The sequence below is a fragment of the Accipiter gentilis genome, chromosome 11 (genome assembly GCF_929443795.1).
Source record: "Accipiter gentilis chromosome 11, bAccGen1.1, whole genome shotgun sequence".
NCBI classification, from domain to species: domain Eukaryota; kingdom Metazoa; phylum Chordata; class Aves; order Accipitriformes; family Accipitridae; genus Astur; species Astur gentilis.
The window spans coordinates 7,661,304-7,799,145 of NC_064890.1; the positions used below are offsets into that span (position 1 = coordinate 7,661,304).

The following is a 137,842-nucleotide window of genomic DNA, read 5'->3' on the forward strand; positions in this document are numbered from 1 at the left end:
GACGGGGGGCAAAGGGGCAAAGATGCGAAGGGTGGAGGGGCAGAGGGGCAGGGGGTGTAGGGGGGCAGAGAGGCGAGGAGCGGAGAGGCAAAGGGGAGGGATGGGAAAAGGCAGAGATGCGAAGGGGGCAGAGAGGCGAAGGGGAGGGATGTAAACGCGAGAGGTGCAAAGGGGGAGGTGAAAAGGGAGGGATACAAAGGGGAGGGATGCAAAGGCAGAGTTGCAAAGAGGAGGAATGCAAAGGGAAGAAGAGGTGGACAGGACGGAGGGTGCAAAGAGCCGAGATGGAAAAGGGGAGAGATGCCAAGGGCAAGCGCACCCCGGGGGGAGGGCAGCTGCTGCCAGGCTTCCTCTGGCCCCGGGGTGGGCACTGGGGGGCACCCAGGGCTTTGGGAGGTGAAGGGGTGGCTCGTAGGGTGCTGGAAGTGCGAGGGTCCCAGTGGAGCAGGATGGGCTGCGCACAGCTCCGGCTGGGAAAGAAGAGCCTGGGAAACTGAAGATTGGGGGAGAGGGGGAGGGGGGGGGAGGCGGGGGGGGTTGTGAAGCTTGTAACCCTGGTCACCCACTTCTCCCACTTCAAGTGAGGACGGAGAAAAACTCACAAGTGGGGGAGAGCAGCTCTTCCTAGCAGCCTGCGACCGTGTTTCAAAATACACCTGGTGAGCAAGGCAAAAATAAAAAGCTTCCCACCGTTTACCCTCTAGAACTGGCTGAGGCAGCTTTGGGCTTCTCCAGCTGTTTGGCAGATGGCTCAGGGACTGACCCTCTCCCCACATACAAACTGCTGTGGAGCTTCTCCCGAGCATCCCCGGGGGCCCCACACCACTCGCAGTCCGAAATAGCCTCTTTCTATTTCAGTATTCTCCTTTTCCCACATCTGATCTCACTGGGGATAATAGAGTCAGGAATGGGCATGGGATGCTTCAAAACCTTTGTTAGAATATGAATATCATGGAGACATGGTCCCAGTTAAATCTCTCCCTAGCTGTGATGGTCACTACAAATTTGACAGCATGTCCTGGCTGGTTCCTTTAACCTCATCCTCCGTCTGTCTGTCTGTCTCCATCTGCCTCTCCAGTCCGCTACAAGGACGAGGGGCTCTTGGGAGCAGAAGGTGCCTTTTTGTTCCGTGTTTGTGCTGTGCCTGGTACAGGGGGGTCCTTGTGCATGACTGGTGTTCGAAATAATGTGCAAAATAATGAATCATCAGTTAAATAATGCTAAGCCAACTTCATGGCAGCAAGACAAGACTTCTTCTGTGACAAGTGTCTCCCTCTGGAATAGTTTCATCAGATTCAGCTGTGTGCTGAAGAGTTTAACAAAGGTAATACTCATATTTCATGATGGCATGGTCCTACAATGTATTCCATCATAGCTTTACGCAAGAACAAGCAAAGTTGGTTCTTGCTAAAACAGAAACAGATTCTGATTTTTTTTTTCCTAGCAAAAACTCCAGAATGACAGATAGAGCTTTTCTAACATTTTTTTTATAATCTGCTTCTTGAAGATCAACAAATTGCTTCCAACTTTCAGGAAAAAAGCTTAAAAGGCAATCCTGAAAAGAATTTTTTGAAGAAAACATCCTCAAGAAATCCCAACAGACCAACAAGCTCAATATTTTTTTAATGTTAACCATCAGGAAAACCTGCTTTTTCTTTGGAAACTGAAGGGACAAAACCGTGGTAGAGAAGGTTTCAGAGCCTCATTCTGTAGTTTTTAGATACATAAATAAGAAGTAAGGAGAAAAACAAAGAATTGAGGCTGCTGTTGACTTCACACAAAGCTGGGGCAGTGCTGGAGGCATTTTGTGCAGTCCAGTGTACATGAGGTACGAACCTCAGGTTTCTGTTAAGAAACGGTGCTTCAAGATGTTGGCAAAGACATGGGGTTCATGTGAAGAAAGAGAGAAGTGCTGCATGTGATGGGAGAAATGCTCAGCCCATCCAAGGTGGTCTCTCCATGGTCTCTCCAAGTGGTACGACTGGTGTCAGAGCCTGGCGGCTTCAGCGACATGAATCTCATTTTGGGTGTGGGCAGCAACACACAGGTATGTTATTACTCCAGCACTGCTGGTGGGGAAGTAGAGCCCCAAGAAGCTGATGAGACATTTGTAACCGTAGGTTGGATGGGTTTGTCCTGGGAACTAAATTCTTAGCTTGTGTGAAACACAATTGCTATTTCTTCTGTATACACACATGACATTGATATCTTCTAGGTAGAAGAGGCTCATACTTTAGCTTCATCTCTGTTTACTGTGCGTTGTAAGTGAGTAATGGTCAACTGTCCTTGAATAACTTTGGAAATATCTAATCTAAGCTGTGATCTGTTCTGCTATTCCTCACATTTCAGTTAGCCACCACGTAGCAGCTGGGGAGGTGGACAGGGTGAGAAAGGGAGCGACACGGGCAGCTCACACCCAAAACATGGATGTGTCTTTCCTTAATGCTACTACTAATAGTCTAAATTAAAGTGCTTATATTTGGCGAGAGTGAATCAGTGAGCCATCTCAGAAAACACAACAGCATTTGTTGGTGTACACTGGCTCTGGGTGATGCTCTCCAACTCTGTTTTTGGTGGTGATTACCAGAGTGTGGAAGCAAGTAATTAATGCTCTTTGGAATTTCTCTATCATCCTGTAGAGTGGTAGTGTCGGTGTATTGAGGATACAGCGGGAGTCCATGGAGCTGACTTCAGAGCTGAATGAGATGAAAGGACGGCTTGGCCAAAACTCTGGAGCAGACGCAGTAGGTATGCAATTCTTCACATAAAAATAAAAATATGTCTCACCTGAAAGTGCCTGATTTCCTTGTTCTCTTCCATTTATGTTTGCTGGTGCTGTGCCCAGTGCCGTTGTAAGGTCTCGGGGTGGCCTATCTTCTCCCTTGCCCTCTGTGAGACATCCCCAGCTGAGACCTCTCCCTCTCAGGAGGCTCTCCAGAGATTCATCAGTGCGTAACTGTTCCTTCCCATCCCGACAAGCTGGTCGCTCGGGCTATTTGCTGTTTGAGTTCATTAGCAACTTTCAGATCAGTATTTTAGTAAAGAATTAGAACCGCCTACATTCAGATCGCAGTGATTAACGTGATTTTGCTCTTAAATTTCTCTCCACAGAAGCATGGTCAATTTTCTTCTCTCTTCCTTCATTTCTGAGGTAGTGCAAAGTAGCAGGAGCATCTGAATCCGTTCCAGGAGTCCTTTCTCTTCCAGCTCTGGCTAACAGGGAATTAGTGACATGAAGTAAGGATTTAGAAACCCTCCCTGGAGACTGCATCCTTCAGATCTCTGTTTGCTGTTTCTCTGCAGGGATCCACTGGCTGATCTGAGACGTTCTTCAGTGCAGCGTGAATACTTCTGTGCTGTGAACTCAGCGTGGGTCTGACGAGTGCTGTAGCCAAAACCAGCTAATCAGAGGAGCACCAATAGAGCCAATTACTGCTCAGGCTGCGCTTTCAGCCATTCATGCATGTGCCACAGTTATTCATTCACTTCCTCCGCTTAGATAGTCTTGTAGACTTTGAGACAGGGTTGTGGTTTTCCCAGGCAGGAGCTCTTCCTTTTCTTCCACACATCTTTACAGATATTTCATCTTTACAGATATTTAAACCAAAGGTTTCTCCCTCAGGGCTGTGTCATTTTCTTTGCTGTTTCTCTGGCGATGCGGGTGATTTAAGCTTTTTAATAAAACATAGCTCTGCTCTGTCTCTCTCTTTGCCTTTAAAGTATTGACAGAGTTGAGTGTTAGTCCAGGTATCAAACAAGAGAGCACGGTACTCCGAGTCTGGCTGCCTTTCTGATGGGTGTAGGTGATCTGAAACCTCAGCCCAGCTGTCTTTTATTTATATATCCGCAGTGATTCCTTTGTAGTCCAGGGTACAAAATATCAAACCCAGATTTCTTTCCCCCTGCCCACCCCTCTTTAAACTGGGTGACCTACAAAGATGAATATTTGGCTGTGTTAGTGTCCCCGCAGGAAGAGATGTTTTCGTTAGCTTCTTCTGTCTATGCTTCTCTAACTTGAGTCATTCTTCTCATAGTTTGACATTTGGTCCATCATACTTAACTGTTTTTGTACCAATGTCTGGGCTGGGTGATTCCTATTAAAAAAAAAAAATCATATTCCCTGGCCAAAGTTCTCTGTAGCTCTTTATGTTTCTTCCTTTCAAAGAGTAATCACAACCATGAAGAAACAGGATCTGTCTTTGGGGATCAGCCGGGAATACACTGCTGTCTCAAAGAGTTTGAAAAGATTTACTTCATGCACAGCAGTAAAAAGGCTTTCTGTAATACCATTTAGAATTTGAATGGAAAAATGAGTCGAAGGATCAAAGAGTTTGTATGGATGGAGATCTTCGCCTACACCTTCATTGTAACTTTCTGCCTTTTCTTGGCCCCTTCAGTCTTCACCCTTCCCCACTGTCCATCTTCCCCATCCTGCCGTCACTGTGCCCACACGGTCCTGCTCTCCTCTCTCTCTGCCCCAATCTCTGACAAGTCTCACCAATTTAAATGCAGTTTCCTTTGGATAGGGACCTCTGTCTGTGTCCTCCTACCCAAACTCCCATCTCAGCCTGGCTCCCTGACATCTGGGGACATCTGGCCCTCATCTCAGACCCGTCGTGGCTGAAGGGGAACTGTCACTCTCATTCCAAGTGACTCTTTCTCCCTTTCTCAATCAGTGACACTATCACCTCCTCTTATCTATCACTTGGGCTTACAACCTGGATGTCATCTTCACCTTAGACTTTCCTCTCTTCTCAAGGTTGTTTAGACACTTTTCCTGTAGCTTCTCCCAGACGTGCCTTTCCTACCATTCACACAACAAAGATGCCATGCAGGGTCTTTCTTCTCTTGTCTTGAGTCCTGCAGCATCTTTTCTTGGGCAGACCCAGCCTTGGCCCACCACTATCTACCCAACTTGTTGCTACACACACTCTTTTTCTAGCTCATCACTACTGATCACGTTCACCACCCATCTTTTCCCAGGGCTCCCTTGGCTACCCATATCCACCCCTTGCTTCATGCCAGGCTCTTACAGAAGAGCTTGGAGGCAAGGACCAACTCAGCTCTGCATTTCTGCAGCATCTGGTTCGTAAGCCATGACTGCAGGTCCAAGAATAAGAATAGCAACAACGTGCAAGCTGATTCCAGCCCAAGTCAGCGGAGGCCAGAAGTTGCTGTGCTCAGAAGTCTGTTCATAAATCAATGTGAAACGCGCTGTCTGAGCATAGCTCCCAGTAGACACGGATCTGCATAACACATACCACTGACACAACTGGCGATGGGAAAAATATTAAAAAATATCATTCCCACAGCTGTGGAGGAATGAATAAAGATGTCTATTTCCCCTGTCCCTGGGGTGAACCCTGGTCCAGGTAAATGCACTTCTTATAAATCAGAGGTTTTAAAAGTGGAGGAACTGTTAGGAAAGTCTAATCTGAGCACACTGAGCTAGAAGATGCTACCCAGGAACTCCTGTGTCAACATCATAACTGAATTTGGAAGAAGAGAATGGGAGAAAGACATCCAACCCTCACTTTAAAATCTCAGGTGGTGGAGAAACAAGTTCATCCCTTGGTGAGTTGTTCCAATGCTAAAATCTTGTGCTTTTTCCCATTCTTGATTTGCCTGGCTTCAGCTTCCAGCCATGTAGCGCTGTTGTCTGCTGTGTGAGAATGGAACCCTCTTATTAGAAATCCTCACCCAGTTTTGGCATTTATAATCCAACAATCAAGCATTCCCTTGAATAAATTGAATACAGTTTCTTGTACTCGGTGGCAAGATACCCAGACTATCAGTCATTGTTGTAACTTGATTGCCCCAGATTTTCAACCTCCTTTTCTCCTGCAGAGAACCGAGATGAGCTCTGGATTGTAGAGACTGGTCTCCAAAGAGCCAGGGAGAGGGCAGCACCACCAATCCTATTTGGTTTTCTGCTTCTTCATCCAAGAACCACATTTATTCTGCTGGCCAGTGTTACATAAGTATGGAGCAATTTGCATTGGTCACTCCTGAAGAAAAACTGCATCGGTGAAGCAGGAACTGAGCAGGAATGGGCATGTGTGTCCAGGAGGTTGCATGGCCCTGACTTGGGATGGTCCCATGCAGACCAACCTTTCTTCTTGCAGTTTACCTAGATAAAACAAAAAGGGGAGAAAGGCATCTTATAATGAGAGACCTTGGCACCACATATAGTTAATGCAATTGAACTCACACTCTGCTCAGTTTTCACAACTGGGTTCTTACTCTGATGAGTTAATTCTCTTTGATGTCCCTTCTGTCCCTCCCGTGCTTTCGCTGAGCCTAAAATAACCCAACTGTCCATCTTGCTTATGGAATTACTGAACTTTTAAGAGAATACAAAGTGCTGTCACATGAGGATTTGGGATTAAACCTCTCTTGTTTATGTTAAACATAACATCTTAATTCTTCCACTGCTGGAGGGCATATGAGTCTCCACAACCCCAAAGAAATCTGCTTTCAAGCCCTCTAGCAAAGGTCACTGTGATTTGTTTCTCATTACAAAAGTTCTTTCCGGTAAAGCTGTCTCATGGTATATGACAGTTCTCTTACAAAACACCTTTATGCAATTTAAAGCATTTTTACTTAAATATTTTCCATTGTAAAACAACATATGCTTATTTTTCAGCACATTTCTCTTCTCTCAAACTGCACTAATCAGTGGAGTAACTGACTTTTTTCCAGGGATGTGGTAAGGAACATAACTGCCTGCCATCCATGTTTCATCCAACAGCCGAGGAGCTCTGGATCTGGTGGGGGGATCCCACTGAAGCTGGCAGCTCCCTGAACTGGGTTTAACTCCAGCCTCCTGGCTCTGGGAGTACCCCTTCCGTTCAGATGTGTGTGCACATCTGGAGGGGTAGACCTGTGGGAAAGGGGGGCAAGGCAGCACAGATTACTGAGTAGTAGATTACTGTAGACTACTACGGGCATGAGAAATGCTCCTGCACCCCATGAAGTCCCACAGATGAAGGGAATAGGAAATAACATGAGGGATGAGGCAGACATGAGGTGATGCAGAGCCCAAGAGAAAACCAGAGACAGCAGGGGAAAGGCAGAGGAATTGGGAGGAAAGGCAAGGAAAGACTCAGGACAGGAGAGAAGGGGCAGTGTGGGAAGTAACGGCTCAAGGAAAATTTTAGGCAAAGAAGGAATGAAGGAATTAATGTTTGGAATTTAACTTACTGAACATCATATTGAAAAACTATTGTGAGCCCTGCTTGCAGGTGTGCAGTATAAACACCACCAGAGACACCTGCATTTCGCCACAGGAGCTGTCAGCCCTTCTGTAAAACCACTCAGCAGTGTCACACTGGCCAGCTTGCATTGCCGAAAATCCTGCAGAAAAAGTCCTGCAGAAAGCTGAGCTTAGCTTGAGTGTTGTGCCCTGCCTCTTGGCTGGTCCCTGTGCTCCTGACCTGCCTGCATCCAGAGATCTGCTCTCCTTCATCTGCCCGCCTTCCCAACGTGACCCCACCATCACCATCGTTTGATGGGCATCCAACCACCTAGACAAACCTCACAAAGTGGCTCAATGCCCTGCTCCATTAGTGTATGAGCTCTGTATTTTTCTGTGTCTTGAGTAGGTCTCGTTCTTTGGTATGCTTTTGAACAGGGCTTTCCAGGTCTTTGACACAGACACAGTGTTCACGGAGCAGCTGACATGAGAGCACATTCCCCCTGCCATTGTGCAGGAGGTTTATTTGGATTTTAAAAATTGCCCTCAGGAAAGGATAAAAAAAACCACGCTTAACCCAGTGAGTTAACCCAAGCACGTGTCCAAGGTAGTGAAATGGGCTCTGATCCAGCTCCCCCACCAGAGATTGCTCCCTCCTCTCATGGGAATCAGCTGTTTCATTGCTGAGCAAAACTGTCCTCCTGACTCAGGGGAATTTCTTCCCCCAGGAGCTGTGTTAGCAATGCCACCAACATTCATCGGGGTCTCACTTGGATGCCAGCAATGAAGGCTGCGCTGCTGATGGTGTTGGTCATCATGTCCTGCTCCTGAACTCCTTGGCAATGAGATGCTCCCACACGCCATTGGCATTACAAAGGAGAAAACGCCTCTACTTCTGAACCTGCCTTGGCTAAGTGAAATGCATCCATGCAACTCGTTGATAACCTGTTGGGAGAGGCTGACTGCTATGCTGCTGCGCAGTAGATCAGTGCGTTTGCACACAGAGAGCAGCCAGCGCAAGGTTTTATGTCAAGGCCAGGACAGCTGTTCCCTGGCCACCACTTCAAGGGTGGATGACACATGTACAAGGCAGGTGGTGTTGGAGCCAGCGAAGGCTACAAAATCCAGCAGCAGCAGCAGCCTAAGCAAATAATTTGCTGGATTATATTGCCTGTCAGCAAAGCTGCCTGGCTCCTCCTTGGACTGCATTAACTGTTTGGGCTGAAACATTACGTTTTGCATGTTTATCTTGGGGAGATTTATGTAGAAAATGTTTCAATGGTCTCTTCACCAGGGAAGGCTAAAGAGCAATGTCTTGTTTTGCTTGTGTTGAAGACTGTGTTCCTACGAGTAGAGGCGAGACCTTCACATCTGGCTGAAAGGTGGGGATGGAGAAGGGGATTGACTGGAAGGATAAGATTTGGGGACCAAAAAGCCAAGCCTGGTAGGTCACATCTTCTTACTACATAAGGGTTGTGAAGTCACATCCATTAACATGTTTGTGGCACTCAGATAATTTGGAGACAAGCATCACAGGAAAGCCCATATACATGTTAATAGTTCTGTCTCTCAAGTTCTGCCTCTCAAATCCTTAATGATTCAAGGACAGGGGATTTCAGGACATTTGCACACTGAGCCGTGAAGATAAAACATAACTGCTCTCTGGAAGGGCACAGTCCAAACTGCTGCCCAGGGTTCACCATCCTGAACGAAGGCTTAGGAGACAGCAGACATTCTTGTGCTACTGAAGATTTACCATTACTCATTTGCATCTCTGCGCATGTAGCACTTGATGAGACACCACGAAATATGTTCTGTGCTGTTCCCATCTCCAATGCAATAGTTAGAGAAGAACTGCCTTCTGCAGACACCCTGCTAAAAACCCTGCTCTGCAGAGGCTTGCTGGAGGTGGGCACAGGCACAGCCTGAGGTCTTGCAGGAGACTGAAACACTTAGGAGGGACTTGCACAATGTAAACGGCCAAAAGAAGTTGTCCTCACCACTTGGAGGGCCATCCTATTCCAGGAGTTACTGGGAATGAGAGTACAAAGTCACTTGCAGCCCCTCCATCTTCTTGCTGTGAGTTCGCTGCTGAGGTTCAGCTCTGAGCCTTGTCTGCTGCACAGGTGATAACATAACCATAAGGGAAGAAAAATATCTCTTTCACAGAGATGTATGTTAACCTCCAGTTCTGATTAAATATATCCCAGCTGCTAGGAACAGCTGTGAAAGTTTTTTTTTCCTTTGCCTTTTTCAAGTGTGATGCATTCCTCCTCTTCACTGTCCCCTCATGAAGGGGGGAAGAAGACCGTTGGATAAAAGCCTTGCTCCAGGGCAAGAAAAAATCCAAACTGCAGCTTTGCATAAATCTGTCACTTTGATTCCCCTGAGAACAACTGCAAACTTGAAAAATGGCATAGTAAAGCAGGCACAGGTGTTAACTCCTCTTTTTTTAATTGGTAAAAAAAGAAACATGGAGAAAAAGTTGCTGCAAACAGCACCCAGAACATGATTTCTTTCATTCAGCTTTACGCTTCATTAGCTCTTCCAGGACAATCTCTTTGTCAATAAAGTCTTATTTCTAAACCAGAAAGGAAACAGGCAAACTGTCCTGTTTCAATATCTGCTGCAAAATCCACATTAACCACCCTTTGCTGCTTCTGCTGTTTAATTCTCTCCCTGGAACGATTTGTGAGGGGGGTTTTGCGCTCTCTCTCACTTTTAAATGCTGATGCATCAAATATTGGCTGGGTTTGGCTCGGGGGTGGGAGGGCAGCCTCTGAGGAGGCTCAGTGATGTCTTTCACCCCAGGGTCAGCTTTGTATCCTGCTTCAAATTTGGCTCTTTTACTTGAAACAAAGAAACCCTGTTGTCACAAACGCTTCTCCTCTCCTCAATCCAGGCACTTTCATCCCCAAACCCTTCAGCAACAAGTGGCCAGATTTCACTCTCGCGAGCGGAGGCGGCCACAGGGGCCGAGTTCATCTTTGCTGGGGCCCAACGCGGCGATGCCCTGGTTGTGCTCCAGGAGGACTTTGACAGCACTGAGGAAGCCTGGAGGCAAGGGCTGCCCTGAGACGGGTGGAAGGAAGGAGAAGCAGCCACATTGGGGGTGTGCGGCAGGACCCCCCACGCCGGCGGGGATGGCACAGGTACCCCTTCCCCTGCCTGGGGCTCCTCTTGCCCCCCAGGTAGCCCACGCAGACCCTGGCTGGCTGCAGCCCAGCTCCACATCCCTACCTTTGTCCCTTAATCTCTCATGCTTTAATTAATCAGGAAGGGTTTTCGTTAAGGCTGTGTTGTAAAGAAGGAAATTGCTTTTGCCACTGCAGTCCCAAGAGCTGTACATTTCTCAGGCAATTAGACCTTTATCAGGCTTTATGCTGCAGAGATAAGGTTTGCTGAATATGTGTTGACTGACATATAGCTTAAATAACGTAAGTTAATTGCTTTGAAGTCCTTTTTTCTTGTTTTGGGGCTGGTTTTTTATTTGTTTGTTTTCAGTCCTTGCCCAGTTCATTGGTGAAACTATATTTGCAGTAAATGAAGTGAAAATATTTAGGACTGTGTTGGGTACCGCTACTCACAGTGTCTAAACCCGGCAAGCTGCTCTCTCCAGGTGTGATGGACTTGGTGACCACTTCTCTCCTGCGATTGTCTTGGGAGCACAACCTGATGGGGCCAGAGACCCCACCAGATAGTTTTCTCGCACTGAACCACCCCAGGACTCACGGTGCTGAGCCAGGAGACTCAGCTCTCACTCTAACATCAGGGGAAGCTGCCCACACCAGGACAGCTCTAATCCTACTCGCTATAATCTGAGGGTATATGGAAAATGGTTTACCCACCGAGGTAGTTTTGCATTTCAGTACTGTACTGCTTGTGTTGGAAGCCAAATTAATAATAAGGTTTGGCCAAGTTCTGCATAGTTGAAACCTGGCATTTGGCTCAGCTTCTGTCTGACGAAGAGCAAGATTTCAGCATCCCCATCAGCAACTTTGCTTCTGGGTCTGTCGTTCCCATTCCAGCAAACAAGCCATGGATGGCTTGCCTCCAGATTAGGATACCTGTGGGTCTTGTGAGTTGTGGTGGGAGGGTTACATGGGGTTGGGTTTAAATAGATGAAAAGTCAGAATTTGTGAGATTTTTGCAGCCTATGCAATTAATTCGTAATGACAGAGCTAGCATGAATTCCACCACTGCAGTACATGGCTGTGCCTGGGGACATGCAGAAGTTCAAGCTAATAATGTATAGTTCTGCCCGTTGTGTGGCAACTGATGGATCACACTGAATCATACCAAGAGTTGTGCTGGATTGTGCTTGGAGTTCCTCATTTCAATAATACCAACCCTCACTGAAATCAACGGGAGGCTGAAACTGATGCTTTTAATGTGAGTTGGGTTGACTGTTGAAACCCAACATTATTTGAGATCATCTCTCTTACATTCTTCCTCCAAAAGCCAAGAAATTTATTATGGACAAGTGCTAGCTTACATAGATATGATGAATATATGCTATGATTTATACTCCACAGTTCAGATCAGAGTTCAGATCTCCCTTAAGCAAAAGATCCTTTTTTATCCAATACCCAGAAGTGCTAGGAGACAACTGGAGTCCTTGGTTCTTAAAATCACTTCCCTCTTGGTTCACCTTTCCTTAAAGGCATTTGAGAAAGTGATGAGTCCTGCATGGATTGGAAATGGCAGAACGTTTTCTGAAAGGCAACAGAAATGCACTGAAAGACAGTAAAACCAAGCTGGCCCTGCAGGTAGGGACTTGGACTCGGGACACCGGAGTGTAATTCCCTTTTCTGCCACTGGCTTCCTGTGACAGTTTGGGCAAGTCACCAAAGGCCAAATACTTTAAAATATGAGTCTTAGTCCCATTGTATCCCAGATTCCCATTTGTAACTAGGGATAGCACCATTTTCTTTGATCACAGTGGTGTGGTGAAGCAGAGGTCCTGGACTATCACGATACTACAGTAATGGCAACTACATGAATAAAGCTCATGTTGTAGGAAAGACTACTAACAAAGAATTTATAACTAGCAAATCAAGGAAAAGAAATACAGGAGTGAAATGTTCAGAATTGCTAACTGTGTGTTTAAAGGTTTGGGAAAATGCCTAGAGCTGCAAGTAGGTGCCAGAGAAATTAATTACGATAATAAAACTTCTGGGAAGAGGTGGAAATGCTGGAATGATCAAATCATGTGTAATTACGAGGAACATTTTCTGTCTTCTTGGTAATACAGAGCTGCAGGGAATGTGTGTGTTGCCTCCAGAAATGTTAGGGGCTGGGATGTCATTCTTTCAGAAACAAAACAGACAAGAACTGAAAGGGGGGGGCGGGGGGGGGGGGGGGGGGGGGAAGGGAAGAAAAAGAAAATAAAAGCCAAACCAAACAAATGCCTCGCAGGTCATGATACAGCAGCCAAGCCTTTGAAAGGCAGCCAGGGGAAATTCCCTGAGAAGCTTCCCTCTGCTCAGGTAGGAATTCCTCACCCCTAACCTTTGTTTGGGATCAGCTGAATCATGTTATATGGTCTTATTTTTCACTCCAGCCATACACCTCCAGTCTGCACACACCCGAGTGGATTATCAGGACAAACAAGCCTCTACACTTCCTTTCTTTCCTCCAGCCCTCATGTTCATGGTTGGAGCTTCTTTTCCAACATAGTGGCCTCTGCCCGAGCCACGCTGGTCTCAAAGGGCGGTGGGCAGAGCCCACAAGACCAGAAGTGCTTGCTGCAGCAGAAAGCCGTGCAATTGCTCCCTCACTGACATATTTAAAGGCAATATTTGACAAACTGCTGCTCATTGCAAAAAATTCTTCATAAAAACCCAGCCCTTATGGCAAGTTGGCAGCACAATTACCTAAACTCTCCTTATAGAAACTCCAGGTCACTGGTGACTGTTTAAGGCTGTGCTGTTTCAGGATTAATTAATTGCCTCTTGGGTTTCCCCTGGCTCTGCAAGGCTTTTCCTGGATTCACACACACTGCCAGCTGCTGCGCAGAAAGCCAGTGAGGAAAGATAGGGCTGGGAGAGGAGATACAGATGGGCCCTGTCTAGCAAAGCTTTGGTTTTGTTGGCTTCTGAACATCATGATCTCTTCGTGCTGCAGCTCTTGTTGTGCTACAGGCCGTTGAAAAGAAATAATAAAAAAACACATTGCAAGCCATGAAAATGAAAGGCTTTGATCTTGCTCTGCTGTTTGGGAGAAAGGCTGCAAACTCCATGTTGCTGAAAGGCAGCATTAGCTGAGCTTCTTGGAAACTCACTCCTAAAGGCTTCATCTGAACTACAAACTGGGTCCACAACTGCAACTTGTGTTGACCCTTTAAAGGAAGATTTGGTACACAGTAGTGGGATTCCCCCACACACCAGTACAGAAGGTTTTATTGATTCTTATCCCTCATAGAAATGGCATGTGATCCTTATTCCTTATAGAAACGGTATGCAATTCTCTACAGAATAAATGCTTTGGTGCATCACACAGCTTGTCCTCAACATGGCACCCAAAAGCCCTCACTCAGTAAGTGTTCAGCATCATCCCGGAGCACTGTCCTGGTGGATACTCCCATCCCTTGGCAATACTTAAACACCTTTAAATCAGGCTGTCTGTCTTCTCATGCTACTTAGGATTCAGAGCACTTTTTCCGGATGCTCTGCAGAAGGATCCCTGGAGATCCCATGAAAGAAAGGAAATCTTTACACTGTATTTTGTGTCTGTTGGCTCCGCAGTGATGCTATCATCTATCTCCTGGATTGCTGACATCTTGGCATTAATCCTCATTGGATTTCTTTGCCAGCTATATCCTGATGTCTCAGATATGGTTTATGCTTTTACTGACAAGTCCATCAATAGACAGTCCACCCCATTAAAAAAAGACTACCCCTCAGAGAAGCCACCTGTTCTCAATATTTATAAGTGGGTTTGATCTAGAGATTCCCAAACCCAGTACTTTCAAAGAACACACCACGCGGGCAACTTCCATCTGTAAACTGCAAAAGCCACCAGGGTGGTATGACAATCTGATGTGCCATCCTACTGCACCCTTTCCCGATGGTTTACTGGGATTAAGAGACCCTGTCCCTTAACCACTGTGTAATTTCACCAGGGGTGTTATAAGTTTATTGCAGTCTTTTCCAGAGATGACAGCATTTCAGCAAGGGGATGCTGTGGAGTATCATATTCTAGTGGGGTTCTCACCCTGCATTGCACAAGTATCCAAATGCCCTTCAGAAACGCCTCCAACAGTGTGTTTACTGCCTTTTTCTTTTTTCACTCCCCAAGTTAAAAAACTATTGTTTGTCAGGCTTTTTCTTCTTCACATACTTTATACGATCAGCTCTCAATAAGTGCATCATTTAAGCTTTAGGATGAAACCTGGAAATAGCACTCAGACCCCTGGAGAGTTCATTCCTACAAACTAAAGATGCTTTCAAACCATTCTGCCTGATTGCATCCCGATACTGAATGATTCAAGAGAGCAATCCTTATTCACTTCTGCCACTCTTTTCGTGAGAACCATGGGGGCAGTGGGCTGTTTGGCTTTTTTTAATTTTGGTGTTTTTATCCTATTTTCCACCTCAGTCTGCACCTAATTCTCAGATATGTTAGCTCAAACTTGGAAGTAACTAACTGCTCTGATTTCAAGTGAGATGGGGTTTACTCAGCTCTCTGCCTGCTTTGCTCAATTATTAATGTTGGAGCACTATTGATTTTGCCTCCCTGAGCTTAGTGGCAAACAAGGGCTGAAAAATGGAAGTGGCAAGCAAAGGAACAAGGAGAAAACAGCATCTGCTTCCGACACAGTTCAGTTATCTGAAATTCAAGTGGCCCATGAATTACGTTAACCTGTGAAAAGTCATTCCCACAGAAGTTATTTTTTCCTTCTCAAATTCCTCTAGTTACTTTCACTCAAAAAATTCCTCATTTCCCGGGTTCAAGGATGAGGTGCTTTGGGGTAATGGCTTTCGGTAAGTGATACCTTTACATGGGCTGGCTGTAATCTAGGAAGCTCTTTGAGATTTGGTATGTAGATATCGCACTGAAGCGCTTGCAGGCAAAACAAGTTACAAAACTAAAATAATATATTAGCCCAGCTCTCACTCTCAGACACAATCTTCCCCCCTCAATCCCCAAATACACTTTACTGGCTGCAGTCTCAGGCAGTCTGAAATCTTAGATGACCCCTTGCTTTCAAAGAATAAAGCAGAGAAAATGCCTCTTAAGAAGTTTACTGTCACAAGCTCTCCCCACCCCAACCCTAAACCTCTCCCTAGCTTACACATCCTACATAAAAATCCTCCAGGACCCTAAAGCACCCTCCAACATGGTCTCTCTGCTCTGGGACACACTACTGCTGCCAAAACTCACCATGTCCTCCTGGGACTCCAGCAGTGGCTGCGTTAGAGCCCAGCTTTGGCCTCGAGGAGGAACTACTGGGACTTTTAAAGAGATTTGTACTAACTCCCCACTCAGACCATAGCCTATAAACAGAGGGGGTGGTTTCAGAGGGAAAGTTATCAGGTCAAGGAAAAAATCTTTGCAGAAGTCAGAACTGGCCATGTATAGATCAATAGTATTTTACCATGATATCAGGGGGAGCCCAGATCCTATAGTGATGCACTGTAGAAAAAACTGCAAGTAGAAGCAACCCCTCACATGGAAACCCTGTTGGGAACCATGCCAGGTTTTAGTGGTAGTTGACCCTGGGCTTAATTCAGAATTTGTCACAGGTCCTTTTTCTGGGGAAGAATTGGATACACCAAAGCAATGAGACCTGGATAGGAACTCTGTTCTTCAAGCCCTACTCTGACATCGCAATGGTAATAAACACATAAGGTAAAAAAAATACATCAAACTAATACTTAAATGAGTATCCAAATGCTTCAGTGAGAGCAAGTCCCTAAAATTCATTACATTTCCTTCCCCTTTCAGCGTCTCTTGCGTAAATAATCCCCTTTTAATAGACAGAAGCTATGATGTAATGCAACCAAACATAAGCCTGACTTCTTTCTCTGCAGTGCACAGAGTTGAGGCCAGGTACCCCTTCTGATTTGTACCATCTAACCCAATGACCAGTCAGAAGAATCAGGCAGCCAGGGAGAAAGGAAAGAGATTAAAAGAGATGGCTGCAAGTGAAGCAATGAGCACCATAGGAATGACTGCAAAGAAGCTGCCTGGGGTCCTGTTCAGGTCTGCATCATGACCTGTGCAACTCTGTTCACCTCCAGGGAGCTTAGCAAACAGAAGTAACCACATGTGTTTACTTCCTGTACACTATATTCTCCAATAATCTACCCAAAGAAAACAATACTTCTTTAGACAAGAAAGCAAGGGAACAAGTAAGTGAAGAAAAAATAAAACATGTATAAAGCAAGCATCAGCTTTGAGGCTACAATGTATGGGCTAACAAGATCTTTTAATAGGTTGTTTCTCTGTCCTCACAGAACTCAGTATGTCTAGAAACACATTTTTTTATAGCTGGTTTTCTATAACATCAGCTTGTTCTCATCTCTGTAACTAGTTTATTACAGCTATGATAATAATTGATCGACTTGTAAACCTGATTATAAAGTCTGCTCCCTCATCTGCTTTGTTCCTTGGCTGACTCTTGCTTTTGAAAGCAGCAAGGATTTACAGTGGTGGCTGTCGTCGGCATCCATCCCCTCCCCGGCTTGCCATTAACGCTGCCTGGTTTGGGAAGCGCAGTCTGGCTCCTGTGGAGTGGCTGAGGATGTCTGGTTACAGAGCCTCCAGCCATTAACCCCACCTGGATCTGATTCTAGCTGAAAAGAGAATATCAAAGTTGCAGAGGGAGTCAGAAATGCTGGCAGAAGGGCCTCTGTCTTGTATTCTAGCATCCCGCAGTCCTCATGGGTTGCACTTGTGAGATACTGAACTGCACAGAAGTGGATGCCCTTCAAACGGCCCTCTGGATTTCATAGTTACGATGCTGTCTAGGGCACCTGAAGCCAAAGATAGACAATGCTTTAAGTATGAGATATCTGAGAGAGATCCCTTGCTACTGGGGACATCCACAGGTTATCCCTTGAGAAATCCAGTCTGAATCACCCCCAGCAGAGTTGACAGGCAGAAACAGGATTCAACAAAGGGTTTGACATCTGGATATCAGTCTGCATCTCATCAGGAAGCTGGACCTCATTTCTGCATGCACTGATGTCTCTCCCTTTAATACCCAGGTACATCCTTTCACGGAGAAAACAGATGGTTATTGTGCTGCCTGGCTGTGCCATGAGGAGCTTAAGTGTTGCCAAAGCCATTTTTTATCTCATTGGAAATGCTGAAATGGGTTGGGAATTCCAGATTATGAGTACTGAGAAATGGTGTTTTCTCAGTGAAGAGAGCACCGGGACAAGAAAGGAGTCCTTTGCCATTTCTCTGCAGCACTTCCTTTGCCATTTCACTGCAGCACTGTGCTTCAGCCCTCAGTGGGGAAACCATGGAGTCGGGTAGCTCAGGAGCCAAGTCCTGTGCTCAGGGATGAAAGGGAAAACCCACCTGAAAGCCCCGTGCCAGCTGCAGCCTGGCTGTGTGGCTGGACCTGTCACACAAGACAAAGAGAGGAAGATATTTGTTCCATGACACAGTGTAGAGTCTTATGTGCCAAGACAAATAAGCTCACCCATGCGATGCCACACGGCTCTGCACAGCTCAAGTTAGGAAGCACTATTACAGCCACGTTGTCATACACAAACCCTAAATTAAGACAATTTATTTCCACATGGGGGGAATTCACCATGCACTCATGTACCTAAGAGAGGTGAGCTAGATGCCCAATGTCAACTGGCCTTGCAAGTAACAGGTGTTTTAACTTAATTACCAGTGCTTGAAAACCCAAATCAAAGACTCTGTGGATGAAAACCATGGCAATTGACTGACATAAAAATCCTTAACTTTCCAAGCCAAGATGTCCCTTTAGAGCTGAAACAAGTATAGAAATCATTGCCATGATAACTAGATTAATCTTTCTTCTTGATGACATGAGGCATCCAACTAAGCAAGACTAGTAGCAATAATTCCTTGACTTAAATAAAATAAGTGTATGCATTAAGTGTATTTCAGCAAAATACACTGATTTTTATTCATACCACTAGTGGTAATTATAACAGTTAACAGATCAGAAGCATTGTTTCATGTCCTAATGAGCTTTAGAAGCACTAAGGAATTAAGGATTTGCTAATAAAGAGTGGTGAATAAAGAAAAATCACAGAAGGATTTAAAGAAGTTTGAATAAGCTACAGAAATCAATGGAAGATAAATGAGAACCCAGAGAAATCTGGTTTATATTCAAAATCCCTAAAACCAATAATGTAACATGGTCTGGGTGAGATGAGGTCAGCGTGTCTCTTTCTAGAGCTGAACAGATGTGCCCACAACACAGAACTCACTACAACAGAGGTCCTTTTCTCAGGAAATTTGGGACAGATATAGATGGTAATTCTGGCAAAGGCACATCATGCCAAGCAGCAGATCCCAAAGACAAGGATAAAACCAGGAGAGAAAACTGCAAGAAGATGGTCGGAACATAAATATGCAGGTATATTAGCCTAACATCTTTCTCCAGTTCTACTTTTGGAGATACTTGAAATCATAATAAATAAATAAAACTCTGCTGCATCAGAAGGGGAAATCTGTGATCAAAGAGTTCTTTCAAGGTGCCCTTAAAATTAAGGCATTAGATTTACACTTGTACTGAAGCACATAAGCAGCTATTTAACCAGCTCTGGGCCTTTTATTTTTCAGCTGTTGGCAATGTTGGAGCCTAAGCCACTGCCCAGGCTTTGCTCACTAGCAGCACTATCTTAGATTCAAGCATCCGTGCATTTTAGTGTTGTATCTTAAGGCTCAAACCTGCAAAACACCAACTTCACATAAGAAGTGCTGAGCGCCCTCAGCTGTCTGAAAAGCAGTTTGTTTTCTGCCAAAATTTCAAGGCTGTGTTTACGACCTTGAATAGCCTCAGAAAAATTCTCTCCTCTTCTTTTTCTTGCAAACCAAATTCTTCCCAGTACTCACCACTGTGACAGTGCAATGGCAGGCTCTGGATTTCTGGCCTGTTTTGCAGAGGGTGAGTGCTGCATGTTTGCCACCAAGCAAGATAGATTAACTCCGTTGTGTCCGGGAGGCAGAGCAGAAGTGCTGAGCGGCCGATGCTGGCATTCCTCTGGGATCTAGGCATCACTGAGAGCTGGGGTACCTCTCTGTGGTCTGCAGGGCAGATGTCCATCAAAGGCATCTCACTCTAAGTCCCTGTCGTGGTTTAACCCCAGCCGGCAACTCAGCCCCACACAGCCGCTCACTCACTCCCCCCTCGTGGGATGGGGGAGAGAATCAGAAGAGTAAAAGTGAGAAAACTCCTGAGTTGAGATAAAGACAGTTTACTAGGTAAAGCAAAAGCTGCGCACAAGCAAAGCAAAACACGGAGTTCAGTCACTGCTTCCCATGGGCAGGCAGGTGTTCAGCCATCTCCAGGACAGCAGGGCTCCAGCACACGTACTGGTGACTTGAGAAGACAAACACCATCGCTGTGAACGTCCCCCCTTCCTTCTTCTTCCCCCAGCTTTATATGCTGAGCATGACGTCCTATGTTCTGGAATATCCCTTGGGTCAGTTGGGGTCAGCTGTCCCAGCTGTGTCCCCTCCAACTCCTTGTGCCCCCCCAGCCTCCTCGCTGGTGGGGCGAGAAGCAGAAAAGCCCTTGGCTCTGCGTAAGCACTGCTCAGCAGTAACGAAAACATCCCTGTGTTATCAATGCTGTTTCCAGCACAAACCCAAAACATAGCCTCATACCAGCTACTGTGAAGAAAATTAACTCTACCCCAGCCAAAACCAGCACATGATAACATCCTTGCTTGATCCCACAAGTTCTCTCTGCCTTAGGATTCAAGTTTCTCAAACACACTGTAGTTTCATGCAGAGTTTATGCCTCCATAAACCAACACAGCTGCTGAAAGAATCAGCCCTTCTTCCTCTCTATCATAGAATCATAGAAGGCTTTGGGTTGGAAGGGACATTTAAAGATCATCTGGTTCCAAGCCCCCTGCCATGGTCAGGGACACCTTCCACCAGACCAGGTTGCTCAAAGCCCCATTCAGCCTGGCCTCGAACACTGCCAGGGATGGGGCATCCGCAGCTTCTCTGGGCAACCTGTGCCAGTGCCTCACCACCTCCATCATAAAGAATTTCTTCCTTGTGTCCAATGTAATCCTACACTCTTTCAGTTTAAAATTGTTGCCCTTTGTCCTGTCACTACAGGCACTGGTAAAAAGTCTCTCTCTGTCTTTCTTATAAGCCCCCTCTAATTATTGAAATGCTGCTATAAGGTCTCCCCGGAGCCTCCTCTTCTCCAGGCAGAACAACCCCAACTCTCTCAACCTGTCTTCACAGGAGAGGCATTGCAGCCTTCTGATAATTTTCATGGCCCTCCTCTGGACCCACTCCAACAGGTCCCAAAGCCACTTCTTCACAGTCTTCTACCAAAGGTGTGCAAGCATTTGGTGAGCCAGCACAAGGGAAAGCGATTTAGGTAAAAATTGATCCAGGTTAAAATCTCTGGTCTGGCTCACTCTGATCTGGCTGGCTGTATGTCTCCACCTGCACTTTCAAAAGCAGTGCAGTCTTATACAAGCTTAAACGCTATATAAACTCTGCACTCCAAGCCTCCCTGCAACATGGGCATTCCCGGGTATGCTGGGGTATTCCTACAGTCATCACAGAGATAAGCCAAGGCTGCAACACGAGAAGGTCCCCTAAGTGATCAGAGCAATACTACAATCTGTGAGATGTGCTTGCAAGCTTCATTTCCGCTCAGTAGCAGCAAGATGAGGATATGGTCCCATCTCAAGAGCAAGATGAGGCTATGGTCCCATGCCCTCTGGAGTACTGTTGAGGGTTCATGGCTTCTAGAGCCAGAAGATGCCCCAGAAAAAAACACAGCTAGCTCCTACCATGGCTGCGATCTGGGGTCTCTCATCTCTCATGGGGAACTCTGTACTGTCACAACCTCCATAATGTTGCTGTAATTATTCTCTGAGTAGTTTAGTAACAGCTGACATGGTCTTTGCTGCATTCTATCAAAAATGCCAGTGCAGCTCAATTCACTATGATAGCAGCATTGCCCTCCTCCAGATTGTGTAAAAAGGGAAATAGTGATGAGTGCACTTACACAACCCACCAGAAGTGATATTTCCCACACTTAGTAGGAAAGCAGCTTGTGGAGTCAAAGAGCCCTTCAACCAAAAATCACAGGAAGACATTTAAGGTACAAACAAAATAAGGGGCATGTACGGCTAAAAATATTAGAAGGGAATTTTCAAAAGGATTTAAGTGGTAAAATTCATGAAGAATCCATTTGCCTCCAGGCTTTAGTTGAGCGTTATGCCTTTTAAAAGAATGTTATGCTTCCACCAAACATTTTTGTTTTGGCCATTCCTTTGCAACCAGGAAGCAAGGTTTCCTTTATGTTACAATGCATATGGGAGCCTGCCTTATCTCTCCCCATGGCCCATATGGTGGTACGGAGCTGCAGACCGTTCTGTGTTAATGATGAACAAGGGTGCATTTCAGGATAAAGAAAACAGTATTATCTGCGAGAGATTTTTGCCACAGTACTTTCAGAATAGAGGCTTCCTCAGTCCCATTCTGGCATAATTTCCTCTTGCAGCTTTAGAGAAGCACTGCAGATCTCCCCTACATGGAAACATTGAGGAGTCACTTCTTCCAAGGGGAGCACGCTGCGCTGGACAGACTACTGCTCTCTCTCAACAAGGTGCACTGTCATTGCTCCTTTTCTCCACCTGACCTGGAATCCCCATGTGTCATTCTCCTCTCTGCATGGCTTTCCAATTCCTTCTCAATAATTCCCTAAAATAGTCCCACTTTTACTTTTGACCATCCTTAGGCAAAAGTAAATCTCCCTCCCCTGCCTCCTAGCCCTGGGTCACGTTTGCCCGTTGATCTGCCTGTGTTTCCTTGCATGGCTGTACTTGGCAGCAGTGCCACATTCCAAGGGCTTCAGACATTTTCTCAGTCTGCTGCCTTCTTGGTCCAAATTTCACACTCAGAAAGAGCAAAAGAAAAGGGCAAAGATGCCTGTGTTTTTATACACTTGTGGTATTCTGGAGCTCCTGACCTGTTCAGCAGACAGTGATCTGGAAAGAGAATTGGTGCCATCTATTGGAGAGAGAAAACAATGACAGCCGTCAACTTGGCTTTCAGCTATTCTGCTCATTTATCCATTTTAATTTTTTCTCCTCCTTTATCATCAAGGGTGTAAAGACAGCAGAAGCAGCACCTGCTGCATGGCAGCTGTTGAGTGAAATGTGCTGCTCCCTGAGTGGACACCACTATCTGTTGAGTGGTCAAGAAAGGAGAAGACAGCCCGAACAAGGATCCTATAGTACTGTCAATGTCAATTCCACAGTCATGAGTTAGTTCATGTCTTCTGAACTGCCAGAGACAGAATCACGAAACCACTAGACTGGTGGTTAACATTTCGCTCTCATTCTCAGCAAAAAGTCTGAAGCATCCTACTGACAGGCAGAAAATTACTTTGTCATCAGGGGTCCTAACGCAGGGCTACATACCTAGAGAAAATAGCATGGAGTACTTTTCTTGGTTGCTGCTCTTGCTAGTCAGAATAAGTGGGGACTTTTTTGCCAATTTGACTCCAATCACCAAATTTATTAGAAAAAAAGATTACAGATAATATTTTTGACTGGTGGCAGAATGAGTTTGTTTCAAGAAAGAATCAGAGCTGATAGTGAGGAATTCCAGCAATTTGGCACAATCAAACTGCAACTCATTTGAGGATGGAAAAAGCTGAAAAGGAAAACCGTTACATACAAATTTCTCTACATACGAGCAAGCTCCGAATTAGATCATCTAAGAGCTGTGTGAGAGGTACTATTTTTACTTTTCTATGTCATTGCACAGAGATGTTATATAATTGCAGTTGTAAAAGAAGTTATCGATTCAGCTGTATGTGGGAGGGAAAGTGGTACATGACACACTGTATTAAACAGCACGGAATGGGCCAAAAGCAATTAGTTAGATACATTCTTTGGCACTACCTTTGCTTCACATATCCTGCCCACAACAGGGTTGTCAGACTAAAACCATGATCTTGGGTCACTTTTTTCTACTATTTTATTTCTGTCATCTCTTGGCTTCCTCGACTTTGCATTTGATGATTCTCCCTTTGAAGGTAATAACAGTTATTAATAGAAATAGGCTCAATACTGGACTGATAATCAAAAATCCATGGTGATCCCAGATTGAACATACCATCTGTTAATGGCAGATAAACATTCAGATCATACATGTGACTTTCATGCTCTTTGTAGTTGTCTTACTGTAGATGATAATCTAAGGCCTGACACTGTTTAATGTAATTTTACCAGCTGGCTCTGAGCCCTCTCCAGGCCATGTTAGCATTTAACTGTCAGAAGAAATGAAAGCATTTCATTATCTTACTTCTCTCTAGGTTATGGTGACATTCATCACACAGTGCTGCTGACTGCAGATGTTGGATGCACTTCATAACATCCCCTTTCCCCCACTTAGTCTGCTCAAAGCCTGAAAGAACATATATTTTATGGTGTTTTCAAATTACCTGTCAATTGGAAATTAAGCTTAATCAGCAAATCTGAAGTCACAGCAAACACTCCAGCATTTACATTGGCAAGAAGCCCAGGTATTAATCAAGGGTAGTGGTCCTTCCATCAACCTGCGGATACCTCTGTGGACAGAATAAAGCAAAGCTCCTTTAGGAACCTGAGCTGCTCAGAGGAAGCAATCCAGACTGGTGTAGTGTATATTCATAGTGTCCTGAGAGAGAAGTCAGTCTTTGGGCTACGTCTGTACAGTATCTATGGGATCCTGGCCAAAATCAGGAGTTTCCAGCAGCTACCACAGCATCAGTCAGAAGCAAGAAGGCAACGCTGAGACTAGAAAGACAGGAAAAGCAGAGCCAACATAAGAGAGTCAGAGGCAGCATGAGTTCCACATAATATAAAAGACAGATAGACAGACGGATAAAACATAAGCCCTATGTTTATATATGTAGAGATATACATAGAGAGATGTTCTTTGCATCAAAGCTTTCTGAAGTTCAAGCCTTTGTCCCAGCTTTGTTTGATTCTCAGGGTTCAGCTCCTGGACAACTGCAAAAACAGTATCCAAGCTGTTGGCGCAGGGCGATGTGAAGATAATTCAGCACTGCCCTCTATCATTTCAGACTAAGCTAACCTGCATTATCTCCCATTTGCTAGGGAGTAAGGGTGTACACAAAGACTGTTTCCATGGCTTAGCTGCCTCAAGGGAATTTCTTAAGTAACTTGACTGAATCTGAGCCCTCAGACCCAGAGCTGACCGAAGTCTGTTTTCACAAACGTATGTTATGGAACAGCTTGGGGGAAACTAGACACTTTTACACTCTTACCTCCAAATATTTACAATCTGTGCAGTACAGCATAGATAGAGGAGCTACACATAACTCAGCTCAGCAGCTCAGACCACTCACCGGCAGTTAGAACAGAAGTCTCCTTCCTTCACAGACCCAACACACTCCGCTCCTGCATGTTACCCACGACCTACAGAATGGACAAAACAAATTCATCACTTGAGAGACTGTGCTGAAAAAAAGTTCTGAATAAAACAGGGGGGGCCAAACAATTGTTGATTCTCCACTGTATTCCCACAATGCTGTTGTGTAACAAGAATTTTATGCAAACACTTTAATGTTCCTTAGATAGAAGCAATTTTTCCTTTTATGTAAAAAAATTTGAATTGTCTCATTTTTTTATTTTTCACAGGGCCTCTTTCGTTATTTCTCTCCCTTTCCTGTCTACAAGGACTTTAATTTTTCTTTGGCTTTTAAAAAGCAAAATATTTTATTCCAATTAGAATCAGATACATCAGTTGTGGTTCCAAGCAACCCCCCTGCATTCTACAACTGTAAGCAAGGACCGTTCTTGCATTTGGATCTCTTCAAACCATTGCCAGATACATAGATCTTATTGGCAGTGAAGCACACATGGAAATGCTAAACTGCTCCCCCAAAACTTGGATGTTTGCTGTCTAAATAAGACCTGTTCCCCAAAATTAATTCCGAGTACCAGAAACAGATCTGGGTGTTAAGGGAGAAGCCGCTGCCCGAACATTCACAAACCACTCGAGGAGCTGCACACACACCACCTGAGACTTTAACTGCTAGGACTGGAGTCCCTTCAGTAGCTCCACTGAGCCGATGGGTGCCCCTTCCAATTCCTCACACACACACGCTCACCCTTGGGTGTTTCCTCTTTCCTCAGGCTCAGCTCTAGCTTTCCTGAAGAAGAGTTTCTGACACAACATACATCACACAAATTTATTGAGTGGTACAGCAGTATAGGACAGCTCAAGCTGGGTGGCTCTGGAGAGGGATCCCAAACAAAGAAATCTCTGGGCAATTATACCCTTACAATCTAAGTTCCCCTCATGTGACGGTTCAGTCCAATGGTAATATTTGGGTCTGGGGTCTTCTTGTTCCTCATTGGATCTTTTTTCTGTCTCCAGGCAGGCTGTTCCTTTCCTTATCTCGAGGATGCAGCTTCTGCCGACAGATGTGGTTATCTTACTTTTCACAGGATGCACCTGTCTCGGGGCCTCCCTTCATGTAACTGAGTATAAACTCAGCATAAGTTCACTGCTTGTGGCCTAAGGCTTTAGCAAATCTATTAATGCTATACAATGTATTTTGTCTGAGGTAGGAGGTGACTATACAATGGATTCCGTTTAAGCTACTATAACATGGGATTACTGTCAGCTATCAGCAGTGTAATAAAACAGCAAATGCTTCTTTAAATTCCTCTGATGAGTAAAACTCAGTTGATCTTTGTTGCTTTTCTTTTGCCTTTGCTGCACATGCAGTAACGTCCTCCAGTTTTCAAGAACTTAGCTGAGAGCTCAGATAAAAAGCCACGATGAGCTGCTAGTATTTCTGTTCCTCGTTCTCATGGAAGCTACCTTTACTGCCCCTCTAACACCCATACGCTCCTGTCTAACATACCAGCCATGGATGCAGTGATGGGAGAAAACAGTAATTCAGAGATCACACTCCCTCAAGCAGAGAAGATCTCAGTATACCTACAAGGAGCCAGATTCCGTCTGTTAGCAGTGTAAGCAGAAAGCACATGGATTACGGGCTCAGCATGCATCAATCTGCCATCAGACCTGTTTTTTACCACGCAGTTGGTCCCAAACATTTGCTGGTTTTGCTTCTAGGGAGGTTTGTAACCTGTGCCCTCAGTTTGGACGCTGAAGGTCCTCAGCTGTGACAGGATTGCTCCCTGCCAGTGTCCACCACGTACCGTGCATCTCCCTTCTTGTGCTGGGGAGTCCCTGGCTGCAGTGCTCGGAGGGCAGCTGAGGATACCAGTGCGCAGAAAGGCACGATTTCATTAAACAGCAGACAGTTCACAATTCCTAGGAGGTATCAAAGCACAGCGTTTTCAAATCAGAAGAGCTTATTTTCAAGCCGTGCGGTTATTTAATGAAAGATTGGTCTTTCCCAGGCAGAAAGCTGACATTTTAGGTAAAATGGCATTTTTCCCATTGAAAACAAAGGAACCAAAAGTCTGAAGTCGGCCCTATTACCTAAGAACAGGCACTGCGAGGCACTTCCAGCCCAGCACCCTGCCAAGGACAGTCACTAAACCCTGCCACCGTGTGAGCCGAACGGCCCCAACCAATGCCATCCCCCGAGAACCAGGCCTCGAAGGACTTCCCGGGCCAGACGCTGCATCCAACCGTGTCCCCTGACAGCCATTAACGGGCTACATCCCCACACAGCGTGGCAAACCCCATCCTAAATCCCCGCTCGGCTGCCCGGCCCTGGGGCTCCTCAGGGCGGGAATCGCCGACGGGGTTCGTGAGGGGAGGAACTCTCCCGGGCTAAGGGCGAGGGCGCCGGGACGTGGAGGCCCGGCAGCCTGAGGGAAGCTGGCAGCCGGCCCCTGCCGCCGGTGGGCGGGAACCAGCGGAGCTCGGGAAGTCCCCGGGCAGGAGGAGGAGGAGGCGGAGGAGGGCAGTCAGCTGAGCCGGGCCGCTGCCGCCGCCATGGGCGCGCCGTGAGGGGGGTGAGCGGGGAGATGGCCGGCGGCGGCGGGGGGAGAGGGGGGGCGGCCGCTGCCGCCGCTTTCCCTCTTGGTCGCCGTGGGCGGGCTCGCCCGGTGACTCGGCGGATCCGGGGTGGGCCGCGCCGGGGAAGGGCAGAACGGGGAAACGTCGGTTTGAGGCTCCCGGAGGCCGCCCCCGGACCGGGGAGGTGGGGGGACGGAGCGGCCGTGACTGGGCAGAGGCGGGCGCCTCAGCCTCTCCCGGTACGGCGGCGGGGTGCTGGGCGTGCGGGGGGGGAAGGAGAAAGGGGACAAAGAAAGCGAAAACGAAAGTTAAAAATCAGCGGAAATGGAATATCGGCGTTGAAACGCAGCGTCGGGGCGCGCTGAGGCCGAGCGGGGCGGGGGGGTGGCGGCGGCCCGGGCCCTGTCAGGGCCGGACGGGTGTCGGAGCCCGCGCTCCTCAGGGCCGGGAGGTGCCGACCTCCCAAAAATACTGTCCGGCTGCGCACGCCCGGGGCTGGTGAGGGAAAGAGGGGAGGGTGGGTGAGACGGGGGTTCTTGTTTTATTCCCAGAGGAAGGGGCTCCCGAGGAGGGGTTGGTTAGGCTGAGGGAGGTGTCGGGGATCAGTCGCTTTATTCATGCGGTCCTGTGAGGGGTCAATGGGATGCGGAGACTCGTGGATACTCGGGTGTAGCGGGGTCAGAGGGATTGGAAGGTGCCTGTGTGTTGTGACAAGACATGTGGCTTGCTTGTCTTAATAAAATAAAGGTATGATTATGTTTTCTTTATAAACATTTATTGGGCAAGAAATGGAGAGTTTTCTCTTTGCAAACCTTGTAGTAGATGCTTCAGAAATGTCTAGCAAGTTGAAGAGCCGTCCTGCTGAAAATGGGGAGCATCCCAAGAGTAAAATGGAAAATGGAATGGACAGTATGGCAGCCCCTGCCCTTAGTACCTACACCCCAGAAGAGATGGTACAACAGATGAAAGAACTAATCACTGAGAACAATGACTTAAAAGGTGAATGTGCATGTGAACTGGTCTTGAAATGCAAAAGCCCTGAGTCTCTTCTGTGGGGTTTTTTGTCCTATGAGTATGAATTCTGTGCTCACTCGCCCTTGCTCGATAACATTTTATACCCAGGTGGCATTTGTTTTATAAGAGACTCTGCAAGTAGCAAACCCAGTTTGGTATGACACATCAAATTAAATTGGTATGGAGGATTAGGGGGAGAACTGCCCCATGTATGGGTGACTTATTTGCTTTAGAATTATACATATAAGCAGTATAGCACTGTGTATTTTAGGAGGCAAGGTGGAATATCTCTTTCTATGATATGGTTTTTGCTCGTCAACCTCTAAGAGCTTTTTTGGTTTGTATTTTTGGACTGTTGAGCAGCTCCATTGCAGACAGGCTAACATTTTGGCATAGCTGCATCAGGAGGGGTGGGTACTGCACAATGCCCAGAACAGTTTGGGTTAGGATGCTGTCTGAAAAGAGCTGCATCCTTGTGGGCAGAGAGGGGAATTGGAGCAGGCTGTCCTGCGCTGTGTGTAGTAATGACTATGAATGTTTAGATGTGGCAGCACCTTCCGTACTGCAAAAGGAAGCGGTGGCCATGGCAGGGTCTATCTGGGAGAAATCAATAGGTTTTCCTGAAAATGCCTAATGATTTGAGTCTTCCAGGTGAGATAGACATGTTTCTGGATTCCATGTGTTTAGGTGTCACATATGAATTATTTTTTTTTAAATGGATAGAGCAAAACCTAAGGGATCTGAGAATCTTCTATGTAAAAGACAGTGGTACCTCACTGTTTATATGACAACAGAGCATGAAGTCACATATCGTGTGTGCTGTGATTTTACACTAGTGTTTAAATTCCACCTGAATAATTTTTGGATCTGGTCCAAGCTCTCTGTCTTGGAGTCTCATGGGTATCTGGCAGGAAAGTTGTTTCTAGAAGTACCTCTGGTATTATGCTAAAAGGTCCTGTATCATACAAGATAATGTTTCGGGACCACATTGACAGCTGCTGTAACTCATACCTTGCAGAATCATTCTCCAAAGCTACATTTATGTACGTAACCTGGAGAATTAGTTGCCAGTTTATAATATGACATCAGGACATAATGGAAGTTACTGGAAAATGCAATGTATAAAAGATTTTCAAGCAACTGGCGTTGAGTTTGCTGCTTTAAAAAAAGCAAGTCTGAAATACTTTCAGTGACTCTTCCTAAAAATCTTTTAAGCATATTGCAGTAGTGAGACTGACATTGTTCCATACTGACTTTGTTACACATGCATGGCTTCCCAGCCAGGGGGAACTGACTTTGCTGTAAATTGTCGGGTATATTTTTTTCAATGCTTTCAATCAAATCATAATTAAATGTTCAAGTAGAGCATTGCTGGGCATATTTGAGATGTTTGATTGATAGCATCTGTCTTCATGCAGTAATTTACCAGTCCAGGATGTCTGTTTTCTGTACCAAGTCTCAGTAGTTTCAGAATCTTGGTTCGGTAGTTTCAGTTGGGTTGATCATGTAATAACACATGCAGCAAGATACCAAGTACCTCTTGTGAACAATACTTCTTGCTTGTACTTCTCAGTTTAGGAATAAGTCAAGTGAGAGAGTGTGGGCATGTGATTTCAGCAGTGGATTTAATGCCATTTATTATAGTGCTAATGGACTATACTAAGTTTAGTTTTGGTTTGGTATTTAAGGTACATGATAAGGAGGTTTGCACTTCATACGCAATTATTGCTAAGCCATTTGATACTGAAGAATTCTGAGCTCAGTGTAGTGGAAATCTGCTGTTTCATTGACAGAGTAGTAATGTGAATCAATGTCTTGTCTCTGGCCATCGTTTAGAAGCCATGAAGTTGCATAACCAAGCTATGAAGGACCGATATGAGGAACTTTCCATCTGGCGAGAGAAGCAGAAAGAAGAACGAGAATTTTATGAGTTAAAGTTTAAGGAGGCTAAGCAGTGCTTGCTAGCCAAGTGCATTGAAAATGAACAGCTACAGCAACAACTTCAGACCTTAAAGGAAAGAGAAGGAGCTGAAATGGTAAGTGAGGAATTGGTTGGATTGACATGCTTTTGAACTGAAAGTCTGGAGCATTAAGTCCCTTCATCACACTGGGAGCTTTGGAGATTTGTTAACATCTCCATTTTTATCCTTATGATCTAACAAGAGGTCTTGGCCTGACTTATAAAGTGAGGCTTCTCAGAGTGTAGTAAGAAAATTGTGCCACACCTGAGATAATTTACATTTCCATTAACATTTAATTAACAATAATAGTTAACATTCTTGACATAAGAAATAAGGAATTAACATTTCTTGCTAACTTTTCATTCTTTATTTTGTTTACTGTTGGGTATCTCTTGACTTTATCCCTCCCTTTGCTGGTTAGATTATTTCTCTGTCATGATCGTTTAATTGCTTTTGTATTTGTGTTTCCAGGGAGAAGTTGACATGTAAGAAAAAAAAAAAATTACCTGCCATCTATTTTTATTATGTCATTCCCTCTCATGTAAACTCTTTTACCAAGGTCAGATTAGATCTGTACTTCTGCTGCCCTATTTAAGTCTGACAGAGCTTCATCCCTCTGTCTTACCTTTGGCTCTGTAATACATCATTCCTAACATTGCAGGTGATTGCTTAGTAGCCAGGCATCATTTTGCAGGTAGTACTGAAGACCTCTATGGACAAAGCCTATTAAAACAAAACCTGCTTTGTGTCCCACATGGTCACATGAAGAGGTGTTTAACAAGAAGTTTCATGCAGAGCCAAACTGATGCATCCTGGTATCTGGTACATCCAGGAGCCAGGTGGATTCTCTGTTGCCTGATGAAGGATGAGTGTATTAGCCTTTTTCTCAACGGAGACACTAGTAGACTCTCCTTTCCTTTCCTGACTGCCTATTTTATGGAACTCTGTAAGAAATTTTTCAGCATGTAAATCAGAATTAGCCAATGAGTTCAGAAGTTACAAGGGGGGAAGAAAGTAATGTATAAATAGTGTGATTGTGTAAGTATTACTTACACAGTCTTTACAGGCTAAAAGTTGTATTTCAGAATTTTCAAGGAAACTCAGAATTTCATAAATCTGGAATAGTTTTTAAGGGGAAGTAGAGGATCTATTCTGCCTTTACCTGCTTTAGAAGTTCTTGTACTTTGAATACTTAATGTTATTGACAGAGTGATCCAACCTGCTATAGTAATCCAACATCCAGATAAATAAAAATAAATCTTTTCTAATTATCTCATTCCAAGAGCTTTGTAGAGTAAGCACTGGTTCTTCTCTGATTCTTTGCAGTTTTATTAGCCAGTGGTAACTAAATTAGACAGCAGCATTTTCATATCTGATGATGATTTTCAGGCTGACTGTCATTTAAGCCAAAATTACTTTCTCTCTTGAATGCTTTAGTTCTACTTTAATTTTTTTCTTTTTTCTTTTTTTTTGTTTAGAAAGAGCATGAAAAAACTTCCTCTAATTTAAAATCAGTCTAATTTCTTTCACCTGTGTTTTACTATTAACAGGGATAGACTATAGTCCATTGCTACCATTGCGACATCCCTCTTTCACTCAAAGTAAATCACAGATATATTGTGTTGCCTCCCTTAGTGATAAACGAGCATTCTTAGGAGGGTTTCTCTCAAAATCATACCTCTGTTTGCACAGGTTGCTGTAAAGCTCTCTCTTCTTCACTGGAGCTTACTCTAATTGCATCCTCTTACAGCCTAAGCACAAAATCAGAGACAAGCAAGTCAGGTGGGTAGGGTGGTACTGTGGGATGAGAGACACTGTCAGCATAGCAAGAGTTTGGAGATTTGGCATGAATGATAGATTAGAATGTAATTCAGACTCTAGGAATTGTCCAGAATTTACATTGATGATAATGTGGTGTAATAAAGGTATTACCAGGAGGTGGAAGGCTCAGATTACAAAATGAGGAAGAAATAAACTCCCAGGGAAAGTTTCATAATGGGAAGAGGCATCTAAAGGAGAGAAATTAGGCTTCCTGGTTATGTAGAGGCTTAAGAGAGGGTTTTGAAGATCCTGGGGAAAGGGAAGAGGCAGAAGGTGAAGGAGACCGTCATGACTGGAAGAAGAGATTCAGTTTGGGGAGAATCTTTGAGGGACAGAGGCTTTGTGGAAGAGAAGGAATATAGGACTTTGTGTGAAGGTCAGGGATATAGGGAGAGATTTATACATGGAGATGGGGTATGGAGAAGTTGTACCATGAGGGAAGGCTGAAAGCGGGTTGTGTGGAAAAGCTGTCTGCCCACTGTTGGTTTTCTCCCTAGAGTCTTAGGTAGATTTGGGAAAAGAGGAATAGGGTATGGGTGAAAAAAGACAACAGTACTGGACGATAATTCTGTAGGTTGGCTGAGACTCTCTGTGGTAGTGAGAGGCATAGATTCAGGCAAAGATTTACATCCTAATTATCTATGCGTTTAGAGAACCAGGCCCCTGTTTTCCAGAAGCATGATGCTCATTGTTTGATTAACTTGGTTTCACGGTGTAGACTTCTTGCTGTCTACTGGACCAAAGCATAGGTTAAGGATCTGTACACTGGGTTTTCCAGGCAAACCTAAACAGAGAAGAAGGGATGTGGGACACCATTGTTATGTTCAGGCTCTGTGCTCTTTGGCTGGTGTTTCCTTTTGCTTGGCTAATGCAGGGTTTGTTTATCCCAGGAGGGCTGCATGGCTCCCGAGAAGGAAGCGAGGCAGCTGAAATCCCAGGTGCAGCGGCTCCAGGCTGAGAAGGCAGATCTGCTAGCCATCATTTCAGAACTGCAGGTCAAGCTGAACATCTCCTCAGCAGAGGATTCCTTTGTGGAGATTGGAATGAATGTAAGTGAGGGGAATAAAAAGAACACAGTGACCTGAGACCAGAAACTTTGGTTCCAGCTTGGTCCTCCTTTTTTTTGCAAACTGAATTTTCTTCTCATACTAGGCTAAATGATGAGGAAGTCAGGTCTGCGTGTAATTATGGTGACAGTGTTTACTTGATGACATTCTACAGTCAGGTATTTAGCACCCTGTCTTCCTTTAGTAGAAAGGGTGAATCTGTACACATGCCAATTAAAAGTGTTTATGCCTCTTTGAGAGCAAACTGCAAACTGCCAGCAACAGCAGTACCACAAGATATAGGCACAGTGGATTTGGGAGAAGAGTTGCATGGTTGGACTCAATGATCTTAAAGGTCTTTTCCAACATAAATGATTCTATGATTCTACGGTCTCTTAGATTACCTGACATGGAGCACTTGTGTGTTACAAGGTGTAGCGGTGAAGGACTTGGAATTTATTTTTGTCCTTCCACTTTCATGCTCAAAGTAAATTAATGTCATAGGTAGCCTCCATCTCAATAAAAATATTCTCTGGAAAAAACAACATGGTCCAGCAGGTGACTTCGGACTAATTTGAAATGTTAAGTGTCTTATCTTAGTTGGGATTCTTGGGAACGTTGGTACTATGTTTTGTTAAGGGGCAACACCTATGCATAGAGGGGGGCATTTTCTTTTGAGAATGGGGCTCACTTTCTACTGACAGATACGTAGAGATGCAGGCAAGGAAAACTAAGTGCAAATCTGTAGAATGTTCCCTAGGGGCACAAAAATCTAATTTTTCTACTCTTGTATCTGAAAAATCTTCACAGGCAAAATGTGAAAATGTGGGTCTCTGCTATCCCCATAATAGCAGATCCCTCTCTGGAAAGTACAAGTGCAACAAGACTTTAAGAGAATTTAATTAAAACTTGGAGTTGTTGAAGAAAATTCAGACTGCAGGAAATCTTCAAGGATGCATTTTCCCTTTTTTTGGTACAAAGATTCTCCTTTGGGCTACAAAGATCAAGGAGTGAGTTTTGTAGTGGGAAAGAAGAGTGGTTCTTTTGGGAGGCAGGAGAGTGGGTTTTAGGCTTATATTTAAAGTCCTCTGCAGGGATGTTGCTGTGTGATGCCTGGTCATCTTTATAGGGGAGAGTGGCCATGGAAGTTGCTGATGAAAGGAGAAGGCCAAAAATGTTGTTGTTCCACATTGTTGTTCCTCTTCTCTGTTGAGTCCAGAAGATGTACAGGGAAAGGCATGTGAAGTATTTAAGTTAAGAATTTCCAAACATGAAACTGATCTGTAGGAGTTTTGTGGTTTATTTATTTTTATTGCCATGATAATAGTTTTTCCTGGTTTTCTTCCTTAACTCAAGTAAATAAAAACTGTGTCCTGCTTAGTTCAAATACCAAGCTAATAGTGTTTTCCCTTTCCTAGGAAGGAGAAATAAATAGAACTGCAAAGGAACGTCAAGAGAATAGTGGTGAAATGACCGGTAACGCTGCTGTCTACACGTACGTAGGTTCTTGTGCAATGTGTGTAATTCAGGCTTCTGCAATGTGTTTTGTTTTCAATATGAGGGAACTTTTTTCTATGAGGAATGCACTAGAAAACCCTGTTTTTCTGTGGCCTTGCATCTTTCTGTTGTAGTAGCTCTACCTTCCTACCATGTCAGAAAGACCCTCAGCATTCTGGCATTTTTCTTCCCAATTTTCACTAGCTGACAAGAGGGAGTGCATATTCTGGCCAGGCATTTGTGTACATGCTGACTTGCCTACTTTCCAGGCTTTTAAGGGAGGCCAGACAGAAAAGATAAAGATAGAGGCTGCAGGGAGTCTCTCCCTTCTAGTCATTTGAGATGGTCTAATAGAGTATCTGTCCTCTACCCAATTACAATGATGTTGGTAAGAATCAGAGGTCTTGTAGTCTTTCAGATCTGAACCTTGTCTGTTCTGTTTGTGTGTGGTTGGTATAAATTGTATCATGATAGGGTAGAAAGACAGTGCAGTGACAGAGTCCTTATTTTTCAGGTTACTAAGCTTAAGATACCAGCATTCTGTTTAGGTTACTTCTCAAAATTTGATCTTTACATCAGCTCCAGAGCACAAGGGACTTTCTTGCCCCCAGCTGAACCTTTACTCCTCATGGACATAGACAGCTGATACTATTAAACTTTCCATTTTGGATACTGCCCAATTTAGCAGCTAGATGGTTGTGGCTGAACTCTCTTATTTACTTTGTGGCCTTTGCTTTTGGAAGGAAAGGATATAGAAAATGCTAAGGGCATAGCAGGCCAGGAAGCTGTGCTCCATGTACAAGTTGTCACTCCCTACGTCCCTGCAAGTGAGAACGGCTTTTTAATGTAATGACATATAAAACTGGTCCCTCAGCATACAGTTAAGAAGTTGAAGGCGCAGGCAGAGGTTGCAGATGAAACTGAGAGAGTTGCTGACCACAGACTGGGCTGCAAGTATTCAGCTTGTTGTTAGTGGTGGCTTTTGAGAACACTCTGATTACGAGAAGACATTCTCTGTGGGACTTGCTTGCCTTTTGATGAGTATCTGGGCCATATCTGCAAGAACAGGGGGTATATGTACCTCTTAAAATATTTTCTGTGTCACCACGTGTCTTTGTCCAGCATTGAAACTTTAGACTGGTGCTGTTAACAGGTTCAGAGAAATGTGATCCACTCAGGACGGGTTTATTTCTGTAAGAGTAGAACTGTCCACTAAAAATCCCCTGATAAAAGTTATTTACTTAAAATATCCTGGCTGAACACTGTCTTTGGGGTATTGAATTTTGCTCACCAAAGATTTCTAGCTCTCAGGAGCACACAGAGGACTATGCTATACTTTCTGTTCTGAACTACAAAAGCAAAGTTTTAAACACCTGCTGTTTTATAGCTGAGCTTCTGAAATGTACAGTGTATTTAACCTGCCTATCTTACTGTATAGTTAGGGGATTTTGACTTTCTGTCTAGATGGACATAAAAATGGAGGGAATGGTATACAGAATTTTATCCTCAGGAAATTAACTTACCTTGTTTTTTCAGGTAGTTTTGTATTTGTTCTGGTTCACTTCAAAATCGCATTATGCTACTGTAGAAAAGAGCTATAGAATATGAAGGAGGTGAAATATTGAAGATATTTTTTCTGAAAAAGAAAGCAATTTCTGATGACCATTTTTAGTGGAACGTGCCTTCTTTTTTTGGGAAAGGAATGAGACAGAGATAAGAAATGTTGTGTGTTTCATTGGAAAAAAAATGTTATTTTGGGAACAGACAGCAGCACTTTTCAGAAGAGGCTGCAAAGTAGGTTAGAATAAATGTGCTGGGTTTTGTATTGCATTGACTGCTTTTGGTTTCCTTGCTTAAGTACTAAACTGTTTCCCCAGGTTCATGGGGACTGTCTGAGCACTGCGCAAAGCAAGGACTGTGTTTGCATGCCCAGGAACTGTGGCTAGCGATTTGTGGGCAGGTCTTGGTTCTTGGGAATGAGACCTTTGCTCAGAATGCTGGTTTTCAGCACCGTGTGAAAAGGTGGTCTGTCAGAGCGGGTCCCAGAACTATGGATAAGAGAGTGCTCTAGTAAAATCATAGCTGTTGTTATTTACATCTGGTTTGTTTCAAGCAGGAGCAAAGCTGCAGATGAATCGAAGAATTTGGAGTCCGAGGAGCTAACTGTGAGCCACCTGCTCTGCTGCCTTAGAAATGAAACTCAGAAGAGGGAAGAACTTGAGAAGGAGCTGCAGGATCACAAAGAGAGGTGTGAAGCAGGTGCACTGTAACATTTGGAGCTGTTCTCTTCCAGGGCTGCTGCAGTTACCAAGTCTGTGACTGATCAGAGACAAGCTGAAATATCAGTGTGACCTGGATGGGGAATTACCCAAGCAGTCAGTAACAATAACTTATTTTTGTGGTAGTCCTTCTAGGGATAAACCACAGGTTCTCTTCCATGGGCAAGAGAGCTTCCACATTTTATTATTATTTCCTATAGCAGCACAGACAAATTGCCCATTTCCTTTTGGGTTCCAACTTTCCCCAGGTTATGTCAGAATGATATGATGACTAGTTGAGGAAGTTCTCTCTACTCACTCCTCCATAGTTACTTGGTTTTGTATGAATCATCTGCGTGTGGGGCCTTAAGCAAATCACTATGTATAAAACAGGAATTACAGTCCTCTTCGTGATCTTGGCAGGCTACATATAGCAATGTGTGAGCTTGGAAAAGCTCCTTAGAAATGTCTAAAATAAGTTTAATTCCAAACTCGTCTAAGAGAGAGTTTTTCCAGTGAGACCTGCATGAGGGTATGTCTCAGCTCAGTTATGTTGGTATAAATCATCGTGACTGTTCAGGTGTGGAAAATTGCCTAAGCAGTAGATGTTGCAAATCCCCACTTCGCAGAGACAGGGTAAGACTTCCAGGATATTATCTACTGTGAAAGGTTGGTGTCATGGTAATTGCTTTTATGTGGTCTTCCTAGAAGAGGTAATGAGCCATAGCCAAATGATTCTTAGAAATCTCAGCCTCTGAAAATATCAAAAGAAAATAGAGGCACTGTTAATTACTGGATTCAGTGAACAGACTGACCTATTTCCAAAGGGTTAGCAGTTGTGCACTGTACCAAAGATCACTCACTGTGGACTGAATGTCACTGTCCTTCACCACACCTGCAGACTTATACATCCATTTTAATTATATATACATGCTGGGTGTCCTGTGTTCTTGAGAAACCCCCATGATTGTGCAGGCTTTCCTGCATGTCTGTGCTTTCAGTTCTGCCTTTCATTTGTGGCTGTGATGTTAGAAGGAGAGTACATCACTTGCATGAAATTCTTGAACAGTCACAGTCTCACTTTAAATATAGGCCAAATCTATCATTATTGGCTCCTTCTGTTTTCCAGACTGTCAAAGCTGGAGAAGGAAGCCAGCAACTGCCTGGACAGTGGGACACAAACTGAACAGGAAGAAGAGGAGAGTTCAGAGGCTGTAAGTACCTGTCCTTGTGAGCTGAGATTTAACAACATACAGCTTACTTGTGGCCAACAACCTCAGGGCCTAAATTTCAACTTGCACTCAGGGACCAAGGGGCAGTTATCCTGCACAGGGTATATGAAAGTGAGTTTTGAACTCTCCAATCCATATCTTAGAGGTGGTTCCAAATTACACCAGCCACCAAAAAAGGGTGAGATTGGTGGCCAAGAACTAGGGAAGCATAGCATAACTCCAGGTATACCTCATTGCCCTGGCCATGCCCACTAAACAGAGACAGATGCAGTCATTTCTAGCTCCAGAAAGTTCTAGACTGGGTAAATTTTCTTGCTGCTGGCTAGGTCAGCTTTTGGATCACAATCCAATGACAGTATACTGTAAAACAAACTTTAAATGCGGAGCTTATTTGTGTGGGTTTTTTTCATGGTTTTGGTACAATGTATTACAATGGTGGGGCATAACTATCTTAGATTGAGACACAGTTCCAGGCAAACTCAGTCCTGATGTTTTCAATTAAGGGTTTGAATGGATGTTGGGGTTGGGATTCAGCTCCAGATTCAGACGCCTAAATTTATGTGCCTACAGTCGCAAGCCTTTCTATGTGAGGTAAGCGTGTAAGCTCCCATAGCAGTGGACATCCATTCAGGTTCAGTGCAACTGCATAATACAGGCAACTAAGGGTGCCTGTGTATGAGGTAGTGTAGCTTGTCTGAGGTGCTGCATGGGGCTAGCAAATATGCTATGGGATCTGCTGGAGACCTGTGCCCTTCTGAAGGCCGGGACAGGTATTTTAGGGCAGGGCTGGCTTAGCTAAACAAGACCAGTTTGCAGTGAGGCCGAGAGATGTCCCTTCTAGGGAAGAGAGATGATGTCTCACTTAATTCTTTCCAGTACTTATCTCAACTTTGCCTGAGTTACAGCTTGAGCCAGATGCTCATCTAAGTGCTGATATTGAGGTCAGCATAGTTACATGCTTGTGATGGCAGTCATTTCAATTTATATGCTGTTGGGTTCCTTCAGAGGGTCTTGTCAGTGGAGCTCATGTTATCTCCTCATATTGTAAAATGTAGATCTTCAATGAAACAATGTGGGCGTGCAGCATGCACTATTTTGAGGGCTCTGCATTTGAAGACATCCTGGGGGAGAGGGAAAAGTTTTTTCAAACCCGCTTTGGCTCTGTTTGGAGAGTGAGGAATGGCTGGGGGAGAAGAGGCTAGAGGACTTGCTCTACCAAACAGGCAGCTGGACACTAACCTCAGCCAGGTCTCCTGAGATTAGTTATCTTAAGGCACCACTGCAGTTAGTGCTTTGCCTTCCCTGGGAGGCTGCTTGCAAGCTTCCCAGAAGCAGAGGTCTAGGAGGCTATGATTTAGGTGTTTCTCCTTTCTTGGGCAGGGTAAGAAATGGGTGTTGGGGAGAGACAGTCTGTACTGTGGGATGGGATTTTTTTAGTCAGGTTAGCCTTTTCTTTCAGCAAGGCTGCCAGACTTGTTTTCCAGAAGCATGGATTGCTTGTGTTCCAATTAAGTAAAATATCTTGAATTATGATGACTTTCACCAGGGACCAGGAATTCACAGTCCAGCTTTATTAGAAGTCAGACTCTTGCCAGTGATATATGGTTTCATTTGTTGACGTGTTTACTGTTAAGGCAATTTTTACTTATGTCTAGTTTTCTGCAAATTGAAATGCCATCATCCTACAGAAATCAGTGCTTTCATCTGTGAGTGTGATTGGATTAGTTGGATCGCTGCATAAAATAATTTTGTGGCTTGTTTTGCAGCTATGATGGTAGAAGAATGATCTCTTTTTGCTTCTGAGATAGAAAAAGCCTAGCGCAATGTGTTTTGTGAGTGTTTACACCATTATGTTCAGTCCCTTTTGCTTGGTACGACTGATGAATGACATTAGCTTGGGCAGCTTGTGGAGGCTGTCCTCAGCAACATCTGTCAGTAGACAATTGTGTTCTGTCTGCCTCTCAGTCACACTGGCTGTGTTCCACACTTCTGCTCTGAGATGAAAGCTGGAAATGTTCTGCTCTGAGATGAAAGCTGGAAACGTTCACAGGTCATCATGGATGAACAACTTCTATTGCTTCAGTTGCCTGGGGAAGTGGTGGACTTCCCCTGTTGGAAAACTGGAGCTTTTCTTCAAGGAAATAGGACAGCAGCATGCTCTTGATACACCTGGTATCTTCTTAGTCATAGCCACCCAGCTCATTCCAAGCTGGACTGGAGACTTCCTGTGCATTTGATGAGATAAGACATTATCAATGAAAATTACAGTACTAGGGTCAATTGGGCTGATACTAGCATGATGATGAGATTCAGAGGTGTCTTTAGGAATGCTCCAGGATGTACCTCCAGAGACTACAAACCAGCAGGAGTCAAAGGTTTTGCATCTTCCAGAGCGTGGAGATATATTTTAAGAACTGAAACTCTGAGGCGCCCTTTGCGTCTTAGGTTGGAGGAGAACCCAGCTGCTGTTTCTTTCCTCCTCTTGTGTTTTTTGCCTGTCTTTAGGATCCTTCAGTAATCTTCCTGTGGTCTGAAGGCCAAATGAAAGGGCCAGAAACACAACAAAATTGATGACAGTTTTCCTAGAAATCATCATCTTGGTTTGCAAAGTTGATTCATGAATGCATGGTAATGGAGTTACCATTTGGGGTTTTATTTTCTCCTTCAAAAAGTCAAGAACTAAAGTCTTCCAGATCTGTGGTTCTCATGCATGTGGTGTGGGAGAGGCTGGTATGTGTAGGTAGAGTGCCAGTTGGCTGGAGGGGTTTCGTGTGTAATCAAAATAAATTACAACGCATAAAAACTTCTGTGTCCTCTGCTTTCTGCCTGAAACAAGAATGAAGCAAACTAGAATGGAAGGGATAATGCCATTGCAGGGTATAACTGGCAGGAGAAAGTCTAAGGTTTTGGTCTGCCTCATCTACTAGTTCCAAACTGCTGCTTCTGACCTAAAACTGCCATCATACCTCTTTCTAAAGAGCACCCTGATGCTAGCAGACTGGAAGCCTACCTAGGGATAGATCATTTGTTTATGTTTCTTTGACAGTCTGTAACTACTGCTTAGAGGAGCAGCAGTAATCACTAAATCTGTCTGCTTTTCTCATGTGTTTTAAATTGTGAACTCTTGAGAAAGAAAATGTAGATGTGTTTCCCATCTGCATGAGGTATATTCTAGCCAATGTTGGAATGTCAGTAATAGTGTTGTCTTTGAGTCACCTGGATTTTATGAAAGTGTTAAGTCAAAATGGGGCTCTGCCATATTTAGGAATAATTGGTAATTGTGAAGCCTTGTGGACAGGGCCTTATTACTGAGTACAGCATGTAACAGTGCATACTGACTTACGCTGTTTTCTCTAGAGAAAGAATGGTACTTCCTGCTTGGGTATCTTGAATTGTCCATTTGTAATTTTCCTTATTTTTTTCTCTAAAAGGTTGGCAGTGAAGTTGAAACCCTAAATTTGCAAGTTTGTGCTCTGTTTAAAGAGCTTCAAGAAGCCCATGAGAAGTTAAAAGAAGCAGAATTGATTCAGAAGAAGCTTCAAGAAAAGTAAGGTTCAGAAGAACAAAAGTTCTGCTCTGACACCCAGCATATATTTGTATGACAACTCCCACCCTTGGGAAACTCACCAGCTCTACAAATATCAGCTTAAATACCTGTTTCATAGAAATGCTGTAAAAGATTGCGCCTTCTTTGTAAGTGGAGATGAAAGTACAGAAATACAGTAATTGTCAGAAAATCTGAGCTGCCAACCTAGTTCTACAAATAGAACCTCAGTGCTTTGAATTTTAAGACTTGGGTTTTAACCCTTCCTGATGTAAAGGCAAATATTTCCTGTTTTCCACTTCACATAATCAATCCATGTTCTAGTCTTAGGGGAAGAAGCTAAGGGACCGGTTTATGACCCTTTTCACATGAACTGTCTGTGCTTTTGAAGACCAATTGCATAGGTTATAAAAAGCGGTTACAAGACCTTCACTTTAGTTCCTTAGTTTTCTGTCAAATTCCAGTTCTTTGAGATTCATAATAGTGAGAAAGTGAGTGTTGGTTTCAGTAGCTTTGTTTTCTGATGGTTGTGTATAGATTCCTTTTGGTCTTTCCTTGTTCTTCATCAAAATAAGCCTTTAAAGTGAACCACACAAAGATTCTTTTTGTAATATGCCTAGTGTGCCAAATCCACCAGGAAAAGGTGAACAGGAGAGATCAACCATTTTTTCCTTGTTCTGTCAGGTGCCAAGGCCTGGAAAGAAAAAGCTCAGCTGCTGCATCGGAATTGGAGGAGAAGCAGCAGCTAATATACACCATCAAGAAGCTGGAACTTCAGGTGGAGAGCATGCAGGCAGAGGTCAAGCTGGAACAAGCCAAGACACATGAAGAAAAGTGAGTATGAATTGATTTTATATTCCAGGGAGGTATTGTCAGTGAGGAAGGGAAGTCCAAGGGAACCTGGCCAAAGGGGAATTGAATCTGAAATACTGTTTTGTGTTCTGCACCCTTTGAAACCATGTTATGTTTGTAGAGCTTGAACTAGAAACCTGCATTCACCTCAGTGTCTATGTCATTTTGAATCTGGAGTCTCCACATTAGGCCCAAACTGTATTCTTTCATCTACTGAAGCCCTCACTTAGGAAAATTTGAGCTGTAAGCTCTGACTTGTATCTTCCTTTTGTCATAAAGTCAAAGGTAGAATAGGGTCAGGTATAACATACAGGTAGAGGAAGCAGGAAAGTGACATCAGCTGTCCCACTGACTAGCAGGGGTAAATGCGTCCACATCTCAGAGGGTAGGGACAAGTCAGGTGGTGGCATTGATGGGGAAGTGACATTAATGAGGTCTGCAGTCCCTACACTACATTTGCAACTAGGAAAGGTAAGTGTGCAGTGAAGCTGAGGTGAAGAGACTCGCTGTTTGCTCTGGTTCCCTGCTCCCTGTCATCATGTGCAGTCCATGTAAGGAGTGTGCAAATGTCAGTCCAAGCTGTACAGAGAGGCTGAACTTCCTGAAGGACTTGTCATAGCTGCTGGAGAAGCTGCTCGTTATCTTTGGAGTCTGTGTCTGGTTCTTCTCCTGATGAATTCTCATTCTCTTGAAGTATCTGAGTCAAGGCTTGGATGTCTTCCTAAGAGAGGTGTTACATTTTGAACAGAATTTGTGAGCTTGATATAAAAATATTGCGTGATGGATTCTTCAATATCAAATGCAGACGATCAGTAAGGACATTTGTTTGGACTTAGTCCATGGATAGAGCAGCACAGAACTCATTGGAAGAGAGATGTTGAGACAGAGCATGATTTTTTTTCTCATTAGAAATGCAGTTTCATTTGCAAGGAGCTGGTGGTGGCTTTTTTCTAAATTCTAACAGGTTATTTAGATTTCAGAGAAATTTTAAGTGTTTCAAACTTTCACCTCTTTTCTTGTCATAAACAGGGCAAGATATAGTAGCTTGCAGGATGCATATAGCAAACTCGTTCCTGAGCTCACTGAGGCAATGAAAAGAATCGATGAAATGAAACTCAAAGAGGTAAACTCATCACAAGAAGAAATCATAATTAATTAGGGGGAAGCGGGAAGGGATGGAAGATTGTATCCAGGAACAAATTTGGGCAGGAAACAGTTGTTGTCCCTTCCACATAATACAGCATGCAACATAGCAGCATTGCGCTGATAAACATATATCCTGTGCTGTCAATTATAGAAAACTTTATCCACATATCAGTACTGCCATGATGTTTTCTAGATAAGGTCTAATCTGCAGTGCCATATGGAGTCCAGTCCTTAGAGATCAGTGATATGCAAAGGCATATATAGGTGTTCCTGCAGCATAATTTGTAAATGTGCGAAGGCAGACCTCTAGACATTTTTGTAATCTTAAATAGAATGCCCACTACAGTGAGGCCTTGTTTATAACTGAGGCTCCATGGAAGTGCCAGATTCTTCTGTATAATTTTGGAAAGTGGGGAAACATAATTTGCAGTGTCCGTTAGGGAGTTCTCTTTTAACTTGATACAACGTAGTTTGAAAGCTCAAAACTAATCTTTAAAATAAAATATCAATCACCACTGCTGTCGTAGTCCAAGTTCCTTTGATGACCAAAAGTGGAAGCTGTTCCAAGGGCAGGAGGAGTAAGAAGAAACCTTTTACTTCAAGCAGAGTCGTATTCTGTGTTCATCTCATAATCATAGTTCTTCCTTGCAGCTGGACAGAGTGGATAAAGTTGTGGTGGAACAACTGAATGCAAAGGTGGAGTTGGCAGAACAAGCTCTTGCTGCAAAGCAGCTCCAGATAGATGAAATGAAGCAGATGATTGCTAAGCAAGAGGAGGACCTTGAAACCATGGCTGTGCTCCGTGCTCAGGTATCAGCTCTTCAGAATTTGATTAGTTCCCCCACCCAATATTCAGAAACCAGAATGAGGTTTTTAATGGCTTGCCCTTCAATACGGAATACATTTCCTCAATTCCAAAGCATAATTCCCTTACTTGGCCTGCCTTGCAGATCCCTGCGGAGCATTTACTACCATTTCCTATGGTTCTGTAGGAGGAACTGTGTATGCTGGAGTCTGGCACAACAAACAAAAGTTGGGAATAGATGTGTTTGTGTATTTAAAACCACTGTCTTAAGAATCACTGCATATGTTTTAGGGATGATTTTACTCAAACCAGTGGTGTAAACAGTGACTAAAAAGGGTCTGCCTCACATTTAAGGCACAGAACTGGCAACTTGGCCTGGTTCCGCTGTCTGCCACAGATCTGTCTGTGCAATCGGTCATGCCACCTCTGCACTGCGATTCTGTGCCTCATTTTTGCCTCTGTACAGCAGAGGGCAATAGCACTGTCCCAGATAAGACACTTGAAGTATCATACAGAATCCAGAAACTACTGAGTCTTCTTCACCTTGTAAGTAGTGCAGGTCTTCACTTTGCAGTGTGTAGGTGCTGTGAGAGCGTTTTGAGTAGATGCAGCCTATGATACAGATTTGTTATTTTGGCATAAAATACATGACTATGGTTCAGTCTAAGTTACAAATTCTTAGCATGATTTCATTTCTCTGATCAGATGGAAGTTTATTGTTCTGATTTCCATGCTGAGAGGGCAGCAAGAGAGAAGATCCATGAGGAGAAGGAGCAGTTGGCTGTCCAGCTGGCATACCTGCTAAAAGAGCAGCAAAACCTTGAAGATCTTGGCCGGTGAGAACAGACTTTGGCTGAGCTGCCTTTGGACTGTCTTGTTATGCTGAGTGCTGGAGTTGACCAACATTGTCTTGCTAGCATCTCAGTAGAAAGACAAACAACTTTGCAGACATTTATTTCTTGGTTGATTTGAATTTTTAAAGAGAAAAAAAAAATAGTTGGCTGACTTCTCTTTTTAATTTTGTGATAGAATCTCTGTAAGGTGTGTTAGTTCTTACTTGGGTGCTTTAGCAAGTTTTCACTTTGGATGATTCACGCTTCGTAAATTCTCCCCGGGGATTCATGTGAGTTTCTTTGGGGTTTGGCCTCCATTTTAGTGGTGAATATGCAGCTAAGCTTGCTGCATGTGTGCCAGGGATATCTGCTGCTTCTCCAGGTGGTAGTGGTAAGTGAGTACCCATAGTTTCAAGTGCTGTGATACCCTGGAATTGCACCAGTTTAGCACTCCTACCTGTAAAAGAGAAAAAAGAAATATTAACCGTGTGTCCTCCACTCATATTGTGGAAGCCCGAGTTACATTTCACATCAGCTGTACACTGAACCCTTTCTCTGGTATAACTTGCCTTTCTACTTTAATCAAATTTGCAGTTTGCCTGAATAGCTGAGAGTCCTGGAGTTTTCCAGAGGAGTGTGCCCCAGATCCCTAGGTGTGTAGCTGCCCAAATCCTGCTGGTGTCAGTTGAATGACCCTGATTTCAGCAGGACCTTGGCACAATCTCACAAAGCAGCAGCATTTCTAGGTCCTGTTTCTGAGCAGCAGTGAACTAAATTCATGACCAGTTGACTGACATGATTTACTTGCAAATCCTTTGATTTATTTTGAATCCTTTTACCTTTTCTGGGGACAAAGGGAAGATACCTTTTACTGAGTCTTTTTTCAGAGCCCTTGACTTATTTATCCTCTGCAGAAACTCATTGGCAGAGATGCAGAATCGCCATGGAGCGAGGGCACCAGATCGGGAACACTCACCTCGCCTTGTCCAAAGAGGTACTGTAAGCAACCTCTCCAGCTCACGGAGCCAGGCCCTGCTGTGTTCAGTTTAAAACAGCTTTGCTTGGCTGCAAGCAGCTCCCCAGCTCCCCTGTGGCTATTCTGGCACCTGGGTAGCTGCAGAGAGCATGATTCTTTGGCTGTTAGGAGCAAGCCAGTCCTCTTTCAATCACTCTACAAAAAGAGTGGCAAAATCAAGTAATATAACAGGTAATCGTTTATCTTCTCTGCTTGCAGGAACTGGTAGTCAAGACTGGCCAGAGCAGCGGAATATCTCAATGTATTCATGTCCCAAATGTGAAGAAATTCTACCTGATTTGGACACACTGCAGATTCATGTTATGGATTGCATTAATTGAGTGATGCCCTCCAATTCTTCATCTTCTGAAATTTCACCTGCCAAACATTTTTTTTTTTTAATTCCTGCTGAAATAATGCTCAACTCTACAACCCATGAAGGAGGCTTTCAGGGTTTTTCTCATTAATTCAATGGGAAGAGGGGTAAAACTCCTATCCTGCCCTGTACTCACTAATCTTGTTGTAATCTGCTTTAGGAAAAGGATTTTTATAGGATAACAATATGGATGCATTAAAGAACTCCCAATGTGTCTGCTGCTATGAAATCTTTAAGGAACATTCCCCTGATGTGCTCTGCTCTTATGGCTAGCCCGCAGAACGGGGCTGAATCACTGAAGTTGGAAGGGAGATAGGATATATGCTGATCAATTAAAAGTACTGTGAGCCTGTAAATACTTCATCTCTCATATACTGTGTATCAGGAAACTAATACATTTAAAAAGCTGTTTGAGAAGCTTTCAGCAAAATGGAATAGTGCTGTATTCATCGAGCATTTGAAATGAACCCTGCTCTTTCTCCAGATGGCAGTTTTATTGCTGCCCTTGTGACCATACTAATCTGATGTTAAATTTTTGATGGCTTATGTAACTTCTTGCTTTAGCCAGATGTGGGTAAGGTTTAAAGCAGATCATTTAGGTCTGATATATGTAGCTCCTGGTGTACCCAAGTCACTTGGTTTTATAGAACTGTTCCTTTTTAAGGTGTTGTCTTGATTCTTCTTTATTATAATAAATTCACTTGAACCTGTACAGTATTGTGCTAGAAAGCGCTGAGATGGATGTAACCTAATTTAAAAAGAGGAGTATAGTGGATTTTCACATCTCAAAATAAATCTATTGCAAGTGTAAAATTATCTATGCCTGGGAATACTTTGGAGGCTGACACAGGACTGCAACTACCTATGGCTGAAAAGCTCACGTAGAAAGAAGTGTAGTGTATTAGTTCTGTTCTTGTCCTTCCTGGTGTTTTCATGTCAACAAAAAACCAGTTCTTAACTTGCCATTGCATGAGGGAGGAAAAGTCACAACTCTTAACAACACATGAACCAGCATGAACAGCAGGAAATGACTGGGATCCATGCAAATGAGGAGTTTCATGTCTTTTGCAAACAGCTAACATTTGCACTGTTGGAAACTGGCAGGGAAGGGAAGTAAGAGATGCATGAAAACCTTCAGCTACAATGGTGCCTCATTATGGCATCGTCTTCCTCCTGAAAAAACAGAAGCGTTGGTCATTTTGGCACTGCCCAGTTGAAAGGAAGCCTCCGAGTGGTTTTGGACTGATCTGCCAACCGTGGTGTAGGGAAAGATTTTTAATTTTTCCTCCACTGTTCAAAACTGAATTTCTGGAAGCAAATATGCCAGGACTCGTTACAATCCAGTACTTAAATCTGTGCCATCTTGTCCTGGGGTAGGTCTGTTAGGCTTACCGAGAGGCACCAGCAAGGTTCGTTTGTGCCCAGTCCACTTCATTCTGATTGCCAGAATTGTGAGCTGGGTGTTCAGAAGGAGCAGGGTGGGATGATCACACAACCTGAATATTAAAGTTCAACATTTTATTTTTAATATCACTTTATTCCTTCTTGGCTCACCCTTCCACTTCAGAGTTGACATTATAATAAGCCTGAATGTTTCCTGATTTGACATTACAGTGCGCTGGTCTCAGAGGTGTTGGGTTGCCAGAGTTAGGAAGCCTGAGTCCTCCTTCATATATAGGCAGTGTGATCTGTAGGAATGCTTGGATCTCTAGAAGATAAAATGCAAGAGAAACTGCATTTATAACTAAAGCACCTAATAGCAGAGTAGGCTTATGTAAAGGGCAAAACTATAACAAAATGCAATTGTAGTTTTTGCTTGTACAGTTGTAATGCCTTTAACAAAAGGCAGGGTGCTCTGATCCCCAAACCTTACTCTAACCGTTGGGTGTGCTTATCTGAGGGACTCATCAGTGAAAAAGTTATTCAGAATAAAGGCAAGCAAGCAGGAATCTGTGTCTCTGGATTTTAGGCAATTGCATATTCCTAATGCAGAAAGAAATGAGCAGAAGGGAAAAGATGAAGGAAATGTCTTTTGTGGAGACAGTCACCTAAAATCCCCCTGAAGGACTGTGTGGACCATAAGCTTCCCATAGAACTGGTGTGAGTGAAAGTGATTGACTTCCTTTATGTGTGCAGCTTCATTAGGATAGTGCTACAGTCATCATAAACAGCTACTACTGTGCAGTCTGATCAAAATGCTAGCTTTTCAGCATTAGTCTAATAAAACAGTTTAAAAGTTCATTTAATAGAAAGGGCATGCATTCTACTCAGATCATACTAAATCAGGGTAAAAGACCATTGTAACATTTCTTCACCAGCCGAGCCTCAAGTAGTCCAAAGTGGGAATTTCTGAACAGAAGATTGACAGCTATGACGACAGTATTTACTGTGCCCCATTGTGGGAGTTATGGGAAATAGCATTAGATTTAGTAAATCAGGGGAGGGACAAAGGAGGTGGGACAGAGTGAGGTGAGTTCAGGACTTAACAGGTCTCCATCAATGCCATTTTTTCTTAATTTGAAAAGTACAGCTACTTCCATACCTGTTATGCAGATAATCACTTAATATAATTCAGTCAGAATATATATTGAAAGATCTTAAATGTCAGGACACATTATGATATGACTACAATTAGGAATGGGTTTAGTCCCAAAATCTGGGGTTTCTCAGTTTCCACGTACACCAGAAATGGAGAAAGCAATTGTCACTGCTGAGCTACAAAAGGACAGTCCTTTCCCCACAAGCACTCCACCAGGGAGGTAGGACTCAGTGTTCAATCCGACACCCTCACTGGAGTGTTGCATATGTGAAGGAGCCATGTGCTCACCCTCCCTGACATGGCTTAAGAGCTGTGTTATCTCTCCATAAGAAATGAGAAACTATGCTCTCTGACAACAGCAACTGGTCCATGGCCTTTATTGCCAACTTATTTCATGGAGGTCTTTCACTTCCAGAAACACGGGATTCCAATTTTAAGAGAGATTAGCAAAAGCATCATCCATTTTTGTCATTGTTAGTCCTCTCTCCACTGCGCTCATGGGGTCTATGAGAAGATCGCAGCTCAGTGCTTTGACTGGTGAGGAGAAAGGACATACTCATGCACCTGGAAGAGGGGTTCTGGTTTGGGGATGGCTATTCTAGCATAATAGGGTACATGGAAAACCCCACTGGACCTCCATCTTCAGACAAGGTCATGCAGACCATTCTCAAGGAAAAGAAGTCAAGCTGTAATACAGAGTCCAAGCACTCGTGCTGTCCATCAGCAACGGCTGATGGAGAGCAGCACAGCTTTTAAGGTATGGGGGCAGGAATGCTTTTGCTCCAAATGAAGGTAAAGATCAGGTCACACGTTGCTGATCAACATGCTTCTGTGCTCTGAAGTTCTGAACATTAAAAGGATGGTACAACCTGTGAGAGAGATGCTTGTGCAGTGAAATTTATATATATAACTTATGTCATCTTGTGATGTTGAGCTAAGGAGAATGGAACAATTCTGCAGGAGAAAGCCTTAGGGAACTTGGATACCACAACTGAATGGGCAGAGTTATAGCAGATATTTTGTACTTGCACGTGACAAATTCTCCTGTCAACCTACTTCCATAAATAAGTGCTTCTTCAAATTGTCCTGTGGATGAAGATCCAAATCACTGAGGAGAAAACACACTGAACAGATCAATAGTGGATTTAGAAATAAAAAGCTTGGTGACTGAGTATTTTACTCAATATTCTGCTTCAAACCTGAAATAGAAACTATTCTAGAGCTGATTAATTCCAAACAAAGGCCTCAATAGCATAAGATTTATGTTTCACTCTCAGCAGATGAATATTCTTAAAATGTACACAAGAAAAATACCTGATGTTTCTTGGGCCAAAGAAAATCTTCCTTCGGTGTATGTTTCATGTCATGCTATCAGTGAGACCTCGCCTACTGATACCAGGAGAAACAATCGCTTTTTTGCCCCTGTAATTAAAGTGAGGAGTTGCTTTTAATTTGCTGGTTGTCACTGTTGTTCTAATTATCTCTTATAGACTCTGGATTCTTGTTTTCTGTTAGCTGCAGCTCATGTTCTCTCACACAGCTTCATCCATAATTTGAGGTAACACAAGGGCTAACTGAAATCTGTTGTGCAGAGGTATTCATCAGTTTGGTTGCAACCTTCTTCATCAATTACAAGTACTCCCAGCAGATGCAATCTCTTATTGGCTTTTAATTGGTTCCTTGTGACAGTAGGATTTATGGGCTTTTTTCCCTGAATCCAATTTTATTACGGGAGCTTTGTGATAGTTATGGATTCTGCAATGATCTAAATCTGATGGAAACACTACTAGGCCAAAATCAAACTAATAGAATGATAATAGAGCTGATTTCATCTGAGGAGCATTAACCTTAATGAAAACACAGAAAATCAATGTGAAAGGCCAAAGGAGGAATTACTTGTGCATCCGTCATGTCAAAATTAATCATTTTAAGAGGCGTCAGAAAGAGAAGGGATCTTAGCACAGGAATACTAACAGGAAGACAGGGATTAGCTGAAGTAGGTCTTCATAGAAAGACAAGATACGAGGTATAATAGTGCAAATCAGGAGGGACAAGGAACTGCAAAGAATAAAACCACAACACACTGAAACCTGTTCATACAACAGGGAGGATTACTTGTCTGTTGTTGTCACCATTAACTGCAGTCCAGAGGACTGTGCTATCACAGTGTGCTATCACAACGGCCAGCAGATGCTCATTAGCACAGGTTTAAGAGTACATCCCCTTTTTTTCCCTTAGATGAAAGATAAGATAAAATGTGTTTTAAAGTGACTAGATGCTACATGTCCATTAAATACTACCTGTCCCCATATCACCATCTTTAACAAAGGTCATTCCTGCTGTAGTAGTTTGTTCCACAATTGGTACCCTGATTTGATGTGGAATAGGAGCCAGAAGCATTTCATTCCACTTCAGATTTAAAATCCAGACTGGGAAGGGGCCAGAACAGTCCCGTGGGGTGGGCGTCAGATTTGTGAGCAGGAAGGTTATCTCTGGATTTGCAGACTTCAGGTCACAGGAGCAAGCAAGCCAACATTAGTCCAGTTAGATGGCGAGGAGGGGGACTTAGTGATGCTCCGTGATTAGCCTGGATCACACTGGCAATTAGCAGCCAGAGGGAGGAAAAATATGAAAAATACGGTGTCCTGATGCCTCCCCATGGATTTGCACCCATGCCAAGAAGGGGCACAAAGTGTTTCCCTGCTTCCATTGTGGATAAGCAGCAATACAGAGGAGCCTCCTTGGGCCCTCAGCACCCACACATTCCTCCCCAGCTCCTGGTGTTATTCATTGCTCTGTCTCCCCAGAAACACCTTCACATGAACACCACGCAGGCCGATGCATCCAGAATGAGTTAGCCTAGCATGTCTGGGCTAGGCTTGTCTCTGAAAACAAGAGTCTAACATGACATGCACTGGACAGCTTGGTTTACAACTATTCAGCAGAGCATTTCAACTGCTCAGCGGAGCATTTCTCTTGAGTTTTCTCCTGCCAGCTGCTGGAACTTCTTGATTCGTCCAGCTACCAGAGAATTTGTCCTCAGTTCTTCTTGCCTCACCCAATACTGGTACTGCTGGCCTTTAAATACCAGAGACATCCTCTCTTCCTTTGTGTATCATCTTGCAGCATGGATTTAGTGCAAGAGCATTGGGATCTGAGCTCAAATCCTTCTGTTTCGAGGGCAGTTTGGGGGCGATTTCTGCATATAATTGATGCAAGGAGAAAGGGACTAGAGCAATTGAGTTTGCACATATTCAGAAATACTCTTTTTCACAGAATCATAATTGCTTGTACCAAATACTGAACTGGACTACAAAATCCTGTCAACTGCACACGACAATACCTGGGTTTGAATTTGCTGGCTTAACACACCTGTTGAGATTATTTAGGTTGTTCCGATGACTATGCTGCCTGCCGTACCCACTCCTGGAGGCCACTCTGACCAGACACAGGCAGGTATGCACAACTAAGGGGAGCTCACCCAGGGCCAACCCAGAGCTGTGGGGACCCAAGCCTGACACCATAGGGCTTCCCCTGAGGGCAAGCCACGACACCTCACACAGCTCCGAGGTGCGTAACGACGCCATGACGCCGTCATCCTCATACCCACGACCTCGCTCAGCGCTGCAACTCTCCCCTACACCGCCATCGCCTCTCCCCTCCCCACCTTGGCCCAAATCCCATCGAGCACCCGCACCCCCCTCTCACCCCCACAGCCGCTCGCCCACAACCAAAATGGCGCCGGACGGCGCTGCCTGCTGCCAGGACTAACGATGCGGAGCTGCGCATGCGCCGGAGGGGAGGAGGCGGGGCCGGGTTGAAGTTTTGGCGGGTGCCGGCGAGCGCGCGGCTGATGGTGAGTGGGGCTGTGTGAGGGAAGGGCTGGGGGGGAGCGGGGGTGCGGGAGCCCAGAAAGCGATCCCCGAGGGGGTAGAGGCTGGGGTGAGGGATCGGAGATCCACGGGGAAGCCCTGAGGGAGGTCGGGGTTCCCCTGGGTGGGGGAAGGCGGGCGAGCGGGGAGGGGAGCCGTGAGGGGAAGGAGGATTCCCCTGGAGGGGGGGATCCACTGGGAGCGGGGATGGCGGTCCTGCGGCTGCTGTGGTCCGTGGGGAGAGGGGGAGGCGGCGGGCACGGCACGGCCGAGCTCTGCCGGGCCTCGGGAGCTCGGGGCTGGCCGTTAGGAGAGAGGCAGGGGGAGATGGCGGGGTGACCCGCCGCGGCCGCCCGGGTGAGCCCCGGCAGGACCCCGGGGCAGCGTGGTGGTCACTAGCCACGCCTGCTCCTGTATGCTCTTGAGTTTTGTTTCGTTCTTCGCTGAAAATTAATATTCCGGAGCAAGAGAAAAGAGAGAACTGTTGGAAGTGGAGTTTACGGGTCAAACAAAAGTCCCTGCAGCAGGAAAACCCGTAAGCGCAGAGTTAGAGTTGGGGTTTGTGAGTAATCCATCCCCAGTGGATTTCTCTTCTTGTTATCCAGTCTTCCCTTGACCATTTATGTCCGCCTGTGCTGATTATTTTTCATGGATGTGTTTCTGTGGAGGAGCTGTGAGAAATGTGGAACGTATGCTTTTAAGAATGAAAACTGTTGTTTTGAGAAGAGAGTGAAACCCTGCTACCTTCTTCCATTTTCAAATGAAGACTGAATCCTTTTTGGAAGATTTGCTTGAGTTAAATGCTAATTATAATTATAGTGCAGGACTGATGAGATGGAAACGGTTATTACTAGGAGAACATGGTAGGCATTTCTTAAAATCTGTGTCTCTTAGGGCTTTTTTCTAAAAGTAATGCCCTTATGCTGCGGTGAGTTCAGCATATCCCCACCAATGAATGTGGTGATTTTAAATTTAGTGGAGTCCTCATCTGCAGCTGCAAACAAAAACAAGCTGGTGGTTTGCAAATCATCAAATAATAAGCCTGAACACCACATGTATTTCTAGTTAAGATATAGCCATTTTAACACTGTCAATGTTGTTCTTCCCATAACAGAGAATTTTTTTCCTTGAGGGGCTCTTGAAGAAATCCTGGTGGAATCATGGATGGTAAGCGGGAAAGTACTCCTTGACTTTCAGTAGGAAAGTTGTCTTCTAACTAATATGTTAGTTAATAAGTTCAAGTGTTCGGAAAGCTTGATAACCTTTTTAGCAAAGGAAATTATGTTGCACTGACTTCACTTGAGGAGGTCTTTGAGGTTGCCCTTGCCTTCATTGTTGTCACCTTTCTGTGATGCTGCTCTGTCCTTTCCCAGACTTTGTGTTTTCTTCAGCAGCAAAGGCTAAACAGATTTCTTGTTTTGTTCTGAACTTCAGTTCTGCTTTGTCGCCTGTTCCTCTCTCTGTATTTTCTTTTTTCCATTATTTGTCCTTTGGTCCATATTTCTTTGCTCTGTATTCTCATCTTTGAGCAAACCATATCTGAGAATATGCTTTCTTGCCTGCCTTGCATCTTCCTCTTCACCTTCCATTGGCAAAAGCCACATAGGTGTCTGTAGAGCTCCTGGCTACACCTTTGCAGGTCCCAAGGCTTTTCTTTGTAACAGCAGCTATTGTGCAAGCAGCTGCATAGGAGGAAAAGGCAGCTCTAAGTAGTCTGCAAGATTTCTGCCTACCAGCCAGCCTGGATTGCAAGCTGAGAATGTCTGCAGCCACATTGCTGTCCACACTGCAGGAGGCTGCTCTATCTTCCTTTAGCTGAAGCTGAAGTAGTTTTTTTAAAAATGCCACTAGCTTCTCCAATTTAGTTTCAGTTGTCATTAGATTGTGATTAGAGTATCTTGGATGTTTTATTCCATGGCAGCTTTCCTCTAACTGGACGGAAATAATGCTGAGTTTAATTTTTGCCTTAGCTGATGATGACTTGGATCTGTTGGCCTCCCTCCTGGAAGAAAGTGAGACAACTGAGAAGAATTCTCCTGGGAAGGAAGATGCCTCAGAAGATGAGAGGGGAGAACCAGATGAATACGATGAGCTCTTCGATGCAGAAGACGATGCATCCTACACTGAGGAGGTTGATGCTGAGGACAGCTTGATTGATGAGCAGAAGGAGAACCTGGCTACGCTGTTTGGAGATGTGGATGATCTGCTGGAAGAGGAGGATGCAGAAGAAATTGTCCCCATTTCAGCTCCCAGTCAGGCAAAAGGGAAGACCAACCAAGAACTGCAAGGTTTCTGTAACAGCATCTTTTATCTGATTTGTGATATATATCTTGTCTCTAGAGAGCTAATGGGCAGAAGGTAGGGTCTGCTGCTTCTCACTTTAGGATGGTGCCTGGAGGGGGAATATAGAAAGTCCTTGTGAAAGTTTCTAAGTCCAGTTTTCAGTGCTCAGTGGCTGAACTCGCCAAACCTATTTTCCCCAAAGAAAGTCAGAGGACTGAAGTCAGCCAGGGACACTTAACTAGCTCTGCTGAGCAGGACAGAGAAGGTTGCCTATGTAGCTGTGCCTTCTCTGATGAAGAGCAATGTTGCTTCAGTCTTCAGGGCTGTCATCCTGCTATCTTTCACCAGCACAGCATTCCCTTCCCCCTCAGGACTTGCTGGCAAGAGGTTCTTCCATACTGGTCAGTGTGGAAGCAGAGCTGGCCACTGAGCTTTCCTGTGTCCAGACCAGATATTTGATTATATCAGAAGCATTTCTTTATGTTAAGGAGTGCAAACATCAACCATTTAAATTGTCTTATGTTCAGTAGGAAAGATACATGCAACATGGCAAGGAACATACCATGGTCAAGTAAAATATTTATATGAGAGAAGTCAGCTCCAGGCTGTATGAAAAAGTGTCCCTTCACAGTGAGCTATGTAGACTCAAGTAAATCTGTATTGTGGCTCTAGTCTTTATTTTCTAAGTTGTTATGATGTAGTAAAACTGCCAGACTTCCAGGGATCTCATAAATCCCTGTTTGCAATGGCTTCCTGCTGTCTTCATTATTATCCTTTTTCTTCTCCTCTCTTTCCTAGCTGAGCTGAGAAAATTGCAAGAACAAATGAAGACATTACAGGAGCAGTTGCAAAAGACTGCTATTGGGCAGCAATCCAGTTCAGGCCCTGAGAAGAAAACCCCTGGTAATGAGACTAATTAAATGGGTTTATGATTTGTTGGCCTACCAACGTGCAATTTATAGGCAAGACTCCAGATAATCCTAAATTGGGCACTGAGTAGCAAGGAGGAATGGTGGTCTGGTGTGTTCCTATACAGGTTGTTTCCTGCAGCTACAGACGAAATCAATGAGCTACAGTTTTGGTACCTACATCATGGGTTGATTCTACATGGGGCAGCTTTCATGACTGAAGTGCTCCAGAGTCTTCTGCTGGAAGTGTTCCTTCTTACTGGCAGATGTTTGTACACCCAGAAAACACAGCTGTGTTTGTTGCTGTAGCATGTTGGGTGTAGTAACAAAATTACATTGGAAAATTGAAAAGCAAGGGGATGCTCCTACTTTCCACAGCTCTGTGATTTCAGTGACATCCAGAGTTTTAGGTTGTCATGGGGAAGAGTCATTGGGGCTTTTCCAGCTGTTGCATTTCAGATGCTGGCAACTTAGCTGAAGGGTTTCCATGTAGGACCCTGACTTGGGCTTGTTATTCAGGGAATTACTTATTTTGGAGCAGTTCTTAGTGTCTGAGCCCAGATCCTGAGATCTCTTAAATATTTTTTTGTTTTCTTGGCCAGGTAAATCTCCCTGTCCACCCTTAAAGGAAAGGAAAGTTCAGAAGCTGCAAGAGTCACCATGTTTCTCAGCCCAGCTGGGCAATCCTTTACCACCAGCCAAACGAGGAATCCAGAAATCAAAAGCATCCTCAGCAGGTACTGTTCCCAGTCTGCCTTTCACTGAAACACACTGAGCTTTTGTCGAGTGCCTATCTAGTTCACAGCAGCAGTGTAGACATATCCAGGATAGTTTTACACTAGTCAGTGCACCAGTAGCAGTCTGGTCACAGCAGAATGGAGCTTATTACAGAGTTAATTACTGTATTCTTTGCAATGGGTGCTATTCTCTGTACTGCTATGATTAATTTGGACACTGATAGCAGTCTAGCTTGCATCTGTGTATCCTACAATTTAGCTTGCCTAGAAAATGAGAGCTGCTCTGGAAAGCTCCTCAGCAGGCAGAACTCATTGCCTGAGTTACATGTGACTGATCTGGAGCTGTCGGTTCGTTCCTAGCTGACTGGGAGACCAGTCTGGACAGATAGGACAGTTTTACACCTTGTTCTCAAGTGCATTATATAGACTCCTGTTTCTGGTCAGGTGCAAGTTAGTGTTGTTTTTATTTGAAAGTTTTCTTTCATTATCAAGATTTTTTTTTCTTGCCTTTTTTTCCTGCTAAAGAGAACAAGACTCCTCCTCCTCAGCAAGTCCTCAGTCTGGCATTCCAGCCTCTCAAGTCTGCCACAGGGAACACACCCAGTAAGGTGACCAGAGAGAAGACTCCTCACATGCCTACATGCTCCAGTGCAACAACTCAGCCAGTGTCTGTGGAAACCTTCTCGGGACTGAGATTAAGGTCAGCAGCCCAGCACTGAACTCTGTCTGAGATCATGACCCTCCAGTAATGAGAGAGAAAGCACAAGCTGTCCAGTGTCCTGTGATGCTGGTTACACAGGTAGTGAGCAGGGGACTGGATTTCTGATTTGCTACGTATACATCATTTAACCATGTCAGATAGTCAATTGTCATTAAGGGATGTAACACAAAGCCACAGCATTGGCTGTTTGATTGGTAAATAGGTAACATTGACTTTTGGCTTATTACACTTTTATTTTCATTTTTGCTCTTTTCTAGCAAAAAAAGCTCTCATTTTGTTAGCACTGCCTTCCCTGGGATGTTCTCAGTGGTGAAGGAGGGAAGCAGTGGCCATGTGCAAAGCCCGATTGTGCTCCAGTTGAGCAGATTTTGCTCCACACTGAGAAGCCTCGGGAGACACTCGCGATCCCCATACTCGATGTGGCCACAAGAGGTCTCTGAATACTCACGGTGTCTTTCCTCACCAGAAACCATGCTGGATTTCCAAACCTTGCTCAGACACTTGTGATACTCAGTCCTTCCTGAAATGAGCAGAGTTAATGCAGGCTCAGGGCTAAGTTGCAGTGCAGCTATTTGGACAAAAACCCAGCATGATCAGTAGCTTTCTGATATTCTTACCGTGTCCTGAGGGGTTTTGTTTCAAGTGAACTCAGGGTAAAACAAGGCACAGAGGTATTGTGCAGCAAGACGTAGTCTCCCCAGGAGGATGCTGGATGGTTCCGATTGTCCATTTATGCCAATGTTCTCTTTTACATGCTTTTGCTCGATCTAGAAAACCCCGGGTGTCTTCGGCTGAAATGGACAGGAAAATGGCTAACCGGAAGCTCATCCGACTGTCCCAACTGAAGAGCAAACTTGCTGCAGAAAATCTGGAGGAAATAGACTGGGTGACATTTGGAGTCATAGTGAAGAAGGTCACTCCTCAGAGTGCAAATAATGTAAGTAACTTCATTGTATCCCTTGCTCAGTTCAAGTGAAATGCTGGTTGTCTTTCCTGAGAAACTAATTAGGTCTTCAACTTAATCAGCCAACTCCAGGTAGTTACAGAAAAGCTACTATGTTAAAGATCTTGACTCATCTGGTTTCATGCAGTAGTGCTGCTTTTAGTCCTCAGGGTAAGTCCTTAGCTTATCTGGTGCAACTGTCCCAGACAATGGCATTGGCTAATGTAACCATATCATCAATCTGTCCTAAATCTGTTCATCCACTGTTACATGTTAAATGCCAGTGCGAAAAAAAGGACTGTGACTCTCAGTCTTTCTAGACAGCCCTCTTGTTTTAAATGTGCCAATGCATCCTGCTTCTATCATTTCCCTAGAGGCCATTCTGTCCTAAATGATGTACATGTCCTATAGAAAGTAAGTAACTGATGAAACAGAGATCTGGATATGCCTTGGTTTTGTTTGTTCAGTGGGGTAAAAACCTTTTTATTCAGCAAGCAAGAGCGCTGTCCAGCTTTAATATCAGAAAGATTGGTGGTAGCAGTATTATTGTGCTATTTTGGCCCTTAAGAATCCCAGAATTGGCTGTGTGGCATGGCTGGAGATATTGTATCTAGCCTCTACTGAGCTTACAAATTGCGCTTTTCTAAATCAGGAAACCCAAGGTGGGGGGGAAATCAGATTAACTCTTTAAAAGCAACAGCAAGAGGGGATGCAGTCAGTGTTCCTGTACAGAGAGCTGAAAAGGAAGTGAATGTCTGTTCCAGGGCAGAACCTTCAGTATTTGGCGGCTGAATGATCTACGGGATCTCAATCAGTGTGTCTCACTCTTCTTGTTCGGTGATGTCCACAAAGAACACTGGAAAACAGACCAAGGCACCGTCATTGGGCTGCTCAATGCTAATCCTATGAAACCTAAAGAAGGTTCAGATGAGGTGAGAGGATTTTTCACCTGCCCATCACCTGTAGATAAAAACCCATAGCTGAACTTTTTCATATCTGCTTGAGATTTAGCTTTATAACACATGTTAAGGCTGAAATTACAGCAGTCTGCCTGAACAGTTGGAATTGCATTCAGGTATTTGTGTGGTGTGTATTTGTTCCTAGCCTTCTGTACGACTGAACTTCAAGAAGTCCTATTAAGCATCTAAAATCAGAGTTTATTCAAGTGTTTAATCTGCTCTCAGTAGCAGTCAGCTCTTCCACAGACGTAGGGAGTGTATTTTCATTTCAGTTTATTCAGCTACTTCAGTGCATTTCAGTCTAGAGGTGTCTCAGACCTGAAAAAGGTGGGGAAGCTCATTTCTCTCTTCTAATTTAAGCATGAGATGCGATTGCAAAATGTTTCCTGGTTCCAAAATCATGACTGAGAAGAAGCAGTATTTGATTTATTAAACAAACGATGTATTATGTATAGTGAGTTGATACATAGTAGTTCCCTTGTTTAGTCAATTACTTGTAAATGCAGGGCATGATTAATTACTTTTCTGTATGTATCAAAACTTTTAAGGTGGCTTCATTTTGCTAATGAATTAATTTTTTTTAATATCTTTTTAATTGCACTGGAATGGAAACCATTTTTACTGACTTCTGTCAAGGGGAATTTCAATCTAGTAGCTGGTGATGTAGTGTTTTGCATTTTAAATTCTCCAAATGGAAAAATTAAGAATCTCATTAATGGTCTATTAAGATATATAATTGCTTAAATTAACGTGAATAAGCAGTAGAAAGTCCTGTTGGTGAGTAGAAAGGCATACCAGATTTAATGTAAGGGCTGTATTTAACTGTTAAGAATGGCTCTTAGCTAAAATGTACACATTTAGAAGTACATTAAAACTGACTTCTCAAAGTGCTTCTTACCTACAGACACATTTCCTAGTGTCTTTGGTTGTGTGAAGTAGACACTCTTCTTGCACAGGAGTCAGTTTTGATTCGACCTAGACATATGGAGAGGGACAGAGCTCTAGTACATCTCCTCTTCACATCCATTGCTGAATGTGGTTGCCATGATGGTGTCAGAGCCAAGTGGTTGTACTCAATCTGAACAGGATATGTGGCTTGCTTAAACCAGGCCTGCATTTTAAAACTGCATTGTTAATATTAGAGGTACTAAACTGGACCAGAGCCAAACCAGTGACATCTAGAGAGAAGTCCATCCAGTCCTGCTCAAGGCATGTTCTGATTTCTTTCTAGGTGTGTTTGTCTGTTGACCATCCCCAGAAGATCCTCCTCATGGGTGAAGCTCTGGACATGGGCACCTGCAAAGCCAGGAAGAAGAACGGTGATCCTTGTGCACAGATTGTGAACCTGGTCTGTATCTCAGACATCCCTAAGCTGTTGGTAAAAATCTGGCTGCTGATTTTGTACTGATGCTCTGACTCTTTGACTTGTTTCTGGATCTTGACTTGTAACTAACTGAAGTGGGTGGAGAAACTGATAAATGAAACACACAGTTGTTGCATTTGTGATGGCACTGTAGCAGCAGTACTGGTAGTTCCCTAAATGCAAAGCTGGTGCTGCAGTGAAAAGAGATGGTCTGACCCATGACTGCCACCATCTCCATGCCCTTTCATTCTCCTTTTTGCCTGTGCAAGCTTCCATGCACTGCACTAGAGAACTCATCCAAAGTAAAACAATAGGAGGTTTTTATTGGAAATGGTTTTGTTTTTCAAACATGGCTTTAACCCACTGAGTTCCCTGGTCCAGCGTGCCCTCAGACTGCCAGAATATTTATACCTGAATGTGGTGCACTGGAAATGAGAGGAAAAAGGTGTTAGGATCTTCTTGTAGAGACAGTACTGACTTGTACTAGTTTAAAGGACTTGAGGACTATGTCACTTCATGGCTATGGTGATGTTAAGATACCTGAAAGGAACCCTAAGTTGGAAGGGTTATAGTTAGTAGGGTAGCACTTAGAAGGAGGAGAGAAAATGAAGGAATGAAGAACTGGGAGGAACTCAGTTCCTGTGGAACTCGCTCCCACTCAGCTGTGTGGAGTAGGAGGAAGACAGATAAAGAAGATACCTGTAGCAAAACAAGGCTGTGATTGCAGACCTACTCCAGGAGGTGCCTGTGCCACAGGGCTCTATGTGAGATGTTCCAGTGCCACCTGAAACAAACTGGAGTTTGTTTCAAACAAGATGGAGGCTGTCTGGCAGAAGAACCTCATGAAGGGATCGACTGTCTGTTTAATTAGTGGCAAAAAATGTTTCATTGTGGGGTAATTGTAGTTATACAAAGCTGGGGCAGATGAATATCAACAAGAATGGAGGTATTTTTTTGGTAAAAAGTTAAAGAACACCCTGAGTGAGTGCGTTTATGGCACTGCTGTCTCTGACTGGCAGACTCACTATCTTCAGTTCTAAATTCCCTCCGACACTGAAAACTGACTAATTAATTTGAAATGAGTCCATGAAATACCCTTCTCTGTGTTAGTTTTCCTTCGTGTTCATACTAGTAAGAAAATGACATACAATCTGGGGAAGAGGACCTGGGACATCAGTTGACTTGAGCCAAGGATTAGCCTTAAGATTCCTCAATGCACATATTTTTTTCCAGTGATTAGTATAGGCAGGTTTAGTTCTGCTTTTCATTGCTGGAGTATGGGCATATGTTTGCTGAGTTGGTCAAATGCTGGAGTACTACAATGGAGATGTTACTTCAGTTTAGGATACATGTGGGTGAGAGGAATGAAGTAAATTGTAATTGCTAGTGTTCTGCAACAGGCTTCTCTCATTTCTTTTCAGAACGACTGTGAATATTGTCAGTATCACATACAATCCCAGTACAAGAAGCTCAGCTCGAAGCGAGCAGATCTGCAGTCCACCTTCTCTGGTGGTCGCATTCCCAAAAAAGTTGGTCGGAAAAATCCCAGTTTGAAGGAGAGGCTGTGTCAGGATGGGTTTTACTATGGAGGTGTCTCTTCAGCAGCATATGCAGCCTCAGTGTAAGATAAACCACTTATTTCCATTGCATTTGAAAAGAATTTCCCTCCCATATACCAGTGAGGCTGAAGCTATCTCTAAGGGGGCCTATTTAGTTAAGAAATCCCTTTGACTTTACTACATTCACCAAATAGGAATAAGTGCCCCACATTTGGTGTAATCCTCCTGGCACCATGGGGTAACAGAGCTGCTATCTGATAGGAAAATTTTAACCGCACTAAGATGTGGTAAGGGGTGTTTTACCTCTAAATTAATACTGCATTGTGAAGACAGTAGTACACCTTGCATATTATTAAGTGACCAAGATCACTAGATCAGTATGCATCTCATAACTAGCAGGAAGGGGCCAGGTCCTTCAATCAAATCCTCCTGAAGACAGCTGTGGAAAGACTGGAGTCACAGCTGGATCAAGCCCTGTGCTTACACATGGCTTTCATTCCCTTACCACTGCCCTCTGATAACTGGTGTGATGCCACAGTAATGAAGCAATCCAGCCTCCTCTCCATCCCTGGAGCGAACTGTAAGCAAAGCTTAGCCATTACTTACGTTTAGTTTTCTCTCAATGCATAGGAAATACATATCCCAACCCAGGGAGAAATGGGAGATCTTAAACATTGTGCTAGAATTTGGATTTAGATCACATCCTTCCCAAAGACTGACAGATGACAGGAGAGAGGCACCCTCTAGGGTGGCTGGAGTTTTGTTGAAGCTCTGGGCTAGTGTTTGAGCTCCTGTCCTTGCTCTAAGCATGGGAAAACTGATGTTCTTGTTTTGTTTCCTCTTTCTAGTGCAGCAGCTGCAGCACCGAAAAGGAAGATTCAAACCACTCTCTCCCATCTGGTTGTGAGAGGAGTTGACGCAATTGTCCAGGAAACCAGGCAGAAAATTGGTACCTAACTAGCCATGTAGTCTCTTCACCCTCCAGATACTTCCAGCTTGATGTCTAGATGTGTCCCAAGACCCTGCTACTCATTGAATGAATCTGGCAATTGGTTTGCTACAGAGATAGCTGTTTGCAGGCTGCTTTCTCAATTGATCAAAACTCCTCTTCCTTCTTGAGATAGCAGCTGCAAGGCAAATGTAACTAAGCAACTGTGTAGCTCCATGCATCTTTTTCTCATCAGTGCCCCTAAATTAAGTATCCTGTTCTGTCTTTGGACAGTGACAGAAGATCTTTGCCAGATTAATAGGAATTGGAAGTTTTAAGAACTTTGAACCAGAGAATTTATTTTATTTGATTAAAATAAATGACTTCTGTCAGTCTTGAAAACTTCCAAGGAATACAAAGTATAAATCAGAGTCAGGTCTGCAATGCAGGGGACCTCCCGAGTACCCAGCCTGTTTCTAGTGCTTTTGTTTTGTGATCTTCAAAGCATGATCCTTCCATAGCCTTTGGGATGTCACTGATCTTCTCTGCCTCCATTTTGTTTCTGTAAAGCTCTTAATATTACACCCTCTTTATGCTCAGTGGAGAGCAGATGACAGATCATTCAAACTACGTGCTCTAGATGCCGCTTAGATGTCTTCTTCACATCTTTCTGTTCCCTCAGCTGCCTTCATTTCAGACAACACAGTGTGTGTCCTGTCTCTAGCTTTTAGCTGCTCTTAATTCTCCCGGGATAAGATGTGGTGGCTTCAGGGCTTTTGTCACAAAATGGAGTGGTTTGGACCACTTAAAGAATCATTTCCAATGGTATTAGCAAAAGAAAAATTATTTAATAGGAATTTATATAAAAGCGCGACTTCACAGAATTTGATGGCAAGGTTCACTCTATTACTTAGTACATGGATGAAACGTATATGGGAAAATTAAGTTAGAATCAGACTAAAATTAGGTATATAGAGTCCAAAAATGCAGTAGGTTAAAAAAGATAAATATACAAAGAAAAATTGAGTTAGAATTGATTTCTTGTGATTTGTATAGAGATCGGGAATGTAAAAAGGGTTTGGGACACCCTCCCATTGAGTCACGAGGTTCAGAGAAAACCCCCTTGCTTTCTAAACTGTCAAGAGTCTAGGTGCAGCTGGATCAATTCCTAGTCCCAGACTTGGTCAACGGTTTATATCTAAAGGGATTATAATAGCAGCCTGAGATTCATTTATAGTCGAATAAAGTTCATGACACTAATTTAAGTATAGATTTGAAAACCAATATTTGTAATATACTTGCTATGGAATATTCAGGTTAGTACACACATGCACAAAGACACTAAGAGATATACATAAGGGAGTAACAGAGGTATACTGTTAAAAATTCTCCTCAAGTTCAGTGAAAATATTCATGTCAAATGCTTTGGCATCTTTCTCAATGGGCGAAGGGTCAAGTCTCAATGAGTGGAGAGTATCAGCGACAGACCTCTGATCTTTGCAAACAGAAAAGTCTGCAAGCTCCGAGAGGTGTCCCACTCAGAGGGAGATGCTGGTCACAGCCTGCTGTGGTCCAGGAGAGCTCAGAGGATCTCACTTAGTACTGCTGTTTATAGGTTTGGGAGATGATTGGCTTTAGTCATCACCAGATTACTGGAATTCCAGCTGCGCTGGTACCATTTCATGTGAGTTACAATTCAGATAAGGAAGGTTCCACGGCTGTCAGGGAATGACTTAAGATTCAGATATGGGGTGCTCCAAGGTTGTCAGGGGAGGACTGGGATGTCTCAAGGTTATTATTAGAGAACTAGTTATTTCTACTTTTTGGTTTTTGTTTTTGCCAGGCAGCAGGAGTCCTTGAGATGGTCAGCATGACTCCCTGTCTTAGCTGTGTGAGAGTTCCTGGTACAGTCAAGGGATGCTTAACCACCCAACTCATTACGCTTTTACTAAGGCCTAACGAGACTTCCTGAGTTCATAGATCAGCTGAGAGAGGGGGAAGAAATGCACCACCGCAGCTTTCAAGCATTATAAAAATGGGAGCAGTGGGAGCACCACAGACAGCCAAGGCTGATGGGGAACTGACTGACTGATGAAATTGCTGAAGGGGTAGAAATATCTACCCCTTTGTGATGTGTTCTGTGAGGACAAGGCCATGGGCAACCAAATATAATGTAGAAGTTGACCTTGCTTTGGGGTAGTGCTCACTCAGGTGGCCTGCAGAAGTTTCTTCCAACCTAGACTACTCTACATCTCTAAAGCCAGGCTGCTTCCCTTCCTGGCTCCAAATCTATTGTATTTCTGCCTCTTCTGCTCCAGGTGCAGCAAAGAGACCCATGCAATGTTCTGAGGAATTCAAGGAACTGCTGGCACAGCCAACTTTTGGAGCACGAAATCTCTGTAAACACTGGACCAAAGCAGGTATTGTTCTTTTGCCTGAAGGAAAACCAAAACCCGCTCCTGAAAACATTCGACTTCTTTCTGAGCAAACATTAGCGGCTTTTTATTTTGTTTTGGTTTGGTTTTTTCCCAGATGCGGGAAAAAAGCAAGGAGCCAATTTCCAGTCTATCTCTGCTTCAGCGCTCCTCAAGCAACAGAAACAGAAATTGCTGGAGGCCAGAAAAAAGCGATCTGAAGAGATTCAAAGGCGGTAATACATACTGACTTTCACAGGAAGGGTTCCATTACTGTGACCCTAAGTATAACTGTGGGAAGTGTTTTGCTGTTTTGATAAAAACTTCATTTAAATAGAAATACCCCAGTATTTGGTGGAGAGCTAAATGCTACAGCACAGTGCCCAGCAACTGGAAGGCATGATGGGGAGAGACTAATTAGAGTAGGAAACTGGTATTGGGAGTCCTGGTTGTGTTCATTGCTGGCTTGCAAGGATCTTCTGAACTTTAAGATTTGCCAAGTGTTTTGTGCATAACTTGTTAACAAACCTAAGAAGAAACACAGAAAAGCCACCCTAGGTGAGACTGAGATTGATGTAGCCAAGTAGCCTCAAAAGGCTCAACAGAAGCCAAAACAGAACCTGAAGGACAATAATAAGACTAGGCACAATCATGATGGTATTTCCCCCAGATACACTTCTAGCCTCCAACGTTAAGTATTTCAGTGACTTTCGAAGGTAGGGGTGGTATCTGTCACAATATCTCTGAAGGGTTGGGGTTTTTTTCCCATGAACCTGTCCAACTTCTTAACCATGACCTATGCAAACCTAAGCATTTATGTGACTCCTGTGACAAGGGGTCCCACTGCTTAACTACCTGTTCTGCAAAGAAGGCCATTTTTGTGCTTTCAGTTCTCACCTCCCAGGTTCATTTGATGCTTCTATCTGTTTTTTTGTTTTGGAAAGCAATTGGTCATTCACTCCTGGTGACTTCTTCAAGTGGCTTAATTTCAGCCACCCCAGTGAATTCCTTACCAGTCTTGTTTTCCTCTCCTGAATGCCTGAATTGCTGCATGATTTTCTAGTAATAAAAGGCCAATTAGTGAAAAATCAGTCTGCAACCCTTCCATTCCTATCTGTTTCTTAAACCTTTCTGTCTCTTTGACTTGTGTCCCTATTTCAATGGGTTAATCTTGTCTTACTAGGTTTCTCCAGAACACAAGTAAAGCTGGTGGCCCTGCTTTGCCATCCTCCTCCAGACAGTCCTCTCTCCAGTCTCCAGTACCTGGGGCAGAGTTTCCCAAAGCTGCAAAAATATCAACTCCTCAAAGGCCCAGGCTGGGCACAGGCTTCTCAGAAGGAGAAGATATCCTCTTCTTTGACGGGTCTCCACCTCCAACACCAAAGCTAGACAGCTTGGCAGAAGCCAAAAAGGTAACAGCTTTTTGAGTCTTTTAAGAAGTGGAAGTTAAGGGAAGTTTGGTTTGTGGTAGTAAAGGAGTCTTCAATGAGATATAGGCCAGCTCAGTTCTGATGTTAATAAAGTTTCTGATTTGTGGAGTCAGATTGGTCTATATTACAGTACACAAAAAACCTGCAGTTCCTGACTGCTGTTAGTATCGAGGTCCATGCTGCCATCTTGCCTGTAGTCAACCTCCAGAGCAGTGGAACAGCTGCTAAAGAGGGACCTGTGTGTGTGGCATTTGGCCAGTGGAGCTGATGTCTCTTGCTTGTTCAAAATCTACCTGAATTGGTCAGAAGTGAGTTGTTACGATCTGTCTCGTGTGTGATGCTCATAAGCTCACTCTTGGATCTTCTCCGAAGGCAAGCATCACTGAAGCCACAGACACAACTGGCAATTTCAGCAAATGCTAATTGGGCATGGTCGGGGGACAGAGCAGCCTCTTGGGATTGGACTGGGGAAAAGGAGATGGGGAGATAGGGCATCTCTTTTAAGTCATGAACCTGATGCTAAGCTTTTTGCTGAAGAAATACTTCTTTATGCATGCTGGCAGCTTCCCTGAGTAGAACTGACTCCGTTCTTGATGACCTGACATAGTCTGTCACCCCTTGGGCAAATTACCTTTGGAGAGCAGTTTGGAGTAGCTCTGTGGATGTCCTTGTACCCTGTGCTTCATGCAGGTTGACAGAGCTTCTTTGTCCACCAGTGGCTGCTCTTTTGCTCTGGTGTTTTGGGGGTTTGGGACATCTTAAAGCATCATATTGTGGATAGGTCCTGGGCCAGGACGGGAGGTGCTGAAGTGATACTTGCAGAAGAAAGGAGAGCAAGGCCTGTCACTATTGATTGTTTTACAAGCATGAAAATCCTTAAGTGCTGGGAAGGGGCAGGGGATTTTTGCTGGAAATCCCGGGAGTGCTAAACTTTGTGTGTTTGTTCTTTGGGATTGCCAGTGCAGTGTATTTGGGTGTTTTCCATTTGCCAGGTAAGCAACAGTGAACTAAACTAGTCTAGGTATGTTGTGCCATGAGTTTGAATAATTTTGGTTTCTAGCCAGAACAGACTGCATCTTTGCTTGGCACAAATCTGTTCACATATTTGTCACAGAAACTTTTCTCTTCCAGCAAGGAAGAAGGAGTCTTGATATTCTGGGAATATGGAAAGGAATAGTTGTATGCAATTTTCTATTAGTTCCCAATTATTACCAATTTATGTGGAAATCTCAAGTGATTTGATTCCTCTGGAAAACTTACTGATTTGTGAAGCAGTTAACACACAGCTGCAGAGATATCAAGCCTGGTAACACACCTGGAGGAGTGATTTTATGGTTTCGGAAGTCACGAGAGGTTGGGTGATGTGGTGAATTAGATGTACAGCAGACCTGGGAATTTTGTTGGGCTTTTCTTCGGCCAGCTCCATGCTCAGGCCAGTGGATCTTGTCTCCTCAGTTTGACAGACTTCCTCTGCTACTTCTGGAAGTAGGAATATGGGGACCAGACTGGTCACCAACACATTCACTGCTCTTTTCTGTTTTCTAGCTGGCTGCGATACACCGACTACGAGCAAAAGGCCAGATTCTTGCTAAAAGTGACCCAAACAGTGTCAAGAGGAAAAGAGCTGATGTTGATGATGTCCTAGAAATTGTTGAAAGAGTTGAGAAAAATGTTGCTCAGCCACAAGGTACAGAAGCAGAGAATGGTATGTAATGTGAGCTTCTAGAATAGAAAAAATATGCTTATGTCCTGCTGAACAGAGCACTAGTTGCTGCATTAAGGACTTCATTGCTGTGCCAAAAAGAGGCCAAGTTAGGTCTGTTTAGAACTTAAAGGGTTTGTTGCAAAGGCTAAACAATCTCTAACCCTGTGGAGAGAGTGTGAGATGTAATCTGTGAAAGCTCCCTGTCCTCATCTCTGTTCCCTTTCTTCCAGCACTTGAGCACCTGCAATGCAAGGCTGACTTAACCAAGGGAAGCCAAGTAATAGTCCTACCTGGGAAGGTATCTGAGTTTCCTGTGGGAACTTGAGTTTGGCTGCTAGTGATTTACTGTGTGATCTTGGATGAATTGCTCAATTCCCTTTAAAACTTTTCCATCAGTCAGGGAGGCAACACTGCTTGCTCCCCTGGGAGTAGTGTGAAAATTCCTAGTACGGTGCTTTGGGAGAAGATGCAATGTTTTTTAAAAAAAAGCTTTTATTTTTTTCTGAAGCCATATTTGAATTTGACTTCATATTCTCCTGAACTAGGAAAGGCTGCTGTCTGACCTGAACATATGCCTGAGAGACCTCAGACTTTCAAGATCTCCTACAGTGATCATGCTTACGGATCACGACTTTGTTTTGAACTTGGTCTCTGTAGGACTGAGCCTTTTTGTCCCCCTAGATATGGATGAACTGGAGCCTGCCCAAAAGAAACGGCGTGAGCAGCTGGCCTATCTGGAGTCAGAAGAGTTCCAGAAAATCCTGAATGCCAGGTCCAAGCACACAGATGTTCTGAAAGAGGTATGGTCTCAATCCAGCCTTGACTGAGGGCTCAAAACTAGGGAGCTTTCTGGACTTCTCATAATGATTTGTAGCAAGAAGCAGGCACCCAAACATGTCATAGAACTAAATCGTCCTGATGAGTAGGGCCAGGGGTGTCTGAGTACACAGTGCCTGCAAGTCAGCATTATTGCCATAGCCATGGTACGGTCAAGTTGCCATGGTTTTTTTTGCCGTGTTTGGAAGAATCAGTGAGGTTTCCTGGGTAGTGGATGATCAAAGAAATCCTGCTTTAAAACCAAATTAGCCACCTGCCTATTTTGTCCCTCTTTTCTTGACATCTTGGCCACATAAAGACAGCTGCCATCTTCATCTGGGACTCATGTAAGTTGTGGAGCCTGTGAAATGCCAGCAGTTGCCCTGAAGAGCTAAGAGGTTGGGTTTTTCTCATCAGGGTCTTTGCTGAGCAAGTTCCCAGGGATACAGCACCTCCAGTGGCACAGCGCTCTTGTCTTCGACACGTTGTCTTGGTATGAAGTCCTAGTTGCTTTAAGGTCTTCTGAGGAGTAATATTTTGGCTAAGAACCAATTCCATTCATTATATCTGCCTACCTGTCCTCTCCATGCACTGTGCTCATAGGTTTGTGCTGCTTATTTGAGTAGTACATACTGTTGTTAAACCCTCCCACTCATACATCTCAGAGGTGGTTCATTTCAATGTTGGTGAAGCACAGCCTATGCTCTGTATGGAATTTTTGAAGCAAGAGATATTTAGTGTTTCTCTGGGTCCTAGACTCCAGTCTACTTCAAGCAGGCCTGGTAGTAATTTGCCCTAAGGCCTTTTATGCAGTGGCTTCTCCCATCTTTGTCTCCCCACGACCCTTTTTGTGTGCCCCCACAGGCTGAGGCTGAACTGCAGGAGCAATACTTTCAGCCACTGGTGAAAAAGGAAGAAATGGAAGAGAAGATGAGAAGCATTAAAGAAGTGAAATGTCGAGTTGTGACATGTAAAACGGTGAGTGAAGGCGAGCCAGGCTAACGGCAGTGGAGTGGAACATGGATTGTACAAAATGATGCTGGACCATCCTGCACACTCCCATCTGTCACTCTCTTGGCCATAGTTCAGCACAGGGATCAAATAGAGACAGTTTCATTCCTTATGCTTGTTGCCGAGAGCAGCCCATGCACTGAGTGACTGCCACATGAAGACACTGGCAAGGCAGGCTTTAGTGCTGTGCTGACCACCTCAACTAGATGTTTATGCCAGTGTGTTCCTTGGGTGTTGGTGTCCTGAAAATATTTAGCAGTTTCTTCCCTGAAGTGCTTTGTACCAGGACCCTCAGTTCCCCATATTACATGACAAAATAAGAGAAGTGCCTTGAAAACATAACACTGGGTGGGATTCCTCTATCTGCATTTCCAGGGACTTTACTGTCAGGAAGAGGAGTGGAGCTTTATTACTATCCCAAATGTGCCAAGAGGAAGGGAGGAGTTACGTCCCATTCCCAGAGTTTCAGCTCCTGCTGGACTTGCCCTCCCACTGCCTTTCCTTTCCTATCTGTTTTGGGACTGCACAGAGGGACACTGTGTGCCCCGTGAGGCGCTCAGAGCAGGGCCGCAGGATGGTGGCAAAGAGAGGAGGATGGCATTAGAAGGAGCAGTGACAAAGCCTGGGGCGATGATATCAGACTGGTGGGCTCCTCAAGATGGGAGAAGATAGAGATGCTTTCCTCTGAGTGTTCAGCTGTTGCTAGCCCACAGAACAGGTCTCACCTGCTGGTGAAGCACTCACAGCTCTCTCTCTTCTCCCTGACAGTGTAATTACACTTTTTTCAAGCCTCTGGAGACATGTGTGCAGGATAACCACGACTACCAGTGGCACGATGCCATCAAGCGATTTTTCAAATGTCCTTGCGGAAACCGAGCTATTTCCCTTGACAGACTCCCAAAAAAGCCCTGCAGGTAAGAAATGAGCCTCATGAAATAGTGACTGGGGCTTTTGTACTGTCCATTCACAAGAAACATGTCGGGAGTCGCGTAACCATGTCCTAAAACAGGAACGTTAGCCCTTGTGCTAACTAAGCAGTGTGGGAAAGGTGTGGGGCTGGTTTTGGACCCCCTCATATTGTGCAGCAAACACACACCACAGTGGTCCTCACCTGCCATCTTCATCTTTCAGTACCTGTGGCCTCTTCAAGTGGGAGCGAGATGGGATGTTAAAGGTAAGAGTGAGACAGCAGTTTCTGAGCACCTCAGCTCTCTGGCTGCTTCTCTTGGTACTATGCTTTGCTTCAGTGCCCTTACAAGCTCCCAGCAAAACCAAGCAGTTCTGTATTTTGTCAGGTACATACAGGTACCTGCAGGCTGTGTTTTAGTGGACTTGTTGCTTTCTGTTCTTGAAGCTTTTTTTTTATTTAACCATGGGGAGTTTGCTTTTGACCAAAGTTGTAAAAATTCAGAATGTCAAGGTTCCTAGACTGTCAATATTTAATCAGATAATCTAGCCTGACCACAACTTCTGTCAAAGAAATGTTTGGGAGACATCTTAGCACACATTTAACTTCTTTTCTCCGTGGTTCATGTTTCTAGGAGAAAAAAGGTCCGAAGATTGGTGGAGAAACACTTCTACCACGAGGGGAAGAACAACCAAAATTTCTCAATAGTCTTAAGTGACCTGAAGTTGATTTTTTTTTCACAGCGTAAGGGTGGATTTCTGTTTCTAAACCACACATTTCATTACTGGAATGCCAAGAGGATTCTGGTTTTAGGGATGAATGAGCAGGGGAATCAATTCCTGATGAGAAGGGCATCCACAAAGTCTCCACCAGGCCACTGCATGGATATTCAGCTTTGATCATTTTAAAATTGACTGAATAAGGCTGCATGTGAAATACAAGTTTATGCCTGTTCTTTCTTGCTAACAACTTGTTTACAAGATTTAACCTCGAAAAGAGACATCTAGAGTGGAATTTCTTCCAAGAAATCCCTAGGTATCCCACAATTTATGTTGAATGGCTGGTGTAGAGTGACCTCACCAGAATTTTAAGTGACAAATCATCATGAACTGGGAGGAATGTAGATTCCATAAGCACTTGTGGAGTTAATACTGTGGTGTGTAAATGCCAATCTGTCAAGGTTTTTCAGCTGTTGGCCAAAAAGGGATGTGAGAGGGTGGTAGCCACAGAGCAGTCTTCATTGGCTCCAAAATTACTCACTTCGAACCCTTAAGAACAGATGTCAAACAGTACCTGAGTTGTCTCCTTGGCTTATGTGTTAAAAAACCCTCCAGTAGCTTTGGCATTGCAGCCAGCAGTGTTTACACTGCAGACTGTCGGGAGCTCTTTGGAACGCTCTTTCCCTATCACGCCGCCTGTACTGGGTTCTCAGCACCATCCACACTACAGCACCTTTATGGCTACAAACCTGCAGCTCCCACTTTGAAAAGCATTTTTATGAACCTGGCACTGTTTTGTGAGTGGTTTTAAAGAGCTGAGCAATTACATTTAATAGCTTTTACCCTTTTTCTGGCATTTTAAATGTTCCTGAAATCTTTCCCAATCATCGCTATGTCAACCTCGGCTGCTGGCACAGCTGCCTGTGGGACAGTAGCTGTCTCAGACCAAGCAGGACGAGATCTCCAAGGAGTGGCTTCTGAGAAGGGCTATCTTCATACAGGCGTTTTTCTGAAAGGACATCTCCGGAGGGATGCCTGTGGTGTTTGGCCAGCTTTTCCTGGATCTGATGCTTCTGCTGCCCCTAGCTCATGCCCTGTAGGTTCACAGGGTGGTTTTAAGTGCCTAAAGCCACTAGTACCTCAGTGATTTGGTGAAACTGCCACCACCAGTCTCACATGTCTCAGTGGCCTTGCCCATACCTCTTTTGTCTGCTTGCACAGGGGCTGGAAGAGAAATAAGTTACTTCATTTGAAGCAACGGGACAGATTTACCTCAGTATTCTGCAGCCCTCGTCTCCTACTGGTGCTTTTGCTGGGCAACTTTGCTCGGCATATTGCATTCATTTCAATCTCGTGTCGATACCATTTGATAGGTGGGGTGTCACTGGTAGGTGACTAAATATGTAACTGGCATTGCTTGGCAGCGTCTCTTGTTGAATCCTCATTCAGAATAAATACAGAGTGTAAAAAAACTACTCCTTGGGTTTGTGTGGCATCATATCTCTGACGAAGAGGATGAGTTGCTTGCTCAACATCTTCATTTGTCCAAAAACTTGGTGCTGAATCACCAAGAGGAATTGGTTTGTGGTCTGTGACTCTGGCTGCCACACAGTTTTCTCATTCAGGCCAACAGGAGTTTCTGACCTGGAGTCCACAAAACCAGCATCACATTGATATCAGCCTTCAGCCAGCGCACTGAAAGCTTCAGGCTCTTTCCAGTTCCTGTCTCTGGCCAATGGAAAGGAGATTTGTGTAGATATTAAACTGTCAAAGGTGGGGTAATGATTTATCTTCACAAATGCCCACAGGACTGATACATAGGAAAAGTATATACCTGCTTGGGAGTCAAGGAATGAAAGCAATACTCTCAATTCATCCATGTATGCAAAAATAGGATGAAGAAACCAAGGCCCATTGTTACTTAAACCCCTTAAACAAGGAGTGGAGGATATTGATGTATTGGATTTTATGCACCTCAGTCTATTTTTGGAGCTACTTTTCTCATACCAGAGATGGCTCCAGCCCAGCAGAAGCAGGCAGGAGGGGAGCTACCCGCAGGGGCAAGCTGCCACGTGAGCGCACAGTCCCAGCACCGTGCCAGAGCAGCCTGCGGGGTCTCTGGTCCGTACTGATACGTCTAGACCGATACCTGAGCACGAGAGCAGAGGCAGAGACCCATGAGACGCAGCTCAGGCGTGACCTGACAAGCCCAGCTGGGTCTACGCTGTCACTGAAACTGTCCCAATTTGGGGAACATGATACGAAGACCTCCAACCTTACAACGAAGCAGCCCAACTGCCTGCCAGGCAGTGTTAGCAAGACAGCAGCCAGCAGGTTGAGGGGTGTGAGTCTGCCCTAACACTACCAGTAGGTATAAGGCATTAAATGGGATTAACATTATAGAAACCTCTGCTGCTGCCATTAGCATCGCAAGTGAATCAAGACAGTGTTGTTGCTGAAGAGGCCACGTCCCCTAAATCGTTAAGCAAAACCACACTGGAAATATAATGCTGAAAATGTATTCTCACAGCTATTATAAGATTTGCAAAATAGTAAACTGATAAATTGGCCCTTTCCCCAGCCAGGAAATGTTCTCCTGTCTGCAAAGTTGTTTCTCCAGCTACAAAATTCCCTGTGTATATATGAAAATGAGCAGGAAGATATCCAGCTTCTCTCATAATAACCTCCTACAAAATCAGGCTTGGTTTTTAGATATGTTAAGCATCCTGCCTCTCCTCAGCCCTCAGCTACTGCTGAAATGTTAATTTAGAGCACCTCGCCCTCCTGCCACAAATCATCTTTCCTTGGATTTTATGAACACTTTGAGGAAAAATTAAACCCGTAGTGTTTTCTCCCTCTGCACTAACCAGTTTAGGTTTATCAACTCTCAAGTAAAATCAGCTGAATGAAAACTTAATATCCTTTCACAATAAATACACTACTAAAGGACCTTCCTTTTTGCCTGTAGGTTTTTAATGGCAGAGCCCGTGCAGTGGTCTCTTGGGCCATCATATGCAGGTCCCCTGGCAAGTTGGACTCACCCAGCTATTTCACATCATTTTATTTTTCCCAACCCGCTTGCTGCCTGGCTTTTCCCTCCCACAATTAAGTATGTGTGGGACAAGAGTACAGGCAAAACGTTTCTCCTGTTCTTTTATTCTCATTTCCTGTGCAAAGCCATGCTGCAGATCCTGTTTCATTTTGCCCTGAAAAACATCCCTGTGATGCCCACGCGGAAGAGCCTCAAGGTGCAACTGGGGTCCTCTGCTGCTGGCTGAAAAAAACAGCCTGAGCGATCAGTGCCCTTTTCTACTTATACAACTAACAGTGACTCAAAAATGGCAAAATAACCTTTGTCCATGATCCGTTAGACAAAAACTCAAAACCTGACTTTCAGAATGAGAGGCAAATGCAGAAGAAGTGAAATCCCTAGTGTCTCTGGGGACGTGGCTTCTCCAGGACAATTATTTTTGCTGTTAAGTTTCCACCTTGCTGTTAGATTTTTTCCAGACTTTCCTAGCTGCCCTGGTGTTTGCTTATGCCTTTTGTTGGCTGCCTGACAGCTCTCAGCACAGGCAGCCGGACTTGCTGCTGTACCAACATGTCACGCAGCTTCCTCTCCAGCACAGCTGCTTATACGGTACTTTTCTGTTCTGTCTTCACAGACTTAAAGCCAAGAAAGGAGCAGGTCTGGTTTCAGGCTACTCACACCGCTTGCACAGACAAGGAGCAGGGGAGTAATCAGAGCAAGGAGAGGGGGATATTTTGCATAGGAAAAGGTAATTGCTCCCTGTTTCTCCCCACAGCAGCTAAGGACTGGAGAACAGACACGTCCGGGCTGGTTATCCAGGCAGGGGCTGGGAAAGGCGCAGGGGACAGAATACGTATGCAAACATGAAAATACGTGACGTTGGTGCAGGCCGCCGTCCCAACAGGGAGTACTCACCAGGCGAGCGCCTGTGCTGTAACCCTGGATAACTCGGCACACGTTGGCCGCGCTGATTTTAGGAGAGGACACGTGACGCTGACCATGACCGAGCATAAAATTAACAGGTTCCTTCTTCCTTTGCAGAGCTGGAGTAAATAGGGTGGCTTAGAGGAGGTCAGGGGCTGGATAGGAGCTCGTCATGAGCAAACCATGGCACCTGGTACTCCTGTATCTGAGCCCATCCTCTACACCAGCAGCATGGCAAGTGTCACGGGAAGTAATTACATGGGGCCTTAATTACCTTACTAAATTAAGGCCTTGGTTACTTGCTAGCACATACTAACACTTGGATGCCCTGTGTGTTAAACCCACCTAATGCTGTCAGTCTGGTTTCATTCAGGCCTATGGAGATCCTGGTGATAACATACTTGGAACACCCTGGTTAGATTAGGTGAGTTATGTAAATCCCTCCCAAAAAATAGTGCTCTTTTATCCCTGAAACTGCTGCTCCACTCCTAAGAGAAGGATGCAGTTGAATGTGAGGTCTCTTAGCCTAGAAGTTGCTTGGGAACAGCAGCAATAAATGTTTTCTTGTGTTCTTCTTTTGCTGTTGCTGCTTTTGACAAGTCCTTTTGGGGGATGAAAGCTCCTTTCCAGCTCTCAGCCTGGAAGGGAGATTTCTTGGAAAAGTTAGGCTGAATTTTTTTCTTTACTTTTTTGATTAAGAATGGAATAACACTTTGAGAAAAATCCTTTTTCATGCAGCAAAAGAAACAATTGCTGAAGACCAAAGCTGAACATCTGGAAAGTTCTCAAGCCGAACCCCAAGGTGTGAGAAGCCATATACTTTTTGTTAATAAAGTTGGCCAGCAGCAGCTTTGTCAGTACAAAGTGCTGAAAATCATTAATGGACCTCATCACATCAATGAAGCTGGCTTGAAGAATTGTAAGGGCTAAAACTACAATGAAATTGAATTTTTCTTCATCTCCCTTTTGTGGTTTTGAAGCTTTCGGATCCCTTTTTCCACTTTTTTTTGGTGGGGGTCCTATTTTTCAAGCTTCAGTATTTAGAAACACTGGGGGTGGGAAGATTTTTTTGCTTCCCATTTTTCTCTAATTCCTGAAATCCTCATGTGTACCAGAGAATTTCTGAAATTGAATCTTTGAGAAAAAAAAAGGCCATACTGCAGACACTGCCAACCATGTAATGAAAATCACAAGAGGGGTCAATGGGGTCAATACACTTAGGACCACTTGTAAATTAAAGTAATCACTGAGGCCAAAAATGCAGTCAAGGCCTATGGACTTAGGTGGACCTGGCAAAACCTCTGCTCTCCAGTCCAAATTGGCCCGTGGGAAGCGCTGGAGGAATGAAAACTGTGCTGTGCTTTGCTCTGGTCACCCTTCGCTAGTCCTTGGCTTCACCAGTGAACCTGCAGGAGGAAGGGGACCACAGAGCTCTGGGGCTGCAGATGTGGGGGGAGCCAGGGCAGGGGGGCAGCAGCTGCAACGGGAACGGCCGTGACCCCCCACTTCAGCGGAGAACTGGGGCTTTGACTTTAAGTACCTGTGTCCCTGCGGGCATCTGGGTGTCTGTCGCTCGCAGTAGAAATGCAGCTTTGGTGTTCTGGAGGTGCGCAAATTTAGTGAGTCTTGAAAAAACAGAGGAGGCAAAATATAGAATGGAAAGACTTAATTTCTTTTTTTATTTAAAAAAAATAATAAAATATAATGCTTTGAGACCAAATGCATGAGAGAAAAAGATAGAGAAAGGGAGAATGACAGAAAGAGAAAGGAAAAAAGAGAGAATGAATGGAAGGAAGGAAGAAAGAGAGAGAAAGGATAAAGAAAGACAAAGGTAGATGATGAAGATAAAGATGGAGTGAGAGGAAAGAGAAAATTAAAAAGGAAGGGGAAAGGGAAAGAGGAAAAGTAAGAGAAAGGAAGGACTGCATGCATTGGGGAAAAGGTGGTCTAAAAATGACATGAACAACATTTTAGCTGATGTGTAAAACAGGACATTACTTTGATGGGAAAACCTTCCTCAAAACTGTGTTATGGAAAATGTCTCTCCAGCTCAAGTCACTGACAGAACCCCTGAGGAGTGAGCACTTCAGGGCCAGAGGATGCTGAGGGAAGGCACGTGTCCTGCAGAGCTTCACCCTGAGCCCCGGCAGGAGGGGAGCTGGGCAGGGGTGCGGAGGGGAGATCCACCCACTGCCTTGGAGGAGAAAATACCATCTGCCCGAAAAATCTTCCTTAGCTCTATGTTCCCCTCGCTTGACCGCTTTGAACTATGATCCAGAGGGCAAACTCCCAACAGGAGGATGCAGCAGTGACAAAATCAGGGCCAGTTCTGTACCACGTCCCTGATGCTCAGGTCCTGAATTTTCCTGCTCACTCTCACACAGCACAACGGGGCAAAGCAATGGGGGAAAGACCAGGCCAGCAAAACGTGGGCGTGTTAAGTTTTGTAACATCACCCCCCCGATGGTGCAGGTGACCAGATGTTTGCAAGGACATGATGGGCTTGAAACCTTGTAGTTCAATGCAGGTTGCCGGTCAGCCCATGGACAAGTTGTCTAGCTGCTCCACGTGCACGCAGGTAAACTGATTGCATGAAACCTTGCTTCGTGCCTGTTGCTCAACAAAAGTCCTTATTAAAAATAAAGAAAACCTTTCCATAAATAGCATGCATGCTGTTTTTCCTTATACAACAAGCTGTCCTTAGGCCTTCAGACGCAGCTTGTTTTATATTTAACATAATAAATCCTTAGGACAGTTGGCTTTTAACCACAGACATAACAGCATAACTCATCTACTGCTGCACCAATACCCTGATTTCTGAAAATTTGGCTGTAACAGCGTGGAAGCCAGGACATGGGCTGGGACCAGGACGGTCACACAGTGATGAGATGAAGAGATACTGGCAGGTGGTTTGCCCAAAGCTGTCTCCAAAATGATTTTGGTATTGCCATATATGTGAGCAAAGGCTGTAATAAAGAGCCATGAAGTGTCTGCTAGGATTTAAAAGTAGAAAAAATGGCCATAGCTCACAACAAGAAGATTGATTTTGTTAGCAAAAAGACTTGTAACTGCACTGAAATATGGTGCCAAGAAAGCACCTACCAGCTCCCGGGACTCATTAACATGTCCTGATGATTTCTGGAGAAAGTAATGGTGGTAAAGCCAAACTCCCACTGGACTGGAAGCCTTCGGGAGAAGGTGTCCAGCCCCACACACCAAAACTACACCCCAGCATCCCAGAGCATTGAGCCGAACTGCAGCAGGATTTCCTGGAATAAAGAAGAGCCATCCCTGAACTGCTCCCCAGTCCTGCAAACCACACCAGGAGGGCTCAGCACCAGGAGCACCGGGATTGCTCGCAGCTTCCCTGCCCTGCACCCGGTTGCCCAAACATCCTGCAAGACAGGTAGGACACAGGCAGTTGTAATTTGGTTTTGGGGTGACTCTTGGCAGCAGCATCCTGCCATTTTTCTCAGACCAAACACCTACTTTTCCAGGGCTCACCACTTTGGTTGTTCAACCACACACCCCTTGGCAGAAATTTCTGAATCACAGAAATAATACAACACAGCCACCAAACATGGTTTTGCTGTAATTTAATATTTTAAAAAAAAAATTTAAAAAATCCACATCTTTATCAGCTGTACTAGCGACTTCCCATGTCAGCTCATACTGAAACTTGCATGGAACTCTGATGCGCTGTGTTTATTTTGCACGGGAAAAGGATGTTGGAAACCTTAAAAACATAATCATGCACAGAATCTTATATTAATAATATTAATTTTGTCTAACCGTAATAATTATTACAATCCTATTAAGATTATTAATAACCTTACATTAATAGAGCATCAGCGCAAATGCATATCAGGAAAGAGACTAGAAAAAAATATTAAAGAAGCAAAGCACATCGCCCTTCGTCATTTTTCTTTGATTACCTAAAATAACTGCAGCAAATCTGGTTTTGTAGGTCAGGTTTTCTTTGAAGTACATCAGCTGTTCAACCTCAATGCAACTATTTTGTATTAGCACAAAATGATTTGGTAATGCAGTATTTGGGTATGTTTCGTACATAGAGGGCAAAAAGCACATAAATCTGGCTACTCAGAAGCTGATGCTAAGGCACACGTTTTCCATCCTGGTCTTCAGAGGCCACTTTAAAGATTAATTCTTTTTCCTTGCACGACCTTTGCTCGCTTCTTCCAAAAACATTCCATTAAAAAAAAAAAAAAAAAAAAAAAAAAAAAAATCCCACAAAAAAATCAAACAAAGAAATACCTGGAAGCCACCATCTTTGGACACAGTGTTTCCTGCTTATTCCTGGCATGAGCTTATCTGTTTGGACACATATTCATAAAAATACCCATTAACTTGTTCATTGTGTCTTCAAAGTCTCCCACAGAAAAGTACAGAAAAAGCTAAATGAAATAAAAACCTACAAATTCTGAAAGGCTCATTGGATTGATGTGGTATGCAGAGAAGACACCACAGATGGGGACTCTATAAACTATGCCCTCCTATTCTTGCAAATTGAGTTATGGTCACCTAACCAGCTCCTGGCATAAGTTTTCCCAGCTGGGTTGATTTGCACCAAAAGATACCAAGGTGAGTGGATGAAATCAATTTTGGTAGCTCAGAGGTGGGAACAGTGATGAGCAGAGCTAGAGGAGGAACTTGCAGAGCTCCGCTGTTGCTTTCCAGAGACGCGAAGGGTCTGCCTGGAGAGCAAGGGCACCTCTCCAGCACAGGCAGCCAGGCAGCAAAAAGCAGCCTTATCAGCAAAAAGGCCCAAAATGCTTGCTAGTTACAAGACAAGGTCATGATTTAAGATTACAGCAAGGTCTGAAGCAGAAGTCACTTTATATTTTGCATGTCCAAATTCGAATCACTTCTTTCTCCAGTTGCTTTTGGATCGTGTTCTTAATGTCAATGTAGTAGCACTCAGAGCTGGCAAAGTCACAGCTTATACTCTGCGTGAGGAAACTGGGCATCACTCGCTACCACATTGATTACAAATGACCTGCGGGAAAAAGCTCATGCATCCCAGATCGTGGACACACATGACCTAAAGCGATACTTCAGCTCCTTGAGCTCAGATTACCAGCAAGCAGAGTGGCAATCGGAGAAGTCAGGCCAGAGCAGATCTCTGTGTTCAAAAGGATTCTTACTCTGCACCCAGACAGTCGCATCAACCCACTTATTTTGTAATCAGTTCTTAGTTAAGAGGACTTTGATGGTGTTTAGCAGCTAAAAAAATACTGACAACTTTATCTACAGGTGGTTTCCTACCTTTTGGAAACCTGATGTCTTGTTTATCCCAGAGCCATGAATGAGCAGGGGATGGAAGATCACCGTGTCTCCCTTCTGCATGACAAGGTGAACCTTGGGACTCTTCTCATCACAGTCCAGCAGCCCATGGAAAAATTTGATCGGCGGACTCTACAAACCAAGGAAGAGTTGAAATAATTGAGTTTAAAATTTGAACACCACCGGTTTCTCGGTGTAGGAGAAGAGATGCAAAGGAGGTGACTGATTTTCTTTCTTGAAGCTGCAGGCGAAGCACTCTCTCTAAGCATGCTCTTTGCTGGCACTCTATTCTGAGGCCAAATGAGTTTAAATTTCACTTTGTGGCCACAATAAGAGCCCAGACATGGTTCTTGGGTCCATAGCTGCTCTGTGGAGTTGTTGAGAAATGCATGAACAAACTGAGCGTTTTAACAACTCAAGGTACTCTGCCCACGCTGAAGCTGGACACCTCAGGAGAGGAAACAGCTCGGGTTTCAACTCTGCTGAACTGCAAAAGCTTATGAAGAGTCAAATCAACTTTGAAAAAACCGTAATGTAGTTAATTAAATTTCCTTTTTTCCCCCATTTCTCTTGCATGAAGTAAGACTTTGATCTGCAGCACTAGAAGCCAACAGCAGAATTCAAAATCCTTCCTTTGGCTCCTATTCAAGTGTCTTCATATAAAAGCGCTGAGCAGGCAACCACTGTCAGCAAGGTCAGGAGTCAGACTAAATTTGACATTTCTGAAATGTTAGTCTTCAAAATAGCACACAAACTCTAAGCAAAGCATCTTTTCTGCATTTATTGTCTTTTACCAAGCTCCAGGAAGCACTTGTTTTCAACACATGTGAAATGTCAAGCCTAAAAAAAAAAGTGTCTTAAACAGTGGGGATTCAGGCAAGTGCAGACGGCTGGATAAGCAGCTGGGTGTCTAATTTTTGTATGTTACATTCTGAAACTTGAATGCTGCTTTTAAAAAAATAAACAGTTGAGGGGCAGCTACCATGGTGCAAAGATCTAAACTGCAGAAAGATATTAAATTAGTTGGAAAGAGTGTTTCAGATGTAACATGTGGCTAGATATAACAACACTTCAATTTAGGAGGCACACACGTATCTCCCAATGTGTGAATCTGAACATCTACAGCAAACCAAACAACAAGAAACATATCCCCCTCAAGCCAGGGCTAAACTAAAACACACTATTACCAAAATAATTTCATATATTTTCAGAAATGCTTTTAATTCAATTAAATTCAAGCAACTTTTCTAAAAGGGTAAGTGCCACTTCAGTTAAATACATGGTAACCCAGGCATACTAACAACTTCTGCATTTCCCTCTCCCTGGAGCTCTGCGTACCAGGATCTGGAAGTTTATTTATCAGCATCATCTGCATGGCTATTATGTTCGGCCCTGTGAAGCATTCAACATATTTTAGGACCTACAAAGGAAAAAGCAATACGAGAAATATTTGTGGTTTATGCTGCAGTAATATATAGCAAGTAAAACAAAAGGTAGGCAGATCTATACCGTTAATTAATTGTTGATTGGGTTGTTCATGAGGGTGGACCTATTATCAGCAGTTTTACCCAAAATAAAAAACAAGCACAAACAAACCACCAGCAGTTTTTCTGCTACAGTATACACCAAGGCCTTGCTGAAGATGGATGACTGCCTGGGCAACAGCTCAAGAGCTCCAAGAAATCTCATATGCCCACCTCTGATTCTCCTACACAACCTGACTTTTGTAGTACTCCAGGATCCAGGACAAGCCAATACATGACGAACTGTATCTACACATGACACACATTAATATACGTTCTTTTCTTATGAAAACTGATGGGAATCTGCTGCTGCTAACTGCCCCAACATGAACACAAAATACAAATCCACCTGATGTTGGATGGAGCATGTATTAAAGTAGGCCTGTACAGAACAGAGCATCACATAACCTTCCAGAAGGGTTAGTTTGGCCTGCCCAGCTTGGACATTACCTCCACCTTGGCATTAAAACATGTATATGTTCACAAATCTCTACTAGGTTCTCCCACCACCATCCCCCTATTGGCTTTTTACCTCTGGCAGAGTACGGTATCTGAACAACTCTTCATCTTCCCAGAAATCACGCACTTTATTAACTGTTTTTTCAGACTGAATGAGGTTGGGTCTGCGGATCTTGTCTCCCATTATCAGAACTCCCAGTGGATTCCCCTCCTTGTTACAGATCCTCACAAACTCCTTCCTCCAAAGCAGAGAGAACCAGAGAAGCCAGAGCACACTTGAGCCATGCTTGGCCAGAAGACGCTCCTCAAAGACAGTATTGCTACAGAGGAAGGTATCCAGCAACTCCACACACATCCATGCTGGGAGAGTCCAGCTTCCCAGAGCTCCCTCGGGATGCTGCTGCACACAGGACCCCCCAGCACCTTGGGCAAGTGCCCCGTACCTGAAGCGCTCAATGTCTTCGTCAGAAGTGAGCTTCTTAACAACCAGATACCCATTGTCTTCATAGAACTGCCTTTGCTCTGTGGTGAGGACATTGTTGTCCAGGGTATAGCTGAGACACAGAGGAGAAACACGTTAGTAGGGCCGGGCAGAGCAATGGGACCACCGATGGCGAGACCCAGCAGGAGAAGAAACTCTCCCCACAGCAGACACCGAGGGCACGGGGAAGAAAATAATTAAGTTGGAATTGAAATTCAATGTTTGATTTTTTATTTTTGTATGAACAAAGATACTATTCACCTCAACGGCCTTGGCTGAGCAGCAGCACAAGCTGCTGCTGGAGCAGGAGCAGTTATCTGGGATATCAGTTAAGGGATACACACTCAGGCACAACAGAGTATGAAAACATTACTGCAGAGAAATGACATCCCTCCCAATTCCTCACAGGGAAAGCATGCAGAAAGGAAACCTCCGATTCATTTTAATGAGTTTAAACAAACACAACTGCATTCTGCTAGGCAGAGAGAGCACAGTCTCACCCAGAAGATGTTCCCCGCCACCGCTTGCTAATGAAGCCTCACAAGAGCTTTGTGCATTGTATTGAAGCTTCACCCAAAGAAAGTTTAAACCTTACCAGGTGAAGTCACACGAGGTGTGAGCATGGACACAGCCCATGCATGCAAGTGCAACGGATAGTGGCAAGTCAAAGGAAAGCAGAGGGAGTGAGAGGAGCAGCTGAGGAGGGAGAAGTGAGAAGGGAAAAGCTCAGGGGAGAGAGGGGAGGAAGAGGCACGTGCGGGGCGCAAGCAGTCAGGGAGAGCAGGGTGGGAAGCACGGCAGCGGGTCTTGGAGCAAAGGACGCCCATATGGATGGCCCTGCTGCACCAAGCTCAACAGGAGGCAAATGCTTCACCCCATACATCAGGTCCCAGCTTTGGTGGAAATGGGAGTCACGGCCACACCAGTTCTTCAGATGTCCAGGGCGCTGCTCCTACCCACAAAACGTCCAGGAGGGTCTTTCCCCTTCTCTTCGGGCATCACAGACAGCTGATGGAGACACAGGCACTGGTTGAAGCCCAGCTGTGGTGCCCTCCTCAGCACACCTCCACTCCCCAGAACGGGGGGACAGCAGACAAGTCCACCAAGCGCTGGACTCCATTTGAACACCTTCCTCCTAGGCTTTGCAGCACCTCTTCCTCTCACCAGTTTTGCTCTTGCCACCTTGCAGCACTCGAAGCACAAGTTTGGGTTGCTTGGACAACTGAGAACAAGAGGTACACAGGCTGGGAAGGAGCCACCACCTCCGGCAGCTCATTTTGGTGAAGACATGGAGTATTTAAACTTTTCCCCTCCCCTCACACACCCCCTTTTGGGAATAATGTATTCACAGGCATGTTAGCCAACCGACCAGGCAATATAATACTTGGGTACGCTCAGAAGCAAGCAAATGCTTTTGGAGAGACTGGCACAGCAAGGCTCAAGATTGAAACAACTTCATTTATTGTTTGCAGGATGCTGGGGAACACTGTCAAATTAAAAATAAAATTAAAAAAGCCTTTGTTCTAACAAGCCATTTTTAGTTTTTCAAATCCATCTCTCTCCTCCTGGTTCCTGCACCCTGCAGGAGAAACTCCTTCAACACAAACCTGCCAAGGAGCCAGGAGATCCAGACTTCTCTGTACAACCTCCTCGCCCCAGCCATCCAAGAAAAAGAAAGACGTCAACCTGGGAAAGTCAAACTCTCAAATAATGCAGCAAGTAAGCTTCCTTGTGTGCTTGCAGTTTGAGGCAAGATGCTGAGTTCAAACGCTGCTTTTCCTCCCAGCTCAGTGCAGAGCTGCAGATGAATTCACAGGTGTAAGAGCAAAGGTCTTGCAAAGGCAATTGTGAATGTGGCTTTTTCTCCATTAACACCTTTCAGATGGTGAAAGAGGAGGCTGGGGATACCGAGTGCAGCACTCAGCTTCTTATATCAAGCATCCAAGAAACATCTCCGGGATCCTCCATGCCCCATTTCAGGCTGTGGAAGACCACCATGCCTTGCACTATCCAGGTCACAACACGGCCAATGTAGAGACCACTGTTGCTTTTCCCTCCTCCCTTTCCACCCCAGCCCCAGATCAGAAAGGATCCAGGAGCAGGGACTGCACCCAGACATAGGCGTAAGTGCCGTAGGACGCCATCCAGCCAAGCGGTTGGGTTTGGCTCTTCCACGATGGCTTTGACAATGAGGAGACATCACCAAGAGCCCAGCTCACTGCCCAGGACTTGCGAGGTCCGCACAGTGCTCGGGGCAGAGCTCAACCCGCAGCGCATGCAGCATCGAGACGATGGTCCCGGGGTGCCATTTGCTCCTTTTCACCTCCCCTGCACATGTGCCGGTGCCTCTGCATGTTCAGGAGCCTCTCAAGAAACTGTGGGTCTCACCACCCTGCCTGGTTGAGGGGCAGGAAAGTTTGGGAACAAGCGGGCTTGTTGCTAGAGCCTGGGAAGAAGGTGGGGAAAGCTCAGGCATGCTTCTACATGCTCCCTTTCCTGTACTCTGCTCATTTGCAGCTGCCAGCAGCTGCCACAATGGTTGCGAGGGTGTAACCAACAAGCGTGCAGAACCCAGTGCCTGGCGCGCTCAGTCATGCACTGCGTCTGCGCTGGCACGGGTGGTTTGCTAAGTTAAACAGCATGATGGCTCCCATCCTCTAAGAGTGCCCTTTTGGGAAAGAAAAAGCCTGGAGGGGAAATCCTAGAGTAGGGAGAGAAGGAAAAGTGAAGCTAGCTTAAAAATGGAGAGCTGCAAACAGAGGGTGGAAGTGTCTTGTATTCCTCTCAAGTTGGGACATGCTTACAAATTATATATTCAATGTACACTATCCTTAGCATTGCACATGGTACTCTCATCTGCCATACATTAACTCTGCGAGTGATATTTGAGAGGAGATAAATGCTGAGATTGAACATGGATCCATAACAGACCCACAGCACAGTTCAGAAGATGATTTTTGACATCTTTGCACAGCTGTCACCATGCTGTAGAGCCTCACTGCTCCTGCAAACTGGACTTCAGCCCCACCATGTCACGATTCAGACTAGCTTGTGCCATTGGTGTGATAGTCAGTTCATCCTCATTTTTCCCTCAAACTCTACACTGTGAAGCAGACACTGCTGAAAGGTGGGGATTGTCCTGATGGAATCTGCTGTAGCTTCATCGTTCCCCCTTCCCTGGACCAACTTCACAGCCCACGGGTCAAGGCACTTGCTGTGGGAGGGAAGGTGAAGGTACGGCTCTTGCTGCAAGGACCAGAAGTGCACTGAATGCAGCATGTCCTCACTACAAACTGGGGTCAACTTCCTTTCAGTCTATTCTCACTCCAAAAAAAGGCGGACCACAGGCTGAACGTGGTAATTCTCTTGGCAGGGCTCTTCCTTTTTTTCACATGAGCTTTTCACAGGATAGAAAAAAAAAAAATCACCTTTCTGATGAAAATAGCTTGATACTCTGGGATTGCAAAAATCATTGAGGGATGGACAGCATCTTTGGGAACAGCACTTGGGTGTCTGCACTTGTTCTTCCTGGGGCTGCAGCACCAGGGCAGGTTTCCTCCTGGAAAAAAAATTAAGCTTGGGACAGCAGGTGACTTGGTTAATTATTGCTTTTGCTCTCCTTCCTGCTGCCGCAGTGGCAATTCAAAGAAGAGGGAGTTTGGACCTGAAGGCTGGTAAGAGCCTGCAGCTCTCCTGTGACCACAGCTCCCTCTGCAGTCACCCTCCTGACGTGCCCGAATCAGCTGCACTGTACTGCCAGGAAACCAAACCCTAAGAGATATATGGTTGTGGTTTGTTGCGGTTTTTTTTACCCAGAAAGCCAAGTGCTGGAGACTGAGATGAATCTTTAGCCACTGGTGGGGCATGTGCTTTGGAAACCTGTGATTGCAGAATCTCTTCTGGCTGGGATGGGTGGGAACTGGAACAAGAAATCACTTACCAGGCAGATCTCTCACACAGGAGGTCACGCTTACATGAACTGATGAAGCATCCTTTGAACTCCAGCCCTTCCTCAAATATCCTGTGAGGAAGTGCTTGTAGATCCTTACCCTCCCAGGGACATGGTCCTGCACCCATGAGTGTGTAGCTTTGCTGAGAAGGAGCCAAGAAGCCCTGCTGGACCTGGCTCTGCCCAGGGTCATTTTGGGGGGCAGGGATCAGACTCCTTGGCATTGCTAGGATGCAGCTGAGCTGGCCTTGCACACAGTTGAGAGGAGCTTGCCTAAGCTTAGTCCTCCCCAGGTTCTGGAGCATCCGCAACCTGTTGTCGTAGGAAGGAATGATGACATGAGTCTCTCATTAGGTGGGACAATTGCTGAATTTAGATGATCTGTGAGGTCTTTGATGGGTTTTTTCTTCTGAAAGAGGAAATTTAAGCCAAAATCTGTAGGCAGAGATGTGCAAATTTTTAAAAACAAAGCTAAAGTTCTTCCTTTCTTTCTCTGTCCCAGCTGCAGGAAGAGAAAATCAGAGTCTGGAAACTGAGAATCTGATGGACACCTGTAGCTCTTCTCTATGGTCACAGCTCCCTCTGCAGCCAACTCAGCTACACCAGTAACACCAGACGGTGAAGTCTCTCCACGAACCCCGTGTTGTGAACCAGATGGAATATTCTAAGTTCTCACAAAAATCCCAAGGAGAGCACCAGCTAGGCTGTGAGACAGAGCTCAGCAAAGTCAACAGAGGAGCCTCCAACTCACTGTAAATCACTCACTTGGGCCTGTGCAGCAAGACCAGGCTGAGAAGGTCCAGGTCTGGAGAGGCACAACAGCACATCGCCCCAAGAGCAGGATCAGTGCCAGGGTTATACAAAGGGCATGGGAAGAGATGCAGGCACCAGGATACTCAGAATCACCCAATGAACAGGGCTGGGGTTCTGTCATAAAGTCCCCCCCTTGTAAGACTTCTTGGTGTTGTGGTCAAACCAGAGGCTACTAAGAGGATATGTCTGTCTCCAGGTGGGAGCCACAGGCCAGACACCTCATCCAACCACCAAGGGTTTAGGACCAATGCAGTAACTGTGCTCAAACCTCACCTTGTTTAAAAAGCATACAAACAAAGAAGAAAAACTATAGATGCTGCAGGAAGAGGAAGAAGCACAAAACCCTCCTCTGCATTACGTTGTCATGCATTAAATGACTGCAACAGCTTTGACTTGCAGCCACTTCTCTAGGCAGTCCCCTGGGGGAGAAGATTTTGAGCCCTGTGGGTCAAGGACAGGACTGCATCTGATCTCCTGCCTCAACTGAGTGACCACCCAAGCTGCAGGGTAACAGAGCAGAAGAAGCCATGAGAGCCCGTCAGTGAAGCTTTTGCTGCTGTTTTGGCACGTCTTCAGGTGGAAGGGGGGACTGGAAAAGAGCCGGATTGATGATTTGCACTGGAGTATTCAACAACGCACCCGCCACCAGAATTTCTGAGCGGCAGGAATAACACAACACCACAGCCCTCAAATGCAGTTTTGCGCTGATTTAATTTGTATTTCAAAAACAGGTTCTGAAAGCAAAAGAATCTTTCAGAAAGCAAGGAAAAATATTGTGAAAGTGTATTGGGTCTGGCTGAGACGGCAAGAGGACCATTTCAGTGCACATTGCTCCACCCTGCCACCAGTGCATCCTGAGGAGCATCCAACTGGTTCCCCGACCTGGCAGCACCAAAAGGCACCTTTTCCCAGACCCACCAGACTCAAAGGAGGTCTCCCTCATTTCACACAGCCTTGGATCCGTTGTACAAGGCCAATGGGAGGTTGATTTGCTGGCTCAGTAGCTCCCAACCCTGTCAGCCACTTCATTTGTGCCAGCGCTGCTCGGTAAGATATGGTGCCACACCAGGTCATGTCTGAGGAACTCTACTAGTGATAATGTTGCAGCCCATCAATCCCATTTTTCCATGTGAGTGGTTGCTGCTTCCCCTTTATCCAGTTCCTTACACCATTGATTCTGCTGGTACCAATATCCCCGTCTTCATCAGCTGTACTAATAACTTCCCATGTGAGCTCATACTGAGCTTGCGTGAAACTGATTCATTTTATTTCTTTTGGGTAGAAAAAGAAGTTAGAAACATTAAAAAACACACCCTTGCATAAATCCTTGCATAAAATCTTATGTTAGTATAGCATTGTTCCAAAGGTATGTCATGTGAGAAACTTTTAAAAAACAGGAATGAAAACACCAAGAAAATCAAGGTGTTCTTTCAAGACCTTAATTCTGCAATCATCTAAGATAACCACAGCAAATCTGTTTTCCTAGGTTAGGTTTTCTTTGACATTCAACCTCAGTGCAATTATTTTGTATTACTATAAAATGTTTTGCGATGCAGCATTTGGCTGAATTACCAATACAGAGGTCAACAAAGCACACATAATTCTGCCTGCTGAGGCAGGGTCTGCACTCTCCGATCAGAGAAGCTCATTCTCAGGCATGTGTTTTCCACCCTGCTCTTCAGAGGTTGTTCTACAGGTTAATTCTTTCCCCTTGCACAAGCCGTGCTCGGAATCCCCAAACATCCTTAAAAAAAAAAAAAAAGAGACAAAGGAAAAGCCTTAAGGGCCAGCAAAAACAGTGACCAGGATTCCAGTTTACAGAGATGGAAATAGATACAGCATTCTCACCTTAGCTACCTACCCATAAAAACATACTAAAACATTTACTGAATATAATTTCAAATCCTAAATATCAAGAACAAAAATGCAGCACAAACTAAGGAAGAGGTGCAACCTCCACCCCCAGGAGACAGGTTGTTTGCAGGTGTTACACAGATGGTAAGATGCCCATGGTTTAATTCTGGAAGGTGGCAGAAGAGGAAACATGAGCAGCACAGAGAACATTACCTTTGCAGAAGTCACCCTCGCCTTCTTGCGCACACAGTGCCTCCCTTGTGCACCTTTGGGTGATCAAAAAAGCTGACCAACGGACTACACCTCGCATACTGCTGCCCATGAGCAAGTGATGTTCCTTGTGCAGCAGAAACCAGCGGGAAATATCAGATATGAATGCAAGCCCTTAGCCAGAAATCAGGTGCTGGGCAGACATTGATGCAGATTGTAAAGCAGAGACCACCACCGGTGTTTGCTTCACGGAGGTAAGTCTTGGGCAACCTCCAACCTCAGTTTCCCTGTATGGGGATTACTTAGTTCTTATCATTGGTCTTGTGAACGTGAAACGTAAGAGCTGGGTACTCCTCTGGGAGAAAGGTCCAACTCTGGTTAAAAAAAACCCTTAAAGCTACATGAAAACACACAGACTCATCTGAGGCTTGTAATGGGCACAACCTCATTTCCACTGATGAGAAGGAGGGAGCCTCGCTACGCATCACTTTGGATTTCACTGTGTACCTAAATAACTCCAGGTACCAAAAGTCAAGAAAGCTGTAACTTTACAGATAACATGTAAGATCAGGCTTGCAAAACACAGCTGCACACCCCACCATACCAGGCACACTGTGGGAAAAAACAAACCACACCAAAAACCCCAAAGGTGAAAAAGAAAGTCCTCTCTTCCAGAATGCCCTAGATATTGTAACATCTGTAAAAGATATAAATTTTAAAAGAAAATCGCTGTTATATCTAGACTTTACTGCCTTGATACTGGCTATGCACATATTTGAGAACTGCTGCGGATGAAGAAATTCATAATGGTTCCACCCTAATAACAACGTTTATTTTTCTTTCAGTGGCTGAATCCCTGAAGAATGTAGATTTGCTTTCTGTTTTACACAATTATTTCAGTTATTCAGCAAGAGTCTATTACCGCCTTTTCTTTTTTTTTTGAGGCAGATGTATATCGCTGCTGTCATACCTGCTGTAGCCCCAAGTCTAAACAATTGATGTGGGATTATATTTAACCAAAAAAATTCAGTCTACTATTACAGTCAGATGTAGCTACTTGTTTTAAAAGGAAAATCCACCTGCCATTCAGAGGGGAAACTGTAAGAACTTTGGACATACAAACCGTGGACAAGAACTGAATTTATTGCACCTTATACTTGCAAATTCAAGGCAAGAGATGACCACATCTTCCTATTTACATAGCGCAGTCCAAATATAACTGCAAAGAGCTGCGGTTCACACACACTCCCCACAACAAACAGTGAATAAGGAGATGCAGTGAAGGGCAAAGTTTGCATAGACTTCAGCTATTCCTGCCTTGCCACGTTAGCCAAGTGGGGTGAAGTCTAGACCCCCTCAAATAGTGTAAGAAGTGCACGTGAGCAGCCTCAGAGCTGAGCCATCGCAACAGCAGAGTCTGCAGCTCCTCCTCACTTATGCTACATCATCAGTCGCAGTTGCATAATGAAGTGCTGATTTAATCTCCACCAACTCAGCCGGCACTGGAAGGGATCAAGGCATGTTCACAAAACCCATTTTGACAAGCAGGAACTTCCAGAGCTCAAGGGATGGGAAGGGGCTGCCCAGAGAGCAAGGCCACTTCTCCAGCATAGCAAGAAGCAGCCTTATGAGAAAAAAGGCCCCAAAAAAGCCTGCCAGTCATCCTGTGAACATCAGGTCTTTTATTCTGCCAAGCACCTCTGCTTGGCACAGCTTGATCTGCCAAACTGGGCAGAGCAAAAAGCACAAATCTGTCACACGAGAGAGACTTAGGAAAGGGAACTGACCTGGACTGTAACAAAGTGCATATAGTCAAGTCTTACCCTGAGCTCCACAGTAGTCGTGTTGTATTTCTTGTGAACCATTTCTACCACTTCTTTCTCCAGGTGCTCTTGGGTCGTGTTCTTAACGTCAATGTAGTAGCACTCAGAGCTGGCAAAGTGACAGCTTATACTCTGCGTGAGGAAATCGGGCATCACTCACTACTGCATTGATTACAAATGACCAGTGGAAAAAAATCTCATGCATCCCAGGTCGTGGATACCCCACCCCTTCCTTACAGATCATGTCAGCAAAATTACTTCCTCCTTTCTAAGCACTCCTGCTCTCCTGAGGATGTCCCACTGGAGAAATTTGCCTGCTGACATACTCTTCTTCCTTCCCTCCTCTCCCAAACAGTCACCCAGCATGAACTGTACTACTTGATCTCAGAATATCAGCAACTAGAATGGGAATAGGGAAAGTCAGAGTGGGAGCAGACCTGTGTGTTCAGTAAGGGTTCTTACTTTCAGTGCCCAGATAGTCATATCAAACCACTTACTTTGTAATCAGTTCTTGTTTAAGCAGAGTCTAGAGGAAATAAATAGAAATGCCCCACCGGAAAAAGCTGTTCTTTCATTACATGAGCTATGCCAGCTGTAAGCAAGGTCACACCAGACCTCAAAAGGTGCTGGACCATAACCTGGCTCAGAGAGATCCAGGATACTCACTGATTTACCCCAAAGCAGACAAATGTTGGGATTTGGCACAGTATGAGGAAGCTTTTGTGTTTCTGCAGGATACTAAACAGGACTATTGCTCCACTAGCCAGGAAAGAGCCATCAGATGAGACTTTCGGTAATTGATGTCCTGTCTGCTTTCAGGATTGCAGGAGTAATAAATTCCACACCAGTAAACTACTACTGGGGCTGAAAGAACATGCCATATAATAGTTGATGCAGGTAAACCAAAATAAAAATAGAGCAGCCTGTGTTGCAGTGCATGAGGGGAAATATCTGCATTGCTACCAGTGCCTACAGTAGAGGCTACAGTTAGTTCCCTTATGTGCCTGGATGAATCCACTTCTGAGAAAGGATCAGGCCTCCAAAGGAGGGCACTTTTGCCTGTTTCAGTTAAAGAATCATGATGCAAAATGAATAGAAGATGTGTAATCAAATCTATAATAGAAAATTGGGTTGTGTTATCATATAAATAAATATTATTTATTGGATGATGGAGGCTCCTGCTATCCAGAGATGAGATACCAGGAAGGAAGGGGGAACAAAGTTAGAGAAGCTCCTGATATTTGGGACAGCTGAAAAGCACCTACTGAAAAAGCACGTCTAGCCAGCCAGCCATGCCTCAAACATAGAATCAACATCTAATTACTACTCTGGCTCTGTTTTTCTCAAGCAGCCCCACAGCATGCTCTTCTCCCAAAAGACAGAGATGTTTAAAAATGAAAAATAAAAAAGAGAGTGTAAAAGTATATTAGGAAGCTAAAAACTCATTAAAAAGTTCATCCACATGTTCATGAGCTTGGAAGGGGGGGGGGGTATAGTTTGATCAGTTTTAAAAAATAAAAATATCAAAAGCTATATCAAGAGATGGTTTCCTACCTTTCGGAAACCTGATGTCTTGTTTATCCCAGAGCCATGAATGAGTAGGGGATGGAAGAACACCGTGTCTCCTTTCTCCATGATAAGGTGAACCCTGGGACTCTTCTCATCCTCATCAAGCAGCCCATGGAAAAGTTTATTGGCTTTACCCTAGATAAAAAGGCTGAGTTGAAATCACTCGGTTAAAATTAGAGCAAGTGCCAATTCTCAGTGCGAGGGACAGCAGGGACAGCTACTGATCTGCTTTCCTCTGGACAGTGTATTCGGTATGCCCAACTAAGACCCTGCACACTTGTCTACAAGTCTTCCTACTTCAAGCCTGAGGTACAACAAAATAATGCTTTTTCTATTTTCTGAAGCTGGATTCAGACAATTAAGAACATTTCTCAGCTGGAGAGAACAGAGAAGAGCACTGGGGAATCCCACAAGTGTGGCCATATTGGGGTCCAGTCTTCTGCTCCCAGTATAACCATCACTAACACCAGGCCACGTCAGAAAACATCCGTTCAGAAGAGGAAGATACTGCTTGATATTTAAGTGCATCCAGTTGTTTACTATCCAATTTCTCCTCTTTGGGACAGTACACATGCTCACCAGGCAGGAACAAATTCACAGGAGGAGAAAGAGTCCTCAGACTTGGCAAGGGCAGTGGAAAACAGTTGCATGTGTTTATGCCGTTATGCCAGGACACACTGGACAATTTCTAGGTGAAGGTGGGAACTGAGGCAAATCTACCCAGGTTACACAGAATGAGGCCAACCAACTAACTCTCTCCCAAAGCAACAAGTCAGCGTTTGCACAAATAGAAAAACCATCCCTGAAAACCTCAGCTTGGACCTGCGCATCATAACTCCACGGTGAGCTCTCCCCAGCCAAAGTGTGGTCCTCTCACGCGCACCCTTCCCAAGTCCCCCGTGACGATCTACCTCCCACTTTGGATAGCTGTGAGGCTTCAGGGGTTCCCTGTGCGTCCCTGGCAGCACAACCAGGCAGCCGTTGTCCTGGTCAGCCCTCTCCATGGCGGTCCAGGCGCACACGATGCGGGCCGCAGGCCGGAAGGGGAAATAGTGCAAGTCCTGATGCATGGGGTGGAGAAAAGTCTGTTTATCTGCAACACAGGTTCAAAACCTTCAACCTCATCAAATGTGACACAGCCTTTTCCTTCCCGTTAAACCATTGCATTTGTTGTGATATGTCCTAAGAAGCTGCTGCTTGCCACTGGAGAGACTTTGCGTACTCAGTGTCTGCTCCAGCCCACCACTGCCTTGGAAGCCAAATGGGTTAGCTTACACCCCATCCCAGCGTGGACCAAGAGCACAGCGGTGGCTCTTGGGTCAGCAATGGCATGGGGACACAGTGAATGCCAGGAGGCTGCCTGGCTGTACGATCCCTCAGAAGACTCCTTTTGCTGGCCTTCACCACCAACAACTCCCTGCCAAGTTTTCACCATTCGCTTTGGCTGCTCTCCAGCTTTGTGAACTTTAACCAGGATGGTATTGCGGAAGCCTTTCTCGGTACAAAGACTTCCAAACAGCCGTGATGTCTGTAGTCACTTGATCTATTGCTGTGTTGCAAGCAGAATCAACCCTGTCTGTGCTGCATCCAACACATGTTTATTTAGCCTTCTTTAAAAAAAAAAAAATCATCTCAATTTATGGACTGCAGCCTCCCCAGACAGTCTACCAAGCACTCTACTAGCCTTCTCCCTAGAGGCTTTTTGCCATGAAGTCTAAACAAAAACAAATGTTTCCAAAGTTGTGTTTGTTACTTCTTTTCCCACTATGGAAATTGAAACGTATCATCCACACCCAAACAGCCTTTTATATATTATTTATATATTTATTTTCCCATTGAGTTTGCTCCTCAAATAGATATAGTTAGGATGTTTCCACTTGCCTCATTTGCCATATATTTAGACTTTGGGCAGTCTCAAAAACTCTCCTGAGATCTGCACCTCTCCTAAAGTACTCCTCAAAGATATTGAATGGAGACCTTGCAAATATGGAGCAGCTTCCCATTTCTTGTCTGTTATTGTTTTGGTTTTACTTCAAAAATGTATGGTCTCCTGTTGAATTTCCAAACCAAAATGACACAGCCTTCTTTGGAGTATTTAAGATGACAAGTGGAGATGACTTGAACAAACTCAGTATTTTAATAACTCAGTGTATTATGTATCTGCTCAGAAGCTGCACACTTGAGAATGAGAAACGTAACTCAGGTCTCAACTTCACTAAACCAAAACAGCTTATGCAGAGTCAAAGCTACTTTGAAAAACTGTAATATGGTTAGTCCAGTTCTCTTCCTCTCTCCCTGCCCATCACCCTTGTATAAATTATGAGCTCAATTTCCAGCAGCAGGAGCCAAAGCCAGGCTTCAAAATCCTTCTTTTGGCACCTATTCAAGCATCTTCATATCAAAGCGCTGAGCGTGCAACAACTGTCAGTGAGGTCAGGAGCATATAAACTCCAAGCAAAGGATGATCTCTGTATTTATTGCCTTTTACCGAGGTCCACAGAAGCACTTGTTTTCAACACGTTTGAAAAGTCAGGCTTAAAAAGCATATCATGTTTTAAACCCTGGGCCTTTATGCAAGTACAGCTGGCTGAACAGGAAGCTTGCTTCCCCACTTTAAACATGTGAGTGGTGCAGCCAAGACAACCACCATCTTTAGCAAACAAATATCCACTGAACACTGAAAGATAAGAAATGTTATCTCATTAAGCCAAGGTAAAAAGAAAACAAACTATTACCAAAGTGGCCTCATAAATTTTCAACATTACTTTGTTTTAATTTGTCTCATTTTTTCCAAAGAGCTTTTCTAAAACACTAAGTTCAATTTTGGCCAGGTAGACAGCATACACACAACAATTTCTCTATTTTCCTCTTATCCAAGTTTTCCTTACCAGAATCTGGAAGTTTATTTATCAGCATGGTGTGCATTGCCATGATGTTTGGCCCTGTGAAGCACTCAACATATTTGAGGACCTACAGGGAAGAAAATATTAGAAAAAAAAAATATTAGAAGCATGAAAGACAAGAGGAAAGATTGCTGAGGAAGCACTGGGCCCTGGATGTTTGGCTGAGGACTAGGGTACAGGAGGAGGAGGTTGGGATGGAGGGATACAGGACGGGAGGCAGGATCTGGCATGGCACACAAACAGGCATGGAGGTAGGCCAAGATGGAAGATGGTGCAGTAGGCTGCTGGGTGAGGTTGAAAATATGGGGAGAGTCATACTTCCACAAAGCTATGGCTGTCTGCCACAACATGAATATTGGCTACACAGCTGGACCTGCCCAGAGAGCAGACGCTTTGCCTGATTAAAAGACATTCAGAAAATGTTGCTGATCTGTCCTACTAGCCTGGCATGGTCTGGACTAGTCACATTCCTGTCTGGCTCCGCACCACAGGAGCAGAGAAGCACTCCTTTAAGTCTTCTGCCCTGACCAACATCCATCCCATGTTCATGCAGAACACTCTTAAAAAGATGGCTTGATATTCCTTCCTCGCATATGTACTTATGGGAGTGACATACAGGGGCTCTAAGGGATAAAGGGTATAGCTTTAGCGGAACCAAAAAAAGCTTCTTGGCATAGGCATTAAAACATTCATATAGACTCTTCCACCACCATCCCCCTTTTTGTTGTTTTTTTTTTTTTTTTTTTTTTTAATTTTACCTCTGGCAGAGTACAGTATCTGAACAACTCTTCGTCTTCCTGGAAGTCCTGTACTTTATTAACTACTTTTTCAGATTGACCGTACTGGGATCTCAGGGACTCATCTTTCATAATCATAGCTCCTGGTACACTGACCTCTTTTTTACAGATCCTTATGAACTCTTTCCTGCAAAGCAGAGGGAATGTCTGTGTTGGGAGAGTCCAGATTCTTCCAGCTTCCCAGAGCTCCCTCGGGATGCTGCTGCACACAGGACCCCCCAGCACCTTGGGCAAGTGCCCCGTACCTGAAGCGCTCAATGTCTTCGTCAGAAACGAGCTTCTTAACAACCAGATACCCATTGTCTTCATAGAACTGCCTTTGCTCTGTGGTGAGGACATTGTTGTCCAGGGTATAGCTGAGACACAGAGGAGAAACACGTTAGTAGGGCCGGGCAGAGCAATGGGACCACCGAAGGCAAGAGCTGGCAGGAAGATGGTGACATGTGGGGGATCAGAGGCTGCTGGGGAGAATCAGTGAGAAACCCTCCCCACTTGCATGTCCACCTCGGCTCTGCAGGTGTACAGCTTTTCCCATGCCCCAGCAGAGCTGGCGTGGTATGTCCATGGCTGTGCAGCATCTCTGCCCACAGCCACCCACTACTTCTGTGACAGAATTCAAAGCATCCCCTTTGTGCCCTCCCAAAGAGAAGTGAGCAGGAAAGCTGGGATCAGTCCTCAGCAGCTTCACTCTCCGCAGCGATACTGAAGCACACGGGAATAGTGTCTGCAGTCAGGTTATCCGCTCAGACATTTTCAAGATGCATGGTTAAGCTTTTTTATTAAACTACAGTTAAACAAAGGAGAATATACCCTCGCAATATGAAAGGCTACACAATACCTAGTGATCAACATGTGTGCTAGGGTGGAAAAAACAACTGAGTTCTGCAGGTGTTTTTTTTTTATCTCTACAAAGGAAGATACAGCTTACCAAAAATTCCCTGGCTGAGGAACAGCACTAGCTTGGGCTGAAGTAGGAATGCTTGTCTGGGACGGAAATTAAGGACTATACAATCAAGCACAACAGAGTAGAAGAACACCTATACACGTGTCCTGAATCCTACAATGTGGTTCATCTTAAAGATAAATACTGTGCTGGACATTCAATTCATGTTCTTGTTTATTTTGCTTCCAAAAACATCTCTCCCACCTTCAGAGTTACACACCTGGCAGAGAAGTATAAAATAACAGCATAATACAGCCTTGTCCACACATATAGAAGCCAGTACAAAATGCCTGAGACTCCAGAGTATTCCACAGGCCTCGATTCATCTCCCAGAACATCAAGACACTCAATGAGATGCTCAGTGGAGATGTTTACTTGCCCAATTTCCCTCCCTATGCTCCTACCCAAAACCTGCGTTGCCTCCTGGGGGTGCTTTCTCCATCTCTCCTCTCCTAACAGGTGCCCCAAATTTGGACCCAGAAGTCATATGGTGTGAACCTAGGACTTCACATTCCCATGCGGTGGTGCAAACCCTCACCTTCTCTCCAGTTACTGCAGAGATTAGGTCCCTCCCAAACTGGATAGGGAGGGCACAAAGAGAGGAGAGCTATGGGCTTGTATTCCACCTCAATTCAACAGGTCTAAATAAACACAGTTGTGCTCTGCTATGCAGAGAGAGGCATTCTCATGACAGAGCAATTAAACCCCACTTGCTAATGAAGCCTCACAAGAGCTTTGTGCATGGTATTGAAGCTTCACCCAGGGGCAAGGACAAAAAAAGAGCATTTTCATGCAGATCTCTGCATCTGCACATGCATGTTTGGAGACCCCCTGTGCTTCGAGGTTTTATGTAAACCAAAGACCTTACTGCTCATCACTACCTTTTAAATGTGCCATAAAAGCATGCACGTTTCTGGAATAAGAAATAGGTTTCATCACAGTTGTGACTACAGTCCCTATACCAGGAAGCTTAAACATTAGCTGGTCAAGAGTCACATACAGTGGAGGGAGAAGAAACATGACGCATGCAAAAACGTGTAGCAAAAATGATGAGCCAGAGGAAGGAAAAGGTGCTGAGAACTGAAAGCCAAAGACCCAAATCACTCAAGAGGTACAGTTGCTTTCTGAATCTCCCCTGTTTGCCTGCATTTTGAGGAAACCTTCACTTCTACACCTGGTGTGCTGTTTTTTTTCCAGTGTCCCGAACCAGGCAGCACCCAAGCTCAATTCACAGCTGTAGTAATGGAGGTCTTCCACAGGCACTCCTGAATATGGCTTTTTGTCAATGCCTTCCTGTAAGGAGATAAATGGTGGTACCTATGCAGCACTCCCCCCTGGCTCCTACACCAAGCTCCGAAAATCTGCTGCATTTCACCTTCCCGTGCTTCCTCTCCTTCCTGAGGCCACACGAGAGGACTCTGTGAAGGCAGAGTTTTTCCACTGTTACGCAGAAATAACTCATCCTCCAATATACCAATACAACCAACACACACCAATCTCTAATATACCAATCACTAAAAGCAACTACAGGAGGAAACTGGGTATGTACAAGATGGTATTAAACTCTCTATTACGCAGGTTTAATTTTAAATAGAGAAGATCAGGATGCTCTCTTTTCCAGGCTGGGAAGATCTGAGCCTGGGGTGAGCTGGCAGAAGGCAGCTAACCCCTGCTGCAGGGCTCGCTAAGCAGAGAGAGGTGGGTGCACACATCTGCACCCCAGCAGGGCCGTGCAGACACCCCACAGGCTTTGGGCAGTTTTCGTATTTTGTGTGTCTGGTGGTGACTGGTATTGCTGTCAAGATACTTCTCCTTTTGTAAAAGGAAAGGGAGGCATTTTCTGGAAGAAAAAGTGACTGTCCTACCCAAATCGCCAAAGCAGACTCAACCAAAACCTGTGCACTCAGGTAACATATATGAAATAAATCTATTCTTATTAGGGTCTGTCATTTACTTTATCCACATGCCTTTCTTGCTGCAGCCCAGCTTAGACATATTTTTGTCCAAAGCTCTTTGCATCAGGACCACTGTAGCTGGATTTAAAAACAAAACAGTTTGTGCAGCACCTCTCCTTACTTCCTCTCTTTTTACAGCCAGGGTGCTTTTCCTAGCATTTATTACCAGTTTTGTGTTCCTACTTGCACCTTTGTCTAATGGCAGTCTGAGTCAACTACTATCTATCTGTCTTCGTATTTTTAATATATTTGAAGACTCCTACATCCTGTTTGATCACATCCACTTTGTCAATTTATTATAATTCAGAGGTAACTTGTCAGCATTCAGCTCTCACCAAGAATCAGCAGCATTTAATTTTTTTTTATTTTTTTTTTTTAAAGCAAGATTTACGGCAGCAGCTTTAAAAATACTATCAGCACGCAGCCTTCATTTAACTTTTGGAAACATGGGACAGACCAACGTGAAAACTTTATTCTGTCCTGGTTTCCTTTCTCTGACCCATCATAAAGCTGGCAGCTTCCAACATTTCCACCTCATTTCCCACTCACAAACCAAACCTTGATGTTTTTCCTGCTGCTGGTCTACCAGTCAAGTCTGTACCTCTCAACCAAGTCTGAGACTTGCTGTGCAATTGCTAAACCTTGCAGAGTTTATCATCTCCCCCAAACCCACAAATCTCTAGGAGGAAAATTTGCTGCAGGTAAACCCCCTGCTCAGTGCTGGGGCAGATGTGCCATGGGGTGCTGCCAAGAGGTGGATGGCTCATCAGATGCACATCCCAGCACTCAACAGGCTGCAGGGCTGAAGCTGACGGAGAAAGCACCAGGCAGCAAGACGTTTTTGGGGTGGGATGGGTGCTGACCCCAAAACACCAGTCGGGGCTGCCAGGGGAAGCGCTGCCCTGCTGCATCCCCGCTCGCCGAGGGGCTGCATGGGGCACAGCCCCCCTGCACGTCACCACCCCATAACCAGGGCACATGGCAGGGACCTTGCCTCTGTGTCCTTCCCGGGCACGGCGTCCTTGTAGGGCAAACCACCACCGAACCCCTCCTCGGCACCCACGCACACACAAGCACGCAGGCTGCAGGGGCGATGGGCGAAGCTCACTGGGGTGGGGGAAGCAGAGCCCTGACCCCAATGGGGACAACATCCCCCCTCCCCGCCGCCCCGATCCCACATCAGAAAGGATACGGGAGCAGGGGTTGCTCCCGGACGTGGGGAGAGGTGCCGGAGGATGGCATCCAGCCGAGCTGCTGGCCCTGACTGCTTCCCGTGCCGTTCCATTGTGTCCGGGCAGTCAGAGAGCTCTGTCACCAACCTGACCCTACAAACACAGCCGGAGAGGAGCGGAGCCCTGTTGGCGTCTGCAGCTTTCGCCTCAGCTGCACATGCGCCAGCAGCCGTGCATGCTCAGAAAGGCTGCAGAAACCCTGCCGGGAGCCTGTAAGGGTAAATTGGCAGGGTTTGCAGATGGGAGGGCCTGCTGGAGGCTGGGACGTACGTGGGGAAAGCTCAGCACATGCTTTTTTTTGCACGTCCCTCCCCGCCTTCCCATATTTTTTCCCTTCTCTGCCAGCAGTTACTGAGCTGCAAGGATTTCATCAGCCCTGTGCAGAGAGCAATGCTTGGCGGTCTTGGGCACAGACCACAGCCAGCACGGATATTTTCTTTATCTCCTGACTGTCAGAGCTTGCCTCAACCCTCCACAAATCAGTTTGGAGAGATTTTTATGGCTCCACTGTCACCCCAGTGTGGTGGCAGAGCGTGTTTCCCAAGTACCTCATTTGCACTGAGAGAGATCTGGGATGTCTGCAGCCTGCATGAAATCCACACCCGAGGCAGAGTATTGTGCTGGGTGGCCTTTCTGTGCAGCCTTCTGGGGCAGCTCTGATGCTTTTGAGTAAGAAAAGAGGGAAAGGAACAAAAGGAGTCACAGTGCAGCACCTGGGGAGTTGGGAGGGGAGGAAAAAAAAGCCCGGAGGGGAAGACCTGGGGTAGGGAGAGGGGAAAGAAGCTTAAAAAATGGGCAGCTGCAAATAGAGGTTGCAAAAAATAAGCTGTAGAGGCTTGGTGTTCCCCTGAAGCTGGGATACGCTTAAAAGTGGCTTATTCAATAAACACTGTCCTTGGCACACTCTCATCTGCCTTAATTAACACCATCAGCTGACACATTTGAGGACAACAGTATTACGGGGCTGAAAACAGCCCCATAACTAAGACCTGCAGCACAGTTCAGGAGATGATTTTCATCATCTTTGCACATGTCCCTGTTGCCACTGCACCATAGCGCCTCACCACTTCTGCAAAGTGGACTTCAGGCCCCCCGTGTCATGGTTCAGACTAGCTTGTGGTATTGGTGTGACATTCAGTTCATCCTTCAAGCCCTACCCTGTGAAGCTGATGCTGCTGGAAAGTGGGGTATCTCCTGCTGGGATTTGCTGTCCTTCATCTTTCCCCTTTCCCTGGGCCAAGGGGATTCACGTCTGACTGGGACATAGCAGGGAGGTGGAGAAAGAAGTAAGAGCTCCGAGGAGGAAGAGGTGGGAGGAAGGCAGCGTGCTGCCTGCTCCAGGTCCAGCCTTGCAGGCTGCTCTCTCATCTACTCTCCCAGGAGATGGAGAAGTTGGGGATCTGGATGAAAAAGCCGGGAGAAGAGAGGGGAGTGGTAAACTGAGGGCAGCAAACCCAGTTACAAATACACTGTAATAATATAGGCTGGAGAGCAGCATCAGGAGTGGAAGGAAATTTTGCTAAGAATTTGCATGATTTTGCCAATCCAACGTACGCAAATAGATCTTCACACCTGCCAGTTTGTTCATAAACCCCTTGCTCATGAGCAATCCAGCCAGGCCCTGATCCCAAAGATACACCATCAAGAGTAAGTCCCCTGTTGCTCCGGGCAGTCTCATGATGATAGGGTATGCACCAAAACTCTGCACCACAGCTACTTTAGGAGGCTTAACTTCATTGTGCCACAGGCTTTGCTGGAATCCGAGGTGACATGTTGATGGATCAAAAACTCAGCTGTCAATGTACTAAGCTTCATGTTAGTGCTACAGATAAACAGAAGCCAAGCCATGGATAGGAGGTGCTCCTGAACTTAACCTGTATCTTAAAAGCTGATTCCCTTTAAAACTCAGTGGCAAAACTCCCAGTGATTTAAATAAAGATGTACCAGAGCAGGCTTACATACTCCATTTGTGGCAGCTGCCTGGACTGGGGTGCATTCCCATTTACAGCTCTTATGGTCAGTGGTTCCACGTATGCTCGGTGGAGTCACTCTTTTCAGAGGCTACAACAAAACACAGGCTTTTCACAGAAGTGGGACAAACAAGGTTAGGAACCCAGAAAAAACTCCTCAAAACAATCTGGTGTAGTCACAGAGGCAAGCATACAGGCACAGTGAAGGCACAACTAGCAGCAGCAGTGACAGCACCCAGCCCTTCATTGCCAACAAAATCAGACCTTTGACTCCTAAGCTATAGGAAAACTCTTAGTCATAGGTAAACAGAAAGTCCCTCAAATCAAATTCAAGTGAGGAGGAAGGAAAAAAAAAAAAAAAAAGAAACAGGAGTAACAGTTTTATTACTGAAGTCCTAATTAGAACTGCACTGAAAGGTGTATTTACAATTCAGATATATGCTGCAGTTACCTTCACAATCCAAACTGAAACAAGAACCTCAATAAATCTTTGTTTCAAAATTCAAGTAAGAGTCCCATCGAAAAGATAAAGAACAACACTACTACACATGCCAATTCTGACACAGATCTGTTTCCAACATAGATATTTCTTCCACTGGTATGTGTTTGACAGCATCTTATGCAAAGGTGTCTTTCATACATGAAAAAAATAAGCAAAAAGTAGTTAGTGATTTTGCTATACTGATTTAGGAGTTTGAGAACTAAGATGCTTTTATACATACATAATACATGCTTACATACATACATATATATATATATGCATTTTTAAACAAGAAGAACCTCAAAAAACTAATCTCTCTGTGCATTGAATACAATTATTCCTTTTTACTTACTGCTTCTCTGGTAATCTTGATAATACTACCAGTAATATCCAGTAATACTGGCTTATGCAGTAACTGCCATGTCACTGGACCACCCTGTTATATCACACCCCAAAATGATTCAGGCTACCTCATCCACCTTGGCACTGAGGAGTGGGTGGTTGAGGCGACTGCCCTTTATTTGTACCCTCACACTAATGCAGTCCACGATCAAACTTTAATAAAACAGAAGAGTGATCTCGGGCGTTGCTGGCACCTCTCTGGGCTGCAGTGCTGAGAACCACACAGTGACATCAATGGCACGACAGCGTGTTGTGGTGTAGCTATGCACTCTAAAAACATACATGTGTGGACATGTATGAAAACCCCTGTCCTTTGCATCTTAATCTGATTTTTATTAAAAACAAACCCAACCCCAAAACAGTCTAGAGTGAATAATTTTCAAATCTGTTCATAAGCTTCATTACAGGGCAGACTGAATTTCCTGAACCTGGCAAAAGAAACGAGGGAGAGATTTTCTTCTTTAGGAAAACTGATGGCGGCATTCATCTTTTTATTAAAATTAATGGCATTTAAGAGGGGCTGTGTCTTCACAAAGCATTTTTACAGCTATGTCTGTCAGTTTCCTGAATTTTATAGAACATTTTTATACAGCTGTTTTGCATTTGGCTTTTAGTTTTAATGTTTTCCTTTCATTAAATCACAAAACTAATAAAAACTAAATTATCAAAATTTCTCCAGCAGTACAGGAATGGTCCTAATGCACAGTGTTATAATTTAATAAGCATCTCAATTGACTATTAAAATCCACATTATGATCAGAACTGTAATTCCAAAGATGAGGTCTTCTGAAAGCTTAATTTACTGTGGTGGGAAGTGGCAGCTGCTCCAACTCAGCAAAATTAGCTTTTTTAACTTAGATGCCAGGGAAAACAGATGCAGACATGACAATAACAAGAACAACAAAATCCACCACCGACGCGCAGGTTCATCTCTCATCACCAGAAGATTCACGAAGGGTTTCTACAGATACATTAGCAGCGGAAGGGAGGCAAAGGAAAACATGGACCCAATGGAGAACAAAATAGTGGGACAAAGGACATGGAAAAGGTCAGGGGTCTCGATGACTTTTCTGCCTTGGGCTTTGCTGGCATGGTCTGTTCTTGGCTTCCCTGTGCTGAGCAGTGGGGTCTGGGGCCACAGAGTATCGCCCACCCACGCTGCAGCAGGCTGCGCTGCAGACCACTGAAGCAGATTGTTTGGGCATTTTCAAGTCTACGGGACCGTGTGGGATTTATCTGTAGGAGACGACGTGACCGCAAAGCTGCTCTCTCTCCTGGTGCCAGGAGAAGTTCCTGGTGACTAGAAAAAGGCAAATGTCGTACCTGTCTTCACAAAGGGCAAGGTTGGCAGGAACTCCTGGAAGTTCAGCAGAGGCAGAGTGCCGTACCTGGCACGGAGTAATCCCGTGCTGCAGGACAAGCTGGGTCCTGCCTGCCTGCAAAGCTGCTTTGCAGGAAAGGACTCGACGGACAAGTTGAGTATGAGCAAGCAGTGCGCGCTTGCAGTGAAAAGGGCTGACTGCGTGCTGGGCTGCGCTGGCAAGAGTGCGGCCAGAGGGTCAAGGGAAGTGGTCCTTCCCCTCCATGAGGCAGTTTGTGAGACTACATCTGGACGCTGTGTCTAGTTTTGGGCTCCCCAGCACAGACACTGACATCCTGGAGCCAGTTCAGTGGAGAGCCACTAAAATGAGGGGGCTGAAGCACATGATGCACAAGGGAAGGCTGAGAAAATAGCTCAGCCTGAAGAGGAGAAGGCTCCAGGGAGATCCTACAGCTGTCTGCAAGTACCTAATGGGGGGAGACAGAGAAGACAGCCAAACCCTTCTTGAAAGTTTACAGCAAAATTAAGAGACAATAAGCACAAACTGCAGCAAGAAAAAAGTCCTGTTAGATGTAAAGAGAAAAATTCTGCAGAATGGGGATGGCCAAACACTGAAATGGGGTGCAGAGAGATTGTGAAATTTCTGTCCTTGTAGATATTCAAAACCTGACTGCATACAGGCCTGAACAACCTAATAGGACCTCAAGGTTGTCCCTGCTTTGGGGACAAGGAGGAAACTTGGACCAGGAGACTGCAAGGCATCTGTTCCGAACCAAATTATTTGGTGAGTTCAGCTATGGTGATAAGAGCATTGCCCAACTGATCTACTACAGTGAGGAATGTGCATCTGAACAAAAGTCTATTTTTACCTTAGAAATATCAGGACTGTTTTTCTGTTGTTACTATTTCCCCCTCTCTGAAGGTTGGAGATGTGGGGCAACAGCTTTTTCATGCCTTAAAAAAACACAACAAAAAACATGTCAACATTGCAAGCAAAAGCACAAACCAGCTCTGGTTGGAATATCAGCATTAGCTTAAATATGTCTTGTGTGACAGAAGGAAAGATGTAGTGTCATGGTCTGGAGATGGGGCAGGCAACGAGGTACATAGCTGGAATCAGAGTGTGGAGTAGCAAAGCCTGTGCTGAAGTGCTGAAGTCTAAACTGCTGCTGCTGGAAGCAGAGCAAGCCAGCTTAAAGCTAATTTAGAAGCACTTTGAGGAAATCCTCCATGTGGAGGACACATGGTGTGTAAAGAGACAAGTTGAAGAGCATTGCCTTCCACAAAAGCAGAGTCCTGTCTCTAGCTCCTGGCCTGTGCTGAATTTCAAGCTTTGGGCAACCCCTACCCACCCACAGCAGCCTGGCTTCTCTCCAGCGTAAGAAACAGGGTCTCAGGGCTACAGCTCTCCCTAACTTCTGAGCTGCGGGTGCTCACCCACTCCTAAAGACACAGATGCCTTCAGAAGTACGACAGACAGCTGGATCTATCATAGCCAGCCCTGAGCACTAAGAGCTTAAAAATACCCCAAGCTCTTGCTCTTCCTTCATGGTTGGCTCTTGCAATGCCAGCTGACGTCAGCAGTTCGCGAGCTGATTGATGTGCAGAAGTGTCTTTCACAGAGATGTTCTCCTACTGAGGTCCTACAGATCCCTAAAGGGATCCCCTTCTCCCTCATGACCACCCAGCGGGGGAAAAATACCTATCCAAAGGCTGAAGAAGAGGATATTTTATTACCTTTCCCCTCTTCAAGCACCAGCCACAAAGGTTGCCAATTATATCTCGTGGTCAAAATGCAGATGTACACCCAGAAGGTGACTCTTCCCACCCGTTTGCCAGACAAGCGGTGAAAAATCAGTAAAAGAGTAAGTATTGGCCATTGTGCCCATCCGTCCCCCCTGCAGTCACTCAGGTTTGCTGCCCTCTCACTGCAGCATTTTCACACCTCCTAAGTAGAAAAGGGTCAGTCCTGAATTTCTAGCAAAATCTGAAATCAAAACAATACCTTAAATAAAAAAAAAAAAAGGACAAAACTATTCTGACTTTATATACTGCCACAGACAACTTTAAGAGTGTTATTTTTCCCTGATGCAGGGGGAAAAGCAAAAGGCTGAGGAAACCAACATATTAAAGAAAGATAACAGATACTAGCTTTCAAAAAATATGTGCTACTTATCAAATGTATTGATTAGGCTCGTGAATATTCCAATTATTACATTTTTTCTTTTTAATCTCCACTTTTCTCAACTTCAACAGTTTTACAAGCAGCCTTCTCGTACAGACTGAGGGATGGAAGTTGGTGCATGCAGAGGTACCTGTGTATGCAAAACAAAGTACATTACATTTGCATAAATGACTGGACATAGCTAATAAAAACAACTGTTTGCTGTTGCTTTCTCATAGCTTTTTGATGCCAGCATCTCAAAAAACTTCATTTAAAAGATCTTTGATTCTATTGCTTAAAGGTGCACAACTTAGGACTTGCTAGCCCTGTATGATATACCCTGCTACAGCTTATGCTTGATCTGCAATCTCATATTTAGCAAAACAAATCATAAAACTTATTACACAAACCACTGCACTCCTTAACCCATTCGGTGATGCTAACAGAGGACTTCCCAACTCAATAATCACCCACTCAGCGGCACATTTCAGCCGGCCAAGCCAGGATGCAAATTCCAGCCATCAGGAAACATCAGGAAGGGCTTCGGCTGCCAGTTCACCCGAGAGGGGTTTTGCTCATAGCTGGCTTCTGCAGCTGCAAAGGGAAGTTTTTCTCTGAAAGTCCAGACGAAAACAGTTCTTGCTATGAAAGGTTGGTGCAATGGTTGCCACTCACCTTGCTGGATAAGCAGCCTTCCTCTGCACACCCTTCCCCTTGAAGATGAACCTTCTACCATTCAAGACACGTCTAGGGAAGGAGAAGTGTTGGTTTTACGCCTGGCTGATGAACTGATCAACAAGTGGAAAAAAAAAACCAACCAACCAACCAACAACTACTAGCTAGTACGCTTCTCTGCTCAGAGTGACCTTACACACATCTAGCACCAGTTTAAAGTACAACAAATCTTTGTAACAAGTACTTTCACACAGAAGTACTCAACTGTTTTGCAGGCATTTGATCTATTTCAGGATTTTTTAATCTAACAAAATTACTTATGTAGCAACAGTGTTGTCCATGACCATAAAACAAATGAATAGAAGCCAGTTCCACGGGTTTTTTTTTATCAGGATACAGAACAAAGTTCACAAAACGGCAGGAGAAAAAAGGAACTAACTCAGTATTTTTTGCACAGACAATTGGGTTTTAATGCTTTATTTTCAGAACTGCTGTGGAAAACCTAACAATTTTATCCCCCCCCCGCCCAAAGCAAAGTCAAAAACTCAGTTACCGCTTTGAGGTTTTGTGGTGAACATGTAACTCGCAGATTTCTTCTCCAGGAAAAAGGAGTGTGAGGTTCTGCGTGGTTTAGGCTACTCACAATGGGGAAAAAAAGAAAGAAAGAAAAAAAAAAAACTCCAACCAACCATCTAGCTTTGCAAAAGGTGTCTGTTGAGAACACTGCTGAGTGGAAAAGATGAGCCAAGTTTTGCCACAGTGGTCACTAGGAGCAAGACTGGAAATTTAAACCTTGCATGATGCACAAGACTGGTTCATCTCTAGTGACTCATTTTTTATAGACGGAAGCCCTTGTAATTCGTGCTGGTAGCAGTAATGATTATCCAAGATTTTCTTCTTCCTGGTCTGAATGTCAAGGAGTGAATTCCACAATCTGGGTAAGCCTTGAAAAGAGCTGGTTCAGTGAAGCGCACTCAGTCCCATCTGCATGGTGTGCTCGGCAGAGCAGAGTTAGCAGTGAGCCTGCTGCAACAGGGCAGCTTACCGTGCCGTTGGGGAAAAGATGGGTTTCAGCATCCGTTCCACTTACAGGGCTGCTCACGAACCCTCATCTAGCTTAGAGCAGGCACAGCCAGGAGGACTTGCAGAGGAAACAATTCAAACCCGTTGCATACTTTGTGCTGATAAGTAAAATAAACAAAATAAAGTGGATAATATACTTGGAGATAACCTACTTGCCCCCAACCTTGGCATGCAGGCAGAGATATTCTAGATTACCACTGGACATCACAGCTTGCAGAATTGACCAAAGGAGTAATAACAATTATCAATATAATTACACTTGCAATAAAATAAAAAAATGAGGATTCATCCTCTTTCCAGTTTATAATGCAGCTAGGAATCAAAAAAGTTCATGCACTTATACAAGAGCAATAAAAAAAATTAAATATTTATTTTGAATAACAAGCTTAAGTTCAAGCTGCAATGTTGGCAATGTAGATTTTAAACACAGATCACAAAAGCGTGCAGAAAAATGTATCTGAGCAAAGAACGAAATAATACTAAGAATTATACTAAACAGCTGCTGATTTTAAAGAAACAAAAAAGGCTTGTAATCACTATACAAAATATAAAATGTATTAAACACTACCATCCACAGAACAGAGGTTTATTTTAGTTTGATTATATTTAAAAATTATTTGTGTAGTTATTTATATGGTGAATTGTAAATGAATATTATACAGTAACCTCCTTTTGGTCTGCAAAACCTTTGTTGCACTATAGCACATCCAATCACATTGCAAAAAAAGAATTATTTTTCCTTACTATCAATAAAGAAAACAATCATTGATAATACAGTAAATATTGTCAGGTCTACAAATAATGAAATCAAGAATGACTCCTTCGACTCTGAAGCGCCTTCCATGCAAAGTCAGCACTTGCTCATTTAAACATAGTGCACTACCCAAGCAATGTCCAGGGCCGTAGATGCTCTTGGTAAGACTAAACCTTACAAAAAAAAAAAAAAAAAAAAAAAAATCAAATCAAAGATTGAATGTAATCATGCAACTCTCTTACTACTGGGTATACCCACTGTGTCACTTATCAATTTATTGCCTTTCTGGAATATCACTCAAGGCATCAAAATTAGACTTATGATAAATATACATATAATGAAAGGACACAAACTGCTATTTGACACTACTACTGGTAATGTCTGTGCTACGTGAAAGCACCTTTAAAAAGAGCCTATGCGGCAAGAGATAAGTGTCTAAAGATTCAAAATGAATCAACAGTATTGGATAACAATATAATTCTCAACTCAGAAGCTGCCTCAAGATTAGGTGCATCTTCAGTTAATGTAACAGGAAAAAAAGGCAATGGATTTTATTTTATTAATTGTATCCACTCATGAACTGACCTAAGGCCACCAGATGTGCAGACACAACAAGTTTTCTTTTCTTTTTACAGTTCTTTAAGTTGTAGGATGATAAAGGAATAGATCTATTTAAAAACAAACAGCTATTTCATCTATATTAAGAGGTGGCACCAGGCGTTGGGTTCACGTTCTGAGTGGCCACCTGTGGTGCGACTTCAATGATTCGTGGTTTGTCTATAATTCTGGCCGTGCGGTTGCCCTTCTCTACAATGCCGATAATCCACGCTTGGTGACCTTCGCCATATTTTGGAGACTTGATCTCGGCACAGAAACGTGCTGCCTGTTCTCGTGGTAAACAGATGAGAAGACCTCCTGCAAAGAAAAAAAGCAGAGCATTAAAATGTCCGATTGCAAAGCATTTCAACCTTGATCTGCCAAATCCCTATTTAGACAAGCACCTGGTGACTTCAGTGGATTCTGTCAAACTCCAAGGACTCCAAGAGAAGATACGGTGGAAATCTGAGCTCTTGCTTTACAGAAAGACGTTTGTGCCTGAATTCAGTGTTTAGTGGGTATGTAAATGAAGCCAAATACACACAAAAGATGTTGGCAAAAGGAAATCATACTGATGCCAGTGAATGACATACTGAAACAACACTGGCATTGTAAACTTCCAACAGAGGACTGCAAAGTGCCTCTACACAGAAACATTTTGGATAAAGGTCATATTCAGATACCTATAACCACATATTGGTAGCAGCTGATTCTGCAAGTAATCCCATTGCCCACAATGAAATCATTCATCAAAGTAGGGACTATTACCAGAGAATGCAAGAGGCAGAAAATTAAACATAGACTTGAACCAGTGCTCCCTGTGATGGTCCTTTTGAACCCTTTCTTAGAGAATTTTCTAACCTTTTTTAGCCTTTCCCATAAGATTTTTGTCTCAGAGACAGCTGAAAAATATTTTATTTACTAATCAATGCTTTTCAGAAGCAGCACAATAACTAGTTAGCAAGCTCACCATTCAGTTATTAAACCTAAGAACACTTCCATTCAAAGAATCCCGAAGCACTGAAAAAGGTGGCTTGGCAAGTGAATTTACTAGAATGAGTTTCATTGTCAGCTTTGGCACAAATTTCCAGGAGGCTCTGATCAAATCATTAAATGTTTTGGTGCTACCCTTTATTATTAGAGTATTCGGCTTTTCTATATCCCTTACCTTTTTTACATTTATGCTATATTGCAAACATGTGAAGAACTGCAACACAGAGCAGCAAACTCATCTGCAGATGAGTAATTAACCTCAGAGCATTGTGTGCTACGTGCAGTTTGTGCAGCTTGCGTCTGTACACTGTGCTGTATTCTGACCACACAGCAGCCTCTTGTAAGGGCTGTTAAAATATCATCTCCCATTGGAAAATGTTTGGAGAACACCGGCAAGAAAGTATATTCACTCAAACAGGAATTTGGGCATATACTGAGGCTTGCTTACTTTTAAAGAGTTATTTGACCCAAAGTCTTCTTGCCCAGGCGAAGGGCAGCCGCCAGCAGCACAAATCCCGCCACGAGCTCTGAGCCAAGCCTGGGGGCAAAGGGCCACCTGCTGAGCTGGCCACCCTGGATTCAGTGCCACCTCTCCTCTGCGGCCCTTAAGACAGCTTCTTAGCACCTTGGGCAGGCACCTTTATGTTTGCTTTTCCAAGCAAACGGCCCTCTCGCTGGTGACTAAAGACACTTTTAATTTAAGCCTGTGAGAAAGAAACAGCTATTGAATATGAGGAATTATTTATAAGGACACATGGAAGTGTGAAAGTTATTTTTTAGGTTCTATATGAAGCAAATGAGTGTGCCATCCAGAAGAATGCCTGCCTCTCTCAGACGTTTCAGAACATAACATCCAGGTACTTCCATTAAAAACAACAAAAAAACCCAGAAGCTTGAAAGACAGTGTTTAACCTACTCCAGATGTAACAGACAAATCAATTGCAAAGGAATTATGTGCCATTCCCATAGAAGGCTCTAAATCAAATTGAAGAGAAACTTATGTCGTGGTGCAAGCGAGTCAGAGAAGAGGTTTACAAGTGGTAGTGCACAGAATGTGCGTGCTAATTAGCCAGAAAGGAGGAACAAAAGTAAGGTGAAAAAGGAAATAAGAAAGAGCATAAGAGTATCTTCACTCAATTCTCTTTTCCCCACACACCCTCTTTCTGCAATTTTGTATCACTTGTACGCATACCCTGTTAATATTCTTTGGCAAGATCAGAAAAATGTACAAAATCCCAGTTTCCAATCAAAATTCACTTCCCACCTGCGGGCTGTATCCCACAGCTTGATCAATAACCCTTAATAGAGGCTAAAGGCTACTCTTGATCAGTAGTAGGATTCCTGTCTGCAGGGATTATAATTATTTCTCTGGTAGATTGACCAGTCTCTTTAGCCCTTTGGGTAAGTCCTTAAGGTTTTCCACTATGTGCTTTAGTCTATTTTATGTTACTGCCTTTTTTTGTCCCATGGACAACTACAAGAAGTCTTCACGTGTGCACAGTCACAGCCACCAGAAGTTTAAGTTGTTGCAACGTGCCTGTGGAAAATGAAGCAGCAGTGTCACTCTGCACCAAAGCAAGCAGTATTTCGTGGCATACCAAGTTTTTGAGGTCTGTGTCAGCCACTGCTGAAGACAAAGCAAATGGGCTGCAAACAGAATGAACAAATGGCTGTGGTGGTTTGAGAGCTTGCTGCACGCTTATTTTGGGCCTTGAAAGGACACTTGGTATCTGTCTTGGTTTACCTTTCTAAAAATCTAAGCATTTTTTTGATAGGAGGTTTTGAACATTGTTGGTTTTAACTGTTCTAGTGCAAGCAGGGAACTGGACAGAAAACTTCAAAAGCGGACTAGACAAAGCTTTGCAGTTAAGAGCAGAGATACAAACAGTTAATGAATCAAAACCAAGGGTCCTTGCTCCTGCTAGTGGCTTTCTCCCACAATGACTAACAAAAGGATGAGATCATTAACCTTGCCTCTTGTCATGGCACTAACATAGCCCTTCTTTTCTACCCATCTGCCTATTTCCACAAAATCTGCACAAACACTGTGTTGTTGAGATACCTCTACTACACTAGAAAGGTTGGCCAACACCAGCCAACAGTTTATTAGCAGAGGAATAGCAAAAATACACGCATACATGAATATCCCATGTAGAGTAACTTTGTAACTTATTTCTGCAAGCAGCCCCTCTAATAAACAGAATTAAGTTTTTTGAAACTAACTGCCTGATTGCAAGTTTAACCTTTACCAAAGAGTTACCTAAAAAAGAGTGCAAAATCATGTAAAACTGCAATTTTAAGAAAATACACCATAAGCAAGAGTGCATGGAGGATGGAACAGATGACATAATAGATCTTTCCAACACTGACTTTTGTCAACAGGTGCCCAGCAAATGCACACTGGAAAAAAACCCACAACAGTCTTAAAATCCATTCAAATAGTTTTCCAGTAAATTTCTCATTCCCTGCCCACTCTGCTGACAAACATCTGTTCACAACTGAGGAAGCTACAGACAGAGCATTTCTGGAAGTTTAAGACAACAGAGAAAGAGCATATCTGTATTATGATATGAACAGCCTTGAGGAGCCCCCCCAAAAGGCATCCTTACAACTGGATATACAAGTGCAGCAAGGCAGATGCTTGCCTTTGTATAAATCAACCCCAGGACATGAAGAGTGCACACAGACTGGGTCTGAATGCTCAATAGCCATCCCAGCACACCATGCCCAAGCTAATATGTACTGCTGCAAGTGTCAGGCTATACAACATAAGTCAAAAGCCTATGGGACAGCAGTTATATAGCTTTCAGACCAGAGCTATTGTGTCCACGTAGCTATGGATCTTTCTAATATTTGGCAGACATGGTCCTGTAGCATATCCCTATAGCTGCCTCTAATGCGAGAAATGCAACACTATAATGAAATCAAATATACATGTTTTGAGGCACTCAAGTTCACAAATAACCAGATATGTCTTGCTGTTTTTTTCATCATCATCTATCTATGTTGAAACATAAGCAGTTCAGTATTTCAAAGACACCTCTTGCTCTCAGTCCCAAAAGAGATTCTGAAGTCAACTGTTTTCCACTTCCAAGTACTCTCACAGCAGTGCGTACATCCGCACCGTTTTACATTCCTTCAGTCAAAAGACAGAACCGGATATCCCCAGGGTGCAGGATGGGCAGCTCTGAACTCAAGCACTCAGTTTGCAGCTAAACCATTCATTCCCATGCCAACTGCTATGCAAACCTCTACCACAGCCACTCACCTGAAAGATCATCTTACCGTTCCAGCTCTGTGTCCATGCTATTTTTTGGACTCTGCAACTGATAACAAATGCTTCTAGCATGCTGGTTATGTGGATTCCTGGGTAGTAAGAATCTGTCTGGTGCTACCAACCTTACTGACACAGCTTGCCAAACTGCCACCAGATATTTCTGGTCTCTGCTGACGCTGGATTTGAACTCTTGAAAGGGTTCACGTCCCATATCCTATTACACATCATCTGAGCCATACAGTCTCTGTAGGACAGAGCGTCTGTTTAAACACAGATGGCTAAGGAACAATTCCACAGATCGTGGTAAGTTGTGTATTCACTAGGGGAAAAGTTTATGGCTCTCACTGTGGTGCTTCTTTCCAGATCTTCAGACTGTTTTGCTTCAAGGGGCCCCCTCTGTTGTGAGCTGCAGAGAACTTGGATAATACTTTTGGAGAGCAGGAAGAGGGTGGGGAAATGAGATAAGAGAAAAGACAGATTTGTTGCTACATCGTCTCCATTTCCCAAAGAGAAAGAAAAGTCAGATTAAAGAAGAAAAACAAAATGGAACAGGACAGAAGATTCAAGGGTAAAATGAAGTATAGAGACCTCCAGCAGTAGACAGTGATCACGCTAGTCAAAGTGGCCTACACTTAATAAGACAACTTCAAAAACATCCAAAGTTCTTATCACTCGATGACTGTTTAAATGTTTGTCCATAGCCCAATTCTCAGTAGACGGCTGTTATATTCATTGTCACTGCAAGTGGCAGCTTTATTAAATAGAGAACAAGTAATGAATGGGTCGGAGACCAAATTCTTTTTTTTTTTTATTCCCCTGCTAGTCACAGTCCCTTAAAGTCAGATTTCATAAATTTAAGGGAGACAATCTATATTCTTGGATGTCCATATGCTGTGGACAGAGAAGGCCTCAGTTGCCAAGATTGGCCCATTCAGCATGAAACTTCACACATATTCATAATGAAAAACAAAACACCACTCATTTGACTGGCAAACCTACTGCAGGTGGCTTTACCTTTGAGAAAACTGTGTCAGCTGTGCTGGGATTTTCAGATATTCACTGCTCTGGAGTTAACAGCTAAGAGAAAAATAGGTTTCAAAAGAATTCAGAATCATCACTAACTTCTAACTGCAAAACGTTCTAGATACAGCAAGGGTTTCTATAATAGTGTGTTATAAGGAAGTGGAAGGCATTCAGAATAGGATGGTGGTTTGGAAGTTAGGCTGAAGAAGTTAATTGTGAACAGTTGTGTGGTTAATGCTCATTAGCTTGGCTATACACCAAACCAACTGTGACTCTGAATGCAAAGCACATGATTTGTACATATGTAAAATTATTAAATTCTGACTTGGAGGGGTAGGCAAGGAAGAGGGCGGTACAACTGTCACCTACCTGAAGTCTCTGGACAAGTCCCATGCATGAGGCCAAACATATTGCCGCAAGCCTTACTGACAGCAGCCATTTTAGCAAGAACAGGAAGGTTATGAATAACAAAGGACACCTCATTTCGCTGCTGCTTGGCAAGGTTTTGTGCATGCCCCAGGATTCCAAATCCTGTGATGTCTGTAGCCGCATGTGCATTGAAAGTGTGCATGAGTCCAGCAGCTACAATAGAGGGAGGGAGAAAAAACAAATCAGAAAAAAAAATCAGGAAAAGCAATGCTTTGACAATATTGTGCACAGTTTGAATGAAGTTGCACACCTTTAATTCGAATCAGGTTGGGTTACAGTTTAAATTAATAATAATAATAAAAAAAATCATGCTTGAAGGGAACTGGAATTCACCAATACTGCATGTAACCCTGAAAAACTTCAACTTGTATTTAAGGTATTCGATCGTGCAGAAAATCCAGCACCCAAGTTGTATTTATGAGCGTGCTGCTGTTAGACATGTGCTACTAATTTATATTAGCAGTCTAAGAAACAGGGGTTTACTCCAGATTCAGAATTCCCAAAGTTGAGGGCCAGAGAGGCTCTAAGCTCAGCTTTGCTTCATTAAGGGCAAGGACCAGACTCATCCTGGGTCAGTTTTGTCACATCTCTTCCCCTGCCACTCCATAAAACAATCACATCAGAACTTAAGTTCTGGACACTTGAAGTCAAAGAGCTTAAGAACAAAGCCTGCAGGTCGTAGGGGAAGGGCCCCAGCCTCCCCACCTATGCATTCATGAAATTCTTGGGCATTTGCAACTACAGAGCCGTGGGTGGGAGAAGGGCACCTCTGCATGCAGACAATAGCTCCAGTTAAGAATATTTAAAAGTGGCCAACAAGAGTGAGTGGAGAAAAACAAAACCAAGAATGCTTTGCCCTTCTTTGGTGCTTCCCAATACATGAGCAGGACCGAGTTCTTTTCCATAAGACAATCCTGGTCATTTATTTTTCCTGGAAGACTTTGTGAAAGAATGAAAAACCAGTCGGATGACATAACAAATACCAAATGAAAACTGAATAAATGGGAGAAGAGATATTTAACTATCCCTGTTCCTTCAACTGAGAAGTAAAGAAACACCCAATTCAATTCTCTGCTCCTCCAAAGATACTTTGCACAAAAGGAAATCCTGGATTAAAATTTCTACAGTAAAATCAGAACCTTCCTCTTACCAAAATTAAAAGAAAAGAAACCCACAAAAACAGGAAAAAACCCCAACAAAACAGAAAACACGCACTACATATTCCACACTTTGGGAAGCACATAACATGACAAAATTAAAAAATAAAAATTTAAATTGAAGCATACAAAAATTAGGAGCTTTTCCTTTTTTATTCTATTTCCGATTTTTTTAACCTTATTACAGTCAAGCCCTCACGAGTTCTCTAGGCATAGAAGATAAGAAGGAACAAATCCAATATATTTCCCTTTAAAACATCCTCTAACTCACTGGGTTGTTACTTGCAGCACTCACATGAGTCATAATCATCTCCAGCAGCATTTGTGTTTTTGCTGTATAATTACAAAAGGGCGTTTGATTTTAATTTGCTTGTTTCACAAACACTGAAGAGCAGAAAGATGGGGCAGAAGGAAGGGATAAAGCAGCTGTGTCACATTTCCCCACGGCAGTGAAATGAAATTAAGTATGGAATTGGAAAAACCCATAACCTACCCTCTGTCCCCGCAACACACACACACCTCTTCTTACCTGTTCTGTTCAGTCGTGCCATATTCATCATTGCTTCCTGGTATGCTAGTTCTACATCTTCTTGCGTCACCACTAGTTTGATTTTATTCCACTTTTCTGGCTAATGGATGAAATAAAGAGGATTCTTTTAGATTTTCAGCTGCATATTTTAAAGCACACCCTTACCACTTGAAAAACAAAATCCTTCATCCAAACTGTACTTTTTTTTTTTCTTTTTTAACACTCAGTTATAGAGGGCCAAAGGTTCAACAGTCAGAGTTGTGTGTCTTACTCTGGTGTACCTAGGGGAAGTTCATTCAAAGATCTATTAGGCACTAAGCACTTCAAATCTTGCTTTCAGCAGCAGGGTGGAGTGGACTAACCTGCCCTAGGGCAAAGAACTGCTTCAAGGCAACTCTCTGGCTTGAACTCCAGCAGCCAAATGAAAAGAACTTTGTTGTTGGATGTTGAGATTTGTAATCTCTGGCTTCTTGGTTTTTTAAGAGAAAATTCTTGATTTCACATCTGGCTGCTTTGATCAAGAACGGCCACTGATATCCACAAGTCCAGATCTGAGGAATGTATGCTAAGGCAGGATGTAATCACTCTAGTAAGTTAGGATTAAGGCAGTTTCATAACAGTTTCTTTACAGTTTAATACCAGCACCTCCTTCCACCCATTCTCCAGTGTCTTGTATGGACTCATGCCTCCATCACATTCTAAGCAATGCTTGTCATCCCAAAACAGTCTCAGAACAATTTAGGAAGTGGTACCTTTATAAAGGGCAATTGTTTCATTCAAAGCTGAAGTAATTCCAGATCCAGAATGAAACAAAGCAACCCTTTAGCTGTTAAGAGCAACAGTACAAACTGGTTTAATTTTCTTCTTTTTTGCAATGGAAATAAAATTACAGAGAACTGAAAGTTAACAAAAATAGGATTTTTGAAGCCACAATGCCTACACTGCCATTCCATAGAATAAATGTATAGAACAAACTTCTTACTAAACCAAAGGTGCAAAAACTACTAAGAACTGGTATATGATGCAGCACTGGGGAAGGATCTTGTCAAAGAATGAGTGCTGACTCTGAGGGGTATAAGAGAGAATCCAGAAACGGCAACAGGGGAAAAGACTGGTCAGCCAAAACAAATAATTTGTTAAAGAGCAAGGAAGTATAGCAGTAAGATCAGAGCTTCTGAAATTAGGTTGAACTGGGTCTGACCAATTAAGAGAGAGAGCATGTAAAAAAAAAAAAAAAAAAAAAAGGCTATTGGAGCTACTGGAGAGGGGACAGAATAGTGATTATTCTTACTGCAGGTATGAATGAAAAACCTGAACAGTCATTCTGCCTTAGTTTTCAAAAACTCAGTTCTGAGGCTGATCATGTGATGGAAACTGGTCAGATGATGGGAATGGAAATCACAAATGAGGTGGAAGCAGAACTCAAGGATGAGGATCGAAGAGCCACAAACACAGGTAGGATACAAATTAGATGCAAATTCCTCTCCACTACAGCAATCAGGTACTGCGGCTAGTAGACAGGAAACAAAGGCAGAAAAGCTCACAAAAATCCCCAAACTTTTAAAAGCAAGCTTAGATTTCCAAATGGGAAGGGTCTGTAGACAACAGCAAAGGCTAGAAAACCCCTTCTGAACGGGCACATCCCAGCAATCCCTTTTGTGCCTTCCAGGTGAAAGAGGAAAAGGCAAAGGGATGCCAGTTCCTAGCTGTGGACCAGCCTAATCAGTTCACATCATCAGCCTGGCAGCCAAAGCCACATCAGCCAGCTTTATCACACCTAGCACATCCCTGACCTGGTCCCCTGGGGCCCCGATGGGGCCCAGCTCCCTGCAGACTCTTTGCAGTCTCTTCCTTTGCACCCTATGGCAGCTGCTGCCAGCAACACAGCTGGGGCTTGGCTGCACAATGATGCTGGCAGCAACCAAGTAAGGAGGACAAATTTTGCCGCCATTTGGCTTTTCCTTTCACTTGTCACCAGGAACTCATTTGCTACTGCTCTGTTTAAATAACTCAGCTTTTAGGTTGGTTTTGGTTGTTTTTTTTTTTTAATTTGCGTTGCAGCCACATATCTCTACACTCCAGTTTTCCTTTCTTGCCTACGCATAAACCTGCTGTACTATGTACCTTCTCCCACATACTTCTCAATACAAAGTCAAATTCCCTACCGAAATTTGATTTATGGGTGGATTTGTGATGGGTAATTCTAGTTTCACTTTCCCTACTGTTTCACAAAACAAAGCTAAGAAAAGACAGCACAGCTACTCAGAAATTTTCCTAACACAATCAAAGATATACGCTGTTTACACATAATAGGAGGATTGATTTCCTTGCTGTCCTCATTTTTCAGACCAGAAAGTGTTTCTGGTTGACAGTCAAGGAAATTAGAAGTACTTGAAATATGTGGAAATTCAGAATATCCTTAATTTGCAAGTCTGTCTGTCAGTACAATAATAGATATGTTAAGAAGTAAGATTATGGCCAGAAAACGTACTATAAAATTGGTGTCTTGTTGTTTCACATCATTTTCATATCAAGATTATCTGAGGCCCTGATCCTTATATCTGATTGGAAAACGCAGGATTCTGCAGAGGTCAAAATTGCTAGGCCAGACCCTATGAAGAAGGAGAAAAATATTTTTTTTGTGTTGCTCATGCTTCAGACTCCAATGAAGGTTTAAGCTGGTTCTCTCCCACTTTTGCTAGCACAAGCTTTGTAATTAGAATTCATCTGACAATGTAGTGGCCAACAGCCAAAACAAAGTAGATTCCAGCTCAATCCTCTGCCAGTCTATTGGCTCAGTAGTCCCAAAAGTAGAAAAGATGCATCTTTTAAAAGTGTAAACTGAGCAGTTATAATTCTGAAGACACATACTGGGAGCCAGACAACATAAGCAGATGCCAATTTTGCAGTCACTTTTCAGTTCAGTAGTTACATTTTTGCTTGAAGTAACAGATGGAAGTATGTCTACATACATAATGCTGCTAGAAAAATTCTTATTGAATGCACAGGGTAATACATGTGAAACGTAGATATATTTCCATGTACACAAGCAGAAAGCCCATGAACACAGACAACAATCTTGGCCTAATTGCCATCAATAAGCTTTTGCCAATTACTTTGGCAGGTGGAGTAGGGCATAATTTTACCCAGGGTGCTAGTCTGTTGTTCAGTTAGTAAACAGCTTTGTTTGTTACAGCAATGCCTGAGAACTAACTAAAAATTAGAAGCAATTAAGATGGGCTCACTAAGCACAAAATAGTAAACTCTCTCAATTCCAAAAGAGTTTTGCACATAAGCAGGTAAGGCTGACACACCAAGGAGACAGAGGGGTGGTAGATCATTCCCCACTGAGCCCTCAATGTACTTATCCTGCTCATCTTTGTTGTTTTGAGGGAATGAGGAAGGTCACCTTTAACTCACACCCCTCTTCCCTATTTCTTTTTTTGCAGTGTACTCACAATATCTAGCCACTGGTGGACAGCTACAGCCACTTGTGTTCCCAAGGGTTTAGTTAATACAAGCACATCTCCTGGCACTGCATTGTCTGGCCTGAAAACAAAGAATTCGTATATTAGTTACATAGTGAGATTCACACACGTTATTAAGAATAAGTGCTGATAATTATGTGTTCACAGACCCATGTATCTTGTTGCACAGTTAAAAAACTGACTAATTGCAGAACTACCCTCTGGGATTCATTGCCATGGGATATTATTGAGCAAAAAGCTGCAAACTTATTTAAAAGTACCAATCCTTCTTTCTTGGAATACAACAATGCTTGCAGTCAGACACACACAGAATTACATCTTTTCTTTCAATTTACTGGAGACATAAGATAGGATAGAGAAAAAAATTCACCTTTGTTACTTCAGGGCATAAAACAACCATCGCTACAATCACAAACAAATTCATTTGTATAGTCTAACATGCCACAGTGGGACACTCAAAATCAGCTATTGTTAAATGGACAGAATGCTGTAAACACAGCAGTTCTGTAGTTCTCTGCAGCCATTAATAGGGTAACTGGGAGATGGTTTAAAATGTATTTATAAATATGACAGAAATTTATGTCCCAAAACAGTCTTCAATACTTCAAAATCATCAAAAGGTTAGAAGCTTAACTCTCTTTTCAAAAGTTGAATAGGATTAAAAGATACTGGGGGGTGGGGAGAAGTAGAAGGATATCCTGTTTAAAAACGCAAGTATGTACAGAAGAGATGTGGCATCTGTTGAGCGCTAAGGACAAATGCAAGCAGGAGAAGGTACCGCTTTATTCATCACGAGACAGATCGCAAGATCACAACACGGTATTTAAAGGATTTTTTACTGTATCCCTTCAGACCAGTGCCTTTGATTGTTTACCGATTTAACTTACATTATAAATTCATTAGGCTGACAGACTGTCGTGGCCACTCCTCCTAAAACAATCCAGGGATTTAACACTGTTTGGCCACCAGTAACAGATGTTCCTGCCTCTTCTGCTGCATCTTTGAAACCCTGGATAATTAGAGGCATCACTTTGTCTCTTTCCTAGAGATCAAAACAGAAGTCAGAGTTCCATACACAGCAGTGCTAGTCATTTCAAGACTGGTCCAGGGTTTTAACCACTCAAGCCAAATGCCCTCATGGAGAATAGTTCATGACAAAAGCCAGCCTTAGGAAGAGGTTAGCCTCCTGAAAATTGCATGTTATCCCATAGAGCTATGGTTTTACAGCTCTTTCTAAAAGAGGTGAAGAGACATTCTTCTGCTGAAGAAACGTTCTTCAAAAGGTCATATGAAAGTAAAGAAATCAAAGTTCTGGAAATTCAGAAAAACTACCCTGATGTTGTAATCAGGTACAGCCACAGCAGTGCGATGCAGTAAGGCAAAGTTAAATCAAACTGCATTTGGCCTCCATTAATCTGCAAAGTTTCAACTTATCTCCTTCTAAGAAAAAACATCCCTTTTTTGCTACAGCAAAACAAACATACATGCTGGTCACTTCCACAAAAAAAAACCCCAAAAACCAAAACAACAAAAAAAGAAAAAAGGAAAAAGAAAAGCAATCTATTTCAGTTTCTTCTGCTTCAGAGAGATGTTACAACGCTGGCATAAACAAACCAGAAGTATCTATCCAGATTGATACATGAATCGGTAATCAAATGGTGCCTTGGAGCAATATTGTCCTGAACTGACAGAAGTAGGGACCCCATTTTGGTGGAGATGAAGGTATTAGCAGCAGAAGACTATAATGCCTCAGAAAACTGAACTTTTAGCAAGTGACCTTAGAATGTTTACGAGACAAGACTCATACTATGAACTGAGACATTCAATAAAACCATCTCTTCAAAAGGGTTCAAACTTTGAGGGGAAAATACCCTAAAGGTAAATACATTCTAAGCACACTTAGCTGTTTGGGTCTTCCTTCAAAAGCAAGCACCAAAGATCTTACCCTATCTGTCATTTTATTGCTGATTCCAAGGAGCATCAACATGTTGTCGCATTCTGTGACCCCCATGGCATAAAGGTCACTTAGGACATTGGCACATGCTATCCGTCCCTGAAAAAGAAAGAAAAAAAAATAACCTGCAGGACTGTTTGTCAATGTTCAGACAAACACCTGCCATGAACAAAACTTCCAGCGTGAGTGTGCACTCTGAGACAGCTGCTTATTCCACAGGCCCCTGCATTAAGAAACCCAGCCAAAGATGCAGTATGATCCATTTCATGCAACGTGCCCATCCAGAAGTGCAGATACCTGTTCCCCTTACAGGTAATGAGAGAATTCATCCCAGCTGTCTTGGTCAACATACTCTCGCTGACTACATAGGAATCCCATACTGAGTTTAGACTAGATCCTTAATTTCAGAGGCTGAAGTTAAACTCAACAAAGTCTAGCTTTGATAACAAGCTCAGTTTACTTACTCCGATATGTTCCTATTAACTTTATTCCAGCACAAAACTGTACACACTGATGAAGACAACCATTGTATGTAATTCACAACTGCTAGGAAGCTGATCTGAAAAGCGTATATTACTGTACCTCTTCTGTATCAGAATACGTAGGAGACGGGGACCTCGATGACAAAGCTGTTTGTTCCTCCGCACTACCCTGCAAACCATGTCTACACTCCTAAGTTTTTTAGGAGAGTACTCTTCTTCCCAGAGGACAGAGTTGGACTGCCAGCACACAGCCACAATGGGGGGCTTTTTCTGTCAGGATGTCACCAAAAAGCTGTCTGCAGAAGACAGCGCGTGCCAGGAATTGAGGAGCTCAGGGCTCCCAGAAGCTGGCCTTGTCACAGCTTCAGAGCGTGCACAGCTACTGAGGGGAGACGTCTGTCCCTCGCCACTTATATGAGGCAAGGGAGATATGCCTACTCTATCACTTGTTCAAATGACAGGATAAGGCTGAATTTTGCTACAGGGCATACATTTTAAATTGACTGCTGTGTGTGTGAACATCTCCACTAACAAAAATTTGTCCAAGAGACCTAGTCTTCTGTTGAAGATTCCTCTAAGAAGTCTTGAAGCAGACGGGACTGAGAAGGAATCGCTTGGGTCACATGGGCTTAGCTACTCTAATTTTGCTAAATTAATGGATCCAAGTGAGGGTTTGTTGGGATGTGGACCCAGCACAGATGAGACATCGACATCAAGTTTCCTGATGAAGATGCAGAACTTTGATACAGGATGTGCTCTAAGGGACAGCAAGAGAATTTTAAAATACAGGACAAATTCTGTTGTGTTACTCTGGAAGACTCCACGCATTTTATTAAAATTGTTTTAGGTTTACAGCTGCAGAACTGTAACCAACATCTGGTTTTATGATTTTAAATCTGTGCTTTTCATAAAGTTCAGAGGGAACACCACCATGATAAAAACAACAACATACTTACTTGATACAATTTGGACTACAGAAAGATGCTTTGGCTGGAAGACAAATTGGGGGGGGGGGGGGGGGGGGGGCAGCAGACAGGATTCTAAACACATTTCCACCATCTCTAAAACTTTACAGTCTAATCACACATCCAGTATTTTTGCAAAAATTAATACTTTCAGCAGTTACCTTACTTGCTGATGATGTGAAATAACACCTCCAAATCACAATCAAATATAATCCAGTTTTTCATAAATTTGAGAGCTGCCAGTGGCATCAGGGGAATCCCTTATATTTGGAACTGGAATATGTTTTAATAATTTAAATCTTAAAATATTAAGAGTGAGCTGTGTACTGCATGGTTAGATGGACATTGGCTGTTAATTTTCTAGATGTTTAAGAACACCAAAGCCTGCCATTTTCCTTTTCTGGATGGGAACTATCAAACCATTCTCCACTATCTTCAGTATTTACCAAGGAAACTGCTTGTTTATGCCCTCTTAGGAATGACAGCTAAGTTTTTAAAAACACACTGACAACAGCTCTCTACTCTAGTAGTCAGAGGTCAGTCTAACAACGCTTTTGCCAACTGGCAAAACCACTACAGAAACAAATTCAGGGACTGCAAGTCTCAAGTCTGAAGTAGCAGAGGGAATACCGATAAACACAACAGGATTCACAAACAGGCGTCAGCCTAGCTGCATCCTGCATGCTACCTGACTGCTTGCTTAGTGCCCCTGAAACACAAGTATCTATGTGCTGTACTAAGAACTATTTATAAAGGCAAAGGATGAAGCATCAGACACCCATCCCCAGTCTTGAGTGAAGGTTCTTTTGAAAAGAGCACCAAAAAGGTCCCTGGGATGGAGGGGAAAGGAAGTCCACTCTCAAACCAGCCAGTTTCCTGCTCCTGTACTCAAAAAGGTGTCTCCACAATGCCACAACAGAGGCCAGTACCAGTCCTATTACCAGCGGCTTGATACTTATTATGAAACCTATTTTCACTTGCTTGTAACTTTTCCAGTGTCAAACCATTTAAGCTGAAAAGCCCTATACTGGATACAGATTTTACAGGTGTACATCCTAGGGATACTTTGCACAACCTGGATTGAGTGTTTTCAAGAGCAAAGCCAAAGAGAAGGTGAAAGGGGAAGAGAAGGAAGAGGTTTTTTGCATATAACTGCAGAAATTTGTTTTAAAATAGGCAGTGACAGACTGAGAGAAAGCTGCTTTCTGAAGCAAGAATCCGAAGTTCAGCTGAGTGCACGTGCAGTTTTGCCATTTTCTAATCCCTTATGTCACAGCACCCAGCTTGAAGCCCATTTGTACTTTTGTCTTTCCCTCCTTGCTTCCTCTCCCCCTCAACTAGGAAGAGAGATCAAATAAGGAGCTACAGGTTGACACTGTGCACAGAGAAAGCCAGAGATTCTAAATCAGGGAACACCCTCCCAAAACCAGACTAGAATTAACTAGGTAAGGAGACAGGGCAGAAGAGCAAGAAGTAGACTGTGGACTGCATGCAAGTGATAACGAGAACAGAAAGTGGTAACACCAGGCATGGGTCAGGGGGCATCTAGACTAAAAACAGGGAAAGAAGCAGTTGGTGAAGCAGGGCAGCAGCAGTTTGTCTTGAACAGAGTAGTCCAGAGCACACTCCTTTATACAGCCTGGACACAAACTAAAAAATTCCTGAGTCTCACCATTCCTCTGCTCTTAACAACCAACCATAAACCCTGTGGCAAATTGTATTTGACTGTCCTCCAACTGACAGTGGTCTGCACAAGAAAACTGCAATCTATATTGCTTTCAGGTACTCTAGTCCCCAAGAGAGAGAAGTCCAAGTAGAGGATCCAGCAGCTCCAACCCTGCTGGATCTTCACTGCAGGTATCAGCAAGAAGGCTTGTGACAGAACACCTGTTCTCAGTTAGCTTTTAACAAGAAATACACATCTCTAAACAGATTAGGAAGTGGCAAGCCACCACATTAAAATGAATGCTGACAAGAATGAAAAGTGAAGGACTTAAAGAGTTAGAAAACATCAAAGTTAGAGCTGCTGGTGCATGTGGATCACAGTATAGACTGTAACTACGATGCAACCACTAAAGCTGGACTAAGGCCAAATTTACATTCCACTTCTACCACACTGCCCTAAACCTCATCTGGGCACAGGCTCATCTATCCACTCCTGCGGCATCTCAAACACTTTGTATCTCCAAACAAAACAACCCTCCCCCTTCACCACATCCTTCTCACGCTGTCCCTCACAAGTTTTTGTTATAAGGCGAGAAAAGAGAGTTTCTCAGCTGATAAACTTGAACACAGCTCTCCAACAACACTTTTTTTCCTCTGGTCCCTGACGAGTTCCCCTGTAATATTAAAGCAAGCCACTTGAATTGAATTTCTCAGGAGAGCTCAACAACTCTGTACTCTAGCGGCCAGCCTGAGATCTTGGTTGGTCAGTTTACAGAAAGCAAGCTCTTCTGGAACAGAAATCAAAGTAGCTAGGCTTGTATATGTGCACAACACCTGGTCAAGCATGCTAAAAAATAAAAATGAGTTGGTCTCAATCTCAAACTGCGTGTCCAAAACTTACCCAACAGGTCTCACAGAACAAACAAGGAGCCAACAACAGCAAATAAAGCATGCAATCACAAAAACAGCAGTAAAAGCATGCCTTCAAGCAAAGGACTCACATTCAAATCACAGGAAAGATGAATTCTAGCATTTCTTAACTTTTATTTAATGAACACCTCACGTAGAATTCCTTACAGCTTTACTAAATTCTTTTTTAAAGTTCATTTCTTTCCCCATGACCAGTTCAAGTCAATACTGATCAATGCCACACATAACACCCCAGAGGAATCTCTACCGAGACAGACTAAATGAAATAGGGACACAGAAGGAGCATAGTCAAAGTGCATGCAGCTTCCCACAAGTCATTTCAACTTATCCATCTGCAAGCGAAGGTAGTATGACGTGAAAACTGGTGTTCACAAAGCACTCTGAAGTTGCCAGGTGCTATTGCCAACTACTGTCATTTAGGCACTTCCAGTTCTAACATGTTACCTGGTTATTTCAGAACCTCAAAAAAGGCCAATTACAATGCAGTTCTGCTCCTAAGTGGAGTTTACTGTCTGCTGCTTCACAGACAGCTCTTCTTCCCCCTTTTTGGCTTTTCAAGCCAAATCCCACAGAGCAACAGAGGGAAACTTGAATTCAAGGTGGCAGTTCTCCCACCTTTCACCTATAGAAAGCAGCACTGCAGCATTCCTGGCTGACATGGAAAAGATTACAGGATGAAACTATGCCTTTCCCTCTCCACTTGTATTTAGGAAAGACTCTGAATGCAGTTAATCAAACAATTAGCACTAGAAGAAATGGTCAAACTTGCCATCATATTGGTAAGTGAGAAGCACAAATCAAATCAGCAATATAGCTAACCATTAAGTTTAGCCAACTTACCATCATATAAGGATCATCCACAATAGGATAAATGTAATCTGTCGTCTGGACCAACGACAAACCTCCATGTCTTAATGGAATAACGCAAGTGTCCATCCCAATTCCTGCAAAGACAGAAATCCATCAGCGACGTAACTTTGCCATTAATTATCTGTTGCTCTTAACAAGAGAACTTATAAAACATGTCTGCGAAATACAACTCGCAACATTGCCTAAACAGACATGGCAAATTCCTTCCTTAGAGAAAGCTCATAGCACAAATAAGAGGGAAACCAAGCAAAGAATGAAAGCTCCTGACTGGAACAGAACAGAAGTTTAAATGGCTGAAAGCAGGAACCAAACGACAACATTTTTTTTTGCAGCATAATAATAATGCATTAAGAACATCTGTGCTTTAAAGTTAAGAGGAACTAAATAAATTGATATTGTCTAAAGCAAATAGGGTTTCCTATCACTCTGATCTCAAAAACATAGTGACAGTTGTAAAAGGACTTGGCCTCTCATAAAGGGCATTTCCTCACTTCAGGAGGAACAAAAAGAATGCCACAAGTCACAGCCTAGGCCCTTGGTGAAAGATGATTCATCCAGTTGGAGCTTTTGCAACTGTGTTAACTTCACCTTATTTCGGTGAGGCTGAAAGGCAGCAAGACTACCTGCTAGACAGGGAAACTCTTTTGAGAAAACCACACCACCAAGCAGAGTCTTTTCCCTGATGGTGGGCATTTCAAACAGAATAAGTGATATTAAAACCACTCTGTATTTGCTGCAATGCAAGAGCCTGCACAAAAGTGGCAGGTGACAAATCACAAAATGCTAGCTGAGCCGCGCTCCCTGTTGATATCCTAGTGCCTTGTGGCAACAGCAGGTAGCTTACGTCCTTCCTGGGCTGGCACCAAGCTGCCTAGAATTACTTTGCATACCTCACAGGGCAAGAGTCTTCAAACAGTCAGTTTTCAGGGAGCAGACGCCACACAGTAACTTTTCCCCATGCATTAATGAAACACACCACCTAGCAAGAGCTACAAGTCAGTATTTGGCTGTGTCCTGTACACGGATGGAGGGAGCTGCTGCCATCTGAGATCATACTGAGGACACAGAGCAGAAAGTCTGCCAAGCAGCAGGCATATAGGTGGAAAGGATCTTGCCTCTCCTGCCTATGGAGGAAGAAGATAGTGCCTCGGAAGAGGAGGGATACTGACAGAAGCTCATGTGCAGTAATTTAGGGTTGCTCATCCTCCACGGAAGCTAGCCAGCCACTATACATGACGTCCAGCGTCTCCAGGGAAGTGCATATAAGCAGTTACAGAGAAGCGGCTCAGGTATAGGACCCGTTTTGCCCTCAGTTCACCTATTCATGCAATAATGCTGCAAGATTGATTTCACTTGTGTGGTTTTCCACAACTTCAGCGAAAGTGCTGCTTGACAGAGAGGCCAAGGAGCCGTGACGGTCCTTCTGAGGCTACATTTCTGTTCCACCAAAAAAGAACCAACTAAATAAGTGAATCTGTTTAGAGAGGTGACTGAAAACAGTGTTTTCAAGGTCCATAACAGCTCTGAGAATAAATACCAAACTTGCAGTTTCTTACTCACAGATACACTCACAGCCATATTTAAGACTGCTCTGCGTAACACCACTTGCAGGACTAAAAAGAAGTGAGCTTGAGCCCGCTGTCGGCAATTTCCCTCTTGACTGCATCTCAAAAGCATGGTGCATATGCACAGGCTGTGAAGTTACCTGTCTACACCTTTTAGGCACAGGGCATTGGAGGCAAATCACACCAAACTTATCTGAAGACACATTTGTTAAAGCAATACTCACCACAAAAGCGTATTTTTAAGAGACCTGAACTCTCCACCTTCTATTACTAACAGATTTCCTGTTACATAATATCACACCTACATCTCGACGGCATTAGTCTACTTTTTTACCTTTTCATATAGCTGGAGAAGAAAAATCTGTTAGCAGTTCCATTACTGTTTAGAGCCTGTAAGTTTGTAAGAGGAAAAAAAAAAACCAAAAACCCAACAGCTAGATAACTAATTCTAAAACAAACTACTACTGATTTTAGAAACTTACCAAATTGAAATGCTGTTGTGAACAACTTATTTAATTTAGAAAAAAAACATATTAATAGCCATTTGGGGATAAAAGAAGCTGGAAGTGTCCTTCATTAGGGAATACTAAATATAGTGCCACCCCAACTCCACACACAATTGCTGCTTAGATATTTCATACAAAGATCACCATTGTTAAAGTAAGAACATGGGCTCCTTACTAACCTCTCACTGAATTCAATCTCTACCAGAATAATGGGTTGCAACCTGTCAGCCTGCTAATAGACAATTAGTAACGTTAAAATAATTTTAAATAAGGTTATTGGACACTAAATTGATAATTAAATAACTTCAGAATAAATGTTACATTGATATTCCTAAGCTGAGGAAAAAATTCATGCTGTGCTGCAAAGTAGAGACTGAATTGCAAGGCTGAGTAAATAGACAGACAATTAAAAGTGTCATTAAACACATTATCTACATTAATTTATCTACATCAATATTAGGTACAGTAGCTGGTATCAAAATACCTACGTTCACCCTGTTCCCCGCAGAGGTGGCTTGTGCAGGTTGTTTTCCCTTACTGCTTGCATCATTGTGCAAATATCAAAGAGAAAGTGAAGCTGGCAAGAACAGAGAGGTCTTGGAAAGACAGCCTTTCCCAGGCAGCTTCTACAGGTGAGCAAAAAAATTAGAGTGGGGAACAATGAAAGGACTGAAAAGAAAAATGACAACTGTGAAACAATCTGCTCCCAGCCTCAGCTGAAGCGAGAAAGTTTTCTCTTGCTCACTTTCTCTAACCCAGGAACACAGGGGAGGGGAGGGAGAGAGGAACTTCACCTGTGAGTCATCTAATTGCATAAAATCCGTTGCATTCATTGCGTAAATTTCCAAAGGCAATATATTTATATTAAAGTCCAGAAATTAATTGATACGACTTCAGTTTGCAAAGCATCTGCTGGGGAAAGGGAGGAGGAGACTAATGCCTAAGCATGTGCCTATCACGATGGCCATTCCTGATCAGTTTTTCTTTGTAGTTGGGCACGCTGCAGGATGTTAAATAATTAAAATAATATTCTTGTATCTCAAATGCCAACAAATGTCAACACAAGATTAATTCTTCAGGTTTCTGGATGCTGTGCATGCATTATAGAACATACAATTTTCAAACTGATTAAACAAACCGCAAAAGGGATCACGTCACTAAGCAGACCAAACAGAAGAGAAGGATCGCACGTGTCTAGAGGAGCAACTACTTACCCAACCTGGGCATAACTGCCCCCAAGAACTGTTCATCTTCCTGAAAATGGTTTTCTTGTAGAGACTCGAGCAGTTTCTGTAAGACATCCTGAGGCACTTTGCAGCCTGTGCCTTTCAGTTCAGTGAATCGGGTCAGACGGAAGCTTTTGTCCAGTTCGTAACTTTCTGGGTTAAACGACTCCCGAACAGACATGGTTCTCTCACGCAGACTTCTGGCCTTTCCCACCCCAGAGCAACGCTATCAGTTTCTATTCTGATCAGTCTAATTTAAAAAAAAAAATAATTAAAAAATTTAAAAAATTGGGTACATTAGAAATCCCCGAGACCTGCAAGACAACAGGTTTTCCACACGGAGCAAGTTAAAAGGAAAGAGAAAGCACCCGATGTCATCATTCACTTGTTAAGACAGGTGGGCATATCTCACACAACTCATTTCTCTAAGACTACAAAGGAATATTTCTCTAAGACTACAAAGGAATGACTCCTCTTCCTACCTTCCAACATTTAAAACTATAACTATGCCAGGCGAATCAGAGAACGAGTTTCTTTTCCAGATATGCTGCATAAGTTTTTCATTAAAAAAAAGAATCTAACACACTTACCGACCTCATTTAACACAGAGGTAATGAAAGAAATAATAGTTGCCAGAGCACTGAGGCCAATTTCCAAAAGACAACCTAGGCCCTGATCCTGTAACACGCTCAGCAGAGACATCTGTTTGTACTCAGCTCAGTGCGGGGTCACAATTCTAACCATTAACGTATTAATCTCAAAAATAAGATGTTTTTCAAATAATGGCTCTGCTTCAGTTCTGATGCAAGAAGCTGAAACTCTGTAATACACCTGTTCTCCTTGGGGGAAAACACAAGCCTGGTGTTCTGTTAGTACAGGTAACAGAAGAACAAAGAGGCTGTATTTAAGCAGACTGGTTTACCTACAAACATGCCAGTTTACCTTTTAGGAAGTTCGCAGACATAAAAACGTTGAAAAGTTTCTTGCTTCTCGAGCCCTTTTTTAGTCAACTAACAACACTGAGAATAGAGAGAATTGCCCATTAAAATGGTAATGTAAAAAGACACTGATGCAACTCATTTAATAAAATTCTTAACAATGCACGTCTAATTTTAGAACGTTTTTCCACTCTGACTCACATACACCACACTCCAAAACTAATAAGGGGCCTAACCGAGACACTGACTTCTAAACAAGAACGGCTGTGATAAAATGCAATTCATATTTCTCAGAGAAGAAGTTTTCAGGAATTACTAAAAACGACCTATCTGCGGTAGTTTCTTAGAAAGCTAGGATTCTGCCTAACAACAAGAGGAATGGAGTTCAGCAGCCTCGCTGACAAAATCTGATACTGATGGTCACACCGTATCGAGGTTAAGCTGAAAAGCAAAAAAACCAAATCCAAGCGACTGGTATTCGCTAAGTTCGACTGCGCTAAATGTAAGAAAGATGTAAATCTGTAGACTGTGCAATTGATCTCCCCTATACAGCACTTATTAACAAGTACGTCTGTTCCATAAACCTTTAAGTCTACTAATTTATTGAATATACTTTGTAGGAATTGAAGTTTTAAGCTCCCTGAGAACTTGTGATGTGGAGCCCAACTCCCCATTACAGTGTAGCTTTCCCTCCTTCTCTGGGAGGCGTGGCACTTATTTAAAACAAATCTTCCAAAGCCCAGGCTCGGGCAGTAATCCAAACTCCAGTTACAAGAACGTGTCTTGGATGAGCAATGAATTCAGTTCATAGCGGTTGTCTTCCAATACAAGACACTAAGCACTTGCAATCAAAAAAAAAAAAAAAAAAAAAAAAAGTGTCTGGAAAACAACCTGTCAACAGAAATGGGAGACAAAAGCTTTTCGAGGAGGAGCACTTTTTTTTCCCCTTCGTTCTTTTTTAACACTTCATTCTAATTAATTCCAGAAATTTATAAAAAGCAGCTTGCCCCACAAGGGAAACATTTTCCTTCACCTAACTAGTAACTGCAATATGCTTAGCACCCCCTATCTGCTTATATAGGGAAGGATTCAGAGGCCATAGCCTACCAGGAACTTTGTGCAGCCTTGAGGACTGTGAAGACACAGTAAATTACGTTCCTCGGTTTGAAAACAAATACTGAAACAAACAAGGCGATTTTATTGAAGGGAAAAACATCCACAGCGCAAGAACACAGTAACTTTTCAATGAGGATCTGAATAAAACTGCGTGCAACTATGTATTTCGCAGGCTGCCACGGGAGCAAGCTTCCTTGCAAGACCAAGTTTCTTGTGACTGCTGGCAGTCTATGCAGGCATGCAAGTTGAGGGTCAAGCATCCCTCCCCAGTAGAAGAAAACACCTCGTAACCCAGCTGTCTCTTACTTTAAAAGAACGGCATAATAAATATTAAAAACTAAAGTTTAACCCTTGCCTCCCTAGAGCGCGGAGAGAGGAGAGCACAGGAGCAAAAGGGGAAAGCCAGGACGAACTAGAGCCGGGTACCTACCCAAAACAAACCCAAGAGCAAGTAACAGCAACCCAACCGCCCGAGACCAGCAAGGTGAGGAACTGCAACAACCATTTATCCACGGAGTGCGGCGAGGAGCGCTGCGGAGAGACATGGCTCTGGGACACCTTAAAATTTCCAGCCGCTGCCTTTAAAGGCAAAGCCAGGGCCTTCACTGTTGCTCTTTGTGCAGCCGGAGAGGAGGAGGAGAAGGCGGGGGGGGGGGGGGGGGGGGGGGGGGGAGGAAGACCAACCCGGCTCGCTGCGTGCAAGAGAGGAGCCGCGCAGGCAGCAACCCCCCCCCCGCCCCCCGCCGCCGCCTTCCTTGCTCCGGAGAGGGACAAAACCCCACGGGGGGGGCGGCTCGGCCACGGGTAAGCGACACCCAACACCCCCCCCCCCCTACACAGACACAGACACTCCACAGACACGGACCCGCGCGGGTGCGGGCCGCACGTGCGTGCAGGTAAGATGTCAGCCGGGGCGGGGGTTAACCCCTTGCTGGCGGAGGCGGGCGCGAGCCGCCAGCCCAGGGCGGGGCGGGCGGGCGCGCGCGCGGGGCCGGTGGAACGTTGGGCGCGCGCGCCCCCCCGCCCGCCCGCCGCCGCTTCGTGAGGGGGGGTCGGGGGGGGGGGGGATGAGGAAAGGAGGGAAAATGGGGAGGAAAAAAAAAAAAAAAAAATGTCGGCGGGCGAAAAATTTAACCCGTTCGTTGCCGGCGCCGGATTTTTTTAAAGCGGCCGCGGCGGCGGCGCGGTGAGGAGCGCACACACCTCCCTCCTCCTCCTCCTCCCCCCTCCTCTCCTCCCTCTTCCCCCGCCCTTCCCCCGGGGCCGGGCTGAGGGAGGGCGGCGGGGCCCGGGGCCAGGCGGGCGGGCAGCCCGCGCCCCGGCGGCTCAGCGCCGCGCCGCTCCCCGCGCCCGGCCCGGCGTAACGGCGGAGGCGAATTCCCCTTTAAATCTCCCCGCCTTGCACCCCCCACCCCCCCCCCCCCTCCCCTCCTCCTCCTCCTCCTCCCTCCCTCCCTCCTCAGGTCTCCCTCTTACCGGCTCGCCTCCTCGCCCTCCGCCTCCTCCCGCGAACGGGACTCCCAGCCCAGTCCCACAATGCACCGGGCGCGCCGGGCTCCCTCAGCGCCGCCTGAATAGAAATGCCGCCGCCGCGGCCGCCGCCGGGCACGGGGGGGTTAAACTCACAGACACACTCACACACACACACGCCCTCCCCCCCCCCCCCCCCCCCCCGCCTCCACGCGACGCGCTCCCCGCCCCCTCCCCCTCGGCGGCCGCGCGCGCGCAGCGCCCTCCCCCCCCCCCCCCACTCCGCGCGTTCCCGCGCGGCGGTGGCGCGCGCCCCGTTGCAGCGCGACTTGTTGCAAACGGCCCCCCCCCCCCCCCCCCCCCCCGAAGCAATCTGAGGGTGGAGAAACCCCCCTGTCCAAATTTTAAACGTTTCTTCTGTAAAAAGCGAGCCTCCCTGTGAAATTTCGTCGATGTTGTCCTCGAGTAACGAAAACATTGGGGTTGGGAGCAATTTGGGCGGGAAATTCAGCCGGAGGTGAGGAGACCCTGCGCTCTCCACAGACAGGGCTTCCGCCTGGGCTGGAATTTTGCCCAGAAACCGGACAAAAAAGTCACGTTTGATCCACGTTGCACCCAAAAGCTGGGCAAGAAGGGAACCGAGGAGGTCAGGTGAACTTGACAACAGGCAAAATTTGGCCAACCTTAAATTTTTATGGATGCAAAGCCAAGACCACGGCCCCAGGGAGCCGGAGCAGCCCTTTTTTTACCCAAAATCTGGGTTGGAGCACGCTTCAGAAAAAGTGTAAACTTGTTTTGAAGCAGATGGTGATGAGTTCAGCACAACCTGAGAAAGCTGTGCCGTGTTTAAGTCCCCGTACAGCCGGGACATCCCTTCTCGTCCGACAGTATTTGCCTGCCTAAGTCAACTCTTTTCCATCACTGATTTGCAAAGCATCCCATTTTTTTCTTAAGCATTTAATATATAAATTACTGGAATCTGACCTATCTGATTTCCAGCATCATCTCAGTTAATTTTTCTACCTGAAAGTGGTTTGCGTGCTTCTAAAGACCCTTTTCTCGACCGATTAAAGCCAAAAGTCAAATGATTCTCACTTAAAACTTGTCTTACTTCACATGCGAGAGAAGTTTTCCCCAGAAAGGAGGGGATTTGGGTGTTACGGATAGCGTAGGGCCCAGTTTTACGTTGCCAAGTAGATAAAAAAGGCACTCCGCTTCTTGCAATTTGCAATTAAGTACCTAATTAAGTAATTGCCTGTTAATTCAAAGACTGCCTTTTTTCCAACCGTCTTTGAAAAAGTCCTGCCTAAAACCAGGCATAAAGAGAGGAAATTAAAATGTTGCTTTTCTTCCCTGATTTTAATTACTCTTTTTATCTCCAAGCGAGCATAGTGCCCCTGGACCGTGGTGCAGAGGACCAGAGGTACACGGGAGCTCCGAGCACCTTTAGGAAGTCACTAATATTATTTGTATAAT

At 44.2% G+C, this 137,842-nt stretch overlaps 4 protein-coding genes across 17 annotated transcripts; 2 read left to right on the forward strand and 2 right to left on the reverse strand.

The window, feature by feature from the left end:
- The first annotated feature begins 27,243 nt into the window (after positions 1 to 27,243).
- Positions 27,244 to 47,568, forward strand: OPTN (optineurin). Of its 5 annotated transcripts, none has more exons than XM_049814439.1 (14): positions 27,244 to 27,348; positions 28,172 to 28,351; positions 30,203 to 30,402; positions 33,039 to 33,197; positions 34,613 to 34,689; positions 36,805 to 36,939; positions 38,079 to 38,163; positions 41,613 to 41,728; positions 42,410 to 42,559; positions 43,607 to 43,700; positions 44,375 to 44,533; positions 45,234 to 45,364; positions 46,276 to 46,355; positions 46,596 to 47,568. In XM_049814439.1, the coding sequence occupies exons 2-14, from the start codon at positions 28,186 to 28,188 to the stop codon at positions 46,715 to 46,717; spliced, it is 1,674 nt and encodes a 557-aa protein (XP_049670396.1). In that variant the 5' UTR covers positions 27,244 to 27,348; positions 28,172 to 28,185; the 3' UTR covers positions 46,718 to 47,568. The 5 variants fall into 5 exon arrangements, with proteins under 5 accessions (XP_049670396.1, XP_049670400.1, XP_049670399.1 ...); XM_049814443.1 differs by having other exon boundaries at positions 36,808 to 36,939; XM_049814442.1 differs by having other exon boundaries at positions 27,277 to 27,348; positions 28,175 to 28,351.
- A 5,552-nt stretch (positions 47,569 to 53,120) lies between these two features.
- MCM10 (minichromosome maintenance 10 replication initiation factor) lies at positions 53,121 to 72,685 on the forward strand. The gene is made up of 20 exons (XM_049813921.1): positions 53,121 to 53,147; positions 54,278 to 54,330; positions 55,134 to 55,451; positions 56,245 to 56,349; positions 56,957 to 57,096; positions 57,625 to 57,791; positions 58,584 to 58,749; positions 59,520 to 59,687; positions 60,946 to 61,062; positions 62,499 to 62,698; positions 63,485 to 63,585; positions 65,883 to 66,023; positions 66,124 to 66,214; positions 67,162 to 67,390; positions 68,954 to 69,095; positions 69,795 to 69,913; positions 70,794 to 70,907; positions 71,709 to 71,854; positions 72,072 to 72,114; positions 72,482 to 72,685. Exons 2-20 carry the CDS (start codon positions 54,324 to 54,326, stop codon positions 72,563 to 72,565), a joined length of 2,598 nt encoding a protein of 865 aa, XP_049669878.1. The 5' UTR covers positions 53,121 to 53,147; positions 54,278 to 54,323; the 3' UTR covers positions 72,566 to 72,685.
- A 9,173-nt stretch (positions 72,686 to 81,858) lies between these two features.
- Positions 81,859 to 102,529, reverse strand: PHYH (phytanoyl-CoA 2-hydroxylase). 2 transcript variants are annotated; one of them, XM_049813979.1, is made up of 9 exons: positions 102,297 to 102,523; positions 99,135 to 99,190; positions 98,452 to 98,562; positions 98,168 to 98,333; positions 97,395 to 97,476; positions 95,418 to 95,599; positions 94,492 to 94,641; positions 92,938 to 93,069; positions 89,743 to 90,794 (listed from the first exon to the last, which is right to left on the reverse strand). In XM_049813979.1, exons 1-9 carry the CDS (start codon positions 102,387 to 102,389, stop codon positions 90,741 to 90,743), a joined length of 1,026 nt encoding a protein of 341 aa, XP_049669936.1. In that variant the 5' UTR covers positions 102,390 to 102,523; the 3' UTR covers positions 89,743 to 90,740. The 2 variants fall into 2 exon arrangements, with proteins under 2 accessions (XP_049669937.1, XP_049669936.1); XM_049813980.1 differs by lacking the exons at positions 89,743 to 90,794; positions 92,938 to 93,069; positions 94,492 to 94,641; ... (2 more) ...; positions 98,168 to 98,333; positions 98,452 to 98,562 and adding exons at positions 81,859 to 81,957; positions 83,127 to 83,245; positions 83,881 to 84,361 and having other exon boundaries at positions 102,297 to 102,529.
- A 6,674-nt stretch (positions 102,530 to 109,203) lies between these two features.
- On the reverse strand, positions 109,204 to 136,520 carry SEPHS1 (selenophosphate synthetase 1). Of its 9 annotated transcripts, none has more exons than XR_007507658.1 (10): positions 136,373 to 136,520; positions 132,831 to 133,092; positions 129,516 to 129,619; positions 124,625 to 124,732; positions 123,567 to 123,721; positions 122,650 to 122,740; positions 119,192 to 119,291; positions 117,446 to 117,658; positions 109,903 to 112,101; positions 109,204 to 109,421 (listed from the first exon to the last, which is right to left on the reverse strand). XR_007507658.1 is itself a non-coding variant. In XM_049813997.1 (10 exons), the coding sequence occupies exons 3-10, from the start codon at positions 133,021 to 133,023 to the stop codon at positions 111,887 to 111,889; spliced, it is 1,179 nt and encodes a 392-aa protein (XP_049669954.1). In that variant the 5' UTR covers positions 133,024 to 133,092; positions 133,785 to 133,861; positions 135,327 to 135,683; the 3' UTR covers positions 109,691 to 111,886. The 9 variants fall into 9 exon arrangements, 5 of the variants coding, with proteins under 5 accessions (XP_049669954.1, XP_049669952.1, XP_049669953.1 ...); XR_007507661.1 differs by lacking the exon at positions 109,204 to 109,421 and having other exon boundaries at positions 109,691 to 110,530; positions 111,772 to 112,101; XR_007507660.1 differs by lacking the exon at positions 109,204 to 109,421 and having other exon boundaries at positions 109,691 to 111,353; positions 111,772 to 112,101.
- Positions 136,521 to 137,842: the final 1,322 nt, after the last annotated feature.

Coding starts and splice junctions, on each gene's coding strand:
- OPTN (XM_049814439.1), top strand. CDS start 28,186: ATGTCTAGCAAGTTGAAGAGCCGTCCTGCTGAAAATGGGGAGCATCCC. Junction 30,403..33,038: donor AAAGAGAAGGAGCTGAAATG/GTAAGTGAGGAA, acceptor TGTTTATCCCAG/GAGGGCTGCATGGCTCCCGA. Junction 43,701..44,374: donor ATGAAATGAAACTCAAAGAG/GTAAACTCATCA, acceptor TCTTCCTTGCAG/CTGGACAGAGTGGATAAAGT.
- MCM10 (XM_049813921.1), top strand. Junction 61,063..62,498: donor GTGCACAGATTGTGAACCTG/GTCTGTATCTCA, acceptor ATTTCTTTTCAG/AACGACTGTGAATATTGTCA. Junction 66,024..66,123: donor AGGAAAACCAAAACCCGCTC/CTGAAAACATTC, acceptor AAGGAGCCAATT/TCCAGTCTATCTCTGCTTCA.
- PHYH (XM_049813979.1), bottom strand. CDS start 102,389: ATGGAACGGCACGGGAAGCAGTCAGGGCCAGCAGCTCGGCTGGATGCC. Junction 99,191..102,296: donor CGGGAGCAACCCCTGCTCCC/GTATCCTTTCTG, acceptor TTTCCGTCCCAG/ACAAGCATTCCTACTTCAGC. Junction 98,334..98,451: donor GAAGACATTGAGCGCTTCAG/GTACGGGGCACT, acceptor TCTGCTTTGCAG/GAAAGAGTTCATAAGGATCT.
- SEPHS1 (XM_049813995.1), bottom strand. CDS start 133,023: ATGTCTGTTCGGGAGTCGTTTAACCCAGAAAGTTACGAACTGGACAAA. Junction 123,722..124,624: donor GCAATAAAATGACAGATAGG/GTAAGATCTTTG, acceptor TTTGATCTCTAG/GAAAGAGACAAAGTGATGCC. Junction 112,102..117,445: donor GACTTGTCCAGAGACTTCAG/GTAGGTGACAGT, acceptor TTTTCTTTGCAG/GAGGTCTTCTCATCTGTTTA.